Source organism: Gallinula chloropus (assembly GCF_964237585.1).
Source record: "Gallinula chloropus genome assembly, chromosome: 1".
Taxonomy (NCBI): Eukaryota; Metazoa; Chordata; class Aves; order Gruiformes; family Rallidae; genus Gallinula; species Gallinula chloropus.
Genome location: NC_140085.1, coordinates 82671688 through 82815866, shown reverse-complemented (window position 1 = coordinate 82815866; position 144179 = coordinate 82671688). Strand labels below are relative to the sequence as shown.

Genomic DNA, 144179 nt, shown 5'->3' with positions numbered 1-144179 from the left:
CTAGAGCTAGCAACTGCTGGATTTGCACTTGGACTTTTCTATGCCTTTAACCTCACGCAAGCTGGTATAAAGCTGCTCAGGGATGATGGTTATCCATCTGCACCTAAGGCTGCTTTCTCCCTCCCAGTTCCAACATTCACACTAGCAAAAAACTGAGCAAAGCAACAGCCCCCACCAGACTGCCGCACCTTTACAAAAGGTTTACACCAGGACAGGTGCAGGCTGAGCACTCCAGGGTTTTCAGGTTTCCTACTCTGATGGTTATGTAGAGATGTGCAGCTCGGAACCAACAGAACAAAGTACACCATTCACCGCTCCAGACAGGCGGAGAAATACTCTGCCTACTTTGCTCACCTCTTGCGTTACTTCCCCCGGACTCAAGAATAAAACTCCTTATGTCAAGGCTAAGTGGAAGAGAAGCTGTTATGGGGCAAACAAGGTCTGTAAAAGAAGTAATGCTCCTCTAAGTTCTTTACAAAATAACTGCTCTATGGAGAAGCAATCACCAAGATGATTATCTACGAAAGAAACCCAAAAACCCCAACCAACCACACAAAACCCCTCAAAAGTATCTTAATTTTCCAAGAAAATGGAAACAAAGGCAATATCAAGACAATAATGTGTCTGTCCTCAATACAGACAAGACACTACAAAGCTATACACAAGCACCTATCAGATCCATGGCTTACTATGACAACAATAGGAGAATAAAGCAAGCCACCAATATTTTCTTCCTTAACATGCTTCAAGGGATTTAAAAATAAATAAATAAAAGAAGGCTCAGGAGAGAAGAGAGCTTAAATTCTTCGAAAAAAAAAAAGTGCATATTCTTCAAGGGCTGCTTCACCAATTGCTGTGCTGCTGCTTCTGTCACTACACTGGGAAGGCAGCATGAACTGAAGGCCTTTAGTCCCCACACACAGTAACATCTCCAAGAAGTGACAGGCTACCTCTACCCTACATGTCTCCTTTTTAGGACCCTAACAAACGTTCAGCACCTTGTAGGTAGGTATTCAATACCTGCATGAACACAAGGACCAGAAACAGGCAGTAAAACCCAAGTCTTGCATATCCCTCACTATACACTACCACACCACTACCACCAAGACTGTTCCACAGAGGGAACAGACCAAGTCTCAAATTAACTACAAGATTAAACACACAAAAGATGGAGTAGATACAGGCTTTCAGCACAGCTTAACTCAAGGTGCTGTCTCCTCTGGTAGAGGACAGTCACATCCATAACTTGGCTCACATCAGAAGTCACTGGAGTTCCTCACAGACAGTAATTTCTTACACGTAACACTTTCTACCATGTTTACCTTGACTAATATTGTCAGCCAGGATGGGACAATAACAGACCTTTGTTAATCTCACTTTCCACTGCTCCAAGCTAGCATACTACCTAAGCACGCTGCTTGCAATGCCTAAATGCAGCCTCCAGAACTCACAAAGCTCCCAGCTGCTCCCATGCCTGTTGTCTGTCTCATCACAAACTTCTCCTACAGTAAACTCCAGTGCTCTGTAGTACTGTGCTTAATGCACTGCTCAGCACTGAGAAGCCTGACCCAATACTCAGCAGGACTTGGGGGCTCACACCACGTTTCACACACCACACATCCTGGCCTTGTAGGCCCATATCCTACATCTACAGCATTCTCAGTATCTACTTTCCAGACAGGCTTTCCATCGAAATTCAAATCATGATCGTTTCTGCTGGCATATTCAAGTCACACCTTAGTTGTCCTAGAGTTTTGCCTACAGGTCATTCCAACAAAATATCAGAATGAACTCCTCCAGGGAGGGTGGGGGGGATCGTGTGAGGAAGGAGACAATTTTATCACTTTGCCCTCCACAGATAAGGAGACTTCAAATGCTAGAAAAGCAAAACATGTCATTGCATGTGGTCCTGGTCCTCCAGGACAACGTAAGGCAGTGTGTGCACATGTACTCACACAGATCTAATCACACAACTGAAACAAAAACTAGAAGTTGCTTACACTGGGGTGGTACAAGCAGTGCAAAGACCCATTTTAATCTGCCCTGGAAGAACCAAAATTTAGACACAAGAGGTACCTACCCTGGGTAAAGAGGAGAGCAGGATATATTTCCAGCAGTGAGGTGAGGGGTTCAGCAGAGTCAACTGTGTTGTCTAAGCCAACATTACATTTTTTTTTTTGGGGGGGGAGGGAGGAGGAGAGAAGCACTTTGATAAGTTAAGAGGATGAAAAGTCTATTTATATTTTTTAATTAACCATGTTCTACAGTGTTATTAAGCAGCAATCAAAGATGCAGATGGTACTGATTTGATTGGCAAGAGGTGCACTGTGCTGAATATTAAGGATCTCTGCCCCTATAAATAGGTCTAATCACCATGTGAAGGCTGGAAGGCAGTGATGAAAGAAAGCATTAATAAGACCATAATTAGGCCCTGTAGCAGGCTGTACTCCATCTACCAGGGTGCTCATGTTACTAGACATCTCTTATAGTAGCATCCTCAAACTCTGTTGTAGTTGTTACTGCTTTGGGTCTCAAGATCTCAAGTATCTATTTTAGACAAAGCTATCAAGAGTGGGGTTTCTCCATCTTTGGAGTGCCTGGCAGTCGTTAGGAGTTTACTTCCCAGTACTATTTCTGGAGCAAAATTACTCTCCCCTCCAGCTGTCCCACCCAGCTGTCCCACCCTGCCCACTTTTAATGAGTGAATTAAACTAGGCAGCTAGAGCTCCCCAGGTACAGAGACAGGCAACAAGTTTGGGAAAGCGAGAAGCTTTAGAAGCTGTAGCTCTGCCTCCCCATCAGAGCAGCAGAAGTACATCATGGTTACATCACAAAGTTAACATAGCCACAGCTGTAAATGCCATTTCTGTTCCTCTGGCCCAATTTTAGAATTAAAGACCCTTACTCAATCTCATCAACCCCTTATTTTCAGCCTGCCCTTACAGTACACCTCAGAACAAATCCATATAGACAAATCCTACAGAGGCAATGCCTACTATGTGTCAATACTTCCAAAAGTCACTCGCTGACACTGGATTGCCTGAATGGCCAAGAACTCTTCAAAAGGAGTCAGCCTCCTACATCACACCATGGCCCTGCAGAAACAGCAGAGCACTGAGGAGCCTGACCCAACACTCAGCAGGACTCAGGGGCTCACATCACGTTTCACACAGCGCACATCCTGGCCTTGCGGCCCAGTGTTCTGCCTGGAAACGGCCAGGGAGGATTCCATCACTGAAGCAGTCTCACCTCACCTGTCCAAGCAGCAGCTGTAGAAATAGGAAAAGCTTTTTCTGCTCCACTGGTAGGCAGACACTAACTACCCAGTGATATAATGCTACTCAGTTCTCCACTGCCAAATGGTGTGGCATTATTCCCACAGGTGTGGTACCTCACACATCCAGGTACCACAAGATCATGCTGCATCACGATGGCAGCTACGCTAGGTGCCTTCTGTTAGCTGAATCTATGGACTACTGAAAGTCATTCCATTCGACCCAACGTATCTTGGGAAGAGCGTGACAAGAACCCAAGAACCATTCAATTTGGAATATATGTTTTGGTCAACCTACTGACTACCAATATTGCACTAGAAAAAGGTAGTAAGGTAAGGCTATGAAGATACTTGCTTTTGGAAACAGCAAGAGAGGTTCTGGTATGGAGCTTGCATCCAAAACCCAAGTATTTCTCCGTCCACAGTTAATTCCCTGAAGTGCATAGGGAATACAATAAGTAAGTTGCTTTGCAACAGAAGAGTGGCTTGCTGACACAGTTTCTGTAAACTGGGTACCTGACAGGGATGTGTCTCCCTAGACCACAGGCTGTGACAGAGACCAAACACCTGTTGCTACTTACATGTTTCTCCTACCCTGCTATTTCCAGAATAAAAGTCTATCTGTAGGTGATCTTTCCTGGGCACTCAGAGCCACCAAAGGAACAGCACTGGCCTGTCAAAAATCTAATTCTGAAAGTGTGAGCCCAGCATTTAAAGCAGCCCCTTCTCAAGAAGCTAGGGCATGTTAACACCTTTGGCTCAGACACATAATTTTGAAAGAAACAGCAGCTATTAGAACTACTAAAGACAGATTAAATCTGTGAGCAATGTGACACGAAAGCAAAGACATTATTGACAGGTAACTAAATGCACTTGAACTGAAGGATTTGGTTTCCCACCCAGCAGCACTGGATCAAATAAGTGTGGACCTGAACCAACATCTGAACAGACTTGGTGATTGTTCTCAAATGCAGACCCTCCCTTTCCCAAAAAATGACTTGCAGCTGCTTGGATTTCTTGGTTTGCCACATACCCTACTGCCCTATTCCATTCAGACTAAAGAGAAAGAATCAAAATTTGAGAGCTCAGATCCCAGCTTCGCAATAGGTACTTTTCAGAGTTACCATATGCTAAGTACCTGACATTTAAAGACGAATCGTGTAAAAACAAATTACAGCACTCTGCCTGCTGCAAAGTTGATATTAAATTATTTTTTCAAGAGTATCTGAAAGGTAGAGACTTAAATGTCCTGTTAGCTTGACAAGCCAAGGTGGCTTCTAAGCCACTACTGTCTTCAAGACCTCTCAATGCAGAGCTCTGCTTTGTAAAGTATAGACAGCATCCCTCACTGCCAGGAGGCACCGAGCTGCAGGCTGCATCACCTTGCTGAGAAAGTCCTGTCCTCTAAGCTCAGGGTGAAACTTATTTCCTTCAGATGAATACAGAAAGTTCAATTGCTGTGGATACCTGAAATTAATCAGATAACCCACTCTGCAACCATCACCTTTGGCTTTCATCATTAATGGAGACAATCAGGTGCTCTAATGAACAATGGATCTGATTTCTAAGGGAGACATCTAAAATTCACCAGAAGTACTGTGTTAATCACCTGCCTTCCCTTCCTCTCACTATTTATTATAAACCAAAATTGTATAATATTATAAAATAAGTATATATAAAAAGCCTAGGCAAATACCTTAGCTACACCTACAACACAAACTTCAAAAGTAACACTGAGAATCCCATGCCAAACATCCAGACACTGCTCTTCACCTAAACATGGACACTCTGCCGGAAGTACACAGAGGCCACTGGCAGTGCCAAAAGTCCCTTGGAGAGACGTTGCTCTGCAGTAAGTTCTCTTAAATACTGGAGTGTTTCAAAAGCAGGCTAGCTGAAACACTGCTGTGGAGACTTCAGACCACAGAAATACATATATCCAAAAAACCCAGCACTTTTTTAAAAAGAAAAAAAATTCCAGTTAATTTTCCCCTCTTAATTTTCTGATGAAAAATCAGTTTCAGCCTCCTGCAGAGTGACCTTAGTGGCCAAAGTAACCACTGTCATGTTTTGCTACCACAAACCCTAACTGGCAACATCCTACTTTCCTCCTCTACATTCAGTACTCCAGCTCCAAAGTTCTGGAGGTTCACAACACCCATACACCACACAGACTCTGCTACAACAGATCCTCAGATATTTAATGAGGGCAACATCCAAATCAAACTGGCAACCAAATCAGGTCCTGCCCATTTTATAGACTGAAAAGCAGGGGGAACACTTGCATTTCTGAAGGTAACAGGAGGGGAACTCACTCACTGTAAGGAAGTATCTTCAAGTGTGTTCACACTACGTTAGAAGGAATATCCCTGCAGGGTGGCCTGGATGACAGGAGCCAACAATAAGTTGGTTGCAAAGAATGACTCCTGGGGAATCGATAACCCACTAAATAAATTGCTGGATGGACTATTTCCTTGCAAAGGTTATCCTTTGAAGGGGTCTGAGCAGAGATGATTAGCTACAGAAATTGCCTTTTGAGTGATAAAAAATACACCCTTCAAGGTCATACACCACAGCCATGGGAAACATCACAATTTCAGACATAATCCTCTTCTTCCTCTGCACACTATCTTTAATCTAAAAAAGTTATATATATATATATATATATATATATATATAAAATCTGCTTTACTTTCAGGCTTATCTCAGTACTATTTTCCCCAGCCCTCAATTTCTATCCTTCCCTTTTACTGCTCAGGCTGAACGTGCAGTGACTGTAGTTACCTGGCGCACCCAGAACCACGAAGCCAGACTGCAGAGTAGCTCCCAGGGATTATCTGCTTTCAGTTTTCTTGCCCATGGACTCCTGAGTTGAGAGAACAGCACTTTTCATCTGAAGAAATTAAGATTAAAAACTCAGTTTAAATATCCAGAGTGATAGAAGAAGGGCAGATGCTAAAACTATCAGCTTGTGCTGCTCTGGGAGTACCTCAGGCACTTTTCTGCCTGAGGGCTCTTTGGAGGTGTGGCTATTTCCCCCCAACTAAAGCATCCCAGGAACACAGAGGTGTATCTGGAAGCCTTTACATCCCTGCTTTGCTACTCAGACAAGACAAACATAATTAAATATCAAGAGAACTTATCAGCCCTTAGTTGACCTCTTAGAAGGAAGTCTAACCAAGGGACAATTGATGGACCACCTGATTCCCCAGAAAACCAAATTGCAGAAAACCTCTACAAGGACATGCCATAGTCACTTTTCTTCCACCGCTTGCCCTGGCAAGGGCAGTGCTATGCACTCTGCCTCCTTCCACTGCTCAAGGATGGCTCTGTTTTTCACAGAACTGGCAACAAATACAGCGTTTTAGCTTCTATCTCATCTACACCAGGATAGGTCAATCCAGTCTGCAAATCACTGCCAGCAACACCCGCTGCATAACCTAAATGAAATAAACAGGTCATCTCAAGCCAACTCCTAGCTGACATTTGCTTGAATCACACGAAATGCCACAACCACAGCTGGCATTATCCCACACTCCTTGCTGGAAGCTGCACTGTTGAAGAGAGCAGAACTGAAAATCAGCCTACGCTCTGCAGGGATGAAAAGCCTCCTCCTCTGAAAGAGGCCTTGGGAATATCCAGGTGCTGTCCAAGGTACAGTCAACATTTGAGCCACACCATTAAAAAAAAAAGGGGGGGTGGGAGGAGGGGGTGTGGGGGGAGGAAAGTTCTGTCACTACAACAGAACTCTTCCCTTCCAGCCCCTAACATTCTGTGAGTCTGTGAAATATTAACAATGCACTGCGGCATGCAGGTTCATAATGTCCACCAGCAGCCCTTCTTCACACACACAGCTAGGTCTAAGTACCTCTGTGGTCTTCGAGCTGGCTGATTCGTTCTTTATTTTGCACATCGGAAAAAGAAATTAATACAATAAACGTACTTATAACAACAGCACTTGGCTTCACTTGCAAACACTGACACTGTGTTTTTATTTGACAAATGATTACAACACCACAGCTGCCGCCTGGGAGCCAGGAATGTGCCCTTGCACAACTCAGAGGCAAAGTTAAAACTGCCAGTACTCCAGGTAGCAAACTGTGCCGACGCACTGATGGACTCGGGCGTTAAGTTTCCTATACATAACCCGCGGTGCTCTTTCAGTTAGCCGATAGTTAACGCTGACCCCCCCCCTCCCCCAGTACTTGGAATAGTACAACCCCCTCCAGCTCCGTTACAAGCTGTCAGTTTTCCGATCACAAATCCTTTAACCCCAGAGCCCTCCACCCCCTTATCTTCAACACCCCTCAGGCCGAAGCACCTCGCCCCCTACCTACAGCGGGCGCCGAAGGTACAGGGAGGAAGCGCACGGCCCTTCCCGCCCCCAGACTGCCACGGCGAGCCTCAAGCGCCCCGGCGGAGGTCTGCAGCCCCCGCGCCTGCCTGGCGGGGCTTCCAGCCCGTGCGCGGCTCAGAGCTGAAGCGCGACCGAGGGCTCCCAGCCCCGCTACCCACCCAAGCGGGCGCGCCGAGCTCCCGCTTCCCATTACCCAGCGCTTTCTCCAGGCCGGGGCCCCGCCGGGCAGGGCCTGCGGCCGCCACCGCCAGCGTTTCACCGGTGGGTGACAGGCCCCGCTCAGGCACAGCGGAGAGGAACCGCCCCGAGCCCCGGCTTCTCGGCGCCGAGCCCGGCCGGAGCCACCCCTCCGCTCGCGGCGCTGCGGGCACGGCCCCGCGCACCCACCGCTCCTCGGCGGCCTCCGTCCCGGTGAGGCGGCGCCGAGCCCGCCCCAGGCGGCGGACACAGAACCGCGGGGAGGGGGCTGCAGGGAGGAGAGGCCCCGGCCCCGGCCCCTCCCTCCGCGGCCGCGCCCAGCCCAGCGCGCGCGCCCTGCTGAGCCGCGCGCCCCTCACCTGCCGCGAGCCAGGCACACCCCCCGCCACGGCCGGACAGGAAGAGGTGTAGAGAGCCACTTCCGCCCCTAACTGTTCATCACTTCCGCCCGGTTAGGGCGCCCTACGTCTCGCGCCCCGGAGCCGAACCGCAGCTGCGCATGCGCGGTGTGGCGCTCCCCGGCGGCGGGGTGTGTAGGCGGGCTGCGCGCCGCTGTCCTGCCAGGCGTCGCGCCGCCCGCCAGCCCCGGGGGGTCGGGCAGCAGAATCTGGCGGCCTGACAGCCCCGTAGTGGGGCACGGGCCGCCCTTAGAGCGCTGCTGGGCGCCTGGCGTGGGGGCGGTGAACCTCTCCCGCCTGTCCGCCGCCGGCTCTGCGCGCAGACCCCTCTGCGAAGAGGCGGCGTTGGCACAGCCCTCGGCCCGGTGCCTGCCCACGCGTTGCAGAGCCCCTGGTTTGAGAGCCAACCCCGCGGGTGCTGCCGTTCTGCTGCCGCTCTCAGCCTCGCTCCGGCGCCCGGCGGCTCCTCTGCGCCCGCCCAGCTGGTACAGAGCGCGGCTGGCAAGAGGAGAGCGGCTGACTGGTGCTCTTGCGTGTTCTCTCTCCAGGGCTCCGTAGAGCCGGGCCATTCAAAACTTAACTTCATAGTGACTAGTGCTTCCTTAGGTTCTTTTAAATGTGTTCCCCAAGTTTGCACTTGTGCCCTTTTCAGAGTCCCCTTTATCTGCGTGTTCGAGCAGCCAAGTTACCCGGGGAATAAATGTCCATTGGAAACTAATCCCAGGAGTGCGTTTGTAAACACTGAAACCACATTCTAGAGGAGCTACGCAAAACAGCTTACCCGCTTTCGGATCAGAAGCAATTCCTCAAGACTAACGCTAGCAAGTTGCACTTAAAACACTGTCTGAATAGCAAATGCCCACTTTTGAGGCACATGGGGAACGTTTGTGTTTGATACGTAGCATTAAAAATGGTGCCCAAGGGAAAACAAAGAGGCCAGCCTCTTCAAACAGCGGGCGCGCTTGAAGACACCAGTACCCACCTGTGCAGGGTAAATCCCTTACGTAAATCACTGGTACCAGATTCTTTGCTTGGTCCCACTCTTTTGCAGCGGGAAGCACAGGCTGAAGCAGGGGAGAAATGTGACACCTGGTGAAGTTGGAACAGGGATCAGGAGTCGCCTGCTGCAGCTTCCCGCTTTCAGAGCCTGCAGCAGAAGGGTGCGGTGTTTCTGAGGGTTTAGTGGTGGGTCTGGTAAGATCCATCAGTATGGAGAATGCAAGGGTGGAAGGCCTAAGGAGCTTCTGAAACTCTATGGGAAGAAGTTTATGAGGAGTGGAAAATCTGCCAAAAACTCAAAGCAGACAAAAAAGCAGATCTAGCCAAGTCTGAACAAGGAGGGTGTGTGTGGGTGTCAGGACCTGTCAAAAACAAAATAGGGAAGCGGATGTAAGAAGCAACAATCCAATCTATTCTGATCCATTTTTATTTATATACCGCTGACGGAAAGCCCTCCAAATGCTTTCTGCTGCTTGGATAAAAACCCAATTCAATGCGTTAATAAAATTCAAGAGAAAGCAAGAGGTGATGGAAGACTGACACCCACCCTTCCCCCATCCCCTTCCCAGCCACTCTGAGGATGAGGAGCCAGCAGGTTTGCAAAATGTGCTATTAAAAGCCAAAGACAGAGCTAACACAGAGAAAGGGAAGACGGTGAATCTTAGGCTGGGCGGGCAGGGCGGTGATGGAGCAGTGAGCCAGTCCCATGTGAGACGCGATAGCAGTGGACTGGGCAAAGCGCTGGGAAGACCCCGGTAGTGGGTGAGAGGCTGTAAATCCTACTGCACTGCTGTGTAACCTTCTCCTATGTCAGACAAGACCTGTCTAACAGGGCACAAGTAGGTGTTAATAACAGCACAGAAAGAGTCTGGAGGCAAATCAGGAGACCAGCTGCTTAAGGCAGTGATTAATTCAGACCTCTCTGGCCAGCTTCATGTCTCAGCCCACACAACTGGCTGATGGAGATCAAGCAACACTGATCCTGGCCAGTGGAGGCACAGACACAACTACTTCTTCATTTGGAACAGTATTTTTTTGGCTCCTTTTCAGTGGTCCTGAGGACAGGATTCTCTTACTTAAGGGCTGTTCTCTGAGAACTGACTGGCACCTGCAGCCCCCAAGGTGGCCCTGCTGCTGCTTTGCATTGTTGAGTTCCAACCGATGGAAACGAAACCACACACAGTATTATTCGCTCTTGCCAAAGGGAGCAACTACAACCCAGCGGTGCCCAGGCACAGGAAAATTTAGAGAGAGGTCCTTCTTCCCTGTCAGTAAGACCTGATTTTTCGCAGGGCCCATAAAGCGGCGCCTGGTGTGCCCAGTCGTGCATGACAGCATGGTAGAGGCTTTGCAGTTAGGAAATGCGCTAACTGCTGTTTTGGAAAATGCCTTCTGGGTTTCCTGGAGCCAGTGCCCAAGTCGATTCCAGTGGGGAACACCGGGGGAGGGGGGGAGCGGAGGCTGCAGAGAGATCCTGTTATGCTTGGTGGCACTGCTGCTTTCAGTCACTTTGCCGTGCAGTGATGGTGAGCTGGACCCTCCCGCAGTCAGAACCTGCTTTTGCCCTTGGCTGGCTGGACAGACTGAAGGCAGGTGTTTCCACTGGGCTCCTCACAGGCTGCGCCGAGGCTCTGCTCTCAGCCTTGCTCTCACTTGCCAGCACAATCCTTGCTGTGAGTGACTGGCTAATCCAGAGCAGCTCAGGGCACATCAGGTTTTCTGTGCTTTTGCATCCAACTCTCTAGCTAACTGTCTAGAGTTCTTATTCTGTCTGTTAGCTTTTCCATCACTGCAATATTCAAGCGCTTCCACTGTGTCCAGAACTCTTGCATAAAGACCTTTTTTTCCTGGAGGCTCGCCTCATTGCAATTATCTCTACACAAACATCACTCATCTGTTGTTGTGTTACAGCCACAAATTCATGTGCAAGAGCCAACCTTTTAGATCCACATTATATTTTAACTCATTTTCACTTTTCTGAAACTGTGTTTTCCAGCCAGAGTGCTTTCTCCCAAGTAAAAAAAAAAACAAACAACAAACCAAACTAACAAACCCAACCTTTAAAACACTAAATTAATTTGCTCTTTTTCTTACTGCAGTGTCTTTTTCTGAGCAAAGTCACCTTGGGCAAGTAATTAGTGCATCGCTTTCCTCACTAGAAAAATGGAAACAATAATATTTTTCCATCTTGGATATCTTTAGGATGAAAAAATGTTGCTACTTATTATTTATTATAATGTTTTACACGAAAATGTAATAACATAAAACTGAGAACCTGAAGGGAAAAGGAGAATATAGATTGATGCTGTGGTTGTCTGAAGATGCTGGAAATGACTTGTAGTCTCTTGAATAGCCTTTGTCAAACAATCTGGCAGAGCTTCCAAGTCACGTTTGCACAAGTTCAGGAGAGGGCTGGAAAACAGATAAGATTTTACTGCAGAAAACCCTCTAGTTTTGCAGTTTTTCAGGTACGAGGAATGCTTTGCTGTTGCAGTTGGGCATAGGGTTGAGTTCACCTACTATTTACAGGTGTTTGAACCTCAAGTTTTGCTCCAGGTCTGACTAATTTTCTGCTTGTAGGGTGTCCTTAGAAGAACAGACAGGATCCTCCTTAAACATCTGACCCACCTTGTGCATTTGGTGACAATTAGCACCTCCTCTGAGCAATTAGCATGGCCTATCAGTGTGGATGTTGAAACTAGACATAATTAATCAATGGGCCAAAGGAGACCTAAAGTAATATGCTAAGTACTTTCTTTCCCCCCTACAGGTATAGATGCTTTAAGTATAACATTAATGTCTCTGTTACCTCTGAGGTGTTCTTTTTGCAGGGGGATAAAACAAGGGCCAACTACAGCCACCTATCCTTTCTGCACAAACCTTTTTCTGACTCCTGTTTGTGGAGACATTTTTTCCTGAAACGTGTGGCCTTCCTCCTTCCCTGGTAACGGGGCTTTGGGGTAAGATGCAGTGATTTGGAACAAACTAGAGCTGAAAATTGACAGAAGTGCTGTATATCTGTATCCCTTTGCCTTCTCTACCACTCTTTGTCAAAGTACCTCCTCAATCCCTTCTGCTTCTACACTTTCTTCCTTATCATCCAAGCCCCCTCCTCAGCCCTGGACTGGCAGCTTTACATGTCACTCACCAGCATCAATTTACTTACTCTTCTTGAGTGCCAGGGCCCTTCTGTGCCCACACTGCCCATCAGACCGAATTTCCTCATGGCACAGGGTGCTGCTGTGGTTCACATGGGGTTCAGGTTGTGGCTGGTTCTCAGGCAGTGCTGGGAAAAAAAAGCGGTTAACAACAATAATGCAAGTCCTTTGATGCACAACCCGTGTATTACTGTCATAGGTTAAAATGGTACCTTTTTTGGTACCACTGTACAGAAGAAGCGGCTCATATCAATGCACCTTGAAATGGTCTGTAAGGGAGGGCTGGATTGCACAGGTCTCCCTCCATCTTACGTGCCACTGGGAAGGCCCTTAGCTGTGAATTCCAAAGTGTCATTCTTAGCATTGCTTCCACACAGCTCTGCATACCCATTACTGCTTTTGTAGACTTAAAGAAAAAAATGCATGTTTATGAAATGACAGTACATATGAGGGAGAAAAGGTAATGAAAAATAGACAAGAGAGTGGAAACTCCCTGGAGGACAGTGTTTAACACCCATTCTTTTATTGTCTGGCTCCTTTCCACATCCCCACAGCACCCCCAGCTCTCATGAGTCCAAGAGCAAGGCTGACCTCACTGAACACATGAGATCTGACGAGAGTGCAGCACACAGCGGTATGGCTGCAGGCTAATGCTTTTATTTTTGTAACCATGTATTCCTAAGAGCATGGTAACAGGGGTTAGGGATCAAATCCATGCTTCTTGCATAACTGAACAGAGTATTCCTGCTAGGCCACCTGGCAAGAGATCAAACATCCCATACCAGGACTTAAAAAAAAAAAATAAAGGGAGAAATATTAAGAACAGCCATGGCTGTAAGAGAAAAGCAACAAGTATTCCAAGACATGCTTCTAACAGGCACAAATTACTTATTTAATTTTAAAGTCAACACAAATCTGCAGCACTCTGACACCTGGCTATTTGCCATGCAATCCCAGTTACCACTGCATATTCAACCCAAAATCTTGCTATCCAAACCTTCTCCACCCCGTTTCAGACAGGAACCCCACTGTTGGCCATTCTTCTATTGCTATAATGACGTCAGACCTTGTCATGATCCCCCATGCCGCATGAAGGGGACACGAACTGAAGGGTGAAGGAGCCAGCTACAACTGCTGGCTACCATATTAGCATGTCAGCGTGAACATCATGCTTCTTTGGATTCTGACAACCTCCTTTAAGTTCCTTTGAACAACATGGGTGATAAATATTAGATCTCGTTTCCAAAAAACTTGAAGTTAAATTTTATATTTTTTTGTTTTCTGATAGAAATTTACTGCACTCCTACTTGGCTTTGGACATGCCTCTTCTTTTTTTTTTCTTTTTTTCTTTTTTTTTCTTTTTTTGTTTTGTTTTTAAATCTTCCAGGCTTTTAATTCCTAGGAGAAGGAAAAAGAATTCAAGAACATTTCTTCCTTTTCAAAATATAACTCTTTTAAAAATCCATTCTTTCAAATCACGTATATTTAAACCAGGAACTTTTAATCGTATTTTATCAGTTTCATACATTAGCTTCAATGTTTTTAAATGTGCATTTTAATGCCTAGAGAAGTAAGTCATTGCTGGGTGCAAATTAGGGGATTTCTGAATATATCTGGAAAGTTAATAAAAAGAGATGCATGAAAAGAGATGCAAGAGCCTACATTAAAGATTAGTGTTAAATATAACTGGAGAGAGGAAGACGTTCTATTAAAAGCCTACTGCAAATATTAGTGTATATTAAGAACCTACTGACAAATGCTTGTCTAAATAGCGACAGCAGGACACTCAGGACATGTTAGGACAGTCTGCTTCCAAACAGAATAATGAGGGGTGAAGCAAAAAAAAAAGCTTTCATGAAATAATTCATTTTAATTACTGTCACCATCAATTAGGACTCAGTCCCGCACCATTTAATTGTTCTTTTGACATTGTCTCCTAGAAGCATATTTCAGAAAATGAAGTAATACATGGTAAAGAAAATTTGCACTGAATAAGATCCTTTAATAAGCTTGTTCCTGCAGAGTTAGTTTCAAGCTGGAAACAATTTTTCATCTTTTCAAATATAAAAACTAAATCTCAGAAATCAATATTCCCTGGGAATGAGACTCACCCCTGTGAGAAGAAGTTCATCCAAATGCTTTGCTGTCAATGGCAAGCTCCTATTTTAGGATTTAAGTGGGTGTTCAAATGACTGGGTTGTGTGAATAATTGATTATTTGATTCAGTTGTTGAACCAAAAAATTAAACTCTGCTTTTTCCCAAAGACAACCCCAAAACAGTTTTCAGCGGAATAATAAAAAATCTGTAGTTTTAGGGTAAATTATTTGCTATTTGGTTGGGACCAACTTTAGTTCTGCCACTTTTTTTCCAGTTAAGTGCAATAAAAGCAAAGAACTAGATTCACAGAAGAGCCTAGGCATTGCCTTCAGAGATGATTTTCCAATTTCTACTCAACTGGAAATCTAGTGAAAACTTGAAATTCTTACCTGAAATATTTTCTTTCTGAACAAGCAGTGAAATACATGTTAAACGTGATGTTATTACTCTTAACGTTATAATCTTTTAGATGCTTTCAATTGCTGTTAAGTATTCACATGAAGTTATTTAATTTCAAAGCTTACCATATCAGGCTACTAGAATTCCTCTGTGTTGCAGGCTACATTTCGTGGTGGTCCTTAAAATTATGCCATATTAGCTGCCTTGTAATAACTGTATACAAAGGTGTGTGGAATAATTGCCGGAGGTGACAGAAGTTAAACTTGTGTTCACACTTTTTCTTAAAGCATTCAGCATTCAGGAAACTTCCATGGTCAAGGGCAGTTGATATGCCAAAAGTCCTTTTTGCAGTAAGTTCCTAGGCAATTGTGGAGGTTGGCAGCCTCAGGGGAGCTTGATGTACTCAGAGAACAGTACACTGAGGGTGGAGCGGAGTGGAGACATGGCCAGGCTCTGTGGTAATATGGGAACCTGACGGTAAAACGAAACTGATAAGCTGGATATTTTCTACCCTGGGCCAACGGTCTGTCATGTTTTTGACAAAATGCTGTCCTTTTGGTGAACTTTTCCCATTATAATATCATTATAATATCAAAACACATCTCCATACCAAAAGCTACCTGCTTCCAAGGGTATTACCACCCCTCACTGAGCTTGGCCTCTGGATTTCTCTTAGCCTGTACCTTTAAAGCAAAGTGATAAAATTTTACACTAATTGTAACAAAGGTCTGTATGACTAGAGTCACTCAAGCTCCACCTCAAAGGAAAAAAAATATAGAATAGCTTAAGGGAGCGAGGATGTTTGGGAAGATACCACTGTTGTGTATTGTTCTGACTTCTGGAATCAGTCAACGGGCTAAGCCTCTCTTCCCCCTCACTGGAACGCCTTTGGGTAATATTTGAACACTTGGTTCTGCCAAGTGCCTCCCCAAATCTCTACAGAGAAAGCATCCTCTATATAGAGTAGCTTTATATCTTTTAACACATTTGTAGCCAGGCCGCGTTACTCACTCTCGGTATTTGCACGTGCTTTGCAGACAGTGAATTTAACACCTGCAATCCAAAAGAACCTGTCTATCTGTTGATGTAATAAACTCCACTTTCATTAATCTAGCTCTGATAGTTGTCACTGAACATGACCAAACTGTTTAATTCTGGCCGTGGTAGTTCATGGCACGTGACTGAAGGTCTATCACATTATTTGAGCACAGTGATAGTTTTGTACCCTGAACACAACTGGACTTATAACGATAAATTGGGAATCACTCCGAATTACTTCAACCTTTAACGCAACAAGGTGCCATGCTAATTTCACATTTCTCTAGAAACATGTATTTATTTTGTATCTGTATTGTAACATCAGGTCCCGACTTAATTCTGTTTCTCAGACCTACAGCTATAATCTTCCTTTTCATTTACGAAGTAGTAGGATAGGCATCTCCCACCTCAGTCTTTTCTTCCCCCTCCATTTTAAAGAGATGTGAACAGGCAAAAATAGTTGTGCAACACAATATCCATTTTAACACTTTGTCATCGTTTCATAATAAAACCAGTGCATTTATTTAATAAATATTTCCAATAGTACCTTTCTGTGCTAGCTAAGGTGCATTGCTCATTCTTTAAAAAAAAAAATAGTAAAGCATCAATAAATAACTACTCCAGTTTTAAGTTTTTTCCCCTGTTCTTGGGAGAAGAAAAAAGGCTTAGAAAAACCCCCATGAACAAGCTATCCTCAAAACTCACAAGTTTGGGGAGTTTCATATGAAGTGGAGAACAGGAAGGGGGTAGATCTTATGCTCCTATGTTAAAGCCACTTCTCTGAGAAATGGGACATTTCTGCACCTCTTTGTTATATGGCATCATCCTATCAAGGTGTATGTGAACATCCTGACCAGGAGCTGCTGAACAGAAGGATAGAAGCTAGGTGATGATGTAGGACTCCCCTCTGTCCCTACCTCCTTATGACTTCATCTGGGACACCCAAAGAATTTTAATTTCTTGTTGAATGCAGAGAATCAGGATTGAACTCAGAAATACAATTCAGTTTGTTCGAGGGGGCCTCTCTATTTTTGTTGAACCATTTTGCTGCCAGGGAGAGGTGCTGAGCTGAATTGCTAAAGACAAGCTGCATCCTGCTCAGAATGGAGGGATGGCACAGGTCTCCTCTGCCTGCAAAGCCTTGGGCTACTCCTGCCTTTAAAGTGGGAGGTTGTGGATGTGTCTGTGTATGGTGCGGGGGACTTAGACACTTGCCCTTTCCAACATGCAGGGAAGCAGGCTAAGCACAGAGATGTCCAGGACAGGCAAGTCAAACAGGGTTAGGAACAAGAGGCTGGCTTGTAAGGAAAAGAGTCGAAGGACTCGGGAACCAACTGCCACGGGTAGGAAAGAATATCTGAAAGGATCCAAATATAGATGAATAAAGGAAGAGAAGATTTTTTTGGGGGGGATGATACATCAAAATGAGTACGTAGGACTTACCAGAAAGCAAACAAAAATATAAACCAGTTACAAGAATATTCCTTAAATTTCAGACTGGCCTGGCAGTGACGGCACTGGTTCGAGTGGGGAGTAGGGCCAGCACCTACTTCTTATTTTGCTGATTGATATTTACAGTTGAGAGCTCATGATTTTGTTTTTGACTCCCATCACAGTAACTGGTGGGTTTACCTGAACTAGCACTAGCAGTGATGAGGTAGTTTTAGCTCCTACTCCTCTTTGGAGACCATCCCAGGACAGGCAGGCTGTCACATTATGAGTTCCTCCTTTACTTCTTTGAATATGTCAGTGTGGAGGCAGCAGGAGTTTGGCCTTGAGTTACATGCTATTACCTTCACAGAAGGGAAGGAAACACAACAAATTAATGCCAAAACCGGTATTGTTTCAGCCATATTTGGTAGGTAGGCCTGTTTTGTTCAGTTTGGTATAATGCTGTTTATGTCCTAAAAGCTTTGCTGTAAGACATACGGAATGTACACTGTGGAAGGATTTCCATTGCAGCTGCAATCTCAGCCTCTTCTCCATTTCCAAAAGCTCGGGACTGTACATCCATCAGCCGCATCATGCACTAGCACCAGGCTTGTATTAAGATTGATTTGATTTAGGTCCTCGTGAAAAGCAACTTTGCTTTACTTTTAAACTGACTGGCTTCATTCTGAAACCACTAGAGTTGAAGAATAAATACTTGTCACATTTTTTTCTGAATACTGTATGAACAAAATGTTATCTGCATCTGAAAGACTGGCAAAAGGATTTGAACCGTAACTGCAGGCTAAATACTCCAGCTAGACAGATTTTTGTGCTTGGCTTGAACCCACTGATTTCAAAATGAGGTCTCATGCACCTGTTTTCCTGGAGCAGCTTAAGAGGATTGGGGTCAGAACTGCAGCTACCAGGGGAAGCCTCTCCCTCAATCCTGCCTCCAGTTTTTTCTTATCATCATGCTTATATCATCTTCAGTAGCAGTAAGACAGCCTGATCTCTCTAAATTATGTCATACTAATAGAAGGGGGAAAAAATTGCTTGTCTGCTTTCTCTTTCTTTGTACTCTCCTTTTCTTAAAAAAAATCATTAGGTATTATGACCTCCATGAGAGTGCCAGATTTATTTTGTCAGATTTGGCTGCTAATTTGTATCTACTAGGACTGAAAGACGTGATTTGAATTTGGGATGTCTCTCTATTAATAATCTGTTTGTTATCTTAACAAATATTTGTGAGTTGTTTATCTGACACTGATGACATGTTTATTATCACAAGTACGCTTATTGGTCATGATTCACATTGGTCTCTATTATTTTGGACTGTTTTCATTTAACTGTAGGCAGCTCATGCTGTTTTATATATTCTGTCACAGTTGGTTGTGTTTTGCCTTTTTGTGCTGATCTCTGTAAAAAACACACTACATAAGAAATTAAAAAACAATGAGAATGTTTCCAAAATCATCACTCTACCACATCCATCCAGCATTAATTTAAATGTGTATGAAACAGAGTACAAACCTGAACAGATGGGAAGCTTTTAAACAAATCATAACTTAAGACATCAGCAAATAACTCTGGCTGCTTTAGGATCCAGACCTGAAACTAAAAGAGTAAATGGAAAGACTGGCATTGTCTTTTTACCAAAGCCCAGGTACCTTCACCCTCCTGTGCGCTGACATCTTTGGAGAGAGAACTCTTTGCTCACGTGGCCTTGATCCTTCATTCAGGTATGTGGTGCTCTCCTTGTTCCTCAGCAGTGCACAGAAAGAGAGGCAGGTACAGCTGGAGCAAAGATCTGTTGCTCCCTGCTACAGGGTGCTGTGATTGCTAAAAATTCAGACAGGTTCAAACTGATAGAAAACTATTGTGTTTTGGATTTGTCTGGGGTTTTTTATAGCACCTCTGACCCAGGAAGACTGGTTGGATGCATATTTTGGGAAAGTCTCACTTTGTATTGCTCCCACCGTAATTCTCTTTCCTAGGCATCTGTGGGGTTTTTTGGTTTTTTCAAGCTTTTGAAGTCATATACAGTGGATTTCAACCTAACTTTTAAATTTTGAGTTTTCCTTACAGCAATACTCTGCATGTGTTTATAACAAATTTTCAGCCATTCTCTTCAGTTTACTTCAGATACCTCCTGCGCTCACACTTTTCTGCCTCCTTGTGCACATTCACTTCTCTTCCACAGCTTCCACATGAGTCTTGCCTGTGGACCAAACATCATCCTTTCCCCGCCTCTGTTTTGCTCACCCCAGTGACTGAACAGCTTATGCATCCTTAGTCCCCTGCCCCATCAATTCTCAATGGTCTCCCAGTGCTTCCCAAATTATCGTTGGTTTTCTTTCTCCACCATCCAGTCACTGGTACTGCTTCTGGCTCCTAAGTCTTCCCTCCTTATCCTTTGCCATTTCTGTCTCTACTTTCCCAAGGTGAGCACTGCAGAGGGAAGAAGTAACTGATCTGTCATCTCTGCATGGGATGGAAAGAAAGAGCAGTGCTGCTGTGAGCTTTTCATTTTTTTCTTCTTTCCCTTTCAAAAATGAGCATAGTGTTTGAAAAGATACTTTTGCTCACTACCTAGAAAGGTTCTGCCAGGCTGCTTTTACTTGGGAGAAGGGAAAATAGAGTAGCCAGCAAATCAGTGGGGAATTTCTCTCTGGCCAAGTTAAATCTTGTAAGGTTTCAGCTGCCTGCCTAGATTGGCTTCAGCCATTGCCAAAAGCCCGTAACCTGTGAAGAAATCTGTGAGACACAATGGCTTGCAACCAGGACTTTAGATGACTGACAGAAACTAGACCTGTGATCTGCCACCATTTGACCAGTCTCCTGCTTTTTACAAAACAGAGTGGTCTTTCGTGTCCTTTGCAAGAGGCTGTGTAGACAGATGTCCTACCGTATGGAGTTGGTGGCAGGAATGGGGGTGGTGGCAGCTGTCTGAAGCAATTCTGCTGTGTTCCTCAAAGAAGAGTCTGGAGCCACTTCTCTTGGTTTTGAGTCACAGGATCCTTTCTGTCTCTTCATTCGCTCCTAGAAATTCTTTCAGACACCAACATAGAACACAGAAATGCATATCAAAAATCAGCATGTCTGAGCACAGGGGATCCTGTCTGTAAGCAGATTTGAAGGCGGAGGTTAACCTTAGCAGAAGCCCGACCTCATACATATGAGCAACAAGAGACAGGAACACATCTGAGCAGCGACCTCTTTAGTAAACATCTGGCCTGCCTCTAGCTGGACCACTCTATCAGCAAGTCTGAAGCATTACCTCAAAAGCCAAAAGAAAACCCCCAAAACCTGAAGTTTTTTTTAAAAATGCTTAATTTAAAAACTGTTTAGCTTGCTAAAAATAATATCATCAGGTGGTCTGATCAGTCACCTTCAAGGAGAGAAAAGCTTTAGGACTAAAGAGCTCTTTAGTGGAGAACAGCATAAATACGGATGGGAAGTAAAAAGGATAAATTCAAATGAGAAAAATATTCCAACTTGTCAGCAATGACAGAGATAAACTATAGTGACAAAATATGAGGGAATGAGATGAATGGTCTACCTTTTAATATCTTCACAGGGGCATCAGAGGCATTTCTGGCAAAACATTGTTCTTAAACTCATGTCCCAGGTTCAGTATCTGCATGAGATTATGTGGTATGTAGCATGTCAAGCCAGATGTGTTACTGATTTGTCCTGGCCTTAATTTCCCAGGGAAGTCGGCATCTGCTTACCCCAGTTACGTAAGGGGAGCACAGCCTACACACAACACGCTGTCAAGGTGAAACAGGATGCCTGGGAGGGTCTGTCACCAGAAAGCAATGGAGTCATCAGCAGTGCTTCCTCTGTGCTGGGTAAAGGCAGGAGTCATCCCCTGGCATCTTCATCCTTAGTCCTGCACCTAAAAGCTGAGTGGTATGGTCTGCAGTCTTACCTTCTTTAAACTGAAATCTGCAACAAGGTGAAATCTCTCTCTCCTGTGTTGGGACTGCTGAATTTTTAATTCATACTGATATCACAAAATCAGAAGCAAAGGGAAAATACCTTGTTCTATAAATCAGACATGAAGAGCTGAGATGTGGTAAGGACAAATGCTTCAGTTTCTGTCAATGTTGTTGGGTTTTTTCTCCCTTCAGTGGAACACAGCTAAGCTGACATAAATATTCTAAACAGCTGCTCATCAGAGAAATGGTATATTGTAGCCTCAGCTGAAATGTACACTCTTCATTCATGGGGTGGGGTTTTTTGTTGTTTTGTTTGTTTGTTTTCTTGACAGCACTTGATCTCTGTCACCGCAGAAAAAGCTTGTTGTTGAGTATGGGTTTAGACTTAACTTCCCCCCCCCCCCCCCTTCTTTTCTGTGTATCTTATCCAAGGTCAGATCACAAAATCTTGCCCCATCTGAAAATCCCCATGTAATTCTACAGGACTAGACAGGTAAGATGTGGAGAATCAAGCTCATACTCAATTTTTTCATTTTACCACAGCATTCACAAAAGACTGAATAACTCTCAGTTCAAACAAAAACCTGACTGACTCTGAAGAAAATGTCTCTGTGCAGCTTTTGCTCTCCAGAATTAATCAATTAAGTGGTCAAAGCTTAATTTAATGAAAAAGACAGGAGACAACGTAACATTTAGCATTCTAAAGAGGGACCTCGATTCCTTTTAATTTGTAGTAAATAATGCAAGGCTGCAATAGCACAGTTCAAATACAATCAAGATTTTAAAATGTGTCAAAACTACACATCTCAGCTAAGGCTACAATACAGACTTTGTACCTTTTCCTGATGAGCAACTGTTTTAAAATATTTATGCCAGCTTAGCTTGTTCCACTGAAGGGAAAAAAACCCACACCAACACTGAAATAATCTGAAGTATTTGTCCTTACCACATCTCAGCTCTTTATGTTTGATTCACAGAACAAGGTATTTTCCTGTTGTTTCTGATTTTGTGATATCGACAGCCCCAACATGAGAGAGAGAGTTGGTCTTTTTGCAGATTTCAGCTTAAAAAAAGGTAGTAGGACTGCAGACTCTGCTGCCTGGCTTTTAGATGCTGGCCTGAGGTAGAAGATTCCATAAGATTCCTAATGTTCACGTGAAGCAGAGGAAGCCATTGACTCCAATGCTTTTTAATTACAGACCCTCAGTGGCATCCTATGTGATTGTGGGCAACACCCTTGGTCTTAGCTTATCCATCTGTTTAACAGGTGTAAGCAGATAGTGACTTGGCTTAGACTCAAGATGGTGAAACATCTCTCATTGATCTGAATAGTTTTGGATGAGGCCTCAAGTGAAAGAAGGCTGAGTGAAAGCAGCATTCAGGAGATGCAGATTTTTTTCTGTATCCATGAATTATGCATGAGTACATTGTGATTGTCTTGATTCTATCCTCTCTTTTGAAATTATTCATCTAATTCCTGGAGAATTTTTTTGATCTGTAGTCTTTTTGCAAGCAGTTTATGAGAATTTCTACTCAAGCAGCTGCTAAATTCCAGGTGGGACTGGAAACGCCCTGTCTTCCCCAGGAAATCAGAAAGGAAGGTGGCGACTCAAGACTGTGGTACTTACTTCTCTTTCCTTTCATGTTTTAATTAGGTCTTTGTTATATGATTTGTGTTATGCTTCCTTTTGCGTCCTTCTTAAGACCTTGATGAGAATGGATCTGGTATGAAAGACTGCATAGGGGGACTGCACTTGACATTCTGCCATGGTTTTGAGAGACAAGAAGGAAGGGAGAAAGCAGGTGAATTAAATCTGCCTTTCCTTGAATACTAAGGACTTGGCCTTGAAAACCAATAATCTTTATTGTATTCAGGCGTGTTTGTACATAATTCTCCAAAGACAATAGATATATACGTCTTACACAAGCATAAAAACCCTTATCGTAAGCTCACAATACTAAGACCATAAAATCATAGCTGGAAACCAAGGCTATATTCCCTGCATCTCAAACTGGTAACACTTTGGATACTGAATTACCAGAACACAATTGTTACCTTGCAAAGCCTGAGCCTGGAAGGTGGAGGAGAATGGGGTCAAATGCAAGAAAAGGAGAGAAGCCTGCCAGGATTTGCTGTGAGGAGGTCCTGTCCAGGAGAAGGAGTTGGCGTGTAATTGAGAGGAGGTAAATGGCTTCTACAGAATTACGAATGGAAAAAACATGGGCAGCCTTTACCTGTCAAAAGGCTGGAGCAATTTGTTCGTGTCAACTTGCAGAGCTGCTGCAAATTAAAGTGGGATTAGGACCTCTCAGAAAATGTTACAAGAATGCTGCAGTGAAAATTTTTCTCTAGATGAAACACTTGAAGATGTTACTGCCTTCCATATCATGTATACTTATTAGTGTACCCTTATTTATGGATTCACTCTCCTTTTACTGAATTAAAGAGCTAAATAAATATAAAATTAAATCATGTAGTATTAGACCTTTCCATTAAATCCTGGGGCTTGATTCATTTGCATTTTGTTTTGTTTTTATAATGCATGCTTATTTTAATTACTACTGCTACACTTTATTTGTAATTGTCTGTGCAATGCCCAAGCACCTTGCTAAGTGGATAAGGAAAGCACTTTATTCCATAATAACATAATTAATCCATTTTTATTCTTTTTTTTTTTTTTCTGGAATGGACTGAAAAGAATCATGACTTTCAAAAATACAATATCAACAAATTATCTGTGGCATAAATGAGTTTAACAGAATTCCTACTTTCCTTATCTTCACCATTGTTTTCCTCTAATATTGTCTCTCCTGAAGAGAGAAGCACCAGCATTTAATGACCTGATGGTTGGGCTAAATGCCAAAGATGTTTGAAATCAAGAGATCTGTCTCTCTGGTTTCCTGCATGGCCTCGGTCAAGGCATTTAACCACTCTGTGCCCTTATTTCCATATTTCTGATGGCTACAATCCTACTGTTCACCTTCCAGGGAACAGCAAAACTCACTTCTTGAGTGTGCAGAGCCTACAGGCCCCCTGATCAGGAGGAGCAAGTTGATAGTGCATTCTACAAGCAGCTAGAAGCAGCCTCAAGATCCCAGGCACTGGTCCTTATGGGGGACCTCAATTACCCAGATGTTTGTTGGGCAAGCAACAGGGCCAGTCGTATGCAGTCCAGACAATTTCTGCAGTGTGTAGAAGACAATTTCCTGCTATAGATGGTAACCTACAAGGGTAGTGCGGGTACTGGACCTTGTTTTCACCAGCAAGGATGGACTCATTGGGGAAGTGAGGGTTGGGGTCAGCTTGGGACAAAGTGACCATGAAATGGTAGAGTGAGGAAGCAAGGCAAAAAGTAGGATAGCTTCCCTGAATTTTAGAAGAGCTAACTTTGATCTCTTCTGCAACCTAACAGGAGCTATCCCATGGGCTACACTGTTAGAAGGCAAGGGAGCCTGTGAGAGCTGGCTAGCATTTAAACAGCACTTCTTCCAAGCCCAGGACCGGTGCATCCCTTTGAGCAAGAAATCGGGAAAGAGAGGCAGAAGACCTGCGTGGATGAGCAGGGAGATCATGGGTAAACTCAAAGGGAAGCAGAAGGTCTATGACATGTGGAAAAAGGGTCTGAGCACCTGGGAAGAATATAGGAATGTTGTCAGGGCCTGTAGGGATGCGACTAGGAAGGCTGAAGCCCGTCTGGAAATGAAGCTGACAAGGGACATAAAGGATAATAAACAGGGTTTTTTTAGATATGTGAATAGTAAGAGAATGACCAGGGATAATGTGGGTCCCTTGCTGAACCAGGCAGGTGTCCTGGTAACGGGGGATGCTGAGAAGGTGGGGATACTGAATGCCACCTTCCCTTCGGTCTTCACTTCAAAGGCCCCCCGGGACCCACAGACACTGGATGAAAGAGGTAATGTTTGGGAAATGAAGAGATAGGGGTGCTCCAGGAGCGTCTCAAAGGGATTAACACACATAAATCCATGGGCCCGGATGCGATGCATCCACATGTCCTGAGGGAGCTGGTGGAAGTGATTGCTGAGCCCTCTCTATCATCTTTGACAGGTCTTGGAGAACAGGAGAAGTGCCTGAAGACTGGAAGATAGCCAATGTCACTCTGGCCTTTAAAAAGGGCAAGTAGTGGGATCCCAGCAACTATAGGCCAGTCAGCCTCACTTTGTCCCTGGAAAGGTGATGGAACAGCTTGTTCTGGATGCCATCTCCAAGCAATTGGAAGAGAAGAAGATCATGAGGAGTAGTCAGCATGGATTCACCAAGGGGAGATCATGCTTGACTAATCACATAGCCTTCTATGATGTCATCACCGGCTGGGTAGATGGAGGAAGAGCAGTGGACATCATATACCTTGACGTCAGCAAGGCTTTCAATACTGTCTCCCATGACATCCTGATAGCAAGGCTGAGAGAGCATGGGATGAGTGGACAGTGAGGTGGGTTGAGAATTGGCTGTCAGACCGAGCTCAGAGGGTGGCGATCAGTGGAGCAGAATCTGACTAGAGACCTGTGACTGTGTTCCCCAGGGCTCGGTGTTGGGTCCAGTCCTGTTTAATATCTTCATTGACAACCTTGATGAAGGAATAGCATCCACCCTCAGCAAGCACCCGATGGCAGAAAGCTGGGAGGAGCAGCTGATACGCAGGAACACTGCGCTGCCATCCAGAGAGACCTGGACAGGCTGGAGAGCTGGGCAGGGAGAAACCAGATGAGATTCAACAAAAGCAAGTGTAGAGTCTTGCACCTGAGAAGGAATATCTGCTTATGTCAGTACAGGCTGGGGGATGACCTGCTGGAGAGGAGCTCTGTGGAGAAGGACCTGGGGGTCCTGGTTGATGACAGGTTGGCCATGAGGCAGCAGGATGCCCTGGTGGCTAAGAGAGCCAATGGGATCCTGGGGTGCATCAAAAGGAACATGGCCAGCAGGTCAAAGGAGGTGATCCTCCCCCTCTACTCTGCCCTGGTCAGGCCCCACCTGGAGTATTGTGTCCAGTTCTGGGCTCCCTGGTATAAAAAAGACAAGGATCTCCTGGAGAGAGTCCAGAGAAGGGCTACAAAGATGATTAAGGGTCTGGAGCATCTCCCCTATGTGGAAAGGCTGAGGACTGTTCAGCCTAGAGTAAATAAGACTAAGGGGGCACCGTATTAATGTTTATAAATATGCAGGGGGAATCAGCCACCCCCTTTTCAGTGGTCTGTGGAGACAGGACAAGGGGCAATGGCCTCAAGTTGGAGCACAGGAAGTTCCGCACCAACATGCAGAAGAACTTCTTCACAGTGAGGGTGACAGAGCCCTGGGACAGGCTGCCCAGGGAGGTGGTGGAGTCTCCTTCTCTGGAGATACTCAAGACCCATCTGGACGCCTATCTGTGCAATATGTGCTAGGGAACCTGTTTTGGCAGGGGGCTTGGACCCGATGATCTCTCGAGGTCCCTTCCGACCCCTATGATTCTGTGATTCTGTGATTCTATGTACGGTAGGTATTGTGGCAGCGTAATCAAAGGGGCACAATGATATCTGGATAAAAGAGGAGGCGTTTCCTAGCTATGCAGGATTCTTGCTTCCTGAGTGAAAGAAGACATTCATTTTCTTCTGATATCCTTGCAGATTCCTCCTGAATGAATATTCCCTGTCTTCATTGAATTTTCTTATTACAGAGGATTATGCAACTCTATTACCTCTTGAAGTTTTGTAAGGAGATCCTTGCATAGTCTTTGATGTTCGGCACAAAAGCATTCTGATGCATTTTCCTTTGGCACATGCTCTCCGTACAAACCTGAAAGGTCGGGGCTGGTCTTAGGGCTGTTCTTTGCCAGTCATAAGAAAACGGCATAAGAAAACAGGTTTCTTTCCGATTCCCCTAGCCTGTTTGCTTTTTGTCTTACTGAGCCATGGCTGTAGGTCTGCATTTAATTTATGACAAAGATTTATTAGTAGAAACTAGGCTAATGAGGCCAGTCAAGCAAATTAAAGGTGCACAAAAAGCAAACACAGCAGGTCCACTCCGTGCAGTAAGTCACATTTTCTAATAGGCATTCGAGCATCATGACACAAGACTTCCAAGCTGTTTTGCCCCATCTCAAATCATCTGAACCAGGAGGATTTAAAAAAATTTTTTGTTACTATTCCTTTCAGAACATGTGCCACGACCTGGCTGACTATAGTTGGATAGGCCAGTACAATGTTTACGATCCTTATTTCTTCATCACTTTTATACAGCTGAGCTGCAAAGGAACATGATGTCCACTGTGAAGACAGAACTCTGCACAGCACTTGCCTTAGGAGTTAAAACAGGCTCCTCTATTCTGCTGGAGAAACGATCTCTGCCTGAAGTCTCTCCTAACGAGGACAAGGCAGCTCTGTGCGTGTGTGCACGTGCGTATGTGAACGTACCCACAGCCCTCCCTTGCTGTTTCCCAGAATGTATTAATGCCAACACGACGTTATTTCCACTGGCATCCTCGAACTCTGTTCCTGTGAGGCAAGACCAAAGTGATGCTGCTGGGTGGTGTCTCTGAAAGGAGACAGCATCGCAGCACAATTTCCCAAACAGTCACTTCCACCCTTCCCCAAATATAGCTGAGGTGTTTTCACTTCCCTGTCTTTCTCTGTGTGCCTTTTTTCTCACTCACCTATAATCATCTCTCCCCTTGCTAAATAATGCCAGTTCCTGCTTGCTCAACCCCGTCACAAGGCATTAATGACACACTAGGCAGTGAGATGAAGGAAGGCCTCCCCTAAAACTTTACAATAACATGGTAAGTGTGTGGCACTTGAATGCTCTTATTCCTTAAGAGTTCACTCTGGAGTCTTCCCCTACACACAGGGCACATACAGCAATGATGCAGATCCCCATCTCTAAGTGCTCACAAGAGGACTGTGAATAGCATTTCTGTTTTTAGGAGGAGGCTGTGAATAGTTTTTAATCCTGGGTGATCCTGTTTGCATCAGTTTACATTCCCCGGGCTGCCTGTGAACAGAAAAAGACTGCCTCAGCTCAGCTGAAACAGAGATCCTCCTTTACATTGCTCGATTCCTCTCTTCAGGAAGCCCTTGCTGTGGTGCAGGTTTTGCTGGTCTGAAAAGGCAAAACAAGAGCAGTTCTACACTCAAAATCACCTTCTTAGGAACAGTTGCTTTTTGTTCTGTGGCCTTGCACCTTACTTACGCTTGGTTGAATCTACTGACATGCTTGCCTAAAACCCAGCCTGACTGCTCATTACACCTCCTAGATCTTCAGTGCCTACAGCAACTCAAAAGGATGCCCCGTTTTACCCTTTACTGGAATCACCAGAATTGTTCATAGATCTACGCAGGAGTTCCCTGAAGTAAGTTTATTACCCTTAGCCGGGTTACTTACTGATGAAGGTAATAGAAAGCATACAGATAGTGTTTCAGACCCAAGCTGGTAATTGTGCAAAGTCCTAAGGCTGTGGATGAGGAAGGGCAAGGGAACGTATTTCTTGAGAAATTAAAAAACCTTGCAGGGAGTCTGATAGGAAAGGCCCTGCCTGTCACTTCTCCAGTACTACACCCGCAGCCCCCAGGCGCCCCTCCACAGCAAGCCCTGGTTTCCTTCCTAAGAACCTACAGGGCACCAAAGACTCAAAGGAGCGACAGACTTGCGGGGCAGCAGCAGACTCCTCTAATGCCCATTTTCCTTGGAAACTCCTTCCCTCGGGTTCGGATTTAGCCCTGCCTTCGGCCGGCTAACAAGGCAGAGTGGAACACTGGACCGTCGGCGGCAGGGCGGCCAAAACCCGCCACCGCTACTCGAGAAATTCTGAAATAAAACCACCCCGTCATCCTGGAAACAGCAACACCCAGGAGCGCCGTGCAGGGAGGAGCGAAGCGCGGGTGCCGCAGAGCCTGCGAAGGGCTCCGCAAGGAGCACGGCCGGACCCCGCGGGCGCTGCCCGCCGCCGCGGCGGGATCCTCTCGGCACCGGCCGCTCCGCAACCGAGCGAGGCGGCACCACCCGGACGTGGCCGGAGCGGCGCCCGCTGCCTCGCTGAGGACGGGGTGGGGGCGCACCGGCGGCGGGACACCGCCGGACCAGGGACACCGCCGGCCGGGCAAGATCTCCCTCAGAGAGACCCGCTCGGCCCCAGCGCCTGCAGAAGACCCCGTCCGGGCTGACCCCGGCCCCCTCCCGCGCCTGCGCGCCCCGGCCGCGGGGCGGGGTTCTCTGCGGCGGATCCCGCCCCGCTCCCCTTCCCCCGTCCTCGACGTGCGTGGCGCGCGGGGGCAGGGGCGGGCGCGCGAGCCGCCTCGCTTCCTATCCCCTCCCGCGCGCGCGCGCGGCGTGTGAGTGAACGGCCGCTGGTCGTGCGGGTGCGCGCCGGCGCGCGCGCGCGCGTGTGTGTGTGTGTGCGCGTGGGGCGGTGAGGCGCCTCCCCGCAGCCCGCGCCGCTCTCGCCGGAGCGCCGGCGGCCGGGCAGGGGGGCCCGGGCCGGCAGCTGGGGCATGGAGAGCCTGCTGGAGAACCCGGTGCGCGCCGTCCTCTACCTGAAGGAGCTCACCGCCATCGTGCAGAACCAGCAGAGCCTCATCCACACCCAGCGCCAGCGCATCGACGAGCTGGAGCGGCGGCTGGACGAGCTGAGCACCGAGAACCGCAACCTCCGCGGGCAGCAGCCGGCCCTCGCCGAGCCGCCGGCGGCCCCCGCGCCGCCCCAGGGCCCCCAGCCCGAGCAGCCCCCGCCGCCGCCGGGCCACCCCGACCCGCTCCAGCACCACCAACAGCTCCCGGCGCAGCAGCAGCAGCAGCAGCAGCCGGCGCCGCCGCCGGCAGGCAAGCAGGCACCGGCGGGCCCCGGCGGCGGCGGCCGGGCTCCCGGCCACCAGCACCCCGCGGAGAAGGACGGCCGGGAGAAGGTCTGCTGCGCCGCTCTGCTCCAACACAAGAGCCCCCAGGCCATCGGCAAAGGCGTCCTGAGCCGGAGACCGGAGTAAGTGAGAAGTGGGAAGAGGGACGGGCAGGGGTGGCGGTGGGGGAACAGGAGCGTAGCGGGCGCTTTCCGGGCCCAGATCCAAGAGGGAACTGGGTTATACCCCCTGCAGCCTTGCACGGAGAGAGGCAGTGTGTGGGTGGGTGGGGAATCCCTCCTTCGATGCATTTTCGGGGAGAGCAGGCAGAGTGCAAAGAGGAGCCAGGATGCTGTTTCCAAGAGGCATTTGTCTTCTAGTTCACTGCTTTCATTTTTATGTACAAGTGTCCGTGGCCCGTTTGAACCCACTCGGGCTGCACACCTGCGGTGCTCACACACAGCATCGTGCCCTCATCGCCTGTCATAAAGTCTCTGATCAAAGATGAGTGCGGTTTAGCCCAGGTAGGGAGAAGCTTTACAAAGGACAGAAGCATTGAGGCAGCTTCTGTTTGCTGTAAGTCACTGGTATCTGTTCAAAAACCCCCATCATCCTTGGAATGAGCTAGGATTTTACAGCTCTCATGGATGTAAAAGGTCTAGGGTATGCATTATGTTCAATATGGATACAGATGCTGTACATATGTTTGACATTTAGGATGCTTAATGCACTTGTGTGGGGGTCGTCTTCTTTTTTTTGGTTTGGGTTTGGTTTTTTTTTTTTTGGAGGGGGGTGTTTGGTTTATTCTAAGTGGCACCTGACACTGATCCAGCTCTTCAAAAGGACAAAGTATTTTTTGCTGGTCTTTCCTCTTCAGGGAAGAAAGCATGACTACTAGGACTGAATACTGATAATGGTCTATGTGCATGCATATATAGTAAACAAGGATGAGCATTCCAGCAGTATAGGTGGTGGAAGAGGTTACTATTGAAGAGTTACATTTTTGTGGGTGATATATATGCCATCGGTTCACCAGTTGGTAGTTACAGCTGCACTCTATTATAATTTCATTTGCTTAGGCACTTTGAAAGCAGGGGAATGTTTTCTGGTTGAAAGCCAGAGTTACTGAAGTTAGGAAGAGAAGGAGCATAGTTTCTGATGTGGCTTCTTTTATGTAAGAAAGAAGCTAGTAGTAAAAATAAACAGAAGTTTCTTTCCTAGAACAACTTTTACTGGTTTTGGTTATAGCAATGTCAAAACAAATGAACCACACGGCACACTGTATAGCCCAAAACATCTTCCTTGTCTCTTTTGACTCTTTAAAAAAAAAGGTTCCCTTTTGTCTCACATTTGCTTTGAAGACACAAGCACAGCTACAACATGGAGCTGGATTATCAGGTGGTGTTTTTTATAAAGAGTTACACCACTTCATAAAAGCTATGCTTCTATGACGCGATTCTATGAAAATCAGTGGACAAATGACTACTGACAGAAATACTGTTAAAGGAATATGTACTGTCAAGGCATGCTTAAATCTCAAAAGGCAGATTCACACTTCCTAAGTACTGCACCATGAGACTCGGTTTTGCAATCACAACTTAAAGGAAGTGAGTGGGCTACTCAGAGTATTAATACAGGTAGCAAGTATTTGCAGGATCTGGCCCTTATTCATCATGGAATAGATGGAGTTTTAAAAAGACGTAGGGCCAAATGCTGAACTCATGCCAATTGGTGCAAAGCCAGAATAGCATAGTTTAAGTCACCGGAGTCAAAACAGTAAGAAACCCATACAAAAATACGTAATCAACCTCATTGTTTTTGCAATAGTGAATCCCTGCAGTGAAGGCTCTGTTACATACATCGGCAGGGGCTTTCCTTTCTTCTGAAAAGAGTTTCTAACATACGTCATTACACAGACTGAAGAATCAATTTCTATGCATAAGTATAAATACCTCTTTATCTGAGCTTTTTTAAAATTTATTTTTATTTTATTTGGAGTGGAGATTCATTGGGGGAAGAATTGTAGATTTTTTTTTTTCTTCATACCAAAACACACAAAGAGAAGTACATTAAGGACACAGCTGATCATCGGTGTATCATACAATAATCTTTGTATTTCAGAGGGATGGATGGAAGGATGTAGCCTTTTTGTAGAAAGTTGGGGCTGCTGCTGGGGATAACAGAGCAATCTCTGCAGTGCTCTTCACTCAGGGAGATTAAAATAGACTGCTTCTGTTTCCTTCTATAGCTTAGGCAAACCAAAATCTTTGTATAGAAAAGGAAATATGAGAGATACAAAACAGTCTACATTTTTCGCTCTTGCAGGTTTTTTTTTCCTGTTGATTGTATATGCTGGGTTTCATCCTCCCTCATCTCTGACTGTTAGAAGGAAATCAAAGAGACTGCAAAATCTAACTTAAAGGCGACTTGGATGGAGGGGGGAATCTTTCACCACCTATTGAAAGCATGCCCAATAGCCCTTATGATCCAGCTGGCCAACCTGAGCGCTGCGTTTTTGCTTTTGTGCGACAGCAAAATACCTATACAGATTAGCTATCTGCACTCTTTTCCTTGCTCCCCAAACCTGAACATGTTTTTCCCTTTGTTTTAAATCCTGAAATTCAATGTTACCTTTTTTTTTTTTTCTCTTAGTCAAGAACACAGGAACTGACTGTTCACTACAGAAAATGGCCACGCTTATCAGAAAAGAAATTATATGTTGGAATGTCAGGATGCAGTGGCTGAAAGCAAGGGTTAAAGCAACATCCAGGCAGTGCCCAGCTGTCACTGCCCAGTAATGGAATTTCCTCTGCCTCTTGCAAAACAGGAGTTTCTGACAGCATGTTTAAGTGTACTTGTGGTGGCCCTTCTCACCTCAGACACAGCCCAGGGATTTTGCTCATTTTGAGTCAGGATTGAGGTTTTCTTGCAGCTCAGCTCACTTCAAGCCCTGGGTGGAAGTGAAGACCTGAGCTTTTGGACATGTGTGGCTTTTCATGTCAACTGGGGCAGTCTTCCATAAGGGTTTTGGAATATGAATCAACTGAAGCATTTTGAAGAAAAGTTCAGTCTTATTTTCATTGTTCACTTTTTTAAAAACTGGTAATTTTTCTTTTATTAAAGCCCTTTCTGAAAAAAAAAACCCACACAACAAAAACCTACATTTTAAAAGGGAGCAAACCCAAGCCCATCTCTAGAAATGGAAGAATTTCTGAATTATGCAGAGGCCCATTAATTGTTGCTGCACGTCACTGTGTGAAAAAGGTAAGATCTGAGCTTACCTATGAAAAGAGAGGCAAGGAGAATGATTTTTGCAGAGATTCTCAGGAAGAATTAGGCTGATTATTATTCCGTGGCATCTGTCTCTTTCTACCTTAGGAGTCTATTGCATAAGCGCCTCACAGCTTTAAAAACAAAAAAAATAAGGTCATTCGTAATGGAATGTTTTGCTTCAAAAATACAGGTTGCTAAATTAGCATAGCTTAGATCACCCTGACTAGGCAGCCTCTTGTCTTCAGGGAGCATCCCAAAGTATCGTCAAATCCCATGAGTAGAAATTTTCCTTACCTTCTTTATCAGAATGCTACCTTCTTTGCCACTCCTGAGCATCCTTCATTGAGTATCAGGGAGATGCCACGGGGTTGAATTTAGCAGATTAAATCTAAATGGCCCAAATCCTGCTGGTTTTTATCAGTGAAACTCTCAGTAGGATCTCTGCCTGTGGTCGGACTTCAGATTTTGAGCCTATACATTAGCTGGAAAACTCACTTTGATAAATACAGTTACAATAATAGCTAATAATCTGTTATAGTTCCTTCCATCAAAAGACATGGCTGCAATTTACAAACATTCTTCATTAAAATATTCTTTTAACTGTGTCACCAACAGTGAAAACAAGGCATGGAAACAGTATTTCTCTAGCATGACATAAAGAATCTAAATACGGCCTTTAAATTATTAGCCTGTGTTTGCTCTACAAGATATCTGCTCATGCAAAACCAACTCTGAGAACTCTTGAAAGAAATTTTCTAAAATCACATTTTCCCAGAGGTCCTAAAGCTCATTTGGATTTGCATTGGGCTGAAAACTGTTTTATTTTGTATTGGTTTCAGATAGTAATTTTTATCATAGTAAAGAGGCAAGTTTTCAAAGACAATGTTAGAATCACTTAGTTGCTGCTGTGGTCTGAGGCTGTTTGCTATATTTTTGTTTAATTTCAGAAGCTCAATTATGTAACTTTAAAATGAAGATATTGCATATGCAGAGGTGCTGTTTTCCATAATTTTTCTTTTTAACTATGCATTAATGTTCTATTCTATGGATTATCTCCAGGGTAAAGGCATTAAGACAAATTCCCACTGATTTCAATGGATACTAACAATACTAACAATAACTGTAAATATTATTGCTTACTATTAACATATTTTGCTATATTTGCGCATTGCACCAGCACCAAAAAAAAATAGAAAAAAGAAAAAAAGAAAAGAAAAAAAACACCAGAACATCTCTGAATGGCTTGTGTACCCCAGATACCTATTCCTTCCTCTTAGGGCACACAAGGAATGCTACATTTGCCCTTTGCTTTCATTCTTTCAAATTCAGATTTCCCACAGCCTATTGCAGGGCTTAGCTCCCTTGAGCTTTCACACACCAGAAATAGTTGCATTGGTGCTGCCCTGAGTTCTGAAATTCCTGCTAGCAATGTACCATTTCAGCATAAAAAGTTGGAGTAGAGTGCTGTAAGCTGGTTTCAAATGACAGAGGTCTGCACTGGCATAGCTACGCAGATGCTAAAAACCCTGCTTAGATGACTTTGAAATAAAGAGCATAATGAGAGGAAAAAAGAAAGTAGACTCTGTGTCTGCAGCTCAGAGATACATCCATGCTGGTTCCATGCACATTGTAATCAGCCTAAGACATACTTTATGGCACAAACACACCTGCATTGTATCTACATCAGGGCCTTTAGAGGAATATGGAATGAATGATTCACAGCAATATTTAAGAAGTAGCAGATGAAGTGAGAGAAGAAAAAGGTCTCAGGATGAAGATCTAGGTATAAAATTGCTCAGTAAAGACAGCATGAGGAATTCCACCCACAGGGATAGCACCTCAATATGATGCTGTATAAAGTCCTGTCCAGAGCAACACGCTGTGAAGTCTGAAAATACTCTTGTGGGAAATCTCACTGGTGGGATGGGAGCCTCAGGAAGTAATAACAAGGAAGGAGTCTGTGTGAAATACTGTCTAGCAGTGCTTTGGACAGATCCTGTGTATCTGTGTCCTGAGCCCAGTGAAAGCAGTGCCTGCCATAACAAAAATTCATACTAGTCTTTTAACAAGAGAAGCCAGGGGCTGCAAGCAACAGCAAAATAGTTGAATTTTTAATGCTTAAATGAGGAGGGATGCAAATGCATTTTTTCTTTTTTTGATAGGATGGTGATATTTTTATGTCACTTGGCTATATGTTGTGTTGCAGCCAGTCTGCTCTTCTCTAGTGTAAAAGTACTGTTCTTCCATATGCTTTATATTGGCCCATTTGATGTCACTTTCTAGGCAGATCCAAGGTAAGCCTTTATGAGATGACTTAAGGAGCAATGGGTTCACAGGGCAACACTGTTAGCATTTGAAAGAATTCACACATGGCTTTTTGGAAGAGGTATAAATGGCAGAATGTCCCAAGTTAATAGGTATTAACAACACCCTTGAGAATTCCTGCTGGGCACTCAGTGCCAGGCAACTCTTGGACTGGCCATCCCATTCTTTGCAGCACATACAGTGTGGAAGGACAGCTGTTGTCTGAGATTGCAACAAGCAGCTGATACTTCCCTATCTCACATGAAATGATGCACACCAAGGAATAAACAATTTAAGCATGGTTCATACAATGTATGCATGCAGCAAGTGATTACTTATGAGGCATAGACTATACCCACTCCCACCTACATCATACTTGAAATGATTTGTGCTTTTAGTCAAGAGTAAGCCAGAGAAATCTAGCCTTGTGATGGTCTTCTAATCCTTAGTTAGATGGTGCCAGACCAGACTGTCAGCTACAAGTCTGGTCTTCTGTTAGCTATGGCTTCTATCTGCTCATTCAAAAAAAAAAAAAAGCGTTCAGGTCATATGATGAAATACACTTCCACAAGCAGAAATACCTCTACACAAACAGATGTATTAGATTTTAGAAATTTCCCAGTTTTATTTTTTCCCTTCTGCCTTGAAATACAAGTAGAAAGGGTAAAAAAGGGCTACTGTCTCTCTACGCTAATCTTTCTGTACATCAGGTTTATTCATCTTCTGCTTTCCTGTTATTTTTCCCTATCAATGTCTTGTTAGGTTGCTTGTTTTCTCCTTTCTTTCCCAGTTCAGCAGTGGTTTATTTATCTTTTTCCATTTTCAGTTATGAAACCTTTTGTTGTTTCTCCCTTAGGAAAACATTATTGAAAGCCGGAAACATTCCTCTGTTTAACAGATGGAAAGTATTTCATTTGCTTTAAAGTTACCTCTAGACTTTGATTGTTACTTGGTCCACATTCCATGGAACCATATAAGAGCAAATAAGGAAAAAAGTCATTTATGAAGACAAAGCCTGAAATTTGACCATTTTCCCTTTATTTTTCATGCATTTCTTAAAAATTATGTATGCATTTTACTCCGAAATAGGTGTATCTTGAACCAAACTAGTAATATTCTTGTAGTCATCTATTCTGGAATTTTTAATTTCATTTGTCTAAGCCCTAGGTGAAAAAATAAGTCTTGACTGTAGGATTGGTTCACCCCAATGCTTCTGTTTAAGATCTCTTACAGCACTGGACTAACAGTCTTAGGATCAAAGTTAAATTGCTCTTAAATGTATTTTTAACAGACTTGTGTTGCTGGACAGTCCTTTTTATCACTGGGTATTTTAAGGTCTGTAGCAAAGCAGTTGGAGATCTATTGTTACAGGTAAGAGTGAGCAGATAGATCGGGAATGATTCTTTTTATAAATTCCAGCATAGGAAGTGTCATAAAGCTCCTGTCATTACTCCTGAGTACTGCAAGGCAATATGTGTATTTGCACTTAGAAGAGAGAATATATTTGCATGAGCATTTGTCTACAATAAGTGTCTAAGTTTGAAGTCAAAATAGCACATAATTTCTGTGCTTTTTACATATAGAAAAGCATATCATCTGCTGGACTGTGTCTGTCCTGACGTCAATACAAACTATAATTTACATCACCTGAGGATCTGTTCCAGATTTTGTGTATCTGTCCTCACACACAAATCACATACATTCACTAATTTGAATCACAGAAACATAGAATGGTTTGGGTTGGAAATGACCTCAAAGACCATGTAGTTCTAACCCCCCTGCCACGGGCAGGGACACCCTCTGCTAGACCAGGTTTCCCAAAGCCCCATCCAACCTGGCCTTGGACACTGCCAGGGAGGGGGCAGCCACAGCTTCTATAGGAGACCTGTTTCAGCCCCTCACCACCCTAATAACACAGAATTTATTCCTAGTATCTAATCTAAATCTACCCTCCTTCAGCTTAAAGTCATTGTCGCTTGTCCTATCACTCCATGGCCTTGTAAACAACCACTCTCCAGCTTTCTTGTAGGCCCCCTTGAGGTACAAGAAGGCCGCAATAAGATCTTCCCCAAGCCTTCTCTTCTCTAGGCCAAACAATCCCAACATTCAGCTTGTCTCTTCCTAGGAGAGTTGCTCCAAGCCCTCTGATCATCTTTGTGGCCCTCCTCTGGACATGCTTCCACAGGTGTCTTGTACTGGGGAGCCCAGTACTCCAGGTGAGGTATCACTAGAGCAGAGTAGAGGGGCAAAATCACCTCTCCTGACCTGATGGGCACACTTCTTTTGATGCAGCCCAGGATATGATTGGCTTTTTGAGCTGCAAGCTCATATTGCCATCTCATGTAGAGCTTTTCATCAACCAACACTCTCAAGTCCTTTTCCCCAGGGCTGCTCTCAATCCATTCATTGCCCAGCCTGTAGTTGTGCTTGGGATTGCCCTGACCCACATGCAGTGATGTTGCTCTTGACTTCGTTGAACTTCATACAGTTTGCACAGGCCCACCTCTCAAGCCTGTCAAGGTCCCTCTGGATGTCATGCCTTCCCTCCAGCATGTCACTATGCAGCTTGGTGTCACTGGGAAACTTGCTGAGGGTGCACTTGATCCCACTGTCCGTTGCCAACAAAGATGTTAAACAGTGCTGGTCCCAATACCCGCCCCTGAGGAAGGCTGCTTGTCACTGGTCTCTGCTTGGACCACAGCTCTTTGAGTGTGACTATCCAGCCAATTCCTTGTCCACTGAATGACCTGGTCATTGAATCCATGTCTCTGCAATTTAGAGAAAAGGGTGATGTGTGGGACAGTGTCAAATGTTTTGCACAAGTCTAGGTAGATGATGTCACATGCTCCTCCTTTATCCACCAACACAAATGAGTGTTGACAATAGCAATGGATATCAACATCACAGAAACAACAGCAAACAATGAGAAAATCATTAAGCGACATTCTGATTCTTCATTGAATAGGTTTGTAATGTTTTCTTAAGGTATTTTAATATAAGGTGGTAGGAGCTTTGTTGCTGCAGGGTTACTAAGATATGTTTGCTCTGTTTGATGGTGTTTTTTCTTTTCTCTACCCTGTGCATGAACCCTCAGTCTGCTTCTCATACAGGTATTATATTTATTGCTTTTGCTAAGATTATGCTCATTGATCAGCTGTTATTTTCATGTGCTCTGAAGATGCACTTTCTGAGGAGGATAGAAGGGGATCGATATTTTCCACAATTAGTCATATCTAAGAGGGATATTTTGGTGAAATTGAAGTGATTTTGCATAAGAAATTAAAAATGGCAAACCTTATCCTTCCCACCCTCTTCTAACTGAAAACAAGGAGGTCTGTGAGCTGCAGAACTAATGAAGCTTGGCTTCCAGAAGATTTGTGTCACGGTTAAATTTTCTGTTGCCTAACAAGATTTGAGTTCTGATCTAATCTTCTGGTGTTGAGGCTTTTATAACATCTCTCTCCAAAATGGAGATTTCTTTGTGGAGTAATGGCTTCAGTTCACTGGGCAATCTTTTCCTCAGTAGAGAACCTCACAAGTTCTCTCTGTTACACCCTGCCAGCTATTTTCATGGAACTTGGAAGAAGGTAGTATCTCTGAGATCACTGTTACTCACTCAGACTTGGTTGAAGCTCACTATGGTGGTTTGACCCTGGCTGGAGGCCAGAGGCCCACCAAAGCTGCTGTATTGCTCCCCTTTTCAGCTGGACAGGGGAGAAAATATGTATTGGGAGGCTCAGGAATCGAGATAAGGACAGGGAGAGATCATTCTGCTATTAGTGTCACGGGCAAAACAGATTCAACATACAACAAAAAGGAGGAAAAAAGCATCTAATTGATTACACTGCACTGCACACCCAGTGGCATCAGAGTAGGGTAATGAGAAGTGCGACCAGATCTTAAAACACCTCCCTCCACTCCTCCCTTCTTCACAAACTTAACTTTATTCATGTTTTCTTTCCCTTCCTTCCCTGCATTGTGACACGGGGGCGGTGGGGGCACAGGGAACAGGGGTTTTGGTCAGTTCCTCAAGAGTTGTTTTCCCTCTTTGGGAGGGGTAGGGAGGGAGGAGTAGATGGGGTGTCATTCCTCACAATATTCCCCTGCTCCAGAGTGGGGTTCCACCCATGGGAGACAGTCCTCCTCAAACTTCTCCAACATCAGTCCTTTCCCACAGGGCTTCAGCTCTTCACCAACTGCCCCAGCATGGGTCACTGCTATGGGGTGCAGTCTCTGAGGCCCAGACTGCTCCAGCCTGATCCCCCATGGAGTCACAAGTGCCCCTGGTGAACCATCTCTGGCATAGGCCTCTCTCTCCATGGACTTCATGTCCTGCCAAGAGCTTGTTCCAACATGGGTCACAATGTCTTCCGTATGTCTCCACACACTCCAGCGTGGGGCCTCTGCACGGGCTGCAGGTGGGGTCTCTGCTCCCCATAATCTTCCATGGGCTGCAGGGGGACAGCCTGCTTCACCATGGTCTTCTCCATGGGCTGCAGGGGAATATCTCTCTCTCTGGAGTGCCTCCTCCCCCTGCTTCCTCACTGACCTTGGTGTCCCCACAGTTTCTTACATCTTCGCATTCTTTTCTCTGGCAGCAAAAACTGTCCAGTTGTGTAAATAAGATTCCCAGAGGTGCTGTGACCATCGCTGAATGGCTCAGCCTTGGTCAGCAGTGGGTCCTGTCTTGAGCCAGCTGGTGTTTACTCTGTCTGGCCTAGGGAAAGCTTCTATCTGCCTTTTGGGGAAGCCACCCCTGCAACCCCCCTCCTCCATCAGAACCCTGCCACGCAAAACCACAACACTCACAGTGGCATCTGCATTTACAAAGCAGAAGCCAACATAGATGCACATGCATAGAAGGAAAGAGAAGGAGATTTTATGGCCACAGAAAGCATATTTTGCTTAGGAACCCAGGTAATAAAGACCAAGTTGTATACAATTTGTTTTTATTTAGCTCACCAGTACATCAAAATGGCTGAACAGTCCACTCCAAATCAGGAACCCCTTCTTGGAGCTGTTGTTCTGCGGTAATAGCCTCTTCACAGAGTCTTGGAATACTGAAGTTACACAGAATTGGAAATAACTATAAGAATTTAGGGGCCACCTAGATGAGATAGAAGCTTACTATTGACAAATGGAATTTGTGGCTTCTCCTGGCTTTACATACAAAATTGGATCATCTTAATCCACCTGCCAACATTTGCATGGTCATGGTTTGTTGCTGAGACAGTTACTACTAGTGATGTTACTTTATATTTGCTGAAACTCACTAAAAGATCTCTCTCATTCTCAGAAGTATTTGAAAATTGACACTGAAAATATTATGGATTTTAACAAGGCTTGGGATCTTCTTCAGGTCTTGCTGTACTTTGGATATTTGTTCAAATTTTGACCTTTCATTTAAAAGTCAGGACCTTGCTGTCTGTTTCTCTCTGTGATGTTGATTTCCAGGCAGTCCTTCAAAATGGTTCACACTTCCCTGCTCCAGTGGGAGAGTTGCTCTGACAGCACCTCCTACAGCCTCAGTGTCCAACATCTTCATGGGCACTGCCTACGTGGAACATCCTTGGATCTGCCTCTCAGGACAGTGTGGTTCTTAACAGACTTTATACATGATAGCATTTTCCAAAAGAGAGGGTATCTCTCCAGATTTGTAGAAATTATTACCTTTCCTTCTACTTCAGTTATGGAACCAAGCTCAGAACCTGTCTTTCCTTCCTTTTTCCCTTCCTTGAAGAATACTATTTCTGCCTCTGTTGGGCTGTTCCAGGAAAAGTTTCAGCTCTGTAGTCAGTTCAGAATCCTCACAAATGTCCTTGGTTTTCATTTTCTGGTTTTTAATTTGCAAACCCATTCCCAATAGGACACCAGTAAATTGCCTGTGTATGCCTAGGTACTCACATGGCCTCCTTCACCATAGTAACTACCTGGATTTGTCCTGAAGGCTGATATCCATGCACACTGGACAACTAACTTTCACCTGAAGAAGCAAAGTATCTGAGGAATCTCCTCCCTTTTTTCTGAGCTTTCCGTGGTTCACATACAAAAGACCTCACTTCAAGCAGTTTTCTTCTATATTTGTGCCAGTGAATCTAGATCCAGTCAGACTCCTGATGTAGAGAGACTGTATGGCTCTGATCAGTAATTTGCGCTATTTTACAACTCAGGTAAGTCTAAGAGCCATATTTTTGTTACCACTTAACTGTAAATCTGAGTGGCTGAACTCACTTAACTAAATGGCTTCAAATTTGAAGAGATACAAGATTACAGACATATATAACTGCTGAGGTTACGGATCTTCTTGAACTGATTTCTGTCCCACCACTGGAGCTGGTTAGTTTGACTTAGCTATTAGCATATTAGATTCTGTGCATACTTGCCATGGCAATCACTTGGGATGGCACAGCCAACTGCTGTAATGTTTCCCCCAAGAATTCTTACCCATTGGGGAAACTACTGATCTCCATGTTAGCTGCAGCAATGTCCGCTTGTTTCTGCCAAGAAAAGAGTGAGTTTCTAATCTTTTTCAAGCTAAATACATAAATATTGACTTCACTAGTCATGAAGACTGGAACTATTATACCACCTTCATCGCCTTGTTTACTGTGGCCCTTACACAGCCAAGCAGCTAGGGAATACCAGATTGTATTCTTGAAGGATGAAGAGCGTTGGCAAGCAGTTTCAGTCTCAAACACTTATTGGCATTTAGCCTTCCAAAGGTGGAAGAAAGAATCTAGTTGTTTTTAAGGAGAGATCAGACTTCCAACAAACTCTGTTTGCTTTCAGCAAGTTAATTTACAGATAGGCAGAAGATGGGAAATACTGGTGACTGGGGAAGAGAGGAAGAAGAGGACGAGGGGCATCTGTGGTCTGTATTAACTGATTTTCAAATCCTAAGCCTGAAAACATGCCTGGAGTGTTGCCTCAGGACTACCTTCCAGCAGTGTGAGGATCTGCGTGCTCTCCAAAGCCGCTGCAGCAGTCATAAGATAGGACGTATTTCTGGGTTCTGCAGAGATTGTTCTGCAGGATGATACAAGTTGGTGGAAGAGTGGACAGACAGTGGGGAGGAGTTAGAAGGGGAAGGAGAAAGGCCCCAGTTGAAAACTACAGATTGCAGATTATAGAAGCTCTATAATCTTATCCTGTCGTGGCTATGAAGTTTTTGAATACTGAGTGCATTTATGTGTGCAATTGTAACCATGCTTTGGTGTGGCTGCAGGGAGGGAAGGAATGACAGGGTTTTATGTTCTATTTTTATGAAGCCTCTTACTCAGGAGAAATTAATAGTAAACAGCACACTCTGAACATTATCCTTAACAGATACAGAATGGTTGAAACCAGCTCTCTGGTAGGCAACTCCTGGGTTTGAGGAAGGAGCCCACTGCTGTATGCCTAGAGTGTATGTGACTAGTTCCCATCACTGTGGAATGGGAGGTTTAACAGATCTCATAAAGCAGTGCAGTTTAAGCTCGTTGGGGAGTCTCTTAGAGGCAAATAGAATCATTTTCAGGATGTCTCTGCCTAACACTCGCACCTCTTTTTCAGATTAGATGTTGGGTACCATGACCACCTGTGTCTCTTCTCAGGATATACACACAGGCAGAGCAAAGATATATCCCTGTTCACGTGCTATTGTAAATTTGTCATTGTGTCCCTCTCACTGTTTTGCTCAATTGACAACAGGTCCAATTCTTCATTGTCTTCCTCTTGTGAAATTATTTTCCTTTGTTTGAGATGCTAGCAAATCCTCACTGAACAATGTACATCCCACTATCTCAAACACAAATGATAACAAGACTTATAAAGCATAAGGGATCAGAGCCATTTTCCTGCTGCCGTTTTTTACAAGGCTTCGTTGCAGGCTGCTATGGTCAACTCTCATAGCTCATGTAGATGATGTTCTATTTTATAAATACTGTTTCTTCTTCATTACTCTCTATCAGTAGACCCTTCAGTGCTTACAAAGGTAGTTCTTATTTTACAGAAGGGGATGAAGACATGGAAAATGATTTGCTTGAGTTCACCCAGCTGAGAGTAAAACCTGTGTCCCCCGGCTCTGATCTGTCAAGTAGTGTACAGTGCCTTGAAAGGAGGAGACAAACAGAAGAAGAAGTGTTAAGTGTTAGGAGGTCACTTCTGTGGCATAAATAACATTGCTTTAAATTGTGAAATCTGATTCAGTCCCTAAGCAGGTTGGTTATCAGGAAGTCTTGGCCAATTAAAGATCTATAACTTGGCCAAAAATACTTAATGGTCATATGTGATTGGTATCAGTTGTGTACACTGGAAAGAGAGAGAAGTGGAGGCTGGAGGTAAAATTGAATATTGAATTTGAAGAGGAATTGAGACACGTGGTTTTAGGTTGGCTGGGCTGTGGATGTGTATTGCATGCAAGTGCAGCAAGGTTTACAACAGCAGCTGGTCCAGCAAGAAAATGTGTTGGAGTAAAAAAGTGCAAGAAACCACACATACGTGCTGGAGCGTGTTTTGTTTCTTGCAGCAATGAACCACTTACAAGCTGCACAGAATGATGAGGAGGGAGTAGTGAGGGAAGGTGGGTTAAGAGTCTGTAGTCTCTGCTGTTTCAGTGTGGTTTGGTGGGAGAAAGCTCAGCAAGCACATGGAAGACACCAAAAATATTCCTGTTGTGGAAGCAAAAGGAGAAGCCTCCCACAGAGGTAGGCACTGCTTGTGAGCTGGGGAAGTGGAAAGTAATTATCACATCTGTGCATGTGAATAAGTTGACAGAGTACTTTCTTCAGAAACCACTGCCTAGCAAGACGCAGTTTCTTCTTCCCACAGCTACATTTCCCTTCCCCCATTCTGTTAAATACAGAGCCATACTGTAGGTCTGCTGCCTCCGGCCCTTCCTCCCCCGACACAGTCACAGCAGTACATGCAATCACCAAGTCGTGCAGACAGTCTCAAAGCCTTGCTCTGTCAGATTTTTCCTGCCTCACCCAGGGAGAACTCTTGCATGGCCGAGATGTGCGGTTTAATGGATTTTGGGATGAGGTGTTAATTTCCAGCAACAAGAGCATTTGCATTCCCCCATTCCTCTTGTTTGTGGTACAGGGCTTGATGGTAACAATGTTTCATTAGCTCATACTGATTAGCTGTTAGCTGGGGACATCGCTTTGATAGGGATCCTCCATCCTGCCTGGTTTTTCATTCAGGGTTAGGGCAGGCCCTAGTGTTTTATAAACCTGAAGGATGCTTCTTGGTACATTCTTGTGCAAGTATGAAACGGGGTCATGCACTGGGAATTCTTATACAACTTGAATATATATCCTTCATTCAAGAAGTGCATTCAGTATAGACCTAGGCTGCATTTAGTAATGACAGAGATAGCAAGGGAGATCTGAAACAATGGCAAGAATGTCGGAGAAGGACGACGCGGACACCATATGGTTCGTCGGACCGTCTCCAACTTTATTCACACAAGTGTGGCTTAAGTATGCTAGTTAATTAGCTCATTGCATATTGCAAAGCCGAGCTCATCATTGGTCCAGCTGATAAGTTGCAGTCCTGCCTTTGCTTACATTCTGTTGCACATTGTTATGGTAAACACATCCTTCTAAGACAACAGTAACTGCCTTCAGCTGGCCCCAAGGGCACACTGACTTTGAACCAACCTTTACCCTACTTATGCCATCTCGAGCAGGTCTGTGCAGCTGTGTCCCTTCTCTAATAACCAGCTCTGCACCGAATCCCTCCACACAAGAATGTCTTCAGGATGTGCCTTGGATGTTTCTGGAATTCCTTTCTCTACCAGCAAGGAGCTATTATGTTGGTTACTTTTTCCTGTCAGCTTGTACTGTACGAGTATACTGATTTCCTCAATTTGAAAGGATTCAGTACCTCAGAGGATCCTGACCTCACTCTCCTTTATCTTCCAGCTCTATTTTTTATTTCTCCATTCTGGTTTTATTTGCTGCTGTTGTGAATTCCCTGAAGTGAACACTAACCAGAGGCACAATTAGTAACTGTTCCCTTGGGATCCAGCATGGCAACAGTCGGAGATAAGTCACAAAAAATAGCTAAAATATGACCAATTTAATGGCATTTCTCTATTGCTACTCCTTTTATTAAGGTCATGAAGAAAAGTTAGGACCTGTGTGGCTCCTGATAGTGCAAGGATATCAGCAGAATGAAACTTGCCTTCAGGAAAAGAGCGTTGGAGCCCCTCTCCAAACTTCACTGACTCTTTTCAGACATCACCTCCTGTCCTGTTCATCCTTACTTTGCTCACTTTGTTCCACTTTCTCACTGGCATTTAGACCTTCTGTTTCCCCCCAAACCCTCCAAGCAGCAACTCTGCTGAGAGTGGTGCAGGTTGCAGCTGCACGACAATGACAGCATACGTACAGCATTGCTGAGAACAAGACTTTGATGGAGGTTTCCGTTGCTGGATCCCCACAGTTAGGAGGTTGAGGAGCATAGCATGTTTATACATACTGAACAGTGAATGGGTAAGGTGAAATGGCTTGTGAATGACACATATATATTCACTCACAACTGACTAGGTAAACAGTCTAAGCGAAATGTTCTTTATGTCACCTACATCCAGCTTTTGTTCCTCGTGACTTATATGGGTTTCTGGAACTCACTGAATTAACGAAATTATCAACAAGGAAAGACAGAAGGGAAGATTTTCCCAATTATTTTTTAAAAGCAACTTAGATTTAATTGTTTTGTTTAGTGGTGTGATGGCGACCACAGGGAAAAAAATTGGCTTTTTTGACCTGTGTTTTGTGCTTCAAAAAGTGACCACATTCTGAAACTGGGACTAAGAAATATCCAGAGATAGCTTAGAAGAAGCTTTAAGTAAGAAAAAAAAAAGAAAAAAAAAAATCTAAGCAGAGGTTTCAAGCCAGGAGGAAGTTGAGCTTAGGAAACTTCTGCCAGTGTGCAAAAAACAAAGGTGGGAGTGCTCAGCAGGCGAGCAAAATGCTGACTGTGTGCCTGTTACCCAGTTCTGCTATACTTTGAAGCAAAGAGGCATACTTGCATATGCTACTAAAATCACATGTAGCCTTCTTCATCATCAACCGTCAGACCCACAGTCCGTGAAACCAAAAGGTGTATCAACCTTTCTTGCCACTCCATTTCTGAGCTGTTAGAGCAGACAGTGTGACAGGTGCTGTTAGATCATCAGAAGTCACAGCTTTGTTGTGACAGAACCTTTGGAGATGTATTTATTGATACTTACACTGTAACAGGGGATGCTCCTGTTTAAGCTGAAACCATGAATTTTGTCTACTACCACTACCTTCTGCTCGGCAGGGAGAGTTCTAAAGGGAAGAAGGCCATAGAGCAGCTATCATACCAACTTAAGATAAAGTAGAGTGAGTTTAGTGACCTTTGACTACCCTTTATGTGGGTATTTCCCCAAGTGATAAACCCAAGTTGGCTCAGCAGAGCTGGTGTGCAAGTCCAGAATGGCATTTGTGAGGTAGGAGTTGCTGGCAGAACTGAGATGAATGCAAGAGGCCTACATTTTGAGGAAGAGACATGGAGAACCAGAGGACATGACACTGCAGGACTTGGGCAAAGACTGAGCATTGCACAAATGCTGCACGTGCTGAGACAGGTGAAGGGGCAAGGCTTGAATAGCATGGGAAAGAGTAAGACAAGATTATGAGACATCAGCAGAGCTGCATGAGCAATCAGCACTACAACAAGTGATAACAGACAGCTTTCTGCATCAGCAGTAGAGCTATGTGGATGAACAGGTCTAGGGTAGCAGGATTTGGGTGCACTGGTGGCTGTATGGGTGCACAGAACTAAGCTAGTGGAGGTGCTGCAGGTGAGGATAAGCTACAGAGCTACAGAAAGGAATCCTGCCTGTACTCTGCTTGGCACCAGGCAGTTGCTATTAATCTTTCACTTCCCCAAGCACTGATACTCATACAAATTATTCAGAAAAAAATGTTCCCCAAATGCAGCAGGAAAGGAAAGGCTCTTTAGCTTCATGTTTATGAACTTAGATAAAAGAGAACTTGATATGAATCTGGAAAAGTGACATCTCAATTTTATCCTGCCCATCACAATGATGAGTGTAAGTGTGGGTTGATTACTTGCTGCTGACCCCTTCCTTTCCCTTGTCCTTTGTAAAGTTCTGTTGCTCAGGGAACTCATTTTCACTGAATAGTTCAGGCTGTTCTTTGTCCTTCCAGCCTTGTGATTTCCACTAACACCAAGCCAGAAATCACCTAATTTGCTAATAGGTATTCTGGTTAATAATAGCAAGTCCATCCACTGAGGATATTTCTGGACTGCTTTGCAAGACAGGAATGCTGTCTTAACACCACAGTGCTGGCACATGAGTAAGAATGCTTGCATCCATTTGTGTAGCTGCGTGTTGCACACATTATGTGCACCCCTGAGAACTTGTGATGCCTCACATGGCTCATGAAACCATAATTATGATGGTAGAGAAAGAGTAACAATCCTATAGATAGCTGAAAATCTCCTGGGTAGAAAGACTTGTGGAATTTCCACAGCACAGGATTTCTGGGTATGCCTTCATTGGCTGTTTGGGAATTTGCCTATAAAGAGCTCAAATCAATTTTCTCAATGGGGGTTTGATGCTATTTTAATTATTAATTATATAAGAAGAGGTTTTCAAGAAAAGATAAATTTCTCCCAAACAATATTCAAAACCGTCTCCAAACCAGATTTTTTACAGAATGAACTATAGATCTAAACAAGAAAATTACTCACATATTTTGTCTGTTCCTAATGTCTTCTGGATACTTAGCATGTAATTCCTGTTTTGTTTACCTTGGCACAAATGGAGGGTAACCATTGAAGGCAATGAAACCAATCCAGTGGAAGCGCACAGTCATGAGCAGGCATAAGTGAGGAAAGAGCAGAGGCCCTTAGAGTTTTAATGGGCCCACAGGCAACAGATGCAGATTTAATTAAACTTTTAGTAGCTGGATTGAGCAGCTAATAGGGAAGGCCATTTCAGCCTCGGTAGAAATACAGGCTGTATTGCTAAACAAAAAAAAAATATCTTGAATAAGCAAACAAGAAGAAGGGTAGCACTGTAGTCAACAGTGGCTGTTGTCTATAAGAGAACAATTGGCTGTAGTAATGGACATGGCATGGGTCCCAGTGCCACGGCAGCTGTTCTGTGTACTGCTGCATATCACAAAGTTCATGCCCATGCTGCTTTTATCATGAGTGAGACAAAGCTGCATTAAGAAACATTTTTATTGAATTGACTTTTTTAGTCCAAACAGGTTTATATTTTCCACATACTGAAAGCATGAAGTCTTTGTTCCCCTATTTCCTTCTTTTTTGTTGAATTTAGTCAAGGACGTTGGAGAATCGCAAATAGAAATGTCACATGAAGCCAACACAGACAGTGCTGCTTTCCTTCTACATTGCAGTATTTAGGTACCAAAAAAAACATCATCATCATCATAACCTTTCCAAATGAAATAAAAGTTACCCTACCTTTATCCCTCATTCCCTACTTCTTACCTGACACACACCATCAAGACCGTAATCCCCATGTTCCTTTCAGTAAGGATCTGGCACAAAAGAAAAAGGAGATAAGGTAGAATAAAAACTGTGAGAGGAAAGGAGGTATGAAATTAAAAATACAATGTCATATGAAGACAGCCTTTATAAATGCTAAAAAAGCAAAAAGTAAGACACTTTAATTCGCCTTGTGTTTCCTCAGAAAGCGTTTACCAGGGCACACAAGTGCAACAGTCAGTCTGTTGTAATGTTTGCACAGCTTTTAGTATACTTACTTGATTGGTTGCCTTCATTTTGCCTCCTCCTTTAACAGACTGAGCATCTTGAGACACACTGCAAGCCTTCCCAAGGAGAGATGGTAAAGGCAATATTGATACAAGAACTTAAGACAAATGATTTTCAGGAGAGTGATTAATTTAGAACATCTTGTAATCATTCCAACCTCAATGCTATCTGACAGCAGCTGTTTTTATGAAGGAAGTTAAACAAAAGAGTGACTACTGCATAGTCTCTCCTTCAGAAGGCTGGGTTAATTAAACAAAACAACAAATAGCTGGAAGGAGAAGATGAGATAGTAGCTAGTGCTGTCAACTGGTAAAACCTGCTACAGGGGCACATACCATCCAGGACTCACAAAGCCTCAGAATATTCTGCAAATGGTGTTTGGTCATCAAAAGTTTCTGCTTCTGGGCCAGATGACCTTATTGCTGTTGCATGTTGAGCAGTCTATTCTTAGATGTCAGCACTGTTGTTTTGTGGAGAGCTAAAGATGATGTGGCAAGTTTCCCATTCTCAAATGTGCTAGTGTTGTGTGTTCCCAGAGGTTCTAGTTACCTCACAGATCATTGTGTTTCATATGGAGCCCATCAGTGGAGAGGCCTGCTGATTTGTCTTTGAGGACCAACCTCCAGATGTGCCTGAATTTCAATTCTATAAGGTTGTACATTTCTCTTTTATCTTTCTTCTGACTGTTCTCAATTTCCTTCCAGTATTAACAATTCCTCATCTTATATCTCATTGGAGCACTACTTGGATCGATGTAAAAGTCCTAACTTGAGTCACCAAGGCAGAATTAGGATGTCCAAATCCCGTGATAATGCTCCACATTCACCTCCTGTACTTCCACCACACTCTGCTCCTTTCCTTTTCTTAACTTGTTCCTTGCAGGTTTTTCTTCCTGTGAATCTTCAATTGGTCAAAAATATCACATAACCAGAAAGACAGAGGATTTTTATTTTGTCTAAGGTCAAACAATAAATGTAAGGGCCATCCCCTTGATCATTTTGAGATGATGAGTTTACCACAGTCTTTCTGCACTATTACCAGCAAGAGAAAGGCTGAGGAAGGGGAATGAAGTGCAGGCACCTCCTAATTTCATCCTGACACTTGGAGTTCTCCGTACTAGCTGTTATGAAGTCACTGATCCTAGTTGCTTGCAGACAAAAGGAGCCATGCAGTAGGTATCAAGTAACAAAAATCCACAGCACTTACTCTGTGTACTGCAGGCAGCAAAATGCTTTCAGACTTGCAGCCTCTATCAAAAAAGCAAAAGAACAAAAGGCAGAATTAGAAAATGTCCCAAAAAGAAAGCAAATGAAATAATACTACACAAGTCTTAATTACTGTAGAAGTAAGGGTTAGAACCAAGCTCAATGACGCTAAAAAGTAAGCCGTTCTATCTGCTAGAGAGAGGAGCAATTAGAAAATAATGATAGGCCGAGGAATGGCATGAAAGAATATGGCAACTGCTTTGGGTTTAAACTGTACCAGGAAAAGTGAGAAAATGGCGCAGACTTATATACACATAATCAAACTCTTCCCTCCCCAACCATCACACCTCAGGAGCTCACAATTAAGGAAGCTGTCTATTTTTAAGTATGGTTTCCTCTCCCTCTTCTGGTGTCTACAGAGTTTCTTACATCCTCTCACTCCCTTCTCTGGTGGCAAAAAGTGGCTACTTAGTTTTTTTTTTTCTCTAAAATATGATTCACAAAGCGCTGATTGTCTTGGCCTTGGTCAGTGGTGGGTCCGGCCTTGAGCCAACTGGTGTTTACTCTGTTGGGCCCGCAGAGAGTTGCGAGCTGCTGCTTGCAGAAGCCACCCCTGCAGCCCCCCTCCTCCACCAGAAGCCCACCACACAAAGCTGCAGGTGGGGTCTCTGCTCCCCATCATCTTCCGTGGGCTGCAGGGGGACAGCCTGCTCCACCATGGTCTTCTCCATGGGCTGCAGGGGAATCTCTCTCTCTCTCTCTGGAGTGCCTCCTGCCCCTGCTTCTTCACTGGTCGTCTTGTCTGCAGTTTCTTACATCTTCTTACTCCCTTCTGTGGTGGCAAAAAGTGGCCACTTGCTTTTTTTTTTTTTTTTAAGCTTCCTTAAATATGATTCCCAGAGGTGCTGTGACCGTTGTTGATTGGCTCACTTTTCAGCAGCAGTGAAGTCTTGAGCCAGCTGGTATTTACACTGTCTAGCCTAGGGAAAGCTTCTAGCTGCCTTTTCTGTAAACCCCGCTTCTCCAGCAGAACCTTGCCACGCAAAACAACAACTTTAGGTATTCACAGAACTTTTTTCAGCTCACTTAGCATGAAACCAACCTGTTTCATTGGACTAAAATGGCCTGCATCTTTCATGTCTGCACAGACACTACAAAACTTTGGGTACTAGATAAAGGAGGAAAAACCCAATCCGTTAGGGACTCATCACTCCTCTCCTGCTGGTGTCTTGTTTGCACCTCCTGCCCTCCGCTGTGTTTTAGCTGCTAAAAGTTGAGGAGTCAAGTCTAGTTACAGACAGCAGTTTAAGAGATTGTCTCTGGCTTATGGACAAGAGTGTGACAGGGAAGGACACAAATAATTGTCTTTCCCCTTTTAAGGATCATGAAGGAAGATGTAAGGATATGACTCTGAACTGCTGAGCAAAGAATACTGGGGAAATGTCCTGCAAATCTTAGTATCATAACCATTCCAGTTAGCCACCATTAGATTTCCGGTCATATTTCCAGAGTCAGCATAATGCAGAACTGTACATACGTGTGAATGTTCAGCTCATCCCTTAATGTCTTTGCTATTGTGGTGGTTCAGCCCCAAGCAGTGTCTGAGCACCACATGCCACTCACTCACTCCTGGAGGAGAAGCAGACAGAGCCTCCATGGGTTGGGATAAGGACAGTTTATTGACAAAGTCACTGTGAAAGGGGAACAATAACAGCCCACAGCAAATTTCACTCACATCCGACGATAACAGAGAATACTGCACAATGTGAGGACTGACCTGTCACCTCAGCCACGCTCAGCCTGCCCTGGAGGCACCCAGGAGCACCCCTTCCCAACCAGCCTCTTTTATGGGGGAGTGGTGTCACGTAGTGTGGAAAACAGCCCTGGCTAACTCAGCTCACCTGTACTAGCTGCTTGGGGAGGTTAACTCTGGCCTAGCGAGAACCAGGACATTATCCACCCCTTTTTCCACACCATCTACATAATGCCCAGATTATGCATTTTCAGTTGATTTGGGAGGTTCATAACGTATCGTTCATTCATTATTTATACCATCTACCATGGACTGATTAGTTATACAGCAACAATTTAGCAGCTGGACTTCCCCATTCTTTTGCATCACCCACCAAGTACACCCAGGTCCCTGAGCAAAAGCAATCCTGCGAAAGGGTTTGCCTTTGCCTGAAGCAGGAACAACCCAGACTGTCCTCCCCAACAGGTGTTTCATGTGTACTACAGAGACTTTATCCGCTTCTACAGTACATGGGACTTTTGATTGGGCAGGACCAGCTCCATTGGTAGAGCCCCTGGAGTCATAATGAGTCATATGGCTTTGGCTAAATGCATATCAGTTTTTTGAGAGTTCTGCCACCAATTGCTTTTAGCCTAATTTTTAATAGTCCACTGTACCTCTCAATTTTCCTGGAGGCTGGTGCATGGTAGGGTATATACCCATTTGATGCTGTGTTCTTTGGCCCAGGTGTCTATGAGATTATTCTGGAAATGAGTTCCATTGTCCAACTTAATTCTTTCTGGAGTGCGATGTCACCAGAGGACTTGCTTCTCAAGCACCAGGATGGTGTTCCGGCCGGTGGCGTGGGGCACAGGATATGTTTCTAGCCAGCCAGTGGTTGCTTCTACCATCGTGAGCACATACCACTTGCCTTGGGGTGTCTGTGGGAGAGTGATGTAGTCAATTTACCAAGCCTCTCCATACTTGTATTTCATCCATCGTCCTCCATACCACAGAGGTTTTAACCACTTGGCTTGCTTGATCAAGGCACATGTTTCACATTCATGGATGTGAGATAGTGTCCATGGTCAAATCCACCCCTTGATCACCAGCCCATCTATATGTGGTATTTCTTCCTTGATGGCCTGAGGTGTCATGGACCAAGCAAGCTATAAATACTTTGCCTTTACGTTGCCAATTGAGGTCTACTTGAGCCACTTCAATCTTAGAAGCCTGCTCGACCTGCTGGTTGTTTTGATGTTCTTCAGTGGCTTGGCTCTTGGGTATGTGGGCATCTACATGGTGTACTTTTACAGTTAGGTTCTCTAACTGGGCAGCAATAGCTTGACACAATGGAGCAGCCCAAATCGTTTTGCCTCTGCACTACCAGTTGCTTTGTTTCCATTACTGCAGCCACCCCCACAGGGCATTGGCCACCATCCATGAGTCACTATAGAGGTACAGTTTTGGCCACTTTTCTCGTCTGGCAATGTTTAAAGCCAGCTGGATGGCTTTTACCTCTGCAAGCTGCCTGAATTTGCCTTCTCCTGCTGCAGCTTCTGCAACTTGTCATGTAGGACTCCATAGAAAGCCTTCCACCTCTGATGTTTTCCAACAATGCAACAGGACCCATTGGTGAACAGCGCATATTTTTTCTAATTTTCTGGTAGTTCATTATATAGTGGGGCCTCTTCAGCATGCATCACTTCCTCCTCTGGTGATATTCCAAAATCTTTGCCTTCTGGCCAGTCTGTGATTACTTCCAGGATTCCTGGGCAATTGTGATTTCTTATTCGAGCCCGCTGCATAAGTGCAACCCACTTGCTCCACGTAGCATCGATGGCATGGTGTGTGGAACAGGGCCTTCCCTTTGAACATCCAGCCCAGCACTGGCAGTCAGGGTGCCAGGAGGAGCTGGGCTCATCTGAAGCAGCTCGAACCCCTTCACACGCTGCCAGTATTTCCTTTTCTGTTGGAGTGTACTGGGCCTCAGATCCTCTGTAGCTCCGACTCCAAAACCCCAGCGGTCGGCCTTGAGTCTCCCCTGGTGCTTTCTGCCAGAGACTCCAGGTAGGGCCATTCTCCCCAGCTGCAGTGTAAAGCACATTTTTTACATCTGGCCATGTCCAGATGGGCCTAAGGGCTACTGCATGGAATGTCTCCTGTTTGATCTGTTCAAAGGCTTGTGGCTGCTCAGGGCTCCATTGGAAATTATTCTTCTGGGTTACACGGTAGAGAGGGCTCACAGTGAGACTGTAGTTTGGGATATGCTTTCACCAAAAACCGACAATGCCTAGGAAAGCTTGTGTCTCCTTTTTGTTGGTTGATGGAGACATAGCTGCTGTTTTATGTAAAACATCCATTGGGATCTGACAATGCCTGTCCTGCCATTTAATTCCTAAAAACTGGATTCCTTGAGCAGGTTCCTTGACCTTATCTCATTTGATAGCAAAACCAGCTTTTAGCAGAATTTGGATTATTTTCTTCCCTTTCTAAATAACTTCCTCTGCTGTGTTGCCCCATACAGTGTTGTCATCAATATACTGCAGGTACTCTGGGACTTCACCCTGTTCTAATGCAGTCTTTATCAGTGCATGGCAGATGATGGGGCTGTTTTTCCACCCCTGGGGCAGTCCATTCAAGGTGAACTGGATTCCCTTCCAAGTGAAAGCAAACTCCGTCCTGCACTCTGCCACCAAAGGATCTGAGAAGAAAGCATTTGCAGTGACAATTGTAGTGCACCACTTGGCTGCTTTTGACTTCAGTTCATACTAGAGTTCTGGCATGTCTGACACTGCAGCACTCACAGGCAGCATGACTTCATTCAGGTCACAATACTCCACTGTCAGCCTCCACTCTCCACTGGACTTCTGCACTGACCATACTGGACTGCTGAAGGGTGAGCAGGTTCTACCAATCACCCCCTGACTCTCCAGTTGGTGAATCAGTTTCTCAGTGGGAATCAAGGAGCCTCTGTCAGTGCGGTATTGTCATCTTTGTACCATCATGGTACCAATTGGTACCTGCAGTTCTTCAACCTTTAGGGGCCCCCCAACCAGCCCCTTTTATGGATGAGTAATGTCAGGTGGTGTGGAAACAGGCCAGGCTAACTCAGATCACCTGGGCTAACAGCTCACCTGGGCTGGCTGCTTGGGAAGGCTAGTTTTGGCCTGGGACAGCTAATTAGTTTTCTCATGGAGGGTCTGATATGTACTCCCCTTCTGTGTGTGTGTCTCAGCTGTGCCTAGTCCACAGGTCATCTTCAGAGCATCTGTTTGACACAACCACACTATACCTTCTATTTCAGGCATGCTCCCAAGGTGCTCATGAGCATTCCCATGGATTCCACTTCTGCTTTATGATCCCTGTTCTAGTCTGCCAGAGGCTTTGGTATGCACTTCACTGGGGCTTTTACACAGCAGTACAATTAAATTTCTATTAGTTTCCAGTAGTTACATGAACTTTAGAGGGGTTCTTGGCAGTTCATACTCTGCACTGAAGCACTATGCGAAGCAGTTAAGAAATCCTTTCCCTCTGAACACAGCCTCAATGAGACTTTTCAGAAGCATTATTTCCCCTGGAAAAAAGTGCTTGTGAATTAAGGATTTCAGAAGATTCGGAATTGGAAGCAGTTCCATCAAATAATGGCTGTAGACTGGAATTCCCTTCTTACCTTGAGAGACAGTGTACTTTGTTTCCAAAGCAGAAGAATATTAATTTCCATTGACAGAACCCTTCTGTCTGAGCACTCAAACTGACCATGACTTAGAACCGAGACACATCGCTTCTGGGACAGAACACAGCAGTCCCCTGTGATCAGACTCTGTTGTGTGGGTATTACACTAGCCAGTTGAAATCAAGCCATTAGCTGGTACGTATCACTACAGCCCCAGTGACTTCTGTTAAACAGATGGAATTTGACAGATGACTACTGTGGTGGTTTGACCCTGGCTGGAGGCCAGAGGCCCACCAAAGATGCTTTATCACTTCCCTTTTCATCTGGACAGGGAAGAAAATATTTATTGAGGGGCTTAGGAGCTGAGATAAGACAGGGAGAGATCATTCTGCAATTAGCGTCACGGGCAAAACAGACTAAACACAGAATAAAGGAAAGAAAACTCTCTGATTTATTACACTACATACACATACCCATTGAAACCAGAGTCAGGTAATGAGAAATACAACCAGATCTTAAAGCATCTCCCCCCACCCCTCCCTTCTTAGCAGACTTCACTTTAGTCATGATTTCACTCCCTTTTTCCCCCACCACGGAGCTCAAGCATGGGGCTCTCCATGGGCTGCAGGTGGGGTCTCTGCTCCTCATCATCTTCCATGGTCTGCAAGGGGACACCTACTCCACCATGGTCTTCTCCAGGGGCTGCAGGGGAATCTCTCCAGCACCTGGAGCGCCTCATCCCCCCTGCTTCTCAGACCTTGGTGTCTGCACAGTTTCTTACATCTTCTCAGTCACTTCTCTGATGGCAAAAAGCGGCTGCTTGTGTTTTTTTCCTCTTAAATGTGATTACCAGAGGCACTGTGACCATCGCTGATGGGCTTGGCCTTGGTCAGCGTCAGGTCTTGATCTCAGCTGGTGTTTGCTCTGTTGGGCCTGCAGAGAGCTTCTGGCTGCTTCTTGCAGAAGCCACCCCTGCAGCCCCCCTCCACCACCAGAACCCGGCCACCCAAAACTGTAACAACTCCAAGTATAGATAGGTGAGCATGGAACAGCAATAACAAAATCCATTTAATCTTCCTAGGAGTTCAAGTGATTCTTAGCATTGCATGTAGGACAGTGAACTTTATAGCACTGTGTCACCACACTTGTGCAGTGATGACTTGGCAGGAATACTACCACTGCCTGCAGCACCCCCATCAGTTTTTCTTGGAAGTCTTCAATCCAGCTGCATGCCTAGGCTCACTTGCTTAGCTTATAATAGCTGACATGAGTGCAGCCTGAGGAACCATAGCTGTAGGCCACTGAGTGTTGCTAAACAGACTTTTGCAACTCAGTGAAGGAGGTCTAGCAACTGCAGCAGAATTTGTCACTGTCTGCTTTGGAGTCACTCTGAATCTGACTTTGCTATGAATTTTGTCGTCCTAAACAGAAGAATCTCACTCCAGTTCTTTCTAAAGGAGATAAACATACCCTTGCAGGTGGCAAGAATACAGCACAAGCAATTCCAAGTCTTATTTCTAGAACATTTCTAACTGCCAGTCTCGAAGTAGATGAGTCTCTATTTGTGCCTGTTCTTAGCATTTTCATGTTGGGTTTTTTTTCTTATATAAAGGCTCCTCATGCTGCCGCTTCTGCTATAAGACACAAGCAAAAGGGTTATTTCCCTTTTTTTTGTAATCAAATCAACTGCAACAATTTAGTTACAAATGCAGAAGGACTATTGCAAAGTGATAATCATATAGAAGTTTATGGAGGGTCTAAAAGCAGTAGAATGATATACTCTTGTGGGAACTTACATAATCCAGCATGTACATTTGCTCTAGGATAGCAGAATAAGCTTAAGGGAACCAGTCATCTTTCAAGGAATGTTTGTTTCTCAAGACATGCCACAGTCATATGTGGGATCTTCAGATTTCCTGCAATCTATAGTCAAGCAGGAAAGCTCTTAGTTCCTATGCAAAATGGCTTACTTTCAAATGGGGTTCAGTTCAGAGGCAAAGAAACTGGCTTCTCAGGAGCTGACGGTGGAGCAGCAAATCTCAAATTTGAAATCTGAATGGCAGCATTTCCATCTGCTCTGAACAAGTTAAAAAGGCTGAGTCTTCCAAAGCCGTCAAGAGATTTCAAGTGCTTAGATTCTCATGCAAAAGGAGCAGCTAGATCCTCCTGGGCAGACTTGAATCCCTGAATGATCTTCCAGTATATTTCGCAAGAGGAAGAGTTTATTTAGATGTCCCTGGCTCAAAGCTCCTCCTTAGACAGCTCTGCAGCATACTGACTACCCCATCCCACCTAAGACATGGTTAGACATCAGTGGTACTCTCTTTTTCTCTCTTCCTTCTACCTGTCTTACTAAACCTGTAAAGGATTAAATGAAATATTAAAAAGTTGCTTATTCTTGCTCCGAACACCTGCAATACCTTGATTTTACAAAAGATAGTAGTGGTACCACAGAGGGCAAGGTATCTTCACTGTCATATTTGCCCAGCTATGCTTCTCACACAGGTTGGGGACTCAAGACACTGAAGTTTAGCATCAAGACAATATTTTCTTATAGCTTTCTCATTTTCTCCAGCAATCAGGTTTCTTATATTTTCCCCTCCCTTCAGTGAAATCACATTTGTCTTCAAGGTCACCACTAATGCTTGAGAAAGAGCACATGATATGGCCCAGATCAATGAATACCATAGTAATGTCTTTCTGACAGTGACAGTGTGAAAGTAGACATCATAATACCAGTAGATGGAGTGGATAGGGAAAAGGAGGTGAGGTGGGTGTGTCTTCACAGGTAGTTTTGCACTGTACGAACACCGTTTTACAGGGAGGTAAACTTCACTTCTCAGGTGAAGTTCAGCCACCCTATGCTGAGATGGATCATGGTACCAAATGAGGGAGAAACCACTGTTCTTAGTCCACGATGATGGAACTGTGCTACCAGAATAACAGCATCTAGTGGCTAGTCTTCAAGGTTCTCTATTTTCAGAAGTAACACAGATTAGGTAGAATCCAGAAGCCCATTCCACTGAGCACAAGCATAAGGAGTTCTTGTAATCTCTCTCTGGCACTGTTTGAGAATATTTATGAACATCAAAACTGGCTAAGAAACCACCCACACTTTTTCATTGTATGATAGGGTCTCATGAGAACCTGTATCTTTCAATAAAATGTGACACTTAATAATCAGCAAACTGGGTTTTATTCCTAGATTTTCCATTGGAAGGTCTTTACAAAAAATTAACCAACATTTAAAAAATATTAAGTGTTCCTTCTGGGGCAAAAAAGCACTTTGTGTCAAGACAATGTTTGGACTCTAGCAATTTTTGACCAGCTGTTTAATGAATTGTCATTCAGACAAAAACTTGGATGCTTTGACTTCTTTTTGCTTCAACAAGAAGTGATATGGGTCATGGCATCGTCGGAGCAAGCTGTCAGAAAACAACTCAACAATTTTGCCTCTAAAACTTCCTACTCATTATTCCAAGAATAGCAACAATGCCTTTTGAAAGGGAATTAACTGAAATTTCAAGTGTGCCAGTACTCCTCAACTCTGAAAGCTCTTCCATTGATGCCAAGCAGCAAGATTAGTCTGCAGGAGGAGGGATCCTGCACAGCAGTGATGTGGAGTTCAGGACTGATGACCTAAGTTGCAGGATTTATGATGTAAGTTGCAGTGGGATGAAAAGTCCTAACTATTCCATCCAAATGAGTAAGCACAGTTATAGCAATATGGCCTACCTGCTGAGGGGCTCAGTGGAAGAACTCATGCCTGTGAGAATTTGCAAAGGCTAACAACCTTATTGAATCTAAAACCAAAGACAAGGCACAATGCTAGAACATCATGGAAGGGGCAAAAAGGCTGTTTTCCATCCTGCGTACGTGGTACGGCCTGTTTCTTTTGAGTTTTTTCCTGGTGCTAGAAATTCTGCATAAAGGAATATGTGTTGGGATCAATCACAGAAGGGGATAAACCTCATTATGTGGGTCTGCATTTCATTTGTCTGTATTGTTTGGTAGGGAGAAAATGTCTCAAATCCTTATATCAAAGTTTGTTGCTATTTATTTGTTGGTATTTATTCTTGTTGGCTGGCTGAGGCCTCTAGTTTGCTGGCTCTCCATTTTACTTTTTTCCTTTGCTTGCAGTAGCTATTAGTGGCAATCAATTATTACAAGAGATTTATTATTGTCTGTTTGGGCACGTTGCAGCTTTTCAGTCTGATTATTATATCAACCCAAATTAAGTATCTTGCCTATGCTGTATTTCCCACTTCCTGATACACCTTCTGCTTCAATGGAAGCAGGAAGGTGTGAGGACTCAAGTAAATTGTTAATGTCTGCCTTGGGGAACATTTTTAATGATCCCATAAAATAGACCCAAGTTCTATCTTTTATCTCTAATTTTCTTTGTGCATATGTGCATCTTTGTGGTATAGTAGGAGAGATAGAGAATGTTTGGTTTAAGAAAGCCTGGAGTCTGGAGGAAATAATGCCACTGACACCTACGCATTCTTGCAGAGATCCTCTTCTAGCTCAAGCAGGAGAGGGTTCTTTCTCCATAAGAAGACATCAGGGGCTCCATTTCTCTACTCTCCACATAGAAGCAGATGTTCAGCCAGGTGCTGCTGTGCTCATTTGTACACTGCTGCAAGACTTTAATGAGCTCTAGTGGTGATTTCAGCAGAAAGATCTTGTGTATTTGGTGTGCTGACAAATAACTGGAGGTTCTTGGTGTGTTACTGAGGCTATATGTTCTCTTCTGAAGAGGAGGAGACTGCTGAAAATACCTGTAAAGCTAGCCTGTTAGTAACAGCTGAGCAGTATGGGTCAGCATCATTCCTGTTCCTGTGGTTTATTAGTGATGTGAACCATTTCCTTCCAGTTCATTTTGTGTTTCCTTTCCTACATGTAACGAATGGATTAATTTGCTCAGCCTGGAAGGACCAGGTTTATACTGCTCAGGTTCAAGTCTTATTCTGGTTATGTGAGCTCCTTTGCTGTTCCAATGACAGGTTACATAGCATCTGCAGCTCTGCAGGTGCAATGATAATACTTAATTCAGATAGGCACAGCATAGTTCTTCTAAGACAGACATGCTCTTTTGGGACCACAGTTTAGGCTGTGTAGAGAAGCACTAGGTTTCAGATGCCATTCTTGTCAAGGAGAGGCGCTCAGTTCTGTTCCTCGGGGCTGCTATCCAGTAAAGGAACTCAGAGTGCCTTTAGGCGAGCACCTGACCAGATAAGCTACTGAGCAGAAGTGACGTGCACTCTGTTCTCTGGAAGGTTTCTGCCTCATTTAAAGAGGCCTTTTGCTCTGCCGATTATCACAAATCAGGGCAGGGGGGAGCAGTGTGAGAGGGCTACATTTGACAACTACAAGCTTTAGCAGTTAAGTGCAGGTTGTTTCTGTCTCTTAATCAGTACACACATTTGTCACCCCCCAACTTGTTGAATTCTTTGTGCTGGTTTCTTCCTCTCCTGTGAAATTAATTTTGGCTCCTTTTCAATATGGTGTTAAGTACCTACTTAATCCTTTACAGTAATTTGAGTGGATGAATAGAGAGGAAGCTTGGACTATTGTTTAGAAACCAGGACTGAGGTGTTAGAAAGGTACATGCTACTGACAAGCTTGCTGTGTGACACTGGGCAAATTGTATTGCCTGGCTTTACTTTAGCATCCCCCTGTGCGACTAGAGGAGGGTTACTCATTTCCCTTGCAGGGAGTAGCACAAGATGTCTGCTAGTGGGGTTTGTAAAAAGCTTTGAGAATGCTGCCTTTGAAAGATGAACAGTTTTGCTGCAACGAGCACTGGATGACTGGGCATGTTTGACAGCGCTTTGTGGAGCAAAGAAATGAGTGGGACTGTGCATTATTGTCATAAAGGGGAGACAGTTTCTGAGACAGCTTTTGAAGTTGAATTCTATATATGATTTTAATGCAAGAATATATTTTAATTTAGACACAATCAAGAATATATTTTAATTTAGACACAATACAAAGCACCACAACTTCAAAAATAGTAGAGGATGAATCAGACAGCCATACCAGAACATTCCTAGTTCTGCCCCAGATTCAGCACCAAGCTATGGTTGTTGAGAGCCTCTGATGAACAGAGTCACATACTATGCTTAACAGCTCCATTTTCTCTTTGAGTCAGGATAGGCAGAGTGGTTTGAGGTTATAAACATTACTTGGTGGGAGAACCCTCAGGATGGCAGTTCAAAATCTATAACCCACATTCCTATTTTTCCAACACCTCAAAGCAAGCATAGTGATTAACACATATGGATGACAACACAACTTCCGATCTCAACAAGTGGAAGACGGATCCTGAAAAGAGGCAAGAGTTGCCTGGGAAAGCTCAAGGAAAACAAAAACCAGTGGGAATGTTCTGCTACTCTCTGACAGAAATTAATAAAATGTTTGGTATTTAAATATGTTTTGACAATTAAATCTGGAGATGGGTGTGGCATTCCAAGTGTATTGGTACAATTTGCCAATAACAAGACTAAGAAAAGAAATTGGAGGCTGAAATTCATATCCAGCTTAGAATTTTTGCAGGTAAGTTTTTTTGGTTCAGAACTCCTTTGGGAGGGGAGAGAGGCATAGGTTCAAGTCCCTGCAGATTCAGAGCAAAGGTTTTCCTCTCCAGTCACTCTGAATTCAGTAGAATAGGAACACAGCTCGCTCAGTCTTCCACATGCCATTTCAACAACTGGAAAAGCCCGTTATGCAGGTCATACACAACAATCAGAGGTCTCCTTGTGGCCTTCTGGCACACTCGTGAGAGGACAATGTAAGACGAGATACGAAATAACTAAACATAGAGATCATTCCTACTGCTATTTTCCCTTCAAATGAAATTTAACCCTGGTGAGAAGTTCAGAATTGACGTTACTGAGGTCTGAGATTTCCTGTTTACCTTAGAAAACAAGCACAGCACAGGCTGTGGTAGCTAAGGCTTCCACCAAGTGCCTCAACAAATCATCGTCACCCTTCACCTAAAGGGATGCGTTGCAGGAGCACAAGGGTAGTATCCTTGCAGCAACCACCACTTTGCTCTTTCAAAATGTCTTCAGCCCAAGGATCAAAGGTCTTTCCAGACATTCCTAAATTATGTGCCTAGCACCTGCAAGAGGTTCACTGATCTCAGTGAGATGGGGCGACTAAGAACTACAGAATTTTTTTCCCTAGAAGTGAAGCATGCACCGCCTTCTACTGCAAGCTGTGCCTGCTCTAAGCATTAACTTAGTGGGACACAGTAAGTCATGTAGAACTTTGTAATACTGGCACACAGACTCTGTACAGACAAGTGGGACAGTTCACACCTCTTGCTGTTGCTTCAGTCTTTTTGTGGCTTGTGCTGGATCATATGTTTTGGATTATATATATGTGAGCCACAGATTTTTTGTAATGGCATGACTGCACACATAATCTCTCTTTAAACCCATGTTCAAGAAGTATTCAGCATGGGATCATTAGGGGCTCTCGTGATCACGCTGTTGAATCTGCTACCCACAGAAAAATGTTCCCATTTGAAAGTGTTTAATTACAAATGTAAAAAGATTGAAGACAGAGAGGACACCATAGGCATTGCTAGGGGAGGCTGCTGTATGAGAAGCCATATAGTTTACTGATTCTCCGAAATAGCAATAAATGGCATTTCTCATGAAACAGACACAAGAATAAGATCTGTTCATAAGTAGGAAGAGCCTTCATTTAAATGCTGATAGTTAGCATTTGAGTCAGGACAACCTTTAAGAGGTGAATTGGCTAGGATTTACTGCATGGGACTTGAAATCAGATCATATACAAACTCAGTGGAAATACTGTTTTAGTGGGAGTTGGAGGAGATCCCAGATGAATAACAATCAGATTCCATTTCAACCCTTACTCTTGGCCAGCTGCTTCTTTTGTATGTGCTGAGAAAGATTAAAAAGTTTGGAAACAGTATTTATGTGGCGTCTTATAGCAGTTCAGGGGCATTCTCTGTCTCACTGTACCATAAGTGCTAGCAGTTTAATAAGACCAGAATTGGAGTTTAAGAATGTGATGTTAAAGGATTGCATATAGCCAGCCAGTATACATTCTCTTTCAATCAAACCCCTTCTGCCTTGAGAAAACTTAAAGGACAAAGAATGATTAGATGTAGAATTGATGCCTACACAAGGAAGTAGGTGGTCAAAGACATTACAAGCTTTATTTACCCTTTTCTGGCTAGCATATTGCTAGCAGTGTTTGTATGTTTCCTCTGAAAAGAGTACGAATTGCATAGAGGCCTCCAAACTCCTTCCTTATGTTCTGCACCTTGGATTCTATACAGAAGTCTCCCTGTGCATCACTGGAAACCTTTCGGTCTTCTGGAATCCTTCCAGTGTTTTTGTTTATGGGGAATCTCCTAGTACATTTATGTTTTTCTTATGTTTTATTTATGTGGTATCTTCTAGTATGGTTAACCTTTGCCAGAATCTCTGATCCTGTCTCAGAACTGTTGGTAAGTGGATTGCATGGAAACATTACCATGTTACATCTGAAGTTCTCCAAGACAGCTGGATAAACTAGTTCTAGAGTAAGAGATATCACAAAGTTCACTGAATGTATTATTGATTGATATTCATTTTATTCACACAACTACAGAGTGAATAAAACCAAATTAATTACTCAGTTAATGTACTTTCCCTAGCTACTATATAAGAACACAATCCTGCTTCTCTTGATATCAAGGATTGACATTCCCATTAAACTTGATTAGCTACGTGTCTCCAAACCAGATTTATCTCCGCATAGGCTATACAAATGCCATTGATGCCAGTACAGTTACAGTAGGGTTGTATTTAGGCTCAAGTGTCCTTTTAGATGATTCTTCTACACAAAATACAGCCTTCCATTGGTACTTTAATTTCACTGTAATACAAATTCACCCTGGGTTTGACTATTGATTTTTTAAAAATTGCCTCATGTCTCGAAAACACACAAACCAGGTAGGCATTTTCAGCTATCTAAGCAGTGAAAACTGACTACTCCAGACAACATATTTACAAAGGTACCTGAAACAGCTGATTGAATCACAGCATGCAGTTACACTTCATGGCTGTAGCAGCAGAAAAAAAAAATTCCCTATTTTCTACTCTACTGATGATATTTATAAGTTCAGCATTGTTTTGCAAAGGGCTTGAGCTGTCCTATACCAGTAATCACTATGGAATCTCAATAAATGGTAAAAACGCTTAGTCCATTCCAAGTGCAGCCTAACTGTGAGATTCCAATCTGTAATACAACCTGGTTTTCAAGATGGGAAAATCTGTCTCTACCCAACTAAGAATGGGTCATTGTTTGGAAGTCAACATGGAAATGGAATCCAGGTCCTGCTGTCCTAAGATCTGAAGAGAAAGATGGTCTCTTCCACTTAAGCTATTTGAAGAGCATTACTTTGGCAAGAAGAGAAAAACTATTGCTATTCTAAGACCTTAAAGGTTCCAAATTAAATCCCTCTGGAACATCCCAACATGGTCTTCAAGTGAGCCTTGTCTGTGCTGGGCCAAAACTCCAGCAATATGATCTTCAGTGATCTTCACTGCTGTATAGTGCAGAGACAAGTGGTACACAAGAAGAAAATTGTTAAGGTAGTGGTTGTTCCTAGAGGTACAGTAATTAAAGAGCCTAGTAACTGAGGATATAGAAACAGGGTCTGAAATGTCTTATATATTCCAGTTATTCTGTTAATCTACTTTGGAAAAAAGAGATGGTGGTCTTCAACGTGCCTAAAAGGGTAGAAGAATTCAATTGTTCTGTGCTAAGGTGCAAAACTCAAGCAAATGCCTTGAAAATCACAGTGGCATCAATTACCTGGGGCATGGGAATTTGGAAGACGCATTGAAATAACAGACTAAAGCAGAAACACGGTAAGTAAAACACAGACAAATTTGACATTGCCCTTTACAGGCCTAAAGTCATGAAGTATCAAAGCAGTTGAGACCACAGTTAACCAGAGGATAATTTTGCAAGAGAAAAGGCTTTAGAATCTGTTCTTTCCTTACAGAGACAAACATAAAACTTTTTATGTAATTCCTGCCCTCAGCCCCCACACTCCACCATGCCTCCTTAAAGGAGGTAACCTGGCACCAGCAGAGGGAATTCCACAGCAGCACAATTAAAAAATGCCATCAACGAAAAAAACTTCTGACTTGCAAGAATCACCTTACCTTCCCAAACCTCATCCCTGGCCCATATTCAACATTTTACAAAATGCCTGTATTTCAGGAGTGCAATCTACTACTTCTTTCTACCACATGCAGACACACACCAGTACTTTTAATTGCATCCCTTTTTTCTGATTGTCATATAAAGCACTGTTGCTTTCAAAAGCAAAAAGTTCTTCATGATAGAAAATGCCTATCATAGCACCCTACTACATAATCTGTAGTGACTATTGGTTTTGTCCTCTTGCCAAAGTTTCTCTTGCATATGATGATTCAGATCCCAGCAAGGATCACTGTGCCCATCCCAGAGGGCGTAGTTGCTGCCACACAGACCAGAGAGATTAATTCTGCTGGCATCAAGCTTAACTTGAAAATATGGGTAGAAGTAGAAACAAACATATCAATGAAATGCGAGTTTATGTGGCTTGAGTAAGGACTGACTGGAGTAGTGGTTAGAACAATCAACAGTCAACTGAGAAATAACTGTTAGGAGAGGTACAATGAGAAAAGGGATAAAATACAATAATAGTCTAGAGTGAGCTGGCAGATCTGCTATTTGATGGATAGGTCAGCTGGGAAAAATTGAGTTGTTAATACAATTATTCTCATCTAGTCTGGGTATGATGTTGGCCATTGTACTGAAGTCATCATGACCAGGGCAGAGGCAGGGATAAGGAAAGACCTGAGGACATGCCTTTCTAGTTAAAATACAAGGAAAGTGTATGAAAGGTAGATTTGCTTTGCAGTATTGCTGACTCGTTGGTTTTGCAAGCAAGAAAGAACAACTTTTATCTAAAAAATAAATAAGATAACCCTTTCTCACCCCATTTAGGTACTTTTTTGTCATTTTGTTTCAAGTATGGACATTATTCAGTGGTACATACCTTCCATTTATTTTAGTCCGGTGACCTGACCATCTAGCAAGAATTTCACTCTACAGATCACTGTCCCCAGATCACTGTCCAGAAATATCTTGGAGGTCTCAGCCCGTAGAGACTAAATAGCAGTCTGCAGCTGCAATTCAAATTCTGCTTTTCCCATGGGCACACAAGCAGGAGCCCAGGACAGCATTCCTGCTTCTTCATACATTTCAAGAGTATTTCTGCTGTGCAAGCATGCTGGTCTCTGCTGTACAAATCCTTTAGAAGAGTAAGTAGCAGCTGTGGCAAGACAGGAATTCTGGCAATCTAGAATCAAGATGCAAGGCACAAAGAATCATATCTCCCTATATGGTAGGACTGGAGTGGAGCCCCATACAGCATAGAACTATAAGATCCTGGAGACAGAGTAACCCTCTTAGCATAGGAGGGAGAGTATTTAGTCTCCATGGCACATTAAGTGAGCTCTGTTCCACCACCATGACAGAAATCCTGTGACTAATCAATCTTGGTCACAATTTGCTTGCTCTGGAGTCACCCTGAGAACAGCTATTATGTGTAGCTACTCCCTGGATGCAGGGGGCTGTGTTTCAGCTACAAGCAAGGCTGGCCCTCCTAGCCTAGGAGTGTGATAACTGCTCGAGCCTATCCATACCTGTGCTAGCTTATTCATACCTGATGATAGCTCTCCTTTCTAATCCAAAGTTCCATCTCTGTGCTTCTCACTGACAATTGTTTGATTAAAATTTAATTTTACTAGGTTGTTTTTCCCATGAGAGGCTTCATTCTCTATTCCCAAGGCCTTTTCTGCTCTGGGATCTTTTCATGTACTACACAGGTTTTTTTACAGAATAGCAGCTGCCAAAAGTAGAATTTCCCCCACCACACAGCTTCCAAGGCTAAACTAGAGCCTAGGCAGAATCGGTTCATCACAAGAATCAAGATTTCAACAGCTCCTAGTGTTAAAGTAACCACAGATGCAGATACTGCTACTGTTGTGGCCTCTTCCCAAGATGGGAAGTATTGTCACATCCCAGCATCTAGGGTCTAGAGCCATCACTGATGTAGCTTCACAGCTGAAGTGTGAAAGCACAAATAGCACTGCCAGCTTATGCTGAGCCACATGGTGTCAGCTTATGCTACAGCCCTGTTGGCACCAGGGTACTGAAGCAAACTTGTTAAATCTCAGTTGCTAGAGGAGATTGCCCAGCTGTAAGTACCACAAGGTTCAGAAAGTCTGCATCAGCCATCGTGCTTCAGGAGCAGAAACATAATCAGTCCCACACATCCTGACTCTGATTTCTAGTAATTGTTTTTGCAACTTTCCTGAAATACCTCTGCAGAAATCAGGCTCCTGTAGTACAGGAAAATCTCTTACGGTTATGTTTCCATAAGAACACCTTATATAGATATTTTTTTTCCAAATAAAGGAAAGGAAACAAGGGACTCCAGCATATAGTGAGAAACTCAAAACTTTATTAAGTACAGTAATGGATTTGTAAGTCAGATGCTTTAGGAAGTGAAGACTCCCCACAAGGCATAGGCTAGCTGCAGTAAGGCACTACAGAGATCCAGTAGTATAGACAGACACAGACAGCTCTTTTAATTCAAGATAAACCTTATATGTGGTTGCAGATGCAGGCTACATAGATTCCTGTAGTCACTACTGACTGAAGCACTACTCTTTTGACCATGTATATGACTGTAAGCTGACATTTTAATCTCAGTTCTGAGATAAGGCATGGATGAGCAATTAGTGTAGGCAAGGCATTGGGTTAAGAAGTGATGCCTTCTATATTTTTGTGGCATTTTTTTCCCAGTGCTGCCACACTAGACAAAGGGTATAAAATAATGCAATTCCTGCAACTAAGACTAATTTAACCTGTCGTCATCTTGATAAATGGACTTGACAGTACATTGTATGTCGTACTTGTTTTAAATGCCAGGAAGTATTGAATAGTTAAGATGGTGAAAGGGAATATTTTTTCTGCATGTGAGGATACGTCATTAATTCCACCTGCTCTTCTGCTGTCTTAGCAAGTTCAGAAGTTTACCAAGCCTCACAAAACTAACATCATCTCTTTACCCAAAAACAACCCATGATGAATTGCTGAGCGTAGAAGGCGCATCCTCTCCACACTTGCATTAATGCCAAATGATACTTTCCTGCCAGGGCAATTACATATGCAAATTCAGCTGCTCTTGGTGTCAACCAGCTGCTGTGTACACAAGCAGTCTACAACATTGCCTACTTTCCGTATGTAAAGCCCCTGGTGGAAGTACATAGGTATGTGTGGAAGGGAAATGGGGAAATTAAATTTCCCCCAAATCAAGAGTGACTATTCCTGTCACCTGAGGCATTAGAATCAGCTCTGCAACTGGTCCTCCTCTTCTCTACCCCTTCTCACAGTAGAAGCATCTCAGCTCTAAAGCATCAGAGAACAGCAAAATTTAGTCTTGTGTATGCCACCAAGCAGCCTATGTCTGGTTCTGCATTCCTAATTCTCCTTCTTGTCCTTCCATGTTCGGAAAACACTCCACTTTCAATTGTAGGTGTCATGGATGAAACGGCCCTGGATGCCTGCATGCCTGGTTATAACTGGGTTCCATAGGCAAGCCCCAAACCAAGGGCCTGAAGCAGCCTAAGCCAAGCCAGACAAGCCCTTGCTCACTGCATGCAATTGCAATCCTCTTGTTCCACTGTTTTATGTCAAGCCTCAATGTGCAGTAGTCAGTGCAGCTAAGTACTAGGCAGCAGTACTTACTCCACGGAACAATCTTGGTATGAATACACGGAATAAAACCGCTACTTAAATTTAGCGCATCAGCCCAATGTGATGGTAACAAGCTTGTCTGTAATAGCTGGTGCAGTTCACTGCCATGCTGCTCTGGTATCTAGCACTGAATACAGAGCTGCCTGCAAGCGCACAGAACTGCTGTGATACATGCAGCAAACGTGGCCGTGCATTTCCATGCAGGGGCAAGTCGACACAAGACAGTGCTGCTAGGGTGTATGAAGAGCTCAGTGGTGAGATGTTTCTGTGTATGCAGCTAATTTGCATGTTTATGGGATTCTGAATTATTGAACAGCACTCCTTCATATAGCTCTGTGTCGTTCTCCAGGGCTGAGGGACAGTTTGATTTTAGCCTCTAGAAAATTCCAGTGAATTCTTCCTGTACTAAGGGGTTAAACATGAGCCACATGAGCAAGAAGCCACTAGGAAGTCTAAGCCTGATTAAAACCAGACCTAATACTCAGTTGCAACAAAAATCCTTTTACTGAGTCCAATTCTGACACTTTTTCAAAAAGTAAAACCATTTTATTCTTACTGAGGAAGAGACCTAAATTCTGTTTATATCTCACAGTCCCAGTAATTATAGAAAGGGTTGCCAATTCCACTAACACAAGCCTTTGCTTTTTTGTAGCGTTCATACGTATTAGCCCAAAATAGGAAAGAAGAAAAAAAGGTGTTTGCTAGCAGATCATTCAGGCACAGTGCTAGTTCTGGATCTGTTTAGGACGACCACGTATTCACTGGTATTAGACTGACAAACTGTAATTATTATATGAGGAACTGAAGGAGATTTGGAGAATGCTCGCCAGTATAATTAAAATTGAGCTTTTGCCAGCTATTTCCATTTTATGTAGTTATAATTCTATTATTTGAACAAAGAAGAAAGGGCCTTTGTATAGCACAAAACAGAAGAGGTATAAAAAGATGTTTCAAAGCTACAGAAAGTCACTATCAGCATGCATTTGTAGACGTGTAATTATTCCATTACATATGCAACCTTTAAAATAAATGATGATATTTAAGATAGATGGAAGCGAGGATGTTGTCTTGGAAAGAGTCACATATTGTATTGAAAAGTAGTTGTATATGAATATACCATCTTTCCATTAAGAAATTAATCAATACAACTTCTGTTTATGGTAATTTTGTAATGGAAATTAGTTCGGGAACTTACACAAACTCCCCCTCACACATGCTTCAGATTTATATAGCAGCTTCCTAGTTGTGATATCTGAAGTATAGCTTTGGCTACAACTTATTAAACCTCTGCTCACTTCCAGTGAGTGTTGCATGTGTCACTAGAGGATCACTTCCACATGATTAGCTGTGCACATACACTTAGAATATCAGATTGCTCTTTTATGCAGTAGCTGTTTTTCCTGAGCACCCTGCTAGCATGTCAGAGCATTGATGTGACTTGTCTGTCACAGTAAGTCATCAACTGTTTCCACCATTGGTCTAAATAAGACCAGTGGCGCAAAATGGACTATTGCATAGTCCAACATACAGCATCTCCTCCCATCATGGCCGCTTTGCCTTCTTCATCTTGGTGCTTACAAAGCACAGATCAAATTAGCTGATGTTCCTCTACAAAAGAGAAAGCCAATTTAAATGGAGTGAATGGATTCCCCATTGGCATGTGATTCGAAGACATTTCAGGAGAAGCAGGCCTCCCTGCAACTCCTTCAGCAGCTGGTGGCAAAGTCTCTTCCATCCAGGAAGTTTCTTCCTGGGAATTGCTTAGCAAGTACAATCATTTGCCTCACCCCTGTTCCTGCCGTGCCTTAGGAAAAAAATTAATAGCAAGAAGAGCTAAGCTTCTGAGTGAATCATTTCTACTGGGCATATGTGAGAGTACAAGAAGCATCCCCCATTAACCTAGAGTATTTCCTCAGCTAGTAATTTGATAAGAGACACCAGCATAATGACATCAGAGATACAGGTACCCCTCTACAGAGAGCTTTCAGCAATGCTAGCTTCTCCCAGGCCATCCTCGTGTCCCAAATCTGAGCATTTTGTTCTGTCTGAGTGCTATTTCCAAGTCTTTTCAAGCTGCTGCCTTTTATTAATGTACTGCATGTGTATGTGATACATTATGTTTGCTGCTTTAAGGATCAGACTTTCTTTGTACAGTAGATACTTGGTCTTAATTTTCCTCCTGTGGACAATTTCTGTCACCTAGATTGACTCTTATAATGAAGTTAGTCCACAGATAATTGAGACTGTTTCATCCTTAATTCACCTTAAGTACATTATTTCATCACTTTGTAGCTGAAGCACCAAGAGCCATAAAACTGTACAAAGAATAATTGCACCACCTAGCATGAAAACTGATGGAAGTGGGTCCAAAACCTGGCCCCAGACTTTGATTCTGGCTGTCACAAGGAGATGATCTGGCAGACTGGAACCAGAAGCCCATGTGGACTCTCCTCTTCCAGTTGATTCCTGATGTGTGTATGAATACTAGGTGCTCCTTCCATTCCTTTTTCTGCTCATGCCCATTTCTAGCATGTAGGGGAAATCTGGCCGTTAGCCTAACCACTCCTCATTGGCTTAGTGAGTGGATTAGATTTCCTTCAAGTGTTGCTGTGAAACAAAATTGTTGTCAGCAGCAATTTTCACTGAATACAGTAAATCCACAGGTGACATCCTTCCAATCTTCCTCACTCTTGCTAGTGATGTCTGGAGCCTATATCCTCTTCTGTTAAGCAGCCTGTCACCAACAAGAGAAAAGAGAGTTTCTAGGTCTGTGGCAGAGGAACAGACCCCACTGGGCCAAAATGCAAGAGGCCACAGCTCATTTTCACCATCTCCCAGACATGTTGCTGACTCTGCCCCTAAGGCCATGAATGTCAGCTCACATAGTCCTTCCTGCTCAGACCCTCTCTAGTACACATCCACAGACACTGTCCACCGGTCACACAGTGAAGTTCTTCACACTGAAGTTGGTACAAAACATCCCATTTTTTTTTCTGAAATCCATGCACTCATTTGCCTGTCATGCCCACACTTTTCCCCAAGAATTTCTTCAAGGTGTGAGTGAAGAACTACAGGAAAAATGCCTGCCACATATATGGACTAAAGTCAGCTGAGAAACCAACTGTTCAGGATGATTACGGCATTAATATCTCCATCCCTGAAACAGATGGTGATAAATGAATGGCATATTTGACATATCTGTTGTAGTCACCCAACTAGTTAACTGAAAAAAGATCAGATCACAGCAGCATTGGCTCAGATCTTCTTCCTCCAACACAGGAAATTCCATTTCCTCAGCACAATGCCTTGTGCTTATCCTTCCAAGCTGTGCTTTTCTGAAGAACCCACAATAGCTCAAAGACACGCGTTTGCGTCAGTGTGTCACACTGAATTTCCACTTTCCAAGCAGTGGTGTACGCGCACGGTATTTAATACTGCCGAGGTGAATCTGTTTTAAGAGATTCTGTAAGGTCTCTAAAATCAACATATTCTGGTGACAAATTGGAAATACTCTGTCAGTCGGAATCCTGTCTTCATCACATCCTCTAGCACTAGAAAAACAAATATATAGTAATACTTTACAAAAGATGTCTGTCTTAAAGTTAATTTGTACCAAGAAACAATATGAAGATTAAGCAGCTGCTAAGTATGCTTTAGAGGATGAGTTCTGATCTCTCAGTCATCACTTTGATAGAGAAACATGGAAGAAGACATTCTCTCCCACATGGATGAGGTATTCAAGGCAGGCCAAGTTCCAGTCTACAAAACTTATTAGATTTTTCATTTGTGGCAAGCAAGCAGAGAGAATAGATCCCTGTCCTAAGTTAAGTTCTCCCCTCTTTGGCCGCCCCAGAATGACTTTGGAGGGTGGAGGAGCTTTGAGAATGAGCTCTTTAGCTTTGAGAATGCTAATGAAAGAGCTGTGGAATGATACACATTCAAGTGGACTGAAAGAAGAGCTACCATACATCCTGGCAAGGCTGGTCATGTATGTGTATGTTACACATTCATCCATCCTGATTACCCCTTGCCAGGGGTTTTCTTCAGCAGTATGTTTTTGCAGTTACATGCTGGCATCTAGACACATCTTTGTATTTTTCATATAATTAATTAGATACATATGCCTGTGAAGGGTTACAGGCAGAGCTAGACAGTCCCTGGTCTGAAATAAGTTAAGGAAATCCTCGATCTGGGTGAGGTAACTGGCAGTCTGCACATAAATACATTATGAATATTTGCCCCTATAGGCAACAAACAGGAGTCAATGGCAAGTAGGTGGAACAGATATAAAGTGGTCCTTCATGTCCTTCATAGTGACATATATGAACTCTTTACAAATATGCAACTGACCCTCCTGATCACTAAAGGACTAAGGATAGTCAGTGTCACTTGAGAGGATGTTTCTGATGAGGGAGTAAAGGCATTGCTGAGAGCAAAGTAAATCTGTAGCCATAAAACTGAAAGGCGTGAAGTGGTGGCAGAGGCTAAGAAGTTAAGAAAGGGGAGGTAAAACCAAAGTAGCCTAAAGGTCTTGGTGAGATCTTGCTCAGTCAACACACACAAATTCCAAATCATCTTCCTATCATCTTTTACTCAGTTGTTTCCTTTGCTTTGTCGTAGTTTCATCCTCAGCAATCTACCATGCAAATCTGACTCCAGATTGCTTCAGTCTTGTTCTCCTCTTTGGGGATTAATACTGGCACATTTTTTGACTAAATACAGAAGTTTTTGATAACTTAGAGAAGATTACTAAATCAGTCCATTCCTAAAATGCTTCCAGAGACACTCGGGTTGGGATTGTTATAATTACTGGGAATGTCAAATAAAATGAGAGCTTGAATCTAGTTGCAGTTCTACACTTCAGTATCTTGGTTACTAAGACCGTTGCACTTGAACACAGGATTTTCTCAGTCAGATTTGTGATTCTGTTTTGTGTAGTTGTTGTTCAGAGATCACCAACAACAGTTCAAGAGGGAAAAGCAACAGTCACAGATAGCTGTGGGACTCCCATAAAAGTCACCTTCTTAGGCTGAAAAGTTTGAGCCCTATACATTGGCTTTGGAAAGATCTGCGTTAAGTACTCTCAAATGATAACCTTTAAAATGCCTGGTTCCTTTCTGATTCTTCCCAAATTCTTGCTGTCAGCAGTATCCCATAAAAATAAGGAGGCTGTTAGACTTAGGAGTTAAAAGAAATCAAATTCCAAATATTACCTTGAGTTAATTTTTAATTGTGTACTGTTTTCCTATAGAACTCCTTCCAAAATACCATTCTAATGACCTAGAATTGATATCAGTAATTAAGACAGCTAGACAGCTTTAATGGGGGTATTTTGGAGGGAAGAACTGGGGGAGAAACAGCTAGTTGCTAGAAGATACATTTTTGGTAACTGCCTCTGTCAGATCTCACTTCAGTCCTCAGTTCCAGGTTGACTGGAGTCAGAAATAGATTTGGCACAGGAGGAGATGATAGAAAGAGTAAGACCTGCAGCTAACCTTAGCTAGGTGTGTCACAGCTCCATTGGTAGGTAGAGGTAGCACTGATCTACACATTTGGGGGGCAACCCATGCAACTGCCCTTTCATAAACTTAGTACTGATAAATAGTTCCTGATTGTGGTTCTCCAGTCTTAATATTAGGAAAAGATAGCAGCCAGTAAAACTTAATTTGAGATGAATTCAGTTCTCCTTTGACTCCTTCTGCCTTTAATCTTCCCCTTCTAGGCCATGATTTTCTGTGACTCCATCTGTTCTCTTGGCAGCTAACCAAAAAGATGCAAGATACAGACAAGTAGCAAAAGACTCCAAGAAAGCTGAGATACCCAGCATTACAAACAATGACTTTTGGTCAAAGCCTCTAGCATTTCTTCAAAAGGTGGAGTTTTAAAGAGAAACCAAAAACGCTACGTGAGTTGGACTAGTGATTTACTGATCGAACACCATTTGCCTTTTAGCACTGTCATAGTTCTAAGAAGTGATGTGTGCCTGGGCCAAGAGCAAGGCTACAGAGGATGAGCAGGTACTTGGCAGTTGGAGAATCCAGTAGGGCCCATGCCACCACCCTACATAACTGACCAGGGCAGCAGTCACGGTGATTTTCATTCTGTCTTGTTTTGGCATTTCTTGCATTCTAAACTCATTCATACAGAAAAATACAGAGCTGTTCTCTATCTATGGGAACAGGTCACACTGGATATTTGTTTAATTAAAGCTGACTGCTGGAGAGCAGGGAGCACCGCCATTGTCCATATGCTGTCTGGGTTGGGGGCTTGCTTTTGTGGGGGCAGGAGAAGAAGAAAACAAGGTTAGACTTGTTTACTGTAATACAGCTCTCAGCAGACAGGCATCTATTTCAGGACAGCTGTCATCAGTGCTAAACTAGTGGGCACTGATGCTTTGGATGGGCAGCAACACTGACTGAACATAAAGCCCCAAGCACTTGTCCTAAGGGAAGATACAGCATTAACTCAATTTCAAGGAAGTCTGCATTCCTTTGGCCCTGTGATATGTAATCTAGGTAGCTACAGAGACTTGCAGTTTGCATTGCTCAACATTTTTGCCTTCTACAACACCAGTTTTTAAGAGAAAAGATGATTCGCTTTTTGGGATTCATAGCTGTAAAGGCCAAGGCTACATGGATCAGGCAGCCCCTTCGCAGCACCGTCCAACTTTCTAAGAAGTCAGAAAGGTAGAGCTAATTCCTGAGCTGACTAGACAGCTTGTGCTAGCCAGGAGGTTTGGCATAGGCTTCTCTAAAGTTCATCACAGAGCTGGAATTGCTGTGTCCGGACAGCTAATTCAGAGATACCCCTGCTGAGGCTGCAGGCAGCTGTCTGGAGGATACCTCTTGTCAGGAGCAATGCTAAAGACAACTAAATAAAATTCAGTCAGTTGTTTTCTCTTAGAAGAGAGGGGGCTAACATTTCAATTGACAGCATGGTGATTACTGGGCTAAGCACAGCTTTCTCTGTGATTTAAGATAGGTCTGGACTGTCAAAGCCTTGCCTCTGGAGCACACATCCCAGCTAGACAGAGCAAGGCACTGACAGGCTCAGGCTGTTTCCAGTCCTCCTTTGGCATCTATGCTTGCCGGTGTCCTCTGCTGCTCCTCCACACAGAACTCTTACACTGCTGGCAACATTTACCTCAGTAAGCCCTTCAGCGTGCCTCCACCTCTCTGTTAGCTTCTTCCTCTTTTGTACCACCCAACTCCACTCACCCAGAACACCTTTTTGTCTTGGTAGCTTTTCCCTTCCAAGCTTTCATCAGAGTGTGGCCCAGGAGATAATAGTTTGTTCTTAAAGCAATAAATTGGAAACAGTACAATTCAACAATATTCTGACAGACAGGAGAAATCATCTTCTTCCAAATCACCTGCCTCATCTGCCCACAACAGTGTTTGCTTAGCTGCAAGTCTCTGCGATGGTTTGCAAGTCTGAGGAAGGTGAGGAAGAGACAGGCCTTTTTTGAAAGGGACCTACCCTTTTAATTGGCAGACCATTGCCACCTATCCAAAGCATTTAAAAAGAAACATTTAAGAAAATTTTAAAAGAAACATTAAGGGTTTAAAAAGAAAAAAAAATCACAGAACAGTTTCCTGAAGTAATGAAGCTGAATCAACTGTCACTGGATTGAAGACACATGTCCTTCCTCCCTCTTTTTCAAAGGCAAAACAAGCTTTATGCTTTCTGGTGTTTAACCCCTCAGAAGCTGCAAATTCAATTTTCCTGTCACCTTTCTGACTTACAAAGTAAAGTTTGTATAAAAATAAAATAAGAAAGCACGGGGAGGGAAAAAAAAAGGCCACCATCAAAAGTCTTACACTGACTTCAGACAGGTACCAGGTAAAACAGGACTCACTTTAAAGCAGCGAAGGTTGACAACACCACAGGGGAATGAATTTCAGGTACCCATTAGCCCCTACAACCCTCCCAGGCCCTCTTATCAGAGCAATAAAAATAACATCTTACCTGAAGACTTCAAATAGTTAAGAAGACAGCTGCTTTCAGAGAACACTTACTTTAGGCTCAGAAGTGATAGCAAGGCTAGGACACTTGCCAGTGTCCTAGGGCCATGTAAGAGCTGCTTTGTCCAGACAGCAATTAATACAGCCTCTTCAGGGGGAGAACTGGTCCACTTCTTCCACAGCAAGTTAACTCTTCCTCTCCCAGCTCCCATCTGGGCTATGCGTGCTATGCTGCAAAGACAAGGGCATGGATTTGCCCTTATATCTCAGATATATGCAGGATCAAGAGCTGGAAAGGAAGAGGAGAATGAACAGGGATAGTCCCCAAGGTGGAACACAGTCCCTGTGGTGTATGCCTGGGTTGCATGGAACAGAAAGAGAAGGACACTGCAAAAGGAGAATGTCAGTAGACCCAGAGCTATGCCCACAGGAGACTGAGAGCAAAGTCCTGTAACTTCACACCACTATTCCTTTCCCTGATTCCCCTTTAATTTTCTCTGTATTTCTGTCCTGATAATCAACTACCAAAGCATTTTATCCATATAGAGGCTTCTATTTCTCAGGTTTTTCTGTCTGTCCTTGTCCCTTCCTCTTTTTTCCTGAGATTTTTCCTCCCTGTTGTTTGCTTTCTTTATGTGTAATTAGGAATTGAAGTGGTGAATTTGCTGTTTGAATAAAAGCAGAGAACAGTGTCATTCATTTAGGGAAGTTTTGAGATTAGAAATGGCTGAAATTTCAGGTTCCACTTTTTTCAATATTCAGTTTGGAAGCTGGTGAAGGTTCCAGAGAACAAGTCCTATGAAGAGTGGCTGAGTGAACTGGGGTTGTTTGCTGGCTCTGGAGAGATTTTACTGCTCTCTACAACTACCTGGCAGGAGGTTGTAGTGACGTGTGTTGGTGTCTTTTTCCCAATTAACAAGTTATAGGATGAAAGGAAATGGCCTCAAGTTACATCAAGGGAGATTTAGATTGGATATTAGGAAAAATTTCTTCATGGAAAGGGTTGTCAAGCACTGGAACAGGCTGCCCAGGGAAGAAGTTGGGTCACCAACACTAGAGGTATTTAAGACATGTAGACATGGTGCATAAGGACGTGGTTTAGTGGTGGAATTGGCAGTGTTGTTTACTGTTGGTCTTGATTATTTTAAGGGTCTTTTCCAACTTAAATGGTTCTATGATTCTATGCTTTCAAAATATGTTGTTACTTTTATCTGGAAGTAGGCCTTTTTTTCCCCAGTGGTTCCTGTAGAGATGAAATTCAGTAGGAAATGCCAATATATAATACTTCTGAAACCAAGCATGCTCCTCAGAATGAATGCTGGGCATTGCTGAATCAGCTGAGAGCCTTGTGCATTCCCACACTGCAGCTGATGATGTCTGCGGCTCCAGGGCTGCTCTGCAGACCCACCTGCCTTGGCACAGGGGCTTCACGCCTGTTGGGTCAGCCAGCTCCCAGAGCTAGGAGCTGCTGCAGAGCAAAGCTTTGGGAGTTAGGAAGAGAATTGTGGGGAAACCTGATGGCCCCCCTCTTGAGGGGCTACTTGTATGGCAGGCTGCACTAGAGATGCACGAGAGAGATGGAGTCTTGGTGCTCCACCAGCCTGCCAGGAAATCCAGGCAAAGCTCTGTAATTTGAAAAATCTTTGTCAAAAGATGTTTTTATCAGATAGTTTAAATTCTACAAAACAGTGCTTTTACACAAAACCAAAGTTTTACTCTGATGAATTCTAGCTGGAAGCAGAGTAACAAGATGTAGGAGCTGGGGTATTTGTGTGAGCCTGCTTGAACGTTGGCTGAAATGTGATCGAACCACTTCCTTCAGTAAAAAGACAACACAAGTCATTTATGGACACACCGGTCAGAATAGGTACTTGCCACCTGAGAAGTTTAAAGGAAAAACAGCATAGTGAGAACCAACAATAACCACATTGGCAGGAGGAAGGGATTTGAGCCAGGTAGTTGCAGGAGGTGAAGACCAGGAGGTGAATTTGATATGTCAACAAACATGTCCCCTCTTTTCCAGAAGTTTGCATGTCACAGGTAGGGCACAGGTCAGTGCATGGGCACAGGTCAGTGAGGTAAAGCTAACACTTTTGTTTTCCCTGTGCTGTGTTGCTTCTGCCAATCCTGTTGTTTGTAAGGGAAGATTCCTTTTGAGGATGCATTGGAAGCCAAGGAAGCAGAATAACTAACCAGTTTGTTACATTAAGCTAGCTGGGAGGCTGGAAGTAGGCCTCTGGGAACACTACTATCACTGCCTGTAATTTAGCTGTCTTTGTGGCCATGTCTGTCAGCTTTTGAGAAAGAAAAAGATGATAAGCTTCACATTTGACAATGACGGAAAGTGTGGCAAGGACTTTGGAAGAATCTGAGACCCCATGACAAGTCAGGAGATTTAGCTTTACTGCTTATGTCTTGGTTAGAAGGTGCAAAAATATTTTTAAAAGGAGATGACCCCATTTGAGTCCTCACTGTCCACAGCAGCAGAGAACAGAGCTCTAAGTGCTGTTCCACTGACTTGGAGACAGGGTGATTTTATGCCATCAGAGGATTCAGCCTGCTTTATCTCCCTTGCTTTTCTCTCCTCTTTTAATTTTCTTTCCCATTCCCCTGGCACTTTCCTCCCTTGACACCATGTCTCTTTTCAGTGACTCCTTTTCAGTGATGAAGGTCAGTGTGTTCAAAATTGGCTGTTGATTTGTGCTGTCTGTGATACCTCAAGGGTCTCCCTGCAGGTATCTTAAAAAGATCTCATTTTCAGAGGTGCTGAGCAGCTTTTACTGGGTTCCAGTGCTGTGGTAAGTGCTCAACACCCCTGAAAAACAGGTTCCTTACAAATGTTTCCAGGAAAGGGATTCAAGAATATGTCGCTAAAGATTAATGAGCAGGTTTGGAAGTTTGGCCTGGGATTTCTTCCTTAGTGTGAATTCTTTTGCTTTTCATATCTAATAAACACATTTTTAGCCCTTTATTTTCCCATTTTGCTCAGGTTTGTTACTTCTTATGGTTTTGCTTTCCTTTGCTGTGATATCTGCCTCTCATCATGATCTTAGCTCTCCTGTGCTTGCCCTGTAAGTTTTCTACTGCTATTGCTGGTAATGCCCACTGCTGATGTGCTGGGGCCATTTCTGTGTTCTAGAGAGGTTTCAGGAGAAATGTCTGCAGAGTTAATTTAACCACGGTCAAGAAAAAAATCAATTTCTTTACATTACAATGTATAGGAAACATATCTAAGAAAACACATCTAAGAAAATGTTTTGGTTCTAGAAGTTAGAGAGAGGTAAAATTGTTTTTCGTTTTTCATTTTTCATATGGGATCATGAGACAGATACTGATAGAAAGAAAACTTTATTTGGGTGCTTTTGCCCCATTTTGTACAGCTTGACATCATCAATAGGACAGGTAGGGTACAGGAATAGAATTGTCATCCTCCTTGTCTTCTGCTCCCCACCACCTCAGAGTGCAAAACATACATGTAATAATTGGATTTCTCTTTCAGCATCACAGGGGAGTCCCTGTCCCATTGGAACAGCCCTCAGAAAGACATTCTCCCTTGAGTTTTCTGCCAAATGAACTGAACACTGATCTGCTATGGTTTGTGTTTTCTTACAGGAATGAAACTGTTTTACACCAGTTCTGTTGCCCAGCAGCTGATGCAGAGCAGAAGCCTTCGTCTCCAGACTCTTCACCAAGGTGGGAAATTACTGCCAGCAAGACTTTTTCTTTTCCATCTCCTGCTACTTATCATCCAAAACAAATCTTCCTGCCCCAGGAAAAGCTCACATACTACACAGGCTCATCCTCCTCCATCTTCTCTCATTCCATGCTCCCAGCACTGCTGGCCCTCTTTTCCCTTGCAGAAATTACTGTTCATGCTGAGGTGTAATTGCTCATAAACCCCTCTGACCTCCACTCACACCTCCAAGAATATACTTTCAGCCTCTCTTTAAGCATCTACTTCCATCAACCCATATCCACACCTTTCTTACCCTTCTGTATCACTTTGACACTGACATACACATGCTTCATTCTTCATATTAGTTATCCCACATTATAAGGTGCCTGGACACATACCAGCATAGATCCATAATCTTTAAACAACAGCAAAAGTCACCCAAAAAATTCAGGGTTCTGTCTCACACCCTGAGACAGGGTGAGGGCACAATTTTACATGTGCTGAAATGGTCTGAGCTTGCCAGTGAAGGACATAGATGGGTATTAACTATTTAAAAAAATGTATTCAGTGCAGCCAGATGAGGAGTACACCAGCAATCGTCATAGCTCTCCCTCATCAGTGAAGGACATCAGTACCAAGACCAAGGAGTCCAAGGAGCATCAAAAATACTTGAGGTGCACATACTGCATATAGCTCCCATGCTTGACCCTGTCTCTCTGTTCTTGCCATCTCTTTCTCCTCTCACAGTTTCTTACACCTCCATCATACAGACCTACTCCTTTTTTCATACCTCATCACCCTTCTGTCAACAGCAGACAGGTTTCTCTTTAAAGATTGCCTTCATCACACTGCTAGACTTTTACATCTGACCTCTGGCATCTTGTATAAGAAGCCTGAGTTGCTAGGGAGGGCTCTGGATAACATTGGGTAGCTGAATTGCAGTAGTGAGGCTGCAGCATTTTGAAAATGGTATTTCTTTTGTTCATTCTGCTTACTGGAGCAGACAATGGTTTCTGATTTCCTTCCAAGGAAAAGTGTGAGTGCTGGACAACTGTGAAGAGAACAAGGTGGTGGTGTGTGTGTGTGTGTGTGTGTGTGAGCGTGTGTGTACACAAAAGTAGGGTTCAGCCACACTTGGAGACAGAGTAAAGAAGCAGAACACCTCCTGCTCATTTGTGTATGAAAATGGAAGGGTTAAGCCCCATGATGTCTATGCTAAGGACTCTGAAGCATTGGTAGCTTCAAGGAGAGACCTGTGTGACATCTACAGCTGCACCTCTGTGACAGATGGGGAGATTCTGGCAAGGAAGAGAGGGAAACAGCAGAGTTTCTGTGGTAGGGACAGCCACCTCTCCTTTGCATTTCTGGAGAGAAAAAGTTTTGGTTATGTGGTCTATTTTTTCTGAACTGAGGTTCAATTTTGCCATAGTGTTCTACCTTCATGCACTCATCCTCAACCCTGCCCCATTCTTGCCCCAGCCTATATCTTATTTCTGATCAGTTCCCTTAGTTTCCAGCATTTCTTATCCTACAAGGTTGTCACTCCTACAGTGTCATAAGCTCTAGGGTCATTTTTGTCATGCTTATGCCTCAGGCCTTCCTTTTATCCCAGTGATGCCCAAAGGCCCTACCCTTCCCTTGAGCCTGAATTTTTCTGGCCTCTTTGTGTTGGGAACCACCACATTTCTTGCCTGGGATTTGACAAGTAAATTGAAGAGGAATCAATAGTTTGATTCAGTAATTTAACAGGTTTGGCAAGTTGTATCCAAAGATTAGTCTAAGCCAGGAAAGTCAGAAGTGGGGATGAATGACAATGAGCTACAGTATGTTGTACCTTGGCCTGCAGTTAAGGAGCTTCTTTTACTGATCTATGCTTGTCCACTTTATGTCTTTTGTAGCTTGCCCCATTCTGCAGGACTCCTGCTTTCCTTTTTCCCCAAGCTTTCTCTTGTCCTCTCTATTTCCAATGACCCCAGATCCCAATAGCAGTCCTAAATTTGTCTGTGTGTGACCCAGAATGGTTGAAGCCACCATGGCTATTTGAAGGTGAGAAATAAGCTTTTTGAAACAGAGCAGCTTTTATATGCTATCTCTCTGTGTGACTGTCTCAGGCAAGAAGAGTGTCCTTACTTCCTACACTGTGCCAGAAGAAAGGCAGAGCACATGCAGGACTATTAAACTCACTGGTCACCTTTATGCTAGCCAAAAGATAACCTTATTCCAGGTCCTGCAGTCAGCCATGGGCTTTCTTCATACCTGAATTTAGATATACAGTGCAGTGAGGAGGGCAAAAAATTGTAGAAAGGGAAAAACACAGGCTCATTGTGGAGCTCATAGCTATGCTGCTCTGGAATGGCTCAACATGCTGCTGGGAGAAGCTCATCAGATCATTTTCAGAGCCTGTCACGCTGCTCGAATCATGAACAGGCTCCCCCTTGAATGAAGCCAGAACAAGAGTCAATCAAGACTGAAATATGTGGGTCAGACTGCCTGAATAGGCAATCAGTTCCTGGGTGAGCCAGGCCTATCCCTAAATAAGCTCATCAAGGTTCCTGGTGGGAGAGCCTGGGACACAGGGGCTCCCTGTGCAGCTCTCCTGAGCCCTGCTGAATGGACAGCTAGTCACAAGTGGTGCTGTGGTGAATTCGATAAACCCGCTCAGTTTTATTCTCTCTTTTCCCCCTCCATGATCAGGCATTTCCCTAAATGAGATAAATCCTGTCAGAACTGATGCCACTAATAACCATCAGCCGTCTAGTTTTAATTAGAGTTTGCTTCATTAATGCCCCAACTCCTCTCTGTGCAGCAGATTAAATAATGTACTTGCAGCTCATTTACACAAACCCCCAAACTGCAGGGCTGAGCTGCAATCCTTTAATTAAACAGCCCGGCTGATCCCTACCGCTGCCTTGGCTCATCAGTCTAAGCCGATTAAAGAGAATAGGGACTAATAAAGAGCATAAACAGGGAAGTGACTCTCGTCTCTTCAAGAGACTTGGAAACTCCAGTGGTGATTGGCTGCTTTCTTCTGCTCTACCAGGAGCCTTACCTCAGCCCACATCATTTCCTTCTGGGACCTGCAAGAATGGTCCTGCTTTCAGCAGGAACCCAGCCTTATCTTGTGGGACAGAAATCCTTTGGAAGACCAAGGGAATGTGGGTAGCGTGAGGGTAGTGTAGCAGGGAAGGTGAAGATAATGAGGGGCATCAAGGCAGTAAGAAGAGTGACAGCCTGACTGCAGGAGAGACCAGTGAGAGCAGCCATACAGCTCAAGCGTGGGGCAGAAGGAGGAAACACTGGGCATAACAGGACGAGGTTGGCAGTCAGAAACAGCCTGGGATGAAAGTTTGTCTCTGCTTGTTGTTCATGGTGTTCCATGTTGTTCTTGTGTCGTCTTCCCCAATGTTTGTCCTGCAAGATTTCTGATTCTTCCTTTGCTGTTTGTCCAGCTACAGATGCCTCCTTCAGCTGGGTTGGAGTGATTACCAACATGTCAGTGTCTCACTCTTAACAGAAGCCAACTCAATGAGGCGGTTGTGATCATGCCCAGTTGTATTGTGCTGCTTTGCTTCACTGCCTGTCATAAGCAGTGCTCACCCCCTTCTCTTCTCCAGAATGTGAATTGCTTGGTGGGGTGTTACACTCTCCATGAGTTTAGCAATGCAAATTTCCTACCTGGCTGCTTAGCTGGGTTGTACCAGCAATCAGCAAGTCTGGTGCTGTAGGCCATATTAGGTGACAGACTTCATCCCAAAATCTGCCCACAAGAAGTTCAGAGCCAAACTACAGTATGAGGTGATGGCAGCAGCAGGCAGATTCCTGTTGCTGAACTCTTAGGGATTCACCATTTCAAAAGACAGTGTAAATCCTGGATGTGGACCACCATTGTCCCAATTGGACTTGTACACCACTGGCTTCATGACCATAACCCATCTTCAAGGTTGGGCTTCCACTGGGGATGCCAAAGATCAGGCTGAGGGGAATGAGGAGACTCCATGGATGGCAGTAGGAGCTAACCCTGCTCCTTTACTGAGGTGCTGATTAGACTCTGATTTAGCTAAACCTTACAATTTCATAAAGCAACTGCTCTTTTGCTTGCTGGCTTCTGTCTGTTAGCAGTAGGGTTTCATTCTAGGGATTTGAATAGCCTAGTAATTGCATTTCCCGCTTCTCCCAGTCTCACACAGTGGAGACTGGCATCCCAGAACAATGACCTTAAAATGTGTCCAGCAGCAGCCCAGCTCTAACAGGATTACATACCATTTTCCTTTGTGTGAGGTAATAGGGCTGAGATGAGAAAAATTTGTTTCTATTAGAGTAATGAGAGAAAATGATGGAGTGACAATTGGAGGGAACAGTATATTCATTCAGTTGCCTTTCACAGGGTTTTCGGAGCCTGCCTCTGGCTCACCTGCAGTGCTGAATAGGAAATCAGCAGAAAATCACCTCAGCTCCAGTGATGGGAAAAGTTATACATAAAACTTCAAGTGCCTGGGGCAGGTCCACTTTGGCAGTAAACGTCAGTATAGCACTGGAGGGGTGAAAGATTGTGTCACAAAGTAGACTGGGGTCTGGGGGTATTTGTGTGAAGGGCAGGATCAGATGCTAGATAGCTCTTTGGGAAGGGAGGATGTTTCACCTGTGTTTGTGGGAGAGAGAAGATCCATCCTATCTAGAAGAAGTGCGCATGAGACCTGACCTGGTTTCAAGGCAAAGGAGACAAAGAGTCCTCCCTGGAAGAGGAGAGGTTGAGGATCTCAACATAGTCTTCTGGAAGGGCTTGGATGTGTACCAAGCAGAAGGGCTAGGGTCTGAAACATCTGTGGAAACATCTGTGGAAAATTTGGGCAAGCTCTGCTCATATTTTCCCATAATATTTCCTCACTTTCCAGTAGAGAGACTACTTACTGCTTAGATCAGGGTTGAAACACAATTAGTGCAACTGGCAAGTGTTTACTTCATGATTACAGACCAATTAAATTGTAACTCAATATAGTTTAGACTTCAAACAGCTGTGTACTCATTCTGAAGTGCCTGCTGGATTAGTCACTGCTACAGATTGGTTACTGCCTGGCACCACAGCAGCCATTAGTGGTAAGGAGACATTGGCTACATCTCCAAGCCAGCCTTCCTTGCAGTTCTGGTGAAATTCTCCATTGCCCCACTTCTGGCTTACCAAAGTACTCACCTGGAAATACATGTTCTTGCTGGAAGAGGGCCTTTGTGCTTTTTGCTTCATTGTTGCATGTGAGAGGGTGAAAAGTGGATGGGCTCATTTTGGACAGTTCATTGAAATCAAACCTTCAAATACCTTTTTTCCCCAGCTGTCTGAGCTGCATATGAGTATGCTATATCCTAAGCAGCACAGGGTTAAAAACAAAATCTGATTTAATTTATTTCTGGAGGTCTGCTCTCTCTGAGTCTTCAGGTCTCTTTACCTGAACCCTCTGTTCATGCATTTGTTCTTTGTTCTGTGAAGTCATACTGGTAGCCATTGGCACAAGAGACCCATGAATATTATCCACTGCACAGTCACAGCATTATGTCCCTCTTTGGCTGCCTGCTACTGTAGTCCAGGAGCATCTCTCTTCTAGTACAACTCTTGCTTTGCTCTTGGGTCATTCTTTGTGGTCTAACAGTTATATCTCCTGAGAAATCTAAAAGACTTTGGATGTGAATGCAGTACCCCTTAAGACTGAAGCTCATGAGGTTGATGAAAACCAAACTACTCTCCAAGTCAATTCTCATTTTGGAATCCACTGAAGCATCTTGATAAAAAACAGATGGGGAATGATGATTTTTCCACCAGTACCCATCACTATTGAAGCATTACAGAAAAAAAACACTGAGCTACCCAACATTTTGCCTGAACTTGTAAAAGGTTGACAGAGAGAATGCAAATCCAGTTCATGAAATGGGAAACCAGCCTTTCTGGTTTATGATTGCTGGAAGGATGGCAGGATATTGGATGTATAATCTGGAGGTCAGTACTTCCTTTCATCTCCGAGGTCCAGGTGTGAAAAATGGTAATGATTCTAGATGTATAAGATCAGAGCTATAACCAACCACAGAGCTATAACCAACCACAGGAAGCAACTCTAAATAATTGGTCCCCAGCTGGCAGTGTCAAGTGCAAGCTCCTACACTTAGTGGACTGTGGAGGCTGAATTCTCCTCTGGTTTTTAATGGAGAAAACTCCAGATCAGGCTTACAGTACCTGGACACACCAGTGCAAAGCAAGGCTCTACACCCATTGTGTGTGCCTTGTGTGCTCTAAGAAAAAACAACTTCACATACAAAGCTTTTCAGTCTGACTTCTTTAATTTGTGCTAAAGTCTTCCATAACATTGTTTTTGAAAACACTTGGGAGAAGTTTGAGCAACATTTGTGCTTTGTTAGCACATCTTGTTTGTCCTCCTTTACTCATTTCTCATCCTTATTGAGGTCACAGGCATGAAGAGAGAATTTCTTCTGCTTCTTAACAGCTCATCTACTTCTTCTTCTTTCCTCCCTGTAGACTTAATAATCCTGTTCAAGATATTACAGTTAGAGGTTGTGGGGATGCAGCAAACATGCAGGGATGGGTCAGCAAAGTTCATATAAATATTCCCCAGGATCACAGATATCAGAGTTTTGAATTTTAGTTCAACACAGAGATGCAGACAAGGAGTAATGTCTAGACCTACACTTGAACTCTTCCTAAGCTTGAGAGTGAGCAGATTCCTTGCTTTTTACAGGTATTTTGTACAGTCAGGATTAGCAGTTTTAATTGCTTTGCAGAAGCCTGGGTCTGGAACCACAGAGGTATTCAGTGTTTGTAGATTGAGGGGAAATATGGAAACACAATTATAAGCAAAAAATGTTCTAGAGAGCATCCTTGACATCATAGTTACCATCAACCTTGGGAATCTTTTGCAGGGAGGTATAGTTGGCAATTTTTCTGGTACTATGACCTGGGAAGAATGGTTTATTCTGGAAACATCCAAAGAAACAGGAGGTGAGTTTCAGATGCGGAGTCCCAGTCCTGTAAAGGAGATCCACCAGGACATGCTGGCACAGTCTCCCACACAGGCATTTCTCTGCTGCTTCTCCCCTAAGCTAGTTCAGCCACTTTCAGGGAGGTTTGGAGAACATGAGGTTGGGGAGGTAAAGTGAGGAATAAGTTGGCTCTTCAACAGGAAAAAAAAAATTCTCTGACAGAATCTCAGGTCTCCCTGACACATTGATTGCTTGCTTTGCCTCCATCCACACCCTTCTTCAGGAAGGAGGAAGACAGCAGGAGAATGAGGCCAAAGAAAACTTGTCTAAAGGAAACCACAAACATACCCATCAGACACACGTTTTCTGAGAACCTGAAGCTATACCCAGACATTTCTTGGCCACAAGTTCTTCCAGTGCTTCCTTTTTCCCTGTTGTTTCTATTGCTTAAGTGGGCCCTTGGATTCATATACTCTTTTCCCACCTGTGACAGCACTTGCCATTTCTTGGGTCACAGCAGTGGTAATGTCAGGGAAGGAGAATCGATCATAGCCAACCTTAAAGTTGTGTGGGAGCCACTCTCAACAGCTGTTGAGATGAGTTAGTTGCTTTAATACTGGGTGATTCACTCATGGCTTGCAGATGACCCTCATGTTTGTTCTCCCGTGTCCCTGCCCGTAACACGGTAACTTCCTGTTACCAGTGGAATGCAACATAAACAGCTGCTGTATCCTGTGTTTTCTGTGTGATAAAGCCTCAGAAATGCATGAGGAGAGGCTATGACAGCTTTGGAAATAGTCTTGTATCTAGCACTGGAAAATGGGCACAGACGGTTGATAAAGTAATAGCAGATGGACTGTGGTGGAGCTCACACCGTTCATTCCAATACCCTACTGCTATCATCTGACCTGATCTGCATCAGTCAAGCTGCACCCAGTCCCAAAATTGGGCCATTCCAGACTAAACACACTAAGTTATGTTCTATTGAACTTGACTGATGTTTTCTATTGACCCTCTGTCCACACAGTTTTTCATGCCTTACAAGGCAGAGAGAAGTAAGGCAAAGTGATGGAAGAACAGCCAATGAGAAAGAAAGGGAGACAGACTCACCCCAACTAAGACAACAGTGCTACTGTAAGGAAAACGTACTGTAAGGATGCTAAACATGCTATACAGAGAAGGAGGATAACAGAAAAGAAGGAGCAGGAAGTTAAAAAAAAGCATAAATGAAAGAAGAAACCAGAGGGAATAAGAATATATTAACAGAATATAAATGAGCAGGTCCTTGGCTAGAAAATGTCAGTGTTCTCTGGCAGTGACAGCAGTGAGGCTGTGGCCTTTTATTACATATTTTCTTGCAGTGTGATGCCAGCCTAAAGGCCTTTTGTCTTTTCTGCTCTGTGCAATACCAAATCACTCCTGTACAGGTCCATCTTCTGACCATCCCCACGGGACAGGCTCTGTCTTTAAATACAATAAATTCTCCTTTTGGAAAAACATGTCTGTGCTCCAGAGTTGCTTCTTCTGCAAGTGGCCATGGCACGCTTTTGTATACTCCAGAAAGAATCTGAGAGGCTGAAGAGGAGCACATTGTACAGCTGCTTAGGTCATTCTATTTGGGCTCTACAAACAGCTAGATAGCTGAGGAAGAGGGTGTAAAAAAGTTAGGAGATTTCTGGGATTGTTACCCAAACTGTTCAAAAACTGCCAAAGAGATGGAGACCACTCAGTCTTTAGCAAGGAAACATCATTCTGAAGCAAAGCATCAAGAAATGAACAGGAGCTGAGTTCAGTGAGATTTTTCTTTTGAGGCTGTGGAACCTAACTCTGGCCACACCATTTAAAAGTGTGTTCTAGTAATTTTTAACCATCTGTGTTTGGCACCTTGGTTCTTTCCACACACAGATTGTACCATCATCCCACTGGAAACTGTATTTGTCTAGTGACTACAGCCATTTGTCACCTTTGTCATGTCCCACACTGGTACGTTGCTGCTTTTCTTCAAGCAGGTTATGGTGCTGTTATTATTGCCTGTGTGTCTGGGTTGACTGCAGTTGGTCTTATTCCATCTTTTGGGGAAAGAGACAAGATGGGGATTGGCTACCTCATGTACACATTGCTGGTACTCATTTGCTCACATCTGCTGTGCTGGCTGGTGAAGCATAACAAATGCCTGTAATTTCCCAGAATTCACTGATGTGAGATAGGTAGGTCAGGACGCACAAAAATGGACAGTGCAGAACTGTGTTGTGGAAAGCAATGATGTGCTGTTACAGCACAACTGGATCTGATAAACATGTTACAGATTGCCTTCGAATATAACATATATCCTTCTTTGAATTTGGTGGAGTCTACTGGCATGAGGCCATTTAGTATCAGCCAGAGTTTTTCTTAACAACACAGTCAGACTGGTTGTGTGAAGGCAAACTCCTATTTTTCTTAATGATCTTGCCCCAAAAGATCCATGTCCAAGTACAATACTTTTCATTCCTCATAGTGAAGAAAAGTTTAAGTGGCCCTAGGAGAATCTGAGCTTGTATGACCAAATGTGTCAGCTGCTAAGTCATCCTGTTTTCCAAATGGGAATGATAGAAGAAGGAATAAAGCCTCAAGGAAGAGAAGTGACATGAAGTGGATCAGAGTGTGAGTAAAGCAACAGTGACAAAGTAGGTTAGAACTTGGAAAAGTAGAGCTTTGTGCCTGCTGCACAAGGCTGTGGGGGTGTTCACTGGATTGGGGAAAGGAGGAAGGAATGCTAACCATGCTGTTTCTATCTTGGTCTTCAGCCATAGGCCAAGGCAAAACCTCGAACACACTGGCAAAGTTAAAATCTGGTTCATATCTCCTTTCCTGAAGACGGTGAATGCCATTAGGACTGTCTGTAGTGAGGATGGTGATTTGAAGCTGTGTTACTCTGTGTTGAAGAGGGCCAGGATTCCTTCTCCTTGGTTTGACACAAGCAGTGACCTTCTCCTGGGATGCAGAAATCACAGGAGATGGAATAACTAAAACAGTTTAGTACATAAAATTTATCTGGGTTACACAAAGGTATTTCTGTGAAGCTGCTCAGTCACTGCATTCAGTAATCAATTACCCATGTCCCTTAGGAAGGAATCCAGAGGTGCAGTCCAACCCAGGGTCTGCCACAACAGGTTGGAAAGATGACCACAGAAGCCCTTGCCTGGGTCTATAAATGCCAAGAGTTGTGTCCCTCACCCAGGTCACAGGCAGCTGGTATACGAGAGCTGAGGGGATATGCAAGGTTTCCTTGCCTTGTAGAGGCTCTGCTGCCTCCCAGCCCTGAATTCATCTCATTTTAGCAGTGAAATTTTATCTTCTGCATGATTGCACCGGCAGGCTTTTGTCAGCGAATTTGGTGATGTTCAAACCTGCCTCAGGGATGAGAAACCAAGAGATCTGAGTCGAAGTGGCAGAAAAACTGCTGCTGAGAAGCCAAGTTTCTCTTTCCCGGGGTGCTGAGCAGGCAGTTACACTAATGCAGGATGCCATCTGTTTCTTCCTTCTCTGAAAGGTCGTGTTTACTAACATTGCAGAGGCAAGAGAGGTCTGGGGTTAAAGTAAAAGTAATTAAACCCTGAAGAGCAGGGCCCTGCTATGCCTTCACTGTCCACTCAGTGCTTTTCACACCTCAGTGAGAAGCGCAGGTGCCCTGTCTGACACAGCCACAAGAAACCCTCTCTGCAGTGACAGGCTTCGAGACCTCCTCCTAGCCTAACCTGCAGAGGCAGCACAGCAAGCAGCCTGGGGCATCAAAGCACCAAGGTGTGACAGGCAACAGAGAGAGGAGCTGTACTTCCTAGGCTGAGCCTTGTACTCCTGCAGCTGGTGAAACAAGAGGCATGGCTGGGGAGGTGGCCAAAGTGTCATTCTGAGGTGTGACCCAACCACGAAGAGGAACTATGAGATAAAAAACTGTGTGACAACCACACCATCCAGCACAGCCAGCCTTGCACCATAAACACCACTTCTCATTCAGTGGGAGCTGCCTTAGCTGCTCCAAGTCACCCTCAGGAGGAGCCTGTCTGTCTCCATGAAAAAGCAGAGATCCTAGTCCTCAGTTGGTTGAAGTTAGTCTGGGAGAGCTTGATCCTCAGGCGGGCAGCCAGCCCAGACTGACACCAGGACAGCCATCTTTGCACTACATGGGTGCTCTGCCTAGGGTGCATCAGAAAAGTTTAACTCCTGTAGTGCTGTTCTGTAGTAAAAGGCACAGCAGCGCTACAGTGTGGGAATTACACAGCACATGGGGATCATGTTTAAACACCAAATCTGAAAGTGGAGGCCCTGACTTTGGCACATTGGACTCTGTGGGGCATGAGGTATACTAGTATTTTATTGCATTTTCTGTCTCTTAACATGTATCTCACCAAGACTGCTTTAAGTGATGTTGAAAAGATGTTGCCTGGTTCAGTCTATGCCAAAGGATGTTAAATGTAGTTGATTTCCAATATATTTACCATATTCTACTGTCAAATCTATTTTACAGGTATGTGTGCCAGCCTTTTGATGAAACAGTAATATATTTTGGGATGGGTAATGATCTTGGCTAATTATAATTAATTCCTCTTGGGTGAAACTAGTGTGAGAAGATGGCTTGATGCCACTGCTTTGCAAGGTGTTACGTGAATGTAGACAAAATCGGAATCTTGTTCCTATATTTGTCTGTGTTGGGGAAGACTGAGGAAGCTGCAGCTCTGCTGGCAGGGGATGATTTGCCAAGATCAAGTTCCAAGTTCCCTCCTCTGGCAGGAGAGACTTTTGCCTTCCATCATTTTCAGCATTTTCCCAGAGAGCACTGTCTCCAAGTCACCCTAAAACTTGAACTTTAAAGCAAATCAGGAGCACTTAGAACTCAAGCATGTCAGAAATCTTTGAACCTTGAAAAAAATCCAATAACATATTATTACCAAGCCTGTCTCAGCTATATTTTTATCATTGAATTCTGATCAACCCATTCACCATATGTTATGGGTATCCTCAGGGAACACTGAAATGAAATAAAATGAAAAGGCACTTTGGACCCTGCTAACTCAGCGAGTTTTTGGTGGGTTTTTTTCTGAGCGGTTTGAGGAGAGAGGACAGTGAAAATGGTGAAATGTCTTAAGATGGAACACAGGTTCTTGCAGACTTGGGGTCTGGACTCCATTCTCTTGGTGTTAGCTAGTGATCTCTTCTAACTCTCCATATGGCATATGGGGGTTTCTGTCATCTCTGAAGCCTTGAAATCTCATATGGCCCTCATGCCATGGTAATGCTAATTGCTTACAGCACTTCAGAGCAGCATATATACAATAGCCAACCGATCCTCATAAGGAACTCTGTAAAATGGATTCATAAATGTTTGTGGTCTTTCACTAGTCCGTCTAGTTCTCGCCTCAGTTTCAGGTAATAATCCTGCACACTGACTTTAAATACCATGAAGAAAGCATTTGGTAAATTATACATGGGAAACAGCAATGTCTTCTGTTGGAGTGACACGGGGACACAAAGAGGAGGCAAGATCAGCATAATCATAACTTCCTCCTATCCAATTAGCTAGATCATTTTGCATAACCATTATACCTGCCAACAGGGCATCTGAGCATTGCTTCTTGAGTGAATTGTTTCTTACACCACTGCCCAAGTCCAGAAGAGCCATTGCTGTTTTTGTCACTGTTATTGCTCTTATTTGTCAGCAATATTTTTTTTCTTGTAGGTGAGAAGGAGTAAAGAGACAAATTTTGTGTCTTAACCAAAAACTGTAGCTATGGACGGATCAGTGAGAATGCTCAGGTCTATTTTCTTAGAGGACTAACATTACTGTCCTTGAGAAGAGTAGCTCTCCTGGCCCTAGGCCCTTGTTTAGTCATTCAGTCATCCTGTAAACACCTTTCTGAGAGCTCTGAAAATTACTCTTAGACCGTGAACTGATTCTGGCACTTGACAGCAGGGCAATGGAATGTACTGTCTGGAGAATTCAACTGCTGTGTTCCTTCCTACAAGTCTAGCTTGAAACCATCTTGAAATATTTGGGGGAAAGAGGCTACATGTTCTTTCTCGAGTCATCAGGCATAGGAATGTTTAATCCTGACAGTCAGGGTCCAACAGGTAGCCATGGTTCAGCTCCACAGCTGACAGTTAGAGGCACAGATCCTTGTCAAGCTAGAACCGTGTGTTTCCAGCAACAAGGTGGTATTGAGGAGTATGCAAGGAAGTGCACCATCCTGATGCTGCAGGAACTGAAAAGCAGTCAAATTTCTCCCAGGACAGTGTGTGATATAACAGCTCTGTAGGAATAGATGGATAGGCATCTGTGGTTTGATAATTTGGTATCACTGATTTGGGCTTTCGGTTTCCAAAATACCAGGAAGGGAGAAAAAAGGAAGTAATGCCAAAAAATCCTACATAATGCCATTTGTCTTCTGGAACCTCCCTACATCCTCCCCTCAGTGTACTCCATACAGAAAATCTTCCTGAGAAATCTGCACCTAGAAGCTAAATATCAGAAGTCTCACTTAGCCATGCTAGTAAAAATGGTACCCATCTGCATTATCTCAGTAAGAACTTTTTAACCATCCTGCTTTCTTGAAACAAACACAGAACCCCAGTATACCAGTTTGGAAAGGCTATACGAGCTATATAAGCCCTGAATCAGGTTGTCTATAGTCACCATCTTTGTTAACAAAACTGTTCTTTCTCCACAGCAGTAGTATACAAGTCAGCAGTGCAAAATTAGCAGGACATGCCTGAAACATGAGAGATGTTCTCTACAGCAGATGAAATCTATTTGTAATAATTACTAAGCTAGTTGCTATGGGTCATAAAAGTCACGTAAGAATGGGAAGAACAGAACAGAATTTGTAGTCCTCCTTTTTTGTCTGATTTCACGTAATTTACATTAATATTATAATTTTCAATCAAACAGGATTCAAAGACATTACAAACCTTCCCTACCTGATTGCATCACTAGCAGAAAATTGCTTCATTCGTCATGCAAGAGTAGCTGTAAGAACTGCAGAAGATGGTGGTATGAGATCCTTTTGGACAGCAAGTGAAGACCGCTGATTACAGTTGAAACTAAAGGGGTGATGCTGGGATACAGAACTGAATTAACCTAGTTGGAGTTTGGCCAGGACATTGGGATTCACACCTTAGACTCGGCGTGGGGCTTTTAATTATTACAAGTGGTTACAAAAATTTGCTCCTCCAAGAAACAAAATGTACAATAGCTCCATTCCCCTCCTTCATCCATAGTCAGAGAGGTTGATTGCTCACTGGCCTACAGAAAGCAACTCGGTCCCCATAATTTACTTCTCTTCTGGTTGTTTTTTTTCCCTTTTTTTCCCCCCAGAGATCTTCCATGCTGTCGGGTCTATCCTTGCCCTACTTAGTTTTCTTACTATTTTATTTTGCTTTATTACTATCCTTACAATAGTTTCTGAGACTTCTCTTATTAACAAAAACTATGCTCTACCAGTGCAAATCAACTATGTCACGATCATTAAGGTTTTAGCCTATCTTTCACTGCAGCATCAGTTTTGATCTTTAGCAATGCGTTCTGTCTCTCATATAGGGACTTCATCCATCACTGCTACCAGACAACAGATATTAGGCCTCCCCACTACACTTCCTCAGAAACAGGTTTGAGATGGGAGCAAACCTGGAAGGAATGCAGGGAACCTGAGGGCCGTAATGCTGATGTTCAGGCTGCTGAGCAAACTCCATCTTTACCCCTGTTTTCCATTGCTTGTAAATCACTGAAGTTTAACAGTTTAAGCTGAAATTTCCCAGGTCTGTTTTCTTGCTCGAAGGTGAAGTAGGTTTGTCTGGTATTTTGAGATAGTTTGTTCCCCACAAGTAAAAAAGTCTTTTAGCCATGTTTTTTTTTTTCCCACAAAAGGACACAGAAACTACTCCCATTTCATCAAGAGTATTTGCTATTGGTTTCCAAGAAGCACAACAGCCAGACCAGCAGGGGGTTAAAAAGTTTATATTTAGCATCAGAACATCTAGCTGAAAAATGCCTTTGAGTGCTTCAGTGGCATCTGATTTTGATTTGACCGAGTTTTGACCCTCGGAAAATTCTCCGCATAAGCACAATATATTCTGTATGGGTCTATTCACTGAGCTGACAGCATGCATGGAGGAGGAAGGCAAGGTTATACGTGTATGTGTGGTTAGCTTATATCCTTATCCTAGAACACTGGCTTTAGGGGCTTCAGTTAGGCACTGTGAGTGGGAGCACTGAGCTTGACAATGATTCTCACACAACTGTGATTGAATGTGTGCACTTAGTGCCTGCAGTCTTAGGGTCCTCTTGTGTCTTAAGGAATATCCTAAATGCCTGTTGATGTTAAAAGGGACTTCTGAGCACTTTGGGTTGGTACAATGCCTCATTGACTTAGGTAAAAACCTAGTCCAGTCAGAGTACCTAGGGTCAGACACAGTCCCATGATCAATAGGTAGGTCCCATGGTGATGAGGAAAGTTCAACGTCAAGCAGGGGAGTCAGTCTGCAGGTCAGTCAAGATCAAGTGGGTCCATGTCTGTGGAAAGGTGAAGGCTGTGGTGGAGCTGCAGACCCACACTCTTACAGTGTTACTGGGGCAGGAACTGGCTGGTCTGAAAAGGGGGAACTGTGCAAGAAAGGGTATTTGTGGAGGCGCCAGGGGATACTGGTCAGGCCATTAAGCTCTGTGAGTGCACTAAGGTATCTTTCAAGAATTTCCAGGGAGCCTGGGGAATCTTCATGTCTGGAGATATTCAAGAGTCGACTGGAGAAGGCCCAGATCAACCTTATGAGCAGGGAGTTGGAGTAGAGACCTCCAGCCTTCCCTCACATCCTAGATTATTCTGTGAGCCTACAAAGCCTGCTGTTTTTCTTCTATATTAGCAGTGTGCACAGGATATCCTGTCACTGTGAATGTTACTCACTCAGACTCTAAACTGTGTGTGACAGAAAACCAAATAGGTAACATACACTGTAGGTGACGTACAGAGCAATGGGCCCGAGTGCTGCAAACTCTTACGCACACAATTCACGTTCTACCATGAGCAGCCAGCGGAGGCCCTCAGAAAAATAGAGTTCAGCATATGTGCAAGTGTTCAGAGGACCATCACGTCAGGGAATATCTGCTGGGATTTAGAGTCCATTCATGCTCTAAGGGAAGTCAGCTAGCTCTCTAGTCTACTGCCTCAGGCCCTGATCTGCCCTAAAGAAAGTCTGCATAGCAAACTGTGCACTGTGGCCTTGACTCAGCAGAGCAGTTTGGGATATGTGACTTGCTGAATCAGAGCTTACGTGTCTAGCTGAAATCGCTTTGTAAGGCACAGTCCAGTTCCCACTGAAATACTTGTGAAGCTTTTGGCATGCACTTCAATGAAAGCATGATCAAATCTGTGTTCACATGGTCATCCCTTGAGCTGAGGATAAAAATTACTGCTCTGCTGGTTAAAATGAAAATGGATAGAACATAGGCTGTCAATAAAAATGCTGTGGTGAGAACTGCAAGGAAAAAGTTTTTTATTAATGTTTCCTGCAATGTGGATGGACATAGAACAGAAAGAATTAAAAATGGGTCCATACCTTACATGTCCATCTTTAAATGTAGAAAAAAGGTTGTTCAGTTGTATCGGAAATATAACAAGGAAAGATTTTATAAGGTGTACAACCTAAAAGGACATTTTTATGCCTCATTTTAATGGTGCTGTTTCCTGATGGATGAGTATGAAGATATGTCATTTTAATATGCTTTGACAAAGTTGGTTGTATAGCATTTCTGTAAGAGACTGGTTTATTCTGTCCGTCTATTTTTTAAATCTAACTGGTGACTACATGCATATGTATAAAAGGAGAAACTTTCTACCTTTAAATGCTGCATCTTTCTTAGTTCTGAAATTGTGGTACTGTCTTTGGCTCATCAGATTTGGAGCCCTTTTAGGAACTGTGGGAATGTTTCTAAATTTATCTACTGAACAGAAATGCTGCCATTGGAGAGAATAAACTTCCTTTTAAAGTACTAGTAAGTATGCAAAAGTGCTCCGAGGCTTAGGAGGTAAAGTCTATTTACAGTTAGAAGACTTGGGCTCTTAAGTGCTTACAGCACTTTTGAAAATGAGACTTAAATGCTTCTAAGTAATTTGGGCACTACAGAAAATCATATCTAATTTCCCTGATTTTGCTATGACATCAACACCAATCATGAAATGATTTGTTATCTAGATGACAGCAGAACTGGTCGTATGTGGAGCAAATCCAAGAGAAAGAAATATGATTCAGAAGTGAATTAAATAATTTAATGGTGTTTAAATATAGGAGGCAGTACAGATCCTTGGGTTCAATGAAATTAAATGCACTAGTTCTGTAGTAATTATTTCCAAACTAGATGTTGCTCTCAGCTAAATATGCACTCCCTGGAAACCAGTGGAGCTCTATCTGATATACATGGTGCAATAGAACCCAAAGTCCATATGGATTGGCCTGCACACTCTTGGAAATCGTTAATTATTTCTCTGTAGCCACTGGAAAGGGACTAATGTAACAACAAACAAACACTCTTATGGTTCAAACAGTCCCCCAGAATACCAAAATCTTGTTTGCAATTGGATGTTTTTTGAAAATATTCAGCAAGAGCAGTTATCAACAGACTTCCTCAGCACTTCAACGGATCAGAGATATGCTAATCCCATCCCATCCAGGGCCACATATCAGCTCCTAGAGTGCACTGTTGTCAGGCCCTGGTTTCACACAATTACTGCTGTGGCAGACAGGGTAAAGGGTGTTTACCTTTCACCACAAGATCTCGGTGGCACAGCAATCTGTCCTGTGGGTCAGAAAGAAACAAGCTTCTTTCATGGGGCTCTGCAGCCTGCTATGGCTTGCATGCATGATTTAAAGAGCCGGGATGTTAGGGCTGGATGGCTGTGTTGCATCTTCATACCCTCAGCTCTCTGAGTGTTCCTCTGGAAACTCTGCACCCTTGAGCTGCCCCTGCACTATTTCCTACATGCCCTTAGAAATCCCAGAGGGAAACTGGATCCTTGGGATCCAGGCTTCATGCCAGATGGGGCTCTGGGATGCACAGGGAGATGCTCAGCAATAGGCTGCAAGGGCACAGGGGTGACTGCCAGCTGCTGGCTGCTCCAGGGAGCAGGAGAGATATCCATTGGCCAGGCCACCCTCCTTGGCCCCTCGCCTCCCCTGCAGCACCTGAGCAGAGGCAACTGGGCAGCTCCAGGAGTCACAGGACTGATGCATACAGTGTGTACAGCACAAGTGTCTGCTCTCAGGGAGGGATGGACCAGAGCTTTGGCTGCATCAACCTTAAGGCCTGATCCATCACTGAGAGAGACCCCTCACAGCCCAGGCTCTCTAAAGACTTTAAATGCAGCTCCGTGAATTAATACAGTGAACAGCAATAAGCGTAATCATGAATAAAATATAATAAAAACAAATAAAAAAAGCGAAACGTTGCGTTTTGTTCACAGTGACGATCCCAGCGGTTCCACAAGCAAGAAAGCCGGGTGTGAAACGGAGGATCCGAAGGAAGCCGGCAGACAGAGTGGCCAGGAAGGCAGGTCCGACACCCTGACGCTAAAAGCCCAGCATGCGGAGCTCCAAGAAGAGCAGGCAGCGGGGTGTTCCCCTCTGGTGCAGAAGGCGAGCCTCCACCACACGGGCTCCCCAGTGAGAGTGCAGCGCAGCAAAGGGACGGCCTCGTGTTCCCATGCAGCTGCCTCCGATTATGAGCTCTCCCTTGACCTAAAGAATAAACAGGTACAGAGGCTTCCTCCTCAGGCTGTGGGAGAAGGGGATGGGGTGGTTGGGACTGCATTCGCACTGTGGTGGGATTTCTTGCAGCAAATACTTCAGCCTTTTGTTCACCTTGAGTTTTTGCCCTGCCTGAGCAGGCCTGGCCCTCTGGTTACATGGGGCTGACGGAGGAAGCAGCTTCCCCACTTCTGGCTGCAACACCCTTTCACCCAAACCTGCTGGGGTCTGCTCCTTGTTGCCTGGGTTCTGTGGTCCCCAATGGACCCAGAAACGCGGGTGTGACTGTAGGCTTAGAGACAGGTTGTGGGCAGCTGTGGCATCCAGAGATAGTGCCTTACTCACAAGCACACAGTGCCTGTAGGGCTCCCAGCAACTGATTGTCCCAAAAGACCTCTCTTATGGGAGAGGTCTCCAAGTGCCATCTTTCCTTCTTGGATCTTACTGGGCAAGTCCCCAGTGGAATTCTGCAGGAAATAGCAGGACAGGGACTAATAGCATCTGGCCCTCTCACTCAAAAGCCATGAGGTGGAGCGTGTCATGTGTGTCCCCTTCTGCCTGTGTGCATGTGTCTTTACATCCCGCCCCCGCATCTCTGCACATTACAGCCCAGGTGAACTGTTGTGCAAAACAAAACCTAAAGAAACATTTCCAACTATTCCCTGGGATGGCAGCTCAACCAGAGGCTGTTTGATATGCAGACTGTGCAGTACGTGAGATGAGGACAAGCAAACGCTAGTGACAGTGTCTAGATTATGTTCAGTGGGAGCTGTGCTATCGCAGATGAAGGGTCTCAGCTAATGAGGTTCCCACAGAAGAAGCTGCTGCTCCTGGGACATCTTTGTGCTACTTCCCCTAAGGCATTCCTGCTGTCCCTAAACATACATGTCAGATGAATGGCCCAATAAAATCCTGAGCAGAAAAGAGACCTTGGCTCTTTAGCTCTGCCTTTATCAAAATACTGCATACTCAACTCTTGCTTCACACCAGGAAAAGACACAAGAGAAACTAATTACATGGCTTCACAAACTAATGTGGCATATCCTCAGGGTGGGCCAGATCTTGGCTGCTATATAAGGACTTAGCCTCCTCGATGTCCTAGAGCTGCTCCGATTTGTCCTGGGGAGTGTCTGTCCTGTGTTATTTTAGCTTTAAGGTCATGTTGTCCTATCACTGTTCTTGCAGCAGAGGCCAGACCTGCCCTGGATGCATGTGAGACAGAGAGATATATTAGCTGCTTGTTCATTAATTTCTGGTGCCTCACAATACTGACCTTGCAGGAATCTAGCCTGTCTCATAGGTGAAACCACTTTTCTCATAGCAAAGTGGACTTACAGTGTCGGTGCTCCTACAGCCTGAAGGATATCCCTAGTGGATTGCCTCCAGCTCTGGAAGGGGAGATTTTCAGGGAGTGAAGAGTATTAATTCTTCCGGTCTTGCACTGTAGTATGTGTTTCATAGGTATTCTTATCAGCTTACTTGTCATGTAGTTCTCTTCAATGGGAATAAGGGTGATAAGACCCTCCCAGCACTGTCCCAGTAATTCCCTAGTTGCAGCACAAATTGTAATACAGTAATAGAACTTACAGTAGGAAAAACAGTTGAAAGGTGACATTTTTAGTCTCATAGTGCAGCTGAAGTCCTATCTAGCTGTCAGGAGAGGACTGAGTGCTGGTAAGGAAGGAGGGTAGCATACAGCCTTTTCTACAGGGTTCGGAGGTGCAGAACATCTAGCAGTCATTGCCCCTCAGCATCATACTAGAGGGTTGGTGAGTGAGGTCATGGATCTTCTTGCTCCCCATGAAACAGAGCATGCTGACAGTATGAAGAGCAGAAGTACACTATGCTGGGAGGCTGGAAAGGAAACTCAATTGCTAAAATTGTAATGTTGAGAAAACGGATGGGATCACAGGAGAGAGGAGCATTCTTTTAGTCATACATACTCTTGCTGTGCTGGTGGGTGGCAGATGTCCCATGTATGAAGGAAAATGTCCCATTAATACAGAGCCCTTATAGCACTGTCCTACCATTGTGAAAGGTTGGTGGAAGGGAGGGAGAGGCATTAGGAATAGAGAACATGTATGCTCCTTATGTCTTTTTTTATTTTTTACAATGCACGCATTAGCTATAGTGACTGAGATTCTGTCACTGAGTCTCACTCTCCTCTTGCTAACATGGTGACATGTCACCATGCTCAGTGGCAACCTGGGTTGAAAACCAGTGCTGAGAATAAGATCAGACCCGTTCTCTCCTGACACATTTGTGCATTTATGCCTGTGGACCACAAAGCCATGGGTTGTGTACCCTGAATGTTTGACCATATTCAGGCCTGGCACTTTGGCTTGCCTTAGGCTGACCTTGTTAAAGCTCCCTTCATGTGCAATCCATCATGGCAATGGATATTTCCCAGCCATTTCTAATTCAGCCACAAGGAGTGAGTTTCTCAGGCTGAGTGTTCGTATTGAGGACCAGAAATAAGTATTAAGCTAATTATTCTTTGAAATCCTCCTGATCCCCCACTTTCCTTTGGTGCCGGCTGTCCGATCGTTCCCCAGAGATGAGTAGCTTTAAGTAGTCAATTACTTGTGATTCATAGGGTTTGTTAGGAGTGAGAGAAGGCCAATCATGTCTGGCCTTTCTTGCTTCTCAAATGTGATGAGAAGGCTCCTCTGGTAAGCCAGACATACATCTCCATTACCTGTGCCTGCTGTGGTGCTAATGGATGCCCTTTCTTCCTTCAAGAGGAAGAAAACAGGCCAACAGCTATGTGAAATCCGTAATTCTTCTGGAGATGTCGTTAGCTTGACCTGATAGCAGATGTGAATGCCTCAGAGATCAGTAAACAGTAAATGGTTAGGCTACATCAAGGAGAGACAGAGACCCACTCCTACCAAGCAAGGGGTGGGGAGGGCACTTCTCTATGAGGGTGCTTCTTTTGGGTTTGCCAGACTTCCCAAACATTCTTTCGACCAGACCTTGTTATCCCAGCTGCAAGACACTGTAGGACTGCCCTTGCTTTGGGCAGTGTTGAATGGCAGTGGCTCACAGGCAGAACCCGTCCTTGCACACCTGGTATGAACTGGAGAACAGACTAGGTTGGGAGTCCTCTCCTTTACATCTTGTTCTGCTCCTTAATTCCTTACCCTTTTGGGAAGACTGAGATAATAGACTGCAAAAAGCTGGTGGTGTTTTATCAAGGTACTGACAGCTTGCACCATTCCTTTAGACTGTTAGAAGGATCCGTCTTCTTAGTAGTTATTAAAGTCTGCCTTTTCAGGAGCTGTCCTTGCATAAGATGAACTAGCCTTTTACTTCACATCAGCAATGACATCTTGTCTTGGCCTCTAATAACATCAGAGCATATGAATTCCATGTTTTTAGAATGGCTGTCACCTCTTTGAAAACCTCAGATAATTATAAGGCTCTTGCTTCTGCCTTATTTTGCATTTTACCATTATTCTGTCCCTCAGATGGCTGTGCCTGTCCCTCCCATTTGTTCCTCTTTCCATCCCAACACAATTAGCTCTACATTTTGATTAACCAGACCATTATATTAAGTGCTTACGGTCAGTTGTCAGTAATAACTGTCTGGATTGGGCCTGTGCAGGTTATTGGCTTAATTTGCATTTATCTGCATAAGCCTTCCTCTTGAAGGGAAAGGCCAAGGGATAGCTCAGTCTCTTTCCAACTTTGAAGACATGTGCAGGAGGCCATAATTGTCTTCCCCTACTTCCAGAGGAGTTAGTATTGGAAAGATTCCAGAGGTGATTTACACATCTCACAACTGTCATTCCACATCTTCTCTCTTATCTGCAACTTACTTAATGTTAAAAAAAAGGAAAAGAAAAAGGACACAGATGACATGACATGACTCCATGAGCTGAGGCTCATGCCTCAGTCTTGCTTTGATGGCAAAGCCAGTTTGCACTTAAACTCAGATCTTCTGTGAGCTCAGTCCTCCATCTTGTGAGTACTGGGTCAGCAAGGCGTGGTAGGGGGTAAGTGGTATCTGTCTGAAGATAAGGATCCAGTCAGCAAAACTCGTCCTTTGGATCTGTTAATGAACTCGTACTCACCACATGAATGATGTAGTGTATCCTCTGTTAATTCAGGACTGATGTTAACAGCACTCGCAGTCCTGCACTTCACCTTTCTTGTCTTTTCCACACATGCACACACACATGTACACACATGTACACACACATGCAAACACTACATCCTGCACCTGCGCTCTGCCCTGTGAAGTGCCAACAATGTAGATTTTAGCTCATAGTTCAGCCAAAACCTTGGTCAAGGTAATTGAAGTTCATCCTTCTTTTTTTCATCAATCCCATCCTCCACCATCACCTTCACACTGCCCCTTGTCCTCCATCAGTCACTCATTCTTGTAGCATGTTAGTGAAGGCCCAGCTGCAGAGAAAGAGTGAGGGCATTGCTAGGAATTATAAATACTAAAATGTGGAAGATAAATTATCATACAGACTTGTTTTGCTGAAGCCTGTTGAGATGCTGTGTTTTTCTCTGTGTGTTTGTTGTTACCAGCTCAGGAAGGAGTAAATCTTTCCTACTTGTTCTTAATATCTTCTCTCAACATTTAAAATCACAAGTTTTTACCTTTCAAAACTGAGAGTCTTTCTTTTCTTGAGTAGTTTTCCTTTCACTTTTGGCTGACAACTGGAAGATAGTGGAAAGGAAGGCACTTACTTTGGGATTCCAAGTGCTTTTAAAAAGACACTGAACAACCAGCGTCCACTAACTTCTGTGGAAGCTGATGTTTCTCACTAGCTCCTATGATCGAGCCAGCATTTTCTGCATTTAAAAAAATAACTTTCCTTTTACTGAATGGTTTTCTCCTTTCCCCTTAGGGTATTTCCTAAGGTAACTAAGGAGGGCAGGAGCATTAGTAAAAACTAAGACAGGGATGGTGCGTGACATTACCAAGGCACTGCTGAGCAAGAAGACACATTGCTGGAACACTTTACTTGCAGTGCTGAGCTTGCCCTACAGGCTATCAGAAGTAGATCTGGAAGGGAAGGGCACCTCCGGGCACCTCCAGGCACCCGCAGGCTCCAGCTTGTGTGGCTGGCACTCCAGGAACAGGCATGATCATGTTACAACTGTGAGGAAGCTCACAGTACTGATGCTGTAGCCAGCCATGCCCAAAGGGGGGAATCAGTTGAAATCAGGGGCACAACAGTGTAGGACAAAGCTAATTCAGTGTTAGAAGTTCCTCTCACAGTCATTAACAGACTAATCAGTGTAGGAACTGGGGTAACAGAAAGCCATCAGAAGCCAGTTAGCAAGAAATAACCTCTCCTGTTTGCATGTCTTTCAGATCGAAATGTTAGAGCACAAATACGGGGGCCACCTGGTGTCTCGCCGGGCAGCCTGCACCATCCAGACAGCCTTCCGTCAGTACCAGCTCAGCAAGAACTTTGAGAAGATCCGCAACTCCCTGCTGGAGAGCCGCATGCCACGCCGCATCTCCCTGAGGAAAGTCCGGGTCCAGAACTCGGAGAGCTTCTCTGCTGAGAAAGCCCTGGTGGAGGGGTACAACTTCGTGGGCATCCCGTTAGTGAGGTCCCCATCTTTGCCAGCCACCATCAGCGGGGCTCTGACCGAGCTGGAAGACTCCTTCACAGAGCAAGTTCAGTCCCTGGCCAAGTCCATCGATGATGCCCTCAGCACCTGGAGCCTGAAGACCATGTGCTCACTGCAAGATGGGGGCTCCTACCAGATAAGGGAGACTTTCAGTGCCAGCTCAATGCAGCCAAACCAAGACTTAGAAGCTGAGTTGCAAGACAAGGAGAAAGAGGAAGGGCTTCTACCAGATACCCTACCAAAAAGCAGCAGCACTCTCATGATGGCATTTCGAGATGTCACAGTCCAGATCGACAACAAGAACATCTCTGTCTCATCGTCTACCTCAGTGTCCATGGCAAACTGCCTCAGCAGCAATGCCCAGGCTGGGCTCTCTCAAACTACCAAGGCTGAAGAAAGCCCAGGAGAAGGGGAGGGAGGATCTAGTGAACCACCGGCAGCCCCAGAGAGCCTGCCTGAGTCCAGAACTCTTCCGGACAGCCACACTTTTGCTGAGGTGAACACCAGTACTAACGGCACAGGAGACAGTATCGCTGAGCCCGGGCAGTTGGCAGTGCAGAAGCTCCAGTTTGATGCTAGCAATGAGACAGGGCAAAGCAAAGGCTCTGAGTCTGAGAATGCAGACAACTCAGAACAGCTGAGCAGCAGCAGCACATCCACTTCAGCCAAGTCAGCCTCTGAGGTGTCCTCGAAAGAAGCACTGCAAGCCATGATCCTCAGCCTCCCAAGGTACCACTGTGAGAACCCAGCTAGCTGCAAGTCCCCGACACTTTCCACAGACACCATGAGGAAGCGCCTCTACCGCATTGGGCTGAACCTCTTTAATATGTAAGTGACTCTTCCTCTTTCATATTTACCAGACTATTTCATGCCTCCCAGGAACAGGTGATAGCAAGCTCTTCGTCTAGATCTGTCTCCAGGGAAGCTCTTTCATATTTGAGGGCATGACTATCTGGTTATACAGTACAGACCACAGGCTGCCCAGAAGTATTTTCCATAAAATCCCTTAAGTGCTGTCTTGATCTTCTGCACAACAGAGGAACAAGCCCAGTGCCCCATGAGTAGTGCCTCTACTCTATTGAATTCAGAACCTTCATTCCCAGCTGCTGTCCACTTGGTATCCACCAGCTCAATCTGGGATCTAGGCTCCTGTTCCACTCTGTTGCATAGGAACAAGCATAGCTGGGGATATACCCAGCCCTGATAACTTAACATGGGGCATTTCCAAGTAAAGAGAGAGAGAGGGTGTAGAGCTGAGCTTGGCTAGCCCACTATGAGTGCTCTAGCTGTCATTTTCCTTGTAGTACTTGGGTAGATTTTCACCTGACAGACCAGGTTTAGTCACCTCAGTCTCTCACACATCTGAGTGATACCCTATGAAAAAGCTGTAGGTGCAAAAGCAAAAGCAGAACAGCCCAGAGAATACAGTCAGAAGAGGTTAACTTGAAGGGTCACAGTCTATTTTGGATTTGCAGAGAGCAGCTGAGCTCCTATAAGGAGCTTTACATTTGCTTGTTGCCTTTCTCATCAAAGCAAGCCGTGAGAAATACCGGGTTTTGCTCAGTCATCACACTCTCATCTTATGCTGTCTTGGTTTCCATTTGAATCGCCAGGTGAAGACTCTAGGAGTGTGATGCACCAATACTGGAAGAATGTTTTGCCACACATTGATGAGGACTCTTCGGTCAGAGCAAAGACTAAAGATTACTCTGCCCTAGGCAGAAGTTTTGCACAGACAAGGGGCCAATGCACAGGATTTATGTGTGGCATGGAGACTGTGGACCCCAGCAGGCAGGAACCTGGAAGAGGCGTTTTAGGGCTCAAACCATATTCAGAACTGAACTGATGTTAGAGCAGACAGATGTGGGACTCTTACAGAACTGAGGAGTACATTTTCCTAGCTCTGAGATCATGTTGTGAACAGTTGGGTCCATGTGTGTATATCAAAGTCAGACACTGGGCCCACACATATTTGCCTGAGGCTGGAAGGAGAGGAGGTAGGCACCAGACACAGGTTGGGATTGATTATGAGAGAGAGAGTTCCAGGTCTACACAGATTTTCTGGTGTTTGAATTGGGATAGGAGTACTTCTGGAGGGGATGTGGGGTTCATGTCTCTGCTGCTGAGTGTTTCAGCATTCTCAGCTGTGCTTGTCAGGAGTCCCACCACCCAATGTGTTTTCCTTTGGTTCCTGCATAGTTGACATAAGCACTGATGTGAAGATAAAGCAGGAGTGAAAATGCTTTTTCCCAGCCTCTCCTCCTCCCCCAATCTGCCTGGCACTCATTCACGTGACAGATTAGCAGGGCAAGGTCTGTTTTGAGGAAGCAGTTCTGCTGTCCTCCTTCATTCAGTGACCTGGGTTCACTGCATCTTGTAGGTCCCCGTGGAATAGAAGACTTACTGTGGAGTTCTGAAACACAACTTTCTAGCAGGCCTCCCCCATGCCCTTGAAACTAGCTGTTGAAATGATGTGTGGTAATGTGTAAGGCTCAGGTTTCTTGACAAAATGTTGGAGGATGGGGAGAGAGGGGACTGACCTGCCAGCTCTGGGGATGGGAGTCTTTTTTTATTCTCAGAGCAGGATCTAAGGGACACATGGCCCCCCTTGTGACACCACAGTGCACTTCCATCCAAGGGGCTGGGAAGGTCACTCACCTTTCTGTGGTATTTCATTTGGGGTTTCCTTATCGATTTCTAGCAAGGAACCAGGTTACCGCTGTAGGGTTTGAGATGTGGGCAGCAACCCATAGGGCATGGAGCTGAGTCCACGTGTGCCTGTGTGCACATCCTGCCTGCCGACTGCTCCCCTGGACAAAGAGCTGAAAGCCTCCAGCCACTAGCAGCATCTGCCATAGTCTACCCAGCCTTGCACTGTGTTTTCAGAAAGCAGTGCTCTGACTCGGAGCCAGCCCCCTGGGAGCACATCGATGCTGTGCTGCTGAGGCACTTTCCCCATCCCCGCTCCACAGTGAGGGGGTGGAATCCCTGGAATGGAGAGCACTTCATTATGCAGCGCTGCTGTAATAACTCAGTGTGTGTGGGCAGCTGGCTGCGTGGGCAGAGGGAAAGCCAGCAGGACGTGAGGAATCCCGCAGCATTTGCTGGCTGTGCTTAACACCCCTGCAACACTAAAGAAAATAGCAGGGCTGGGGTCAGGAGAGATGGAAGTGGAGTTGTCTGCTGCACATCTAGGTAAAAACTGCATGCTGCAGTACATGGCATACATCTGCAGGTGTTCAGAGACGCTATCAGGATATATTGAAAATTAATTGAATCCCAGGAAAAACTGATGAAAGGCTGCTGTTAGTGGAAGAACAGCATATGTAAGTATATTTGAGTTACAGCCTAGGCAGCGCAAGAGGGCTGTCACAGCTGGACTGTTTTATCCTGCATCCTCTTGCAGTGTATATGCCATCTCTACTGAAATCTGCATATCTCTGCTAGTGTGTGAGCTGCCTTTTTCTGGCCCTATTCAGCTCCCAGATTCTCTGGAATGAATCCAGTTAGTCCAGAGGCTTTGGAGTCACACCAGTGTAGCTGACATCATCTGTGTGCTGTGAACACCACACTGTCCCTTGCCAGATGTGCAGGTGGAGGTGCATTTTATGAATGTCTGTTGCTTAACTTGACTTTAATCCTGACTGTATGACTTTGCCTGCAGTCTTCAAAGGTCTGAACCAGGAGATCTATGTGATGTCATCTACCTTGACTTCAGCAAAGCTTTTGATAGTCTCCCATGACATCCTGATAGAAAAGCTGAGAAAGTATGGGATAGATGAGAGGACAGTGAGCTGGGTTGAGAATTGGCTGTCGGGCCGGGCTCAAAGAGTGGTGATCAAGTGGAGCAGAGTCTGGCTGGACACCTGTGACTAGCTGTGTTCCCCAAGGCTCGGTGTTGGGTCCAGTCCTGTTTGATATCTTCATTGACGACCTTGATGAGGGAATAGCATCCACCCTCAGCAAGTGCCGATGATACAAAGCTGGGAGGAGCGGCTGACACGCAGGAACACTGCGCTGCCATTCAGGCTGGAGAGATGGGCAGGGAGAAACCAGATGAGATTCAACAAAAGCAAGTGTAGAGTCTTGCACCTGAGAAGGAATATCTGCTTGTATCAGTACAGGCTGGGGGATGACCTGCTGGAGAAGAGCTCTGCAGAGAAGGACCTGGCGGTTCTGGTTGATGACAGGTTGGCCATGAGGCAGCAGTGTGCACTGGTGGCTAAGAGAGCCAATGGGATCCTAGGGTGCATCAAAAGGAACATGGCCAGCAGGTCAAAGGAGGTGATCCTTCCCCTCTACTCTGCCCTGGTCAGGCCCCACCTGGAGTATTGTGTCCAGTTCTGGGCTCCCTGGTATAAACAAGACAGGGATCTCCTGGAGAGAGTCCAGAGAAGGGCTACGAAGATGATTAAGGGCCTGGAACATCTCTCCTGCGAGGAAAGGCTGAGTGAGCTGGGACTGTTCAGTCTATTAAAAAGAAGACTAAGAGGGGATCTTAATAGTGTTTATAGATATATCTCAAGTGTAGGACACAAGCCTATTTTCTATGGTCTGTGGAGACAGGACAAGGGGCAGTGGCCTCAAGCTGGAGCATAGGAAGTTCCGCACCAATATGCAGAAGAACTTTTACACAGTGAGGGTGACAGAGCACTGGAACAGAACACTGAATGTCTCCAGGAATATCTCTGGAGATATTCAAGACCCATCTGGACACCTACCTGTGCAATATGAGCTAGGGAACCTGCTTTCACAGGGGGGTTGGACCCGATGATCTCTTGAGGCCCTTCAACCCCTACAGTTCTGTGATAATACAGATAACACACTGTTGCTTTTCCCTGAAGGCAGCTTGGGTTTTTCAGTATTGGATCTTGTAGTTCTCTTGTTCACAAATTTAGTGGGCTGACTTGTTCTGCCAGACACTCTCCCCAGAGATGCCACACTGTCCAGGATATTTTCTTTGTGACATTACAGAGTAAGCAGAACTATTTCAAGCCCATCTACTTTTTGTATATCCATGAGGGATATACAAGATCCCCATCCTGTAAGAAGCAGGCCATTCTCCTGAATGCTGTTCCCCTTATAGCTAGACATATGTTGCTCACCCACATCCTTCACCACCTGACAGTGTCACAGTCTGTGCCTGTGCATATCATGCATTCACGTGCTCCCAGATCTCATCCTATCCTTTCCTCGCCCTGGGACACTGCCTGAGCAAACCCACTCCTTAAGCCTTGACAAAGGTCCCTATATTTGGGTTAATCATGGAAGCATGGCATCCTCTCATGAAGACATTACCCTCTTATCTCTCCCCACTCACCAGCTCAGAGAACCAAAAGAATGTGGCATTTCATTAATTCCCCTCAGCAAGAGTACATCACGACAGACACCCTTCAGTGGGGTAGACTCCTGCACAGTACACATAGACACGCTCATTCCTGTCTCTACTGTGGGACAAGCATCACATAGGCTCAGGCATTCCCAAGATACATTGAAGCATGCATACCTACAGGAGATATGAGCAGAAAGCCAAAATATGCAGACACACGAGCTCTGATGAACACGAGTGGTGCAGGAGGAATCTGCATGTACAGGAGGACACAGACACACCACTCCCAAGAGCTGCGTATGCGGCCGCAGACACTGGCACACTAACAAGCCCAAAATCACTCCCACAATCAGTCAGTAAGGCCCACTCAGCACCAGGCCTGTTCCTGGAGAAGCACTCACAGCCACAGAGGGAGAAAAACCCTCTGTCTGGGAGCTGCACGCAGCCCTCTCCCAGCTCTGACAAGGCATTCTCCAAGTGCAGTGCTCTTATCCACCCACACACAGAGATTTCTGCCTGAGGGGGTAAATCAATAGAGAAGCGAAGAACAACAGTTAGAGGTGGGGGGAGTGGAGGAAGAGATAAGCAAATCTGAGCATGGGATTTCTGTTCAGGCAGCCAGCACCAGGCTCAGGTAAAGAAGGTAGAAAGTGTCATTCAACACCGAGAGCTAAAAATGTATGAAAAAGAGAACTGTTTGTACAGTAAAAGTACCCACATTTGGATATCTTCCTCTGTGTCCTAAGCCTCATTTGCCCATAGACTTCAGCAGCAATGTCTCCTATGTCTCTTCACAGCCTTTTTTTCCCCTTTGCTTTTGATTGCCCTACAGATGGTGCAACCCCAACTCCCCTAAAACAAAGGGCCATGTGCCAAGCCCAGTTTCCCCTGGTCCTTAGGGACAGCTCTCTGTGGGTTGCATCTGGAGCAGCTGAACATGCTAATATTTCCTGTGCTGCCTGTATGGAATGCAGTCTAATCATGTCCTTGCAGGGGCCACAAATAAGCCAAGCTGGGGTAGGAGCTTTTGACTCTGGAGCAGATGGATGGCGAAGAGAGTCACCGAGTCATCCATCATGGCAGTGGGATGGCACTTGTGTTCGCCAGGTGACAGTAGGTGCTGCAAGTGACACAGCAGGTCCCTTGGCATCCTTTTGTGCTCAGTGGCAACTGGGGGGGACTCCCCCAAATCACTTTTCCCTGGTCCCACCAGTTGCATCCCTGCCACACATATAACTCATAGGAGCCCATGCGCATAGTGAGGACTGCATTGTTGCAAGCCATGAGAGGAGCCAAAGGCAATAATGCCTCAAAGGGATCATGCAATCTCACCATGTCTCTGTCCTTCCCTTTCAGAAACCCAGACAAAGGGATCCAGTTCCTGATCTCCCGAGGTTTCATCCCAGACACCCCCATTGGGGTGGCACACTTCCTGCTCCAGCGGAAAGGCCTCAGCCGTCAGATGATTGGGGAGTTCCTGGGCAACAGCAAGAAGCAGTTCAACAGGGACGTCCTGGAGTAAGTGTGGAAACCTCTTCCCCTCCTCACTCTGCCCTTGGCTACATTAGCAAGCACCCCGTCCCCTGTGCCCCTCCATCCTCACCCTGCCAGAACTTCACTATTCTTCACCATTCACCCAGGATCTGAACAGGCTGGATCAATGGGCTGAGGCCAATTGTATGAAGTTCAACAAAGCTAAGTGCTGAGTCCTGGACTTTGGTGATAACAACCCTAGGCAGTGCTGCAGACTTGGGGAAGAGTGGCTGGAAAGCTGCCTGGCAGAAAAGGACCTGGGGGTGTTGGTTGATAGCCATCTGAACATGGGTCAGCAGTGTGCCCAGGTGGCCAGGAATAGTGTGACCAGCAGGACTAGGGAAATGATGTACCCCTGTACTCAGCACTGATGAGGCTGCACATCAAGTACCATGTTCAGCATTGGGCCCCTCACTATAAGACAGACATTGGTGAAGGTTTTGGAGAACAAGTCTTATGAGGAGTGGCAGAGGGAACTGGAGTTGTTCAGCCTGGAGAAGAGGAGGCTGAGGGGACGGAGACCTTATCACTCTCTACAACTACTTGAAAGGAGGTTGTAGTGAGGCAGGGGTTGGTCTCTTTTCCCAAGTAACTAGCAATAGGATGAGAGGAGATGATCTCAAGTTGAATCAGGGGAGGATGAGATTGGGTATTAGGAAAAATTTCTTCACTGAAAGCATGGTCAGGCATTGGAATAGGTTGCCCAGAGATGTGGTGGAGTCACCATCCCTGGAGGTGTTAAAAAAATGTGTAGTTGTGGCACTTCAGGACAGGGTTTAGTTGACATGGTGGTGTTGGACTGATGGTTGGACTTGATGATTTTAGAGGTCTTTTTCAACCTTAAAGATTCTATGATTTGGGCAGTGCAATTTGGGCTGCAAAATCCTGTGAATGCTTGTACTGCCTCAGTGTTGGCATGTTGCTCTGCCTTCCACATTGCAATCTTTGCTAATTTGTCAGCCCATAGCATTGCCGGAGCAGGGTCTGAAGTGGGGAGAAGAAAAGTGTCTTACCTGTTGTTCTGAGCATTGTCCAAGACAGCAGGCTTTCTGCAAAGATAAGCCTGGGGAACTGAGATGAGCCTTTGTTTCCTGCTTGGTCTTGATCTACTTCAGATGTGGAAAAAAGGAGAAATCATGGCTCTCTGTATGGCAAAAAGCGGACATGAGGGACAGGGGACACCACCTCTCCCACCCTGAGAACTGCTACAGTGAAAGCAGGGTGAGCTTGCACCAGAGTGTGAGTGTGAGGGCTACCATGCAAGGTGATGTGAGCTGTCTAGTCAGGGCACAAGAGGCTCATTCAGAGACCTGTTTCAGGGGATGGTCAGCACTTAACTTTGTCTTGCTTTTATTAGGCAGAAGCACAGTATTTGGTGAGAGATGCCTTTCCATTAGGCAGGAAGTCCTTTGCACCAGCTTTTTTATTCTCTCATTCTCCAAAACATTCTGTATCTCCTGTGAATTTTGCAGTGGTTTCTCTTGAACCAAGCCAAACAGAAACCTTAAATACACACACACACTTCTGCTCTTGAGACTGGAGGATGCCAGTTCAAGAGCCAAATCCAGGCCCAAATGTCAAGATTTGTTCCTGCTGCAGTTGCTGCTGCTTAATGCTGTAGGTACCTGACCTTTGGTCCAGCTCTTTTTTTTTAATATACTGTATGTGTATTGATTTGACCAGCAATGAGACACATGTTCTTTCCAGTCTTTTCACACTGAGAGCTACAATTAAAAGTAATTGCCTCTTTTTCTCCAGCAAGCAATGTGTGGGCTGCTTCCCCTGACAGATACTCTGCTGAAGTCCAAACCTAGCCTTTGCAGAGGCAGGGAAATACTGCAATAACAATAGGCTGGCACTTCCTTGTTGTCCCAAATTTGGCATTATCCCTGAAAATGACCATGTTCTTCTGCCTCACATGTGACTACAAAGTCTGGCTCAGCAGCTCCTGGGAACAGTCTCTATTGCAAAGCTTGGTGTCTGCCTCCCAGCCTCAGTGCCCAGAAGCTGCTACGTTTTGGTTGCTTTCCTTGCATCTGCATGTTGAAGGATGGCCATTAAAGCAGGTGTCCCTACTCCAGCATGCTCATTACTCTTAGTTTCCACGGCACCTCTCAATGTAGAACTCAAAATGTTCTATGAAAGAGTGACCCTGCCCTCCTATTTACAGATGTAGAAAGCAAAGATGGGAACTGAGCTGTTGAGGCTGTGTGTACATGGACATCTTGAAGATGGACTGTGTGTATGTGGACATATATCAAGCACCTGGGTCTGAATTCAGGGTTCAAACCCATGTCTGATCTCTCCAGGCAACAGATGATGTTCTTGAACTAACAACCTATGCTGCCATCCTCTCTTCACAATAAACTGCGGAGGCATCTTCTTTAAAGGCAAAGAGAAAAGTAGACATAAGATATACACAATTTGTTCTAAAACAGGAAGGAAACAACAGCTGGTGGTAGCTGTGCCCTTTGTAGGTACTTTCATGCTCTTCCTGTGTCAGCTCTGAGCTTGGGGTTAACAATGGTTGGTGGCTTTTGCAAGCTTGGTTTAGTCCAATGCTTATGAGAGCTGGCTGAGCAATAGCTGTATACCCATCAGGGTAGCATGCATGAAGCATAGCATTGCCAGAAGAAATTCTGGCCCAGGATTATTATCCTGGATATTTTTCCTGTCCATGCTGCAGGAAGAAGAGGGCTGACAGTGTATGCTGGCATTTCCAGTACACTATAGCTTAAGGGCTAGTCACAACTTCTGATCTGCTTGTATGGGAGCAAGAGGCAGATCAACAACCTGGAGAGCATGTGGCAGGCAGAAGAGCTCCTACAGTAGCTTCTGCACAATTTTCCCAATGAGACAGTGATTTTTGTGGCCCAAGTGGGCAGAAGAAGAATGGGTGGTGCTGGTCCTGGCAAGCGAACAGGCCCAGGCAGGGTGGCCAGTAAGCCAGTGCAGACAGTAGTTGTTGGACAGGCACTGACCACCTGCAGTGAGCAAGCCTGTATGCAGGGCAGAGTTATCTGTGCTCTTTCACATCTCAGATCTGGCCCCAGAGCCTTCCTGGCCCATCCCCTCTCTCCCAAAAGCACTTTCAATTATTGATGCCACTTGCTGTGTTAATTTAGCTTTCGCTCAATGTGCAAACTTGTGTTAGAATTGTGTACTGTAAGCATTGTTTCTATTGCAGCCAGGTTGAACCAACCCAACTGCATGAATAAATAATAAGACAGCTTTTAAAACATCTGCAGAAATGTCAGCCTCCCCTGTGCGTTTGGAGGCAGGGCAGAGCTGCCTAGGTTACAAACTCCAGGGTCACCTTTAAGTTCAGCCATAAGTCTGTAGTCTGCAAACTTCTCTTGGCTTCCATAGCTACTGAAGCTGTGCTAGCTGACAAACAAGCCAACCACTGCCTCTTCCTGGAATCAGCCAAGAGAGCTCAGGAGTGCACAGTGCCATTTGGCACTGTGCAGGTGGATGATCCCTCTTTACTGCCCACCTAGTAAATGCAGAACTCCAGAGAAGTGCCGTACTGGTTGCAAAGTCCTTTATGTGCATGGTCAGGGGGGTGAGCGAGGGTAAACATAGTATGAGGCTTGAGCACTTTGATATGCTATTTTGCCTTCCCACACCTGCACGCCCAGAGCCTAAAAGCCCTGAAATTATATTCTCTCTTCCATCCTCCTACTCTATCTTTCAACCTCTAGCTGGTTTTCTTGGAACTCAGAAAGGTGTCTGGATAACTCACAAGTAATTACACATGCTAGCCAGAGGAACAAGGGAGAGAGGAGGGGATTTTCAACAGTAGCTGAGTATAATTGGCACAAATCCTTTGATAATACTAAACTGCTCAAGCCTGTCTGTTTAGCGAGATGCAGTATGTCATTTTCGCTTACAGAACAGTCTTCAATCTTTAAAAGTAGGATTTATCTCACCTATTGTTAGCCACCACCAAGTTTAGTGTCTTCTATCAATTCATGAATTCTTTTAGTCAATGGAGAGACACGGGTCCCTCAAGAGTGTTGCTTCTCTCAATGTGCTAATTTAGGCTGGACATCTAGCTTTTGGGCAGTTTTTGTTGGAGGGGACGAATCCCATCTGTAACCACTTTTGAGCATGCCACAGTAAAAGCCACTCACTGTGATCCAGCATCCCACAGAAAGATCCAGCCTTTTCTGGGAATTTTCTCCCACAACCTGCCTTGCAGCCAGCTGGGGGAAGTCACTGGGGACCTACCCCAAGGTTTCTGTGTCTACCATTCCAGGGGATACATCTGTAGAGAGGTAGTCCGGGCCACTAAAGCACTGATCTGGTACTGGGCAGTTTTTATCAAATCTACTTGGCAAGTACTGCAGAGAAATACTTTTGTTACTTGGATAAAGTCAGGCCCGATGCATTAACACGTATTTTTAAAATCAGACACATTGTTGCTCTTGCAACCTTGCTTACTTCTTTCTTTTGTATTACATGCTCAGATGTATTGCTTACTTGGTTTTGCACACTCTTCATTCTGTGTTTATTTCTTGCTTTTGTCCTGCTTCATTCATACTTGCCTTCACTGCAGTTCATTCTTCCCCTCCACCTGTTTCTGACTCAGGAATTGCTTCCTTTTATAGTTCATTCATGAACAAGATAATGCCAAGGATGCCATGAATGGAATCGGCTGTGCTGCTCAGTCATGGGACCTGGAAGTGGGGAAGTGGCTGTCTGGGTGCGTTTGCTGTCAGAGGAGAAAGGGGCAGGGATTCAAGCAGAGGAGACATTGTGCTGAGTCAGGGACTGGGTGGTGTTAGATTGTGACTGTTAAGACACATTCTCCCTGTGGGTGAGCAGCTCTCCTGTCTGTCAAGCGGGTATTGTCTTCTCTTTCTCTCATGGGAGACTGGGGAGAGAAAAACTGCTTTTAGGAGTATAAGTGCAGAGCAGGGAGCCCAGCAAAGAGACTTGCTCTCCAAGATTCCTCTTGGACTGGCAGAGTGAACTTGACAAGTTAGCCCAAACTAGCCTCCCTTCCCTTTCTCACTGAGGACATTACAGGGGATCAACGATGGACTTGCATTACAGGAGGGTTTGAGCAGCACAGTGCTGCAGCCTGTGATGTGGAGCAATAGATAATGGTGTGGTGCAAACAGGACAGAGGGAAGAATCTTTAAGCAGTTCCGACCTGCTGTGAGCTGAGCTGTGGCATAGATCAAACTTGGGAACAGGAGCAGCTTTCCCATGTCAGACCTGCAGAGGCTGAAAGTGCAGCTTGAACCTGCCTAGGTGCCCTGGAAAAGAGTGATTTCCTTTGTCCCTTGGGGAACAAAGGTTCCCAATGTTCCTTGGAGGGGAAGATGAGGGCTGGGCAGAATCTTCCCTTGCATGGCCAGCATGCCTGAAACGGGAACTGCTTTCCACTGTGGGAGGTAGCTTTGGTGCAGGGCATGGTGCACGAGGCCATTCTTGCTTAGGAAGGAGCAATATCAAGGTGACTAGCCCTGTGAGCTACAAACAGCCCTGGGAGGGCAAGTAGACATAACTCAGCCTCAGGAAAAAGATCAGTCAATACATGTAGTGCAACTTTCCCCAGAATAGGACTGGTGTGGGCCACAGTCTCTGTTGTAGAGACCAACCATGTACACAGAGGGCATGGAGGAGAGGTTTGGGACCTCCTTTTTGTATGCCTGTGGTGCACAGGATCACTGACTTCAGTTCACTCCTGCTCCTGTGAGCCTCAACATGTGCAAGGCAGCCTCCTCACTGGAAGCTGAGCTCTTCCTCTGCAGTCCACCCTAAGCCTGGTTCGTCTTCAGAAGGCTTCTAGAGTTAGGGAAGCTGAGAAGAGGAATGTTTTTTATTAGTATCTTTGTGCCTTGTGGTTTTAAACTTTCCACCTGGCTGCCTCCTCCCTTGCTCCCTCCCTGAGCATGGGCTTCAGGTTCGTTACAGACACTTTTAGTTGCAGCCCAGCTCCTGCTGCATTGTCACCTGAGCGGAAAAGCTGGAAAATAGGTCATTACGCTTGGGCGAGCAGATCCCAGCCCCACACGATACAGCTGCTGCCTGCCTTCGCTGAACCCTTTCACCACAAGGCTTTTCTGCTGTGCTTAGCTGTGTGCTAAATCCTTGCAGCTCTGATGCAACTACGTCCGACCCCTTTTTGAGGGAATCTGTGCCCTGCAGGCTAGGTGGCACCATGGCTGCCAAGGGGGTAATAGCTGAGCAAAATGGTCCAACTGGGAGCCCACGCTTTGGTCCTAGCCCCTGGTGTACAATTCTCTGCAGGTGTGAGGTGCCTCAGGACAGACCGAGCTCCCCATGTATACAAGGTGGCACACCTATGGCCTTGTTTATGAGGCAGGGCATCAGCGCTTTTCTTGCTCACTTCATCAACATGATCCACACCTCTGAAGTCCTGTCCCTGTGAGTACTGGGCTAAACACATCTCTGGATGTGCTGTGAGCTCGATTCACTTGACTTGTTGCAAGTCCATGGAGAGGAAGGAGTTGAAAGAGGAAAAGATTTTATAAGGTGATTACTCCGCCTCTCCTGTGTTATCCTTCAGGCCTCCTGATGGTCCTGGAACAGGCATCTTACAGGCGTTCTGCTGTCTGTGGAAAAATTAACCCACCACTGGTTTCGGCATATGCACATAAGCTGCTGGTTCATTCCTTGTATGCCAAGAGCCATCCACTCTCAGCTTTACCTTTGCTTTTTACATCAGCAAATCCAGTTCTGGGGAGAAACAGCATGCTCCTCATGCATGCAGTTACACTGCCGTTTACATTGCAACTCTGGAGACTAGTGAGATCGATGTACTTTTTGTAGGACACTTGACAAGATACCCTATGTCAGCCTCCAGGGTCTCTGCCTTGGAAAGAAAAGACCTGCTCACTCTGGTTTCACAGAGGAAAGTTATGTTGCATTTTAGGGGAGTGCTGACATAGTGCAGTGAGTTCAGAAAGTTTACAGGAGTCTGTACAGCAGTCTGAAGTCAGGCAAGGTAACAAAACCTGTAGCCATCTAGAAGAGGAGCAGGAACATGGCATCTCCATGGCACAAGGCTCGTAGGCTCTTTGAATAGGGTTTGCTGTTTCAAATTTGCTCACAAAAGAATATCAGGCAACTATGATCCACCATTCTTTCTCTTTGCCTAGCAGCAGAAAGCAGCAGTGTGCCTGATGGCTCCTCTAGGAGCTATTCTTCAGACCTTTGGCATAAGCTTTGTCAAATAAATCAAATGCAGGTGCAGGCTGAGTTTCCCTGAGTCAGTCTTTCTTCCTAACCCATCCTTTCTGTCTGGTCAGCTTTCCTTAGGAAGCGGGTTGAGGGGCACCCTTGCAGCCTTCTTTGGCCATAGAGACAAATAGAAGGGAGTCCCAGGAGTTCATGTTAGAATTTAGAAAGTAAACCTTCATCTGTTAGTCCATGAAAGAAACTCCCAAAGGAGAAGCTGAGCATAACTCATGTAGTAATGCCTATTTGAGTTTGAAAAAAACCCCTGCTTTGAAAAAAACAGCTGCCTTGTCCTACTTGTCCTAATAAAGTCTTGATGTTTTCTGTATCAAGGGCATTGACTTTATTACTTGAGATTTGTACACAAATGGGGAGACGTGTTAGAGCCACCTGTGTGAAGGGGGAAGGACTGATCAATAAGGGAGGGAGCGAATGATTTAACACAGGTGGATTGGGGTTACTAGAGTGACCTCAGCAGGTCTCACTGGTGTGTGCAAGGACTCTGCTTTCACATGTCTGGAAGCAAACAATAACAGCAAAATCACTGGGGTCAGTGCTGAGAAACATCAAACACTGGGAAGAATTAAAAAATAACAAAAGTCCAATTGCAGAGGTGGTTGCAGCTGTGAACACGATAATGACTAACCAGATAAAAACTTTTCTTACTGTCAAAGATAAATTCCAGGAAGCAGAATGCCTTGATGTTAAGCCAAGGGACATGTGAATATAAGTATGAGAAAAATAAAAATAACAAAGAAAAGACACAGTGGAGGAAGTTGTTACCAGAAGCCATTTCTGAGTGTTTCTGCAGTCCACCTCTTGGAGACAAAAAAGAGATTTAATGTAAGGTTTCCAATGGGAGCAGCACCATTGATGCTCTGCCCTCACTCCTCACCAGTTGTTTCTGCGTTTTGATTGTACGCAGTTTGTGTGGGGAAAGAGCCCATATTTCCTAGTTGAGGTTGTAAGGACTCCAATATTAAAAGACACTGAACAATATGTTCAGCTAGAGCTCATGGTAAGTTATTCTGTAGCTGTCACTCCAGTTAAACAATGATATCTTAGCTCTTGAATCAGTAGGGGAATGGAGGAATAGAGAGATGTCTCTGAGCATTTGAACCTTGTCCCTCACCCATTTGAGACATCATGCAATAGATTTTTATTCTAGCAAGGCTGCACCTGGCATTCAACAGCCTACCTCACAAAATGCTTTCCAGCAGCCTGCAGAAAACCACAGCACTGTAGTAAAGGCCAAGAGACACATCTCCAGTTTATCACAGAGAGGAAGAAGAAGAAAGTGATGGCAGCGCATGTCTTTATTATCAGAGGTTTGTTTGGTAAAATTTCCAGATAATCCTAGGAAATGGAAGGATCCAGAAGAGACCTAATCCCTTTTCTCTCTGTTTTTTCTCAACAACTCCTCATACAGTACCAGACAACTTGTCATGGGGAAAATTTCCTCCTAACCTTAAATTTGGGGTCAGTTTATCCTTTACAACATGAGAAAGCAAATCAAACACATTACAGAGGATGAAATAAAGCTGGGTGGAGGAAGAGATAGAATTAGCATCTGAGGTATATAGAAGCAGAAGATATGGAGTCTTTGAATTTTTAATACAGTTAGTAATGTCAAGGTGATGATTTATGACCAAAGATTAGTAAATTAGTAACTTTGTATTTAAGGACAGTTTAAAGAAAATGGGATGTTGACACCTGTTAATTTCTTGGTCTGTCGGGTAGAATGTTAGCTTTGAGAATTTATTTATGGGAAAGAATAATGGCAGGCAGGAAGGTGAATGGTGCATACCAAAGCCAGTGGAGAGTAGATTAATTCAATGTCTGACTTTGTTAAAATAACTGGTTTTCTAGACAAGGGACATGCAGAAGGTAATTCTAGACTAGCAAAGAATTTGACATGAGAAATTGTTAGTTGAGAATGGAATAGAGAGGAATTAGCAGAGGAATCATAAATGGGGGAGAGAATTGGCTTATGCAGACATTAGTGCCTACATACTCTAAGGGAGGTTATAAGCAGAGTTTTCTGAGCCTGATACTTTGATACTTTGATTAATGCTTGCAGTAATGACCTGGACACACAAGGTAGAAATATGCTAACCAAATGTGCTGAAGCCATGTGGTGAAGGTGTTGTAATTTTAAATTATCAAAATATCATTCAATAAGAACAAGAACTAGGTTATTTGATTACTACACACAGCAAGACCTGTAGTTGTAGGTTTTGGAGACTATCAGTAGGACTTTTATAAGATGAGAATACTTTAGTGGGAAACGCGAGGTAGCATCCCATTGTTTGGGTATCTAAATCAGCTCTGAATTCTGAGTATGCATTGCATTGCTGTGAAAGGAAAAGGGATACCAGATGTATGAGGCGAAGGATTTCCAGCAGATAACAGGGAAGCATGACACTGAAGTATGATGGAAATGGAAAAGATTGTGTGGAATGGGTAGAAATTTATAAAATGAGTAAGGGTTGGGACAGAATGAATTGTTGGTGACTCCTGGTGTTTGGCTACATGGGCAGAGTTTTGCCAAGCTTTGATGTTACAAGCCAGCTGGTGTGGCAATGTTACTTCTGTACAACAGCTTCCATTTCCTATTTTCCCTGAGCTGGCTTTGGTCTTCAAATACATAATGAACATTGTTAGGGCAGTGGTTGAGTGGGCATGAAGACTGGTGAAGAAAGTACAGGTTGCAAATGAGGAGAAGGTGAGGAGAGGGCAGGTGCAGGAACAGCCTCTTACAGAGGTAAGAGAGGGATGGGTACGTGGGTAGTGAACAAGTGCATGTGCTACGAGGGAAGGAGGAATGGACAACGTGTGAAAGACTGACAGATGATAGGAAAGGCAGAAATGGATGGATCTGTGGCTATATTGATGTTGGTATTGAGTCTAAATGGTCTAAATGTCTATGTCAATATAGATGTCTAGATATCTGTATCTGTGTAGATAAATATCCATATACATATACTTTTTCTGTACATGTAAACGTATATGCTGTATATGGTATGATACAACATATATATATATAAATATCTTGGTGTATACACATGCATATATATATATATACACACACACATATATATATAGCATAAGAATTGCTCACCAGCTGTGGAATGCAGGAATCACATGTCTAAAGTTACTGCCCATTTTAAGGCCGCTGTAGGGACATCTCAGAGCCTCTCCCATGGTATTTCCCTGGGGGATTGAGTCTTGGCATTGCAGTGAAAGACCCTGTCTGGTGTCCTCCATGGGAGGAGGTGCTGATTAAGGCTGTGTCCCCCTCCTACAGTTGCGTGGTGGATGAGATGGACTTCTCAGGCATGGAACTGGATGAAGCCCTGCGGAAATTCCAGGCCCATATCCGTGTGCAGGGGGAGGCACAGAAGGTGGAGCGGCTAATTGAGGCTTTCAGGTAAGAAAATGAGCCCCACAACGTCACTTTCAACCAGGTGGAAGCAGAGAGCACATCCCAGGCAGAAAGGATGCAGCAGCAGTGGAATGAATGGACAGGGACCTCCCTTCCAAAGTTGGTGACTCAGAGGAAGGGCAGCAGTGGGGCTTGCAGAGATGCTGGGTTGCTCCCTTGGTACATCCGAAGTGCTTCGCTCTTAGCAAGGCAGAAAGGAGTAGACGTGGCTTATACTGCCCTTGCATAGTGACACCAGCCTGAGTCTCTCTAGTCTCCCTTGCTCTTTTGGTTCCTGAGGGCTCGAAAGCTGAAGTTTCAGTGGCCTACTTCAGGCATTGGTGGGTAAATTTCCCTTCAGAGAACAGTTCCTTCTCGTTTGTGTGAGAGGTGGAGTGAAAGGAGAAATTTGATCCACTTGTGATGAAGCCATTGCCACCTTGGAACAAAGGACTCCAGTGTTCCATGTTAAGTGTGTGCATCCCTCCTGCTGCAGCCAGAGGTACTGCATGTGTAACCCAGATGTGGTCCAGCAGTTTCACAACCCGGACACCATCTTCATCTTGGCCTTTGCAATCATCCTCCTCAATACCGACATGTACAGCCCCAACATCAAGCCTGACAGGAAGATGATGCTGGAGGACTTCATTCGCAATCTGAGAGGTGAGGGTCCTGCTTTGATTTCTTTTTTGGCCTCTTACTGCTCTAAAATCTGCCTAGGGGAATGCAGCAAAAACCTAGTGGAGATGCCTTTCTTCAGGGCTGCTGCTGCTCCCTGTGAGCCAGAGATGAAGGGCCCTTTGAGGTGTCTTCTAAAGATACTGGGTAAGGGGAAAATCTAAGCTTTGTCTTACGTAGAAAGCTGTCCAACCTTCTCAGAAACCAACCATTTTCCTTGAGAGATGGTTTCATCTTTTAATAGATCTCACTGCTCAGAAGCAGGCCATTGTATTAATTTTTTCTGTTGTTCAGCTGCATCCTTCTTAGACCCTGCTGGATTGTGCTAAACAAGCCCTTCCCCTCCTTGCTGCTTTGAATATATGAACACATTTTCCTTCTATTCAGGCTAAATCTTCCCCTTAATTGCTTGCAATTACTTATAGTAACTGTAGGCCTGACAGAGTTCATGCATACATTACCTCTTTGCGATTTCTGATACATCAGTTCCCCAAAACAATTTTCTTCTGTTTTTCAAGGTCGGTCCTTCCCATCTTAGTAATAGGTTGCTAAAAGCACTTTTTCAGATGTGGTCACAACATACTCACATATATAGTGCCACTGCTGCCTCCTTATTTTAAGATCTGCTAATGCAGCTTAGTATTGTTTGGCCTTTTTGACATCATGTCTAGACAAATTCTTGTCTAATTTCCCAGCCATGTTCATTCCTAGGTCATCCTAGGTCAGCTGTCTTCAAGTGTCTCTGACTGCACATCTGCAATTCAGATGAAGCTCTAGCAAAGTTTTCCCAGTGTAAATCCCTGTCTAGGTTTTGAACTTCTGAGAGTTCCTTTCACTTGTTTCTTTGTCCTGACTGCTGTTCACAGAGTGTCGTCTCAGCCTCCCACACCTTCCCCAATTTGTCATCCAATTCAGACTGGTATTATGTGACACTGAGGCCCTCTTTCAAGTTATTTCCTGAGATACTGAATGCAGATGATACCTGCAATCATCCCTTTGGTATCACAGCTGGTAACACTAACTCAAAAGGGGATTTTTTACGTTAACTTGCACTTAAGAATCGCTTGAAAATCTGCCAGTTCACATGACAATGAATTCAACCAACATGAGGACCACTCACCTCCGGTGTGTAACACACCACGACTCACTAGAGCAGGTTAATGTCACCCCATTCTAGACAAGGGGAGACAGTTCATTCCATACTCACCTGCAGGCCAATGCCTGGGTCAGCAGCTTCCCCAGCTTGGGTTTGAAAACAGACAGAGTATTCAGGCTACATTTGCAAAGACATGGGTGATGGAGCCAGGAGATGACAATGCCTCTCCCTTCCTCAGCAGTTTGTCACCCACATCACTCACAGCAGTACATCTCAGACCATGGGGGTGGAGGGAAAGCAGAGAAGATCAATATAAAATGACTGAAGGAATTCAGTTCACGGGAAAGACTGACAGTTTAATTTGTGGTGTATGGCTCAGGGAAGGGTAAAAGGAAACTTCTGCCTGGCTCTGCAAGGGTCAGACAGCAAAATATGGAAAGTTATCTGAGGAGATATAAGAGAGGAAAGGGACAAGGCCAAGACAGAGGTATCACAGACAAACAGGAAAGTATTACTCCTGGGAGACATCATAAAAAAAAGGGTGGAGGCCACCAAGCAAACAGGAGAGCTGACGGTTGCATTGGCAGGAGGAGCAGCTGGATCCCATCATAGCTTTCCTTCACATCTAGCTCTTCTGATGATATGAAATCGATGCAGGGATTGCTGCTGAGTGGCCCAAGATATATGAATGTGAAATTGTGGCTATAAAACCTTAGGGAACACATGGAAGGGAGCCACCATGCAGAGCAAAGAAGTAATGAAATGTTCTGGTTTAGCCTTAGAGATGTCAGTCTCTCCTCCTGGTGCAAATGGGGCATTAAAGCAAGAAAAAAGACACCCTAAAGCAAAGTATTGCTCTTTCCCTTCAGCCTTCCCAGCACTGCACAGTACAGAGACAGTAGTTGCCTGTCAGGGACCACTGGTTCTTCCCTTTCCTTTTTTCTCCCTGCCCAACATTTTCTATGTCTGGCAGGGGTGGATGACGGTGCTGACATCCCACGGGAGCTGGTGGTGGGGATCTACGAGAGGATCCAGCAGAAAGAGCTAAAATCCAATGAGGACCATGTGACTTATGTCACCAAAGTGGAGAAGTCCATAGTTGGAATGAAAACGGTGAGCACCCATAACCTCGCTGGCACCCACCCTCCCCTTGTCACTCCCACCTTCCTCACTGGCCCCCTTTTCTACCTTTCTCCTTTATGCACCTAGTCCTGTTCTTTGATGCTTTCCTTGCTTGTCTTGATGGATTCACTCCTTTTTCTCCAAACACCTTGTTATTTGCTATCTCATTCTTTCCTAATTTTGGGGCATCTCCGTGGCCAGAATGTACAGTATCAGGTGAGGGCATTGCTTGTCCAAGAGCCTCATTGCAGGTCCTACCTACCAATGTTTCAAACTTCCAGGCCTTGTGGGGGTGTAGGAAGCAGAAGGCAAAGTGACAGAAAACAGTTTCAATGAGTTCCCTAAGGATTGCTCTCAAATGCAGAGACAGCTTCATTAGCAATAACTGATCTGTAATGCAAAAACATGCATATTGTTTACCCCAAATGAGCAGAATAATTTCTCAAAGTTCAGGAAACCTGCAGATGTCTCATGGGGGGGGAGAGAGGATCAATAGTCACCCAGTGACTAGAAGCCAGAGGTATAAGAAGATAAGGTGTGTGAGCAGGAGGGTTGCCTGTAGCCTGTCCCACTCCTCTGATTTATCCAGATCACCAAGGTTCTCTGCTGTCGCGCCAGCAGGAAAAGTGATGGCGGAGAGGACACGATTGGAGTGGGCAGAGTGAGCAGAACTGGCTTGTGCTACTGTCTCTGGGCAAGGTTGTGTGGGCTGAGGGTGGGAGGGCACCTCCCTCAGCCCCTGCATGCTCTTATGGACCTTCTACAGGTTCTGTCCGTGCCCCACCGCCGGCTGGTTTGCTGCAGCCGCTTGTACGAAGTGACTGATGTGAACAAAGTGCAGAAGCAGGCAGCTCACCAGAGGGAAGTTTTTCTCTTCAATGACCTGCTGGTGGTGAGTATGCTCTGGCAATTAGTCACTACAGTGATAAAACTTGAAAACTTGTCCTGATTTCTATAAAGAGATCTAAAACCAGTCCACAACATACATTTCCTGACTGTCCTAAGGAAAGACCATCTCCTGGTCCATCAACATCATAAGTCACAGCACTGTATCCCTCACTGTTAAAAACCTACCGAATCTAAAGCTCCTCTAACCCTTGAAAAAACAAACTGTCACATTGCACAGCCATCCAAGCAATGTCATTGCTCTCTCTCATGCCTTTACCAGCAGGGAGGTTCATTTCATGAAAGGGAGGTTCGTTTCTTTGTCTGTTTGTACTGTGGTAGACAGAGCCCTCCCATGCACTTTAAATCTTTCCTGCCAGACACTTTAAAACCACTGCCTTCTAACACTGCAAAGGCTGTAGAGAGTAGATATTACTTACTGGAGCTCCAAGTGTGTATAGGACTGTGGTAGTTTGACCCTGGATGGAGGCCAGATGCCCATCAAAGTCACTCTATCACTCCCCTTTTCAGCTGGACAGGGGAGAAAATATATTGAGGGGCTCAGGAGTCAAGATAAGGACAGGGAGAGATCATTCTGCCATTAGTGTCATGGGTAAAACAGACTCAACATGGAATTTTAAAAAAAAATTATTATACTACACACACAGTGAAACCAGAGTTGGATGAGAAATACAAATAAATCTTAACACACCTCCCCCCACCTCTCCCTTCTTAGCAGACTTAACTTTAGTCATGATTTCTCTCCCTTCTCCCTCACAGCGTGGTAGCAGGGGGGGTGGGGGTGGGAGGAAATAGGGGTTTCAGTCAGTTGCTCATGAGTTGTTTTCCTTCTTAGCTGGGGTGGGGGGGGGGCATTCCTCACATCCTTCCCCTGCTCCAGCATGGGGTCCCACCCACAGGAGACAGTCCTCCATGAACTTCTCCAACATGAGCCCTTTCCCACAGGGCTTCATCTCTTCACCAGCTGCCCCAGCGTGGGTCACTTCTATGGGGTGCAGTCATAAACCACAGAGTTTCTCTCAGGCCCAGACTGCTCCAGCCTGGTTCCCCATGGAGTCACAAGCTCCCCCAGCAAACCTGCTCCAGCACGGGCCTCTCTCTCCATGGGCTGCTGGTCCTGCCAGGAGCTTACTCCAAGGCAGGTCACAGTGTCTTCTGTATGTCTCCAACTGTTCCAGAGTGGGGCCACTCCACGGGCTGCAGGTGGGGTCTCTGCTCCCCATCATCTTCCATGTGCTGCAGGGGCACACCTGCTCCACCACGGTCTTCTCCAGGGGCTGCAGGGAAATCTTTGTCTCCAGCACCTGGAGTGCCTCATCCCCCACCCCTTCACTGGCCTTGGTGTCCTCACAGTTCCTTACATCTTCTCACTCCCTTCTCTGGTGACAAAAAGCCGCTGCTTGCAGTTTTTTTTTTCTCCTAAATGTGATTCCCAGAGGCACTGTGACCATCACTGATGGGCTCGGCCTTGGCCAATGTTGTTTCTGGCCTTGAGCTCAGCTGGTGTTTGCTCTGTTGGGCCTGCAGAGAGCTTCTGGCTGCTGCTTGCAGAAGCCACCCCTGCATGCCCTGCAGTATGCAACAAGTTTTGAAGTGTCCTGCTCCAGCAACCTTGAAACTGAATTCAGACAGGTACAAGAGAGGGCAGAGGTACACTGAGACTGGAAAGGTGCCAAGCAAGATTAAAATTCTGCTGACTGTAGTGGCAAAATGAAACCTTGGATGTTGCAAATCTAAGGCTAAAACTAAACCCTTTTGTAGGAGCAGAGGACAAGAGAGCTTTCCCCACTTACTCCTCTACACCCATTTGTACTCTTGTGAGCTTGGGGAGAGTGTCTGCTACTTGCTATCCCTCTTCTCCATGGAATAAATCAGATCGGTAGGAGTTAATGTTAAGGGAGCAAGGGCAATGTGGCATTCACATATACTCTTGTCCCCAGCTCTAAGGTATTTCTGACAGGCTTCCCTTTGCCTTTTGATCTAGCTCCTGGTGAAAAGAATTACCCTTGCAAAGTCAGAAATGCGGGCATCAAAAAGCCAGCACCCTTGGGAGACAGAAAACTGAGTCAGCTCCAGGCCCATGCATATGGAATTTCAGAAGTGTTGTTACAAGTGAAGCATGCCAGGCAGCTTTCTGGGCACAAAGCCTGTCAGTCACCAAGTGTTACTCCCATGTACAATTAACAGAGCTTGCAAAAAGCTTTCTTGCTTAGAGCAGTTTGCATTGTTTGTGCCTCACTGTTGCCCAGCACTCTGCCCAATGATGCATCTTTTCCTCCAACAGATCCTCAAGCTTTGCCCCAAGAAGAAGAGCTCCTCAACATACACATTTTGCAAGTCGGTCGGCCTGCTAGGGATGCAGTTCCATCTCTTTGAGAATGAATGTAAGTCCATTGCCCCTTGGCTGTCTGGAGGGGTTTGGAAGGGAAAAGGACAAGTGGGGAGGGGGTTGTCTCACCAAGTGTGAGTTTGCATTAGAAGAGAGATTGATTCAGGTTTAAAAGTGGAGGGAGGGAAAAACTGAGGCTTGGTTCTGAGATCACTGTGCAGGTGCAGTGTGATGAGAAGAGGTTCCTGGTAGCTCTCACTTGGTCTGAGCACCTGCAAGAGGGCTGAACCTAAGCTCATTGAAGGATCTGGCTTGTCATGGTGGCAGAGGAAGCACTAGTGGGGAGGATGAAGGAATCAATCCCCAGATACATCCCAGTGAGCTCTCAGGAGCCAATTGTAGGTGGAGAACCTTGTTGGCAAAACAGCTGCTGCCAGCTTTAGCCCCTCCCTCCTCATGCCCAGAGTCACAACTCCCACCTCTACCTTTGATTTTGAAAAAGGCTCAGTTGCTGCTGCATCCCCGCACTATGCCATGCTGTGCCTTGCTGAAAGCAGAGCCCTTGGAACAGCACCCACCAAGCGTGGCGAGAGGCCAGCCCTAGTCAGCCTGACCTTGATGGTCTGGGAATAGAGCCATGATGTGTCATGATTGAGGCTGGTTGTGCAGTGGAGGAGTTCCAGAAACGGGCAGCCTTCCTGCTGGCTCAGGCAGAGGGCCCGCACAGCAGTCCCAGGCAAGCATGGCTGATGCCTACTGAGGTTTCTTTGAGCACCTGCACAACACACTGCAAGGAAGGTAGACTGTAGCAGCACTGTGGCTATACTAAGTTTTTTACATCTTCCCTCTATCCTATTGTAAGCATGAGTCACTCTTTCAACACAGTACCCTCTGTAGCAGGCAGAGGCTTTCACATCCCTGTATGTACAGAAGAGTTATTCATAACTGAGCATCCCCAGGAGGCACTCTCAGAACTGGAATCGACTTTCAGGGGTATCGTGACAATCCTGGGAGTGCCTGAGGATCTTCTGGCAAAGGCATCCAGTTGTGTATCCCCTACAGAGAAAGAAAAGTGGGTGTCCTAAAGCGCTTGTGATCTGAACAGCTGAGAGAATCACAGGGTGGGAAGAGGCATGGGACACAGATGGGGCAAGCCGAGGGCAAATAGAATGTTGGTCCTTTGAGTTGTTTGGTAAAGACTGACAAAGGAAGAGGGTGGAGAAGGTGAGCAGTGCAGGAGGAGGTTCCTACAGTTTGACAAGGTCTAGGTGTGTCATTGCTTTGGACTCGTGTTGGAAACTCTCTGTCTTGCAGAGGTACCAAAGAATGCCTAATGCCTTTTTATTCTCTTGACACATCTTTACAGATTACCCCCATGGCATCACACTGGTGACTCCAGTTTCTGGCTCAGAGAAGAAGCAGGTACTACATTTCTGTGCTCTGGGTGCTGAGGAAATGCAGAAGTTTGTGGAAGATCTGAAAGAGTCAATAGCAGAAGTGACAGAGCTGGAGCAGATACGAATTGAATGTAAGGGACTCTAATGCAACTCATACTCCAGTGCCATCACTCCGTGTGTGTCCATGAGGGAGAAAGGATAAAGGGAACGGGTTCTTTAGAAACGGGGAAAGGGGATGAGTAGCACAAGCCTGCACAGGATTATTCTTGTGTCCCAAAACAAAAAAAATCCTTGAGGGCTGGGATAAGGATAGTTTACTGGGACAGCAGAGAAAGAGAGCAATGTCAATAACAGGACTTTATAGCAAAATACACAAAACTGGTGATACACCGTGCAGTTTCTCACTGAACCACACAACTCAGGCCATACAGCTCAGAGCTGTCCTGAAACCAGACCCAAAAACTGCGTGTCCTGGAGCCACGTACTCCTCCCCCACAAGCCATAAAGGGGGTTATGCTGAGCATGACATAACTGGCATGGAATACCCGCTTTGGCTAGTTTGGGCCACCTGTCCTGGCTGTGTCATCTCCCACCTTGCTGGGTGCCCCCCACCTTCTCATTAGCAGGGCAATATGAACAACTGGAAATTCCTTGACTGCCTGGCAACAACTAAGAACATCAGTGTGTTATCAGCACTGCTCTCATCCTAACTCCCAAACATGGCATTACCCTGGCTGCTAGAAAAGAAAATTAACTCTATCCTAGCTGAAACCAGGACACAGACCTGGAAGTCTCTTCTCTATCCCATACTCATTTGACAATGCAAATATGATCTGTAGATAGCTGGGAAGGACAAGATAGGTCTGTTAGCTTTAGTAGAGGTCTCCAATCACTACAGGAATGTCTAGGGGACAAGCCGTCTGTGCTGTGTCCTTCTGTGGCCCGTCTCACACAGATTAGATATCCGTGCAGCCTTTGATGGCCTTTCCATGTATAAACTGATGCTGAGCCAAAGTAGCTCAGCGTCAATGGCCCTCTACTGTACAGCAATAACCTCCTCTGTATAAATGCAGGTCATACATAGAAGGTTGTGTGGAGATACAGAATTTCCTCCACATGTCAACTCGTCTCCAGTTTGGATTTTTTTCCTTGGTTGTTCCTCTCTCTGTCCTTTCTTGACACTTTCTTGTCACTTTCTTACATTAGTTCTCCTTCCTGACTTCCCATATTGCTCCTCCAATATGCGTCTGACCTTCCCTCCATCCCTCTCCTCATTCACTTCTGTATGTCTGTCTTGCAGGGGAGCTGGAGAAACAGCAAGGGGCAAAGACTCTCTCATTAAGGACCAACGGAGCACAGATGGAACTGCAGTCTAAGCAAGGCTCTCCAACAGGTAATAGGACACCCAACTTCTCTTGGTCAAGCAACACATTTGTTAATGTATTCTCATTGATTCCTGTGAGAATAACTGCAAAAGGAAACATTCGGTTCTGTATCCTTTAGCCTTGGGCAAGTAGTGGCAATATGAGAACAGATGTATTTTTCAAATACCCTAGAAAAGCCATCTCACTACCCAGGCTGTAGCTGTAACATGTAGCAAGCAGGTGTTACTGATGAAGCACAGGTAACTGCTGGAGAACCTGGCCGGCTTTTCCTTCCATGAACTGATGCAACACAGTATCAGCACTACCTACTTACCTAGCCTCTTCACCAAAAGTTTGGACTAGCTTCACTGTATCAAAGGCTTTGTGTCCAAAAATTGAGTGCAGAGGTGAGTGACTTCCAACTCACTAGAATGGCAGTGAGACCAGGACCTAAGGATAGGACTCTAAACGGCACGTGTACCCCCCCAGCTAAGCAGCTGCCAGGTTGCAAGAGGAACTGGATTTATTCTTGCAGTCAAGAGTCTTGTTTGGTGGTGTACTTCTCCCTTAGCTTTACAGTTCACAGTCTGAGGTCCAGCTCTTGACTAGAGGTACAGACCTCACAAGTGAGATCTTTTGTTTTATTTCCAAGGCAAGAAGGATTTGGGGGAGAAGGTCTCGGACAGCACAGTGGAGGTAAGTAGAGTGCAGAACAGCTGAGGTAAGTAATTCCCTCTCACTTCAGCTCTTCTCACATTCTCTGTTGTTTCTTTTCTCAGGTTTTAATCAATGCCTCCCCAGCCAGACTGACAATTTTACCAATTTCCAGAGATACAATTAAAAGTTACTGCTAGGACGGGTAATACAACTTTCAAATCCAAACTAAACTTCAAAGCATTTTCAATCCGTTTTTATAACTGTAACATCCCTCATGGACCAAGCTCCCAAACGCTGTAGACTAACCCACGCCACTGCTTATGGGGAGACTGAGAACCCCACTAAAGACTTCCCTGACATGCTAACTCCATGCAGCATCACATGCAAATTCCCCGCAGCCCAGCTTTCCTGCACAATCTCTGCAGCTCTGTCTCTCCATCCCCCCTTGAAGGGGATTAAGCATGACCTTTGTATACCAGAGACTTTCCCTAGAGCTTCACCTTCCTAGGTAGGGAGCTTGGCTATCCTGTGTACACTTATCTTTTCAGGGATGTCTAGCATCCAGTGGGTTGCCTGTTTCTTCACAGACACCCCTACTCCCACTGCCTGTGAGGAAACAGGAGAATGTGATCTTCACACTGAAAATCTTATCTACTGCTTCCTAGTCTCTCCCTGTCTGGAATATCTCTATTGTCCTGAATTTGCCCTTTCCAGGGTAACTCTTTCCCCTTGTCATACTATATTTACTTGAAGAGTTTAGCTTCTCTGTGGGGAGAAATGGGTGCTGCTTCCTTCCCGGGGAAGGGCCTTTCACAGCCAATTTCCTGTTCCCCTTGGGAGAAGTGTTTCCTTGTGGAGAATGGCTTCCGTGTACCGTAATGCTATTAACACCTCCGGCCCAGCAACCAGTTTTTCCTATGGAATATTCCACTGCCTGAATAAATATTGGGACGATATTATGTCCTGCTGTATGGTGAGTCTGAGCAACCTCCATGCTTGAGTAGGGATAGACAACTCGTCCCTGTTCCAGCATGGTGGGGAGCTTGGCCCCTCCACGGCTTCTCCTTTCCATTTGCTGGCGCTGCTGTCCAACATGCCCGTCAGGGCACCCCCACTGTCCCATCTGCACCCCTGCCTAGCTGGAAGTGCCATGCCAGTCTGCATGCACTTGTTTCCCTCTCAGGGTTTGTCACTTGACTTGACATTCTGTTTTGAGACAGTAGCTTTGCTCTGGTTTGGGGTCTACATTCGCCCATGTCCTTGCCAGGAGGAACTGTAACTTCATCCACCATTTGGGAAGCACCATTTTCCTGCTGTGCTTCCTTCACTAAGGACCTCCATTCCAGGCCAGCTCTTCCTTTTTGAGCTGTACTCAGTGGGCTCCCTTATTTTGCCTCTGTTATCAGCATCTCTATGTGGAGACCCTGATGACCTCCTGCTTCCCTTCCCCCTTTCAGCTGCCCAAATAATACTCTGCCAGCAGAGGAGCATTTCCATTTCTTTGAGATTATCTGATCTGCTGCCATTTCATCATGAATTTCTTTTATCATTGTATGAGCTAGACGGGCATTTTTCTTTCTTTTTTCTTTCTTTTTTTGAAAATCATTTCCTTTCACTGACAAATCATCAAATGGATCAGAGGGAGCTGCCTTTTGCTGGAGTATGTCAGATTTCTGCTTTTTCCTTTGTAAACAGATTAGCCAGTCATGTGGTGTACCTTCCTACTCAGAAAGGCAGGGAGCTGGGAAAGGCTTGAGTCTCTCTGTCTCTCTCTATCTCAGATTCAGCTATTGTCATTTTGCTGAAATGCACGGCCTCGATTATCTGAAACCTTGCTGTCTGGTTCCCCTCCCCTTTCTGCTGGTGGGGATGAGGGCATGACCTGCCTCAAGGTCTGTTGATTCCCGTGAGAACTCACGGACGCCTCCACTCGTAGAGTTGACTTGTGTTCCCTGTGCCATTTGGATAATCTAAGTTGCACTGCATTTGGGAATGCCAGCCCTGCTGCCTTGGATGTGATGGAAAGGACAGGGGCACTTAGGCCTAGATGGGGATGATGGGGCTTTTGCTGGGGGGAGGGGTGTGCAACTGGGATTTGTGCCTGTTCTGGTGTTTTGAGGTGGGGGGTGGGGGGTGGGGGGAGCTTAATGCGTGCGAGACCGGCTGGTGGTGGGGGTTCAGGGCAGCCAGTGGCAGCAGATGGGAAAAGTCTTGTAACATTTAATGCTTCTTTGGCTGTTTCTAAACTAGGTGTCAATTCACAACAGGCTTCAAACGTACCAGCACAACTCCGCCCTGGGGCCCGAGAGTGGAATGCAGCCCAGCACACGTCTTAACATGCCACGGGAGCGGCTGGAGACAGCACTGGTGCCCTCGCACGCCGCCTCGGCAGGGACACTTGTACAGTGTCAGCAGATTGTCAAAGTCATTGTCTTGGACAAGCCGTGCCTCGCGCGGATGGAGCCGGCCCTCAACCAGACACTGACACGCTACGTCACCTCCGATTCCTGCACCTCCACCCCCTGGCGCGGTGTGGGTGGCGGGCTCCCCGGGACCCCCATGAAGCTGGTCCATCAGCCTCCTCTCCCGCCTCCACCACCTCCCTACAACCACCCCCATCAGTATTGTCCCCCCAGCTCTCTGCTTCAGAGGCGCAGGTACTCCAGTGGCTCACGCAGCCTCGTGTAGCCGCACCACCAGCACCAAAACAGCACAGACTTCCCCGCTTCCTTGCCCCACCACCCCCCGCGGACCCTTTCTGCCTACAGAGATCTAGTTTGTGATTTATTTTTTAGTAAAAGAAGAAGAAAAAAAAAAAAAGAAAAAAAAAAAAGAAAATAGCTGACTGACCTAACTGTTACCCTGTCTCCCCTCAAGGTGATGCTAATTGTGAGGAGCCATCTATAGAAACTGCCAACCTACATGCTCACACATCCTCACACCCTGCCAGCCCAGCTGGCTTCCCATGCTCGTGCCGTCCCCGTGTAGCACTTTGCTGCCCTGTTCCTTGAGAGGCTTGATGACCTGCTGCTTCATAGGCGCTGTGTCTTCTGTTTGCTACTCCTCAACCTCCTTACCTGCCTTGCTTTTACCTGGTCATAGGTTTGTACCCACCCCAAAACTTTGCCAGCCTCAGAGAGAAATGGACTCGCCCATGCCAAGGACTGACCTTGGGGCACTCTCGGGGACGGAGTTCCCCTGCTGCCACTGCTGCCGCCTGCTAAGCTGGAGCTGAGAACTTGTACCTCTTGCCATGCCTTCTCCTCATCGCTCTCCACATACTATCTCCTTGCAGCAGCTGGTTCCAAACGAGGGAGTGCACGAGCAAAGGATAGCTTGAGTGGAGGAGATGCTGTCCTGAGCTGCAGTACAACACAAAGATGGCCTCATTCTGAAAACCAAAACTCTTTCCGTTGTTATATTGGAGCATTGTACCAGAGACCTCTGCTGAGACCTAGCAGACCTCATCACATGTAAATACACCTGTATGGTAGCATATGTATGGCGCATGCTTACTAAAGGAAACACCAAGCAGTTCTGAGGGAGCAGAAGGGAGGGGTTAAGCCCAGGGATCTTCCTGGAATGGATCAGTACTTTCCCAAAGAGATGGCACCAGGAGGTGCCCTCGCACCTCAACACACACACACACAATGAAGATTGTCTTCTCTAGCATAAAACAGACCCACCTCTGCTCTCCTCCTTCTCGCTGGTTTTGTGTTTCCTGCCCACCTTTTTTTGTATTCTGAAAGCAATGTTGAGTGTTAACTTTCACCATCTGAGGTGGATGGTCCCTTAACTTGGGCTCTTCCTCCTGTGTTAGAAGGAAGGGGCTTTTTGGAGACCACTGATGTGAGGTCCCATCTGTATCTCTTGCCTGGCTACACTCTTGCCTCTGTCAGCCCTTCCTGTAGGATAGCTGCCCAGATACCAGATTCAAAGACTTCCCCTCTCTCCCTCTCTATCTCAGCTTCAAAGTGAGGGGAGGGGAAGATCCTGAGATAGAGATGACAGCTCAGCTCCTCTGCTTTATTTGGGACATTGATGTGAAGGAAGACGTCATTAAAAATGGGCTATGGATGTATTTTTAGAAAAAAAAATCTCTTTGAGCAGTAGGGAGGGGAAGGTATTAATTAGCTTAAAGGCTTTGGTCTCACTCACTCACTCTATCTCCCTTCAAGGCTTAAGAAGATCAACTTCAGGCTTTTAAAATAGGACAGAATGCCTTTTAGGGCCTTTATTTTATTTTAAGAGGGAAAGAAAGAAACGCTCTGCCTTCCTAAGCAAGTCTGAGACATGAGCTGATGGCACAGCTGTTGAGTGAGGAGTGACAGGAGTTGTTGGCAGTGGTAGGGATGTGCAGAATGTCGGGGAAGGAGCAGCGATGAAGGCAGATGCAGGGGACTTTCTACCTCGTGGGGCAAAAGCCACGTGGCAGTTTCCTTAGGGACGGTGTCAGAGCGCTCGTCTGGAGCTTTCCCAGTGACAAAAACCAGAGTGCATCGGGACTGGCTCCCTTCAGTGCTCCTCAGGTGTCTGCTGAAGGTTCCAATGGAAGAGTTCACCTGTTTGGTATGGGCAAAAAGCCCAGCTGGAGTTAGGGGAGTGGGCTGGGGCAGGGTGAAGCCCTCAAGGGCAGGAGTCTTCTCACTTCCAGGTCCCCTTATTTCTCAGCCTGACCCATGTCCCCAGATGTGCCAGCAGGTCTAAGTCGTTTGCTCAGCTGGCTGGGGCAGGGCACAAGGCGGTCACTTCCACAAACAATAGCAGGTGTACTGACCAGGAGCCAGCAGGCATAGCCTCTGGGAGAGCTGTGGAAGCAGGAGACAAAAAAGATCGTAAGGAAACCCTGAACAGAAGCCCAGTCTCCCTCCAGAGCAGAGAATCTTTCTTCCAGACAGCCTCCGAGGGCAATGAGGACACTCCACTTAAAGCTGAGCCCGGGGAGAGGTTCTCACCCCCAGCCCTGCGCCCTCCAGCCAGCTGTGATGCACAGCTGGCCTGATCTGCTGCTGCTGGGATCTCATCCCACCTACCCCTAGCTTCCTGGGAAAGCACGTGTGTGGCATCTGCCGTTGTCTGGTCAACGTAGCACATGGCTGCCGTTTCATCTTACTGCTGTGGGAAGGCGGGTGGTACCTGGTGACACTGTCACTGCCCTCCCTTCTCAGCAGTTACTTTGCTGTCTGAGAGGAATGGCAGCGCTGGTGTGGCTTTTCCCAGAGTGCAGCGAGACACTGAGGGTCTCAGTGCGTGTTAAAATAAATAAATTAGATTTTACTTGACACTTAACACGAAGCGACAACAACAAAAACCTCAAGGTACTTGATGAAATAATTTTTAGATAAAATATTTATGACAGTGTCTATGAAGTTCTTACAAGAGAGTTTTGCTGCTTTAATAATTGATTGGGAGGGCTACAAGAACATAAAGAAGTAAGGAAGCTTCCACGAGACTCCCTTCTTTGTGCTGGGTGAAGGATGGAAGTGAGTTAACTGAGGTGCTGAGGCACAGCAGTCTCTCAGGGAGACCTGGCTCCATTCTCCCACCCTGCAAAGGCTACTGACAGCCTGGAGCTCTGGGCTGAGAAACAAACGTGGATAACCCTTGCTGTCTTCTGGCCTTCTGGCTACGTCTTCTGTCAGGTTTAGCTAGAGAGACACCAAACCATCTATTCCAGGTTGTCGTGGAACAGGTTGGTTCTTCTAAATTCTACTGTGTAGCTGAACCCTTCGGACTTGGCTTCAAAAGATGAATATGTTTTTTTCCTTTGAAGGTTGGTCTCGGAGGATGAGAAGCACTTTAAAGCATGTCTGCACCTCATCTGATCTATTGTACTGTCTGCTCCCACAGCCCTCCCTCACACAGGCGAGGCACACGGACTCAGTGTAGCTGTAGCACCGCGAATAGACACCCCTGTGCACAGACTGATCGTTGGCAGGGTGCAGGCTAGAAAAAGCATGTTGGTGACAACCTAATGAAGGGCAAAATGTGTACCACCCAGAGGGACCGGTCCAAAGAAAAATCACCAGCTCTTGGCAGCAGCGATTCTGATTGTGAACGTAGCACAATCTCTCAGGTGTTGGGATCAGGCAGGAGGTTGCTGCTGAGATTAGATTGACCCAAATGAACCTGTGGTTTTTTTACTGCCAAATTCATATCCTCCTATATTAACAAAATAAAAGGGGGGCGGGGCAGGTGGGGAAAAGAGAAAAGCCAGCAAAGAGCGTTCTGCAGTGTGTGTCAGGTACTTGGTGGCTAAACAAGAAGGTGGCTCTGCTGGAAGGTGGAAGAGAGCAAGGTGTTGCGAGGTCTGCAGAGCTGTGTTACATACACTGTCAGGCTCTGCCCTGATCCTCACTTGTGCTGGTACAGGGCCAGTGAAATTCGTCTGTTTACACCAGTAGCAAAGGGTTGGAAAACTGTGACCAGAGAATCAAGCTTAGTGCAGACAATTTGGGTTTGATGCAGTGTTTGTCCTCTATTGTAGTACTTTTAATGCCATAATCTGGGCCACTGTGGTAGCAGCACTTAGTGCTTTCTGCAACACCTTCAAAGCACCCCACTGGTCATGTTCTCTGTCCTCCTTGTAGATAAAAGGTGTGGGCATGGTCCACAACCAGAATTTCTTCACAAAAATGTACCAGTAGGTGTGGCAGCATCTGAGGTCCTCTGAGCTGTACGAGTTTGACTTTTGTTAACATGTTTTTCAGAAGGCTCAACCTGCAACTACCTGCATGTGTTTGTGAGGTTTCCAAGACAAATCTGAGCCCTAAATCAAGGAAGCTGCTGCCTGGCAGAGTCTCTGCTTTGAAATGCGAGTTGCTGAGCAAGCTCCCCCATCTCCTGCTCCACCACCCGCCTCACTGTGCTAGTGTGGGCTCCAGGGACTGCCAGCATTGTTTCGTGAGCTAGAGCTGTCCTCATCCTGCCCGCTCTTTCACAGCTGTGCCCAGGACAGCAGCTTTGAAGTCACCCAGCTCTTCAACACTAATCACAACCCCATCTGAATGTGTCTTTTTAAAAAAAAATTAACAAGAGAAGTGTTACCTGTGTGTAGGCTTTTGAAAGCACCTGTCTGTCTGTACCTGTTTCCTTGCTGTAAATATCACTGAGAAAAGCTTCCTTGGGGAAAAGTGGTGTGGTCACACCTAGCAAGGAGTCCAAATGGCTAATATTTTGTAACAAAATAACAAAAATAGATCAGAGGTATTTTATCTGTTCGATTAATAGAGTTTTAGAAATTACATTGAGATATGTCACTTGTGCGCTAATGTCTTCTTTGCCTCAGCCCCCCTGCCCCGTGTCCCTGGGCTCCAGCGGTGTGCGCGGGCACACGGGCGGCACATCAGGGCTGCGCTCCGGAGGGGTGCTGAGCGTCCTTCCCTCAGCAGGCCTCGGGGGCAGCCCGCTGCTCCCACTCCCTGTCTTTTGTTGAGTGCAGCAGCAGCTAGCCCAAGGCTCGGGCTCACTGAGGATCTGAGCCAGAGGAAACCAGGAAGAAATAATCTTGTCCAAGAGAAGGCAACTCAGTGAGAAAGTCACCCCTGCGGTGAGGCAGAGAGGAAAATTGGGGAGGGGGGGGAGAAGGCAAAGCCCTTCTGTGCTGCAGCTCCTTCTTTTCTGTCTGGCTGGCACGCAGCAGAGCCAGCCCCAAACCTCCTCCTCACACCTGTGTGGCTCTGTGCCCCTGGGGAAGGAGGCCCTCATGCCTGTGCAAGGTGCCCAGTGCTGCGCCAGCACGCTGTGGCACGGAGAGCGACCTTGTGAGCCAGTGCCTGGGTTGGAAACCAGCAGCTGCAGAGAAGCTCCAGCACCCAGGGACATCAGCATGGGATGCACGTTAGTGCCCACAGCACCTGGCAGCGTGCAGGGCTCTGTGGCAGGGAACATGTAGGCACCTCTGCAGAGTGTGCCACACAGAAACAGCGTCGGACGCCGCCACACGCTGCCTGAGCAGGACAGCTGTGCCGGCTGCAGTTACTGCGTCTCAGCAGCTACGTGGGCTCAGGCTGGGCTAACATTTGGATAGGAGACACGTAAGGACAGTGACATTTCCCATGCAAAGCAGACATACATGCATATTTACCCAAAACATAATTCCGAGGTTAATGAAGGTGACCTTTACCAAGTTCCGCACGGGGATGAGAGGGATGATCAGAGACAAACACGTGTGGGCGAAGCAAGCTCTCCTCTGCAGGGGAGGGGGGAAGGCAGCCTGCGTCCCTGCAGCTGAGTCAGACGCTGAGGTGAGGTTGTACCTGCTAAAAAAACACCTCTCTGTAGGTTGCAAGTTCTTTGCTGGCTTCAAAGAATCCCTTAGATCCCTGGGCTCATGGTGGAACACTTGGGAGGACAGAAATCCCCCCTGAGACACAGGAAATTTCCCAGGGATTCGGAGGCTTCCGTTTATGTTTGTGTGTGCCACAGATACAAATCAGCTCATCCCAGTCATTTTCTAAGATGTTTTGAAACAGGAGATTATTGGAGAATTTTTTGCCCAATGTTTAGATCACATACCTGGCTGTAAAGATTAAAGCAATAAAACCAGATTGTCTATATGTGAAATACTCCTAACTTGCTCTGATGTGCAGACACCAGTATAAACTCGAAGATGGCACGTCCCTTTGGGACAGGTATGATGCAGATATATAGAGGTAGTGCTGGTACAAAGAGGTTGCAATCCAAAAAGCACATACCACAGCTGTCACATTGTATGTTAGACCTATACAGCATCCCTAATGTGCAATAACATAAATATAGTGCATTCAGAGTTCATCAAAATAGGCCACTCTTCTCCACAGAGAATTTTGGGAGGCAATTTTCCTCTGAAACTTTTCAGATGGACTTTAAATTTAGCACATCCCTCAAGTGCTTTGCTGTAACGGGGTGCAAGCCACCCCCTGTCGAGCAAGATGCAGAAAGCAAGACGTGCTGCTGAACACAAGGACTACGCAGCCCACTGTCTCCCGCTTGGCAGGGGTCAGGTAGCCATTCCAAGGCCAACGCAAGGAGTGGAGGAACCCTTGGGAACAGTGCAGTGGCAGCAAGGTCACCGCCAAACCCAAAGCTGCCGTGTCACAGGCAGCCAGGGGATGGTGCCTCCAGTGTCACTGTTGTGTGCGGGGCACAGTAGGCCTCTTTCCATTTTGTCTTGGGAACTCTTGGAAGGGTTGTGCTGGTGGTTCAGGGGTACCTGGGGAACAGCAGATCTCAGAGTTGGGTTCCACCATTCCCCACAGATACAGGTTTCCCATCATTGCCAGCTGCTGGGGAGAGGATGTCCCTCCGTAAAGTCACTGCCCAGATCCTGAGTATAGCAACCCAGAGCCAGGCCCATAGTCCTGCCCGACCTAAGACAGGTGGCTGAAAACAAGCCTCAAGGATGAGGATGACTGGTGGGATGGGCTGTGGGATTTAACCAGTCACACTTGACGGGTCTTTGAACATCTTTCCTGCAGCTAATGAGTGCAGTTAAAAGCTGACTGAGGAGCTGTGTTTTCTGCCTTAATCTGTACCATCCATGAGCTGGGATTGCTCTCAAGCATGTTCAGGAGGGACTTGCATTATGCAACACCCATGCTCAAGCCCTGGGGTCTGGCAGTACAGGACAGTCATCAGAGACTTCTTAAAAATGAGAGTCTTCCTAAGCCTTCCTCCTCACCAAGTGTAGGGTCTCCCAAGCTATATTAAGTTCATTAAAAAAAGGTGAAACAACAGGGAATGGAAGGGGATAGGGAAGGATCTTCCATTCTGCTGCCAAGGCTGTAGCAGCAGAAACACTGCAAGTGAAATACGCCCATCCTGTTGCTCTGTGCATACCTTCCTATTCCCTGTCATTATGGAAGGCTTGACTTCTCAGTGCTTTTCAGCTCTTCATTTCAGATGCCCAGAAGCCTCATGCTGACTCCTCATCAACTTGCTGATCAAATATGACTCATACAGCGTCAGCAAGAGGGGAAATTGCCCCTCACCTCCACTCGCCCAGCTGCACACCCAGGATTCCCCTGAGCTACACTCACACTACCCCTCTTTGCCACAGCCATTTGCCTAATACTAAGTCAGAGACAACAGGGCAGCCTCTTCCCACACTGTACTGCAGGCAGGTGACCACTAAAGCCACCCGTGTCCTCCCATTGCCATGTCACGCGTTTGCACAGGAAGGAGCTGGCTCAGTCCACAGTGATGTGCACTGAAAAGGTGACCAGCTCTGCAGGACTCTGTGCTGGCAGCAGCCGTGCGTGCCCTGGCTGTCCTCCACAGGATGTGTCCCCAAGGGTACAGGCATGCTCACTTCTCCCACAGCCTCCATCTTATTGCTGGTACTCCCACACCACAGCCCCATGGCTGTGGCTGGCTCCACACACTTCTGCCTCCTAATTCTCCCTGCAACTGGGGAAACGTCCTCCTTGTCAGCCAGGGAAGGGGCAACCCTGGCTGCACATACTGGCTGGGGGATGAGATGCTGGAGGCCAACCATGCTGAGAGGGATTTGGGGGTCTTGGTCAACAGCAAGTTTAAACGTGAGCCAGGCAGCCAGGAGGGCCAACTGCATCCTGGGGTGCATCAAGCACAGTGTCACCAGCTGGTCCAGGGAGGGGATTGTCCCGCTCTACACTGTGCTGGTGTGGCCTCACCTTAAGCACTGTGTGCAGTTTTGGGTGCCACGGTACAAGAGGGACAGAAAACTATTGGATTGTGTCTAGAGGAGGGCAACAAGGATGGTGAAGGGTCTGGAGGGGAAGTCTTATGAGGAGAGGCTGAAGTACCTTTGTTTGTTCAGCCTGGAGAAAAGGAGACTGAGGGGAGACCTCATTGTGGTCTGTGGCTTCCTGACGAGAGGGAGTGAAGGGGCAGGCACTGATCTCCTCTCTTTGATGCCCAGTGATAGAAACTGAGGGAATGGCATGAAGCTGTGACTGGGAACGTTTAGGTTGGATATTAGGAAAAGGCTCTATACTGAGAGGGTGGTCAGGCACTGAAACAGGCTCCCCAGGGAAGGGGTCCCTGGGAATGATCCTTATGGGTCCCTTCCAACTCAGGATATTGTATGGTTCTATGATTTTATGACACACAGCTTTTTCTGAAACAAGTTATTAACTATATTTCATAGAAAACTTGGAGAAAAAAATGTTTGGGCAGAAAAGGAGAAAGAGGACAATGTGTTCTCAGTAAGAAAACACAAATCTGTATATTCTGGCTCGGCC

At 45.1% G+C, this 144179-nt stretch overlaps 1 protein-coding gene across 1 annotated transcript; it reads left to right on the top strand.

Annotated features, from left to right (window-relative positions):
- Window positions 1-29772: 29772 nt before the first annotated feature.
- On the top strand, window positions 29773-135663 carry IQSEC3 (IQ motif and Sec7 domain ArfGEF 3; the record flags this gene model as incomplete). Its single annotated transcript, XM_084260105.1, has 14 exons — window positions 29773-30257; window positions 81514-81594; window positions 100042-100330; window positions 105660-106753; window positions 112611-112772; window positions 123310-123432; window positions 123923-124089; window positions 126174-126313; window positions 127089-127214; window positions 129513-129612; window positions 130924-131085; window positions 132255-132347; window positions 132971-133014; window positions 135226-135663. 14 exons carry the CDS (start codon window positions 29773-29775, stop codon window positions 135661-135663), a joined length of 3504 nt encoding a protein of 1167 aa, XP_084116231.1.
- Window positions 135664-144179: the final 8516 nt, after the last annotated feature.